At 53.2% G+C, this 140,668-nt stretch overlaps 3 protein-coding genes across 14 annotated transcripts in view; 2 read left to right on the top strand and 1 right to left on the bottom strand.

The window, feature by feature from the left end:
- Positions 1–20,962, top strand: part of LOC102751017 (protein ILRUN) — a 92,397-nt gene extending 71,435 nt beyond the window's left edge. For 2 of the 10 annotated variants that reach the window (XM_081828030.1, XM_081828031.1), the window contains 2 exons: positions 737–1,065; positions 10,884–11,017. In XM_081828030.1, the coding sequence (XP_081684156.1) occupies positions 737–1,065; positions 10,884–10,970 (416 nt within the window). In that variant the 3' untranslated portion in view covers positions 10,971–11,017. Of the gene's footprint in view, positions 1–736; positions 1,066–10,883; positions 11,025–12,147; positions 12,355–17,797 lie in introns of those variants that run through there. The other 8 variants (XM_081828033.1, XM_081828026.1, XM_081828027.1 and 5 more) reach the window with 8 other exon arrangements.
- A 26,406-nt stretch (positions 20,963–47,368) lies between these two features.
- SPDEF (SAM pointed domain containing ETS transcription factor) lies at positions 47,369–64,765 on the top strand. Its single transcript, XM_006737057.3, has 6 exons — positions 47,369–47,758; positions 57,831–58,295; positions 60,405–60,602; positions 61,829–61,876; positions 61,989–62,135; positions 64,084–64,765. Exons 2-6 carry the CDS (start codon positions 57,860–57,862, stop codon positions 64,260–64,262), a joined length of 1,008 nt encoding a protein of 335 aa, XP_006737120.1. The 5' UTR covers positions 47,369–47,758; positions 57,831–57,859; the 3' UTR covers positions 64,263–64,765.
- A 2,876-nt stretch (positions 64,766–67,641) lies between these two features.
- Positions 67,642–122,816, bottom strand: PACSIN1 (protein kinase C and casein kinase substrate in neurons 1). Of its 3 annotated transcripts, XM_081828024.1 has the most exons (12): positions 122,676–122,792; positions 103,833–103,997; positions 103,102–103,227; positions 76,117–76,248; positions 75,096–75,252; positions 73,662–73,897; positions 73,193–73,348; positions 72,888–73,063; positions 72,371–72,491; positions 72,144–72,271; positions 71,329–71,516; positions 67,642–70,524 (listed from the first exon to the last, which is right to left on the bottom strand). In XM_081828024.1, exons 4-12 carry the CDS (start codon positions 76,177–76,179, stop codon positions 70,415–70,417), a joined length of 1,335 nt encoding a protein of 444 aa, XP_081684150.1. In that variant the 5' UTR covers positions 76,180–76,248; positions 103,102–103,227; positions 103,833–103,997; positions 122,676–122,792; the 3' UTR covers positions 67,642–70,414. The 3 variants fall into 3 exon arrangements, with proteins under 3 accessions (XP_081684150.1, XP_006737118.1, XP_081684148.1); XM_006737055.3 differs by lacking the exons at positions 103,102–103,227; positions 103,833–103,997 and having other exon boundaries at positions 122,676–122,816; XM_081828022.1 differs by lacking the exons at positions 103,102–103,227; positions 103,833–103,997; positions 122,676–122,792 and adding an exon at positions 86,789–86,999.
- Between the last annotated feature and the right edge of the window lie 17,852 nt (positions 122,817–140,668).

Below are 140,668 nucleotides of genomic sequence, written 5' to 3'. Positions count from 1 at the left end.
TTCCCTGTATGACAAAGGCAAAGTGGTGTTAAATTGGATTATTTCAGAAAGCCTGGGACATACTAAATTTTTGGTATCCTTTGATCACATAGATCATTAGAAAAGAAAATCCAGGTGATATTTGCCTTAATAGTCAGGGTTAGTGCTGGTTTTCACATGTGTCCTGGTGTCATTATTAATTGTTTCCCCCTTTACTCTCAGTTATCCTAGTTTGGATAATATGTTGTTACTCTAAATTGCTCAAAGAGATGGGGGGAAGAGGGTCCTTGATAAGTTGCAATTCTAGGAATTATAAGTATTTTTTGGCTCAAGAATTATGCCTGCCCTGAGTTTTCTAAGTTACATACATTCAAGCTAAAGCAAAAACCACAAAAAGCTTATAATTCCGGGAAAACAGTTTTTAGGTTTCTATGTATAGATCATTGTTCTCTGGAGCAGTGATTTCCAAATATGGCTGTGCATCAGAATCAACTAGTAACCTTTTAACAAATACTTTCATGAGTCTTACCGTAGACCTGTACTGAATGTGCACTGGAGTTTGAATGTGACATTACCAACAATGTACAAATGCATACAGTGCAAATGTACTGGGCTACTTTGTCAGCTTGCTTTTAAAATTAGCATATAAAAGGACATTGCTTCCTATGGTTTGGGTGACATTTGGGGTTTCTGGTGGTGGCTGCTTTGGACCTTGAGGGTATGCCTGTCATTGACATGAGTTGCCTTTTTGTTTCAGATGTCATCTGGGTGATTCTCAGTGTGGAGGTGGGTGGACTTTTAGGAGTAACACAGCAGCTGTCATCTTTTGAAACGGAGTTCAACACACAGCCACATCGCAAGGTAGAAGGAAACTTCAACCCGTTTGCCTCTCCCCAAAAGAACCGACAATCAGATGAAAACAACTTAAAAGACCCTGGGGGTTCCGGGTTCGACTCGATCAGCAAAAACACATGGGCTCCTGCTCCTGACCAAACCGAGCAAGATGAGAATAGACTCTCACAGAACTCTGTAAATCTGTCCCCCAGCAGTCACGCAAACAACTTATCAGTAGTGACTTACAGTAAGGTAGGTGCCCTCGGAGAAGAGGAGAAGGGGTAGGTGGTGGGCCTTGGGACTTTTGTGATACCCTTTCATGGCAAACCTAGAAGCCTAGAATGTTCTTTAAGACTGCTTAGCTCTCCTGCCAACAGCAACAATACAAAAACCTACCCCTTCTCCCCTCCCCCCCCCATCTTCATGTCCTGTGGATGTTACTTTATCCACATTTATAATTTACTACTGTCTCTCTGCTCTGGTTTGGGTGTTGAAAGAACAAAGTTATTTACCTTTAGCATTTAAAAAAAAAAGAAAGCCAAAATATCACCAGCTCTCCTTCCAGTGTAAATGTATACTAAACCTAGAACAACAACATGCCTTTGGAATCTCTTCCTACTTTGTTGTTTTTGTTCTTGTTTTGGCTTTGGGTGGGGCTTTTTTTTTTCCCAAGGAAAAAAGACAAAGTCTATTATTTATCCTAAATATTGTTGTTGGGCTTTTGCTTTACTTAGCTTGTTTGCATGTCTTCTTGTAGATGTATTTTCAGTCTCTTATGGCCCATCTGCCTCCTCACCCACAACCCAGAGTGGCCCAAGTGATATTTTGACTTTTTATGTGTGGGGCAGTAAGTGAGAGAATTGTTTGTTGAGTTCACCATGATTTTAAATATTCTGATTGTTCTGAGACATTCTTCTGGGTGTTTCATTTCTTGACCTGCTTCTCTCCTTGCTAGCTGGTTAAACAGTGTCTTCCACAGTCTGCTAAGGTGATGATGGTTCTTGGTTGTTGGTTTGGGTTGGTTGAGTAAAGCCCTGATGCTGAGAGCTCACTGTTCTAGGTGTTTCGTGTGGCGTGGGCCTGTGAGCATTCCTGTGCATTCTCCTCTGATGAATAATGCTGTGTATTAGGCCCAGCATCCCCCCTGTACAATCCTAAAACCATTAAGTCTGCCGTTGGGTCATGTTGGCATTTACCCTCAAATTTTGAAAAATAAAACTGATGTTTATTTGAGGGACAAATTGCTTGTCTGTTGTAAGAATGGTATTTTTTCTGACTAGTGCTTTATATATGGTCCAGATCAAGAGACAAATTAAGAAAAGAAACCTGATGATGTGAATCCTATTTCTCCACACAGTCTAGTAAGAGAGACTTCATTCACTAGTGGTGTAACAAAGGATTGATTTTTTTTTTGGTTGTTTGGATGGTTGTTATAAAGGATTCTGTGGAGTCACGTTAGTTGTACAGGATATAAGAGAAGTTAATCGGCAAGACAGTAAATTGCCTGTATTTGAGTTAAGACTTTACACTACAATAAAAGGCTTTTCCTCTAAGCTCCTGTTTCTCCAGATTTCTCCTCCTTAAATTTAACCATCCAGAGTATGACTGTTCTAGGTGGTAAGTGAGCCAAGCCCTAGGGTAAGCATGTCCTGTTAGAACTGGAATTTGCAGTTGAGTTTAATGGGAAGATGCGAGTTGCAGGAGGCAAAACCAGTTGCTCCAGTGCTTTGTATAATGGAAGCCCCCTTTCCCAACTGTGAGGTGCCTGGCTCAGTAGTCATTGTGGTCTTAGGAGATGGCTGGTGTTCTTGGCCAGGGCACTGCACTCATCTTCCTAAGTTGTGAACCTCTTAGTTGTTTGCAGTTCCTTTAGGGACTGATGCCTTCTCGCCAATTCTGTGATGATTGCCCTGGCCTTGGGAGTGAGAGCTGGGATGGGGTTGGCAGAGAGTCAGAAAGGATTACGTACCAGCCTTAGTTGAGGTCCTACCATTTTTTTTTTTTTTTTTTAAGGACTGTGCTATGGTGAGGCTAGAGGCTATTGAGATTTTTTGAGGTTGATGAATTCATGGTATGTTACCTAGTTGGTTTTTTTTTTTTTGTTTTTTTTTTTATGAACTCTGTAGAATCATTTAGAAGTAGTATTTGCAAGAACCACAGAGGAGGGGCGCCTGGGTGGCTCAGTCATTAAGTATCTGCCTTCAGCTCAGGTCATGATCCCAGGGTCCTGGGATTGAGCCCCGCATCGGGCTCCCTGCTCGGCGGGAAGCCTGCTTCTCCCTCTCCCACTCCCCCTGCTTGTGTTCCCTCTCTCTCTGTGTCTCTCTCTGTCAAATAAATAAATAAAATCTTAAAAAAAAAAAAAAAACCACAGAGAAAGGTTCTTATTGGAGATAGATGATATTCAAGGAGACTATTGGCTATAATGCATTGAAAATGTGGCACTTAGGTCCCAAAGAGAAACTGGAGCCTCCCTTGTTTCTTTCTTTGCTTTTTTTTTTTTTTTAATATTTTATTTATTTATTTTTAGAGGTGGGGGGAGGAGCAGAGGAGGAGGGAGAACAAGTCGACTCCTCGCTGAGTGAGGAGCCCAGTGCAGCGCTCCATCTCATGACCCTGAGATCAAGACCGTGAGATCATGACCTGAGCCGAAATCAAGAGTGAGATGCTTGCTTAACCAACTGCACCACCCAGGCACCCCTTCTTGTTTCTTAATTTAAGCAGACTCGTATTCAGAATGCACTTATGTGAGCATCTGGCAATTTCTCTGAAAGCATTTCTTGTTAAAGTTGAGTCAGCTCCACCTCTTAAAGCTCCTTAGGAATAGGGTTAGGGTGTAGACAAACATCACTAAGTATTTATTAACACTCTGTGCACTGTTTAGGTCAGCGTACATTGATCAGTGGGAGACTTGAAAAATAAAAGAAGTTGCCCCTATCAGCGAGCAGCTTACAGTATGGTAGGGGAGATGAAACATGGACGCAGCAATTAGAGAACAATTCAGTCAAAAAGTCTGGAGAGACAAGAACACAGTCAAAATGTGCAGTTTGTGTGTATGGCTGTGAATTAGAGTTAGGGCAGAGAGGAAGAAGAGATTGAGTTGATGGAAAGGGCTTTTCAAAGGATAGATTTGGAAAGACAGGAAGGACAGTGAACAGTTTAAGTGCTGAGGGCAGAATGCGTTAAGAGACGTGTGGTCCGGAGATATGGGTGATAGACAATGAGAGGTGGGTTCAGTCATTTGCAGGGCTTTCCTTGGAGGAGCAGTGGATGGCATCATCACAGATGGCTTTGACAAGAATTGGGACTGTACTTAAATGGATATCTTAAAGCAGAGCTTATTCATAATCCTAGACATTTGTGTTTGACTTGAGAATATAGATTTGTTTATTTTTAAAGACAGGCGTGCTTGAGTCTGCTCAAGGGTATACTTGAAGGGTATAATTGAATCAGTGATGAGGTCAGGTATACCAGAGTTAGATTTTAACTCTTCCTATGTGCCAGATGTGTTTCCATGGACTTCACATGGATCATCTCATTTTTTTGACAGGAAAACAAAAGCTCCAAGGGACTTAGGAACTTGCTCAATATTACATAGCTGTTTGAGAGGCAGACCTGGGATTCCAGTCCAAGGTGCCACATTACTAAAACGTGTCTTATTAGTAGGTGAACCTGGGCTCTCCCTGGATCTTCCTGTTGGGCTCAAGGCTATGTTGAGTGAAAGCATTTACTGAGTTGATGATCAGTATCATCAAGGAGTGAAAAACAGCAGGGTTGAAATAAGATAAGTGGCTCTAATGTAAACTGAAGATTGCTCATGGCATCTTCTTTTTGAAGACTTACCTTGTTCATTGAGTCTTTAAAGTAGTGACTTCTTTTCCTGGTTAGTAAAAATAAGAACTTGGGTGCAGAAACTTTGTGGTGTTTATAATAATTAGCACCCTTTTATTTATAAGTGAGTGGAAAGAATGAAAGAAACCCCTGGGCTCTAGAGTTGGAGCATGTGTTTTCAGTTCACTCCAGATGCCATCTTTATGGGGAGGAGAACCTGATGCCCTGGTGTCAAGGATCAGAGTAGACAATAGATTTGACTTAACTCTAAAGAAATTCCCTGTCTGCCATTAAGGCTGGAAAAGAACATGATGCTCTTGAAAGCCCATGACCATGGCTATAATAGGCACATATGGCTTCCTGCTGCCTCCATAGTTACAGTTTAACTTGCTAAGGTTGGTAGGATGAAATGAAAAGATTGCTTCATGCACCTGCTCTATGAGGGCTGCATGGTATGTCAACATAATGGCACATATGTCAGTGCCAGGAACTGGACACCCCGGGAGTCCTTCCCCAGCTGTACTTGAATAACCATAAGCTGTCCGGACTCTGTGCTCTGTGTCGGGGGGGAAGCCCTGGGTGGGAATGCCAGCTCTAGCTCCATCCCACAACCCAGAGGGCCTGGCCCCTCCCTGTGTGAGAGCTGTCAGAGGGAGTCAGAAAAGTAAGTATATGCTGACCTGCTCCAAATATTCATAAATCTGACTCCTCGCCTTTGTTAGAAATTGGCTGACCTCCTTGTCGGCTCAGTTGTGGCTGACCTGTCCCATGTGAACAGTCAGATCAAGTATTGATGAACGGTAGGTGCTGTTTTACTGAGCCCTTTTTATGTGATTAGCTCAAGAGCCTCTGAGGACAAAGAGTCACAGTAGGATAGGTGCTCACTGTGTTGACTCAAGCTGGTCTCGCCATGAATTCTAGCTCTCTGACTCATCCCTGGAGGCCAGGATAGCTTGTTTGGACGGTGTGAGAATAGTAAAAACACAATTTATAAAAGTGTGGAAGGAGAAAATAAGTCCTGTTAAAATTAAATGCTTTTTTTCCCTTATTTGGCAGTATTTTTTTTAATCTCTAAATGTTTTCTGAGAAGGCCTTACAGAGGAAAAAGACACCAAACGGTCTGATTCAGGACAGATGATAATAAGAGTATGGCTGTCGAAAACCAAGGGGCTGTACTTGAGGAAGGCCAAATGCTTCGCTTCCTTTCTCCAAAAAAAAGAGTAACAATTTACCCTGGGGGAGCTGAAAAGAATCCCAAACTCATTTATTTTGTTACTTAGCCTATGGCTCCTATTTTGTGTTTGTCCTTACTTTAAGTAATGTTTGGAGCTGGTATATGTCATGTACTCCTCCTTTAAACTGGATTACGGTCTGAGCCACTGCTATTACTTCCGCCAAATGCTGGTTCAGAAGGAGAAACTTGTTATTATCTTTGTGGGGAGGTTCATCGTGCTCCTCCAGCGTCAGCCACTGCCGAGTGCCGTCTGCCCTGCCTGCCCACATTCCCACCTGCTTCTCTTCCTGTCTCTGTCTGACAGCCACCCTTGAGTATGTTTTGGATCTGCAGCTAGAGCAGGAGTCAGTCTGCTTTTATTGCATCGGAAGTCAGCTCTCTCCCAACCTGCTGCTCTCTCTGTTGACTAAGGCATAGAGGAGTTACTTTCCCTCCATTTAGGTGAGAGTTTAGAAATCATGGTAGAGGTTACCGGGGGAGGTTTGCACAAGGCAAATCTTTTGCTGTGTGGGCCTGAGGATATAATGGCTGGTGGATCTTATTACCTACTTTAAAGTAGCCAGTCAGTTTAACATCATAATAAGGCGTGAGTTTGGGGTGCCATAATGGAATTGGGTTCAACATTTGCCCAGTTCAGAGGGCCCTGAATTTGACCAGAAGGCGGGTGGTTGGTGTCTGTAGCTGGTGGGCTCATTGGTTATGTGAGGGGCTAGAGGGCAGTGTGACCTTCCCACTACCATGAGACTTGAGTTTTTGCTCTCAGATGCTGACCCTTTCGTGAAAGGCTTAAAGGTGGTTGAAGGAGAAGCTAGAAGAAAAATTTGCGTCACTTGGTATTTTATCCAACTTTGTTTTCTTCTGGCAAGGGACGGGTAGCAAAAGCACAGGACACCCAGGCAGAGGCCAATCCGAATGCAGTAATCAGAGCTATCAAACTACCATTTATTGAGCACTTACAATGTCCATGCACTGTGCCAGGAACTTTTTAAATTTAATTTTTATTAAAATTATCAATGTAAGGAGCCAAGTAGTTCTACAAAGTTTATTACACAAACACCGGTCACTCCCTTCCTCCCCACCCCCAGCATTTGCTCCTCAGAGGCAGCAGGCTCAGTGTTCGATAGGCATTACTTCATTTAGTGCACACGACAGCACGTGGTGCGGGGGCTGCTCTTTTCCCTCCTTTACAGTTGCTGCGGCGTGAAGTACACAGGTGCTGTGATTTGCTCAAGGTCATGCAGCTAGCAATGGTAAAACTAGGGTATGAACAAAAGCAATTGTTTTTGACTCCTAGCCTGCTCTCTCAACAGTGTACTACATTGCTTCCCGGTCATAAATAGTGTTCAAATTCATATTCTTACCAGCTGAGCTAACAGCTGTGGGCTAGGGAGAGAATGCTTTCTATAATATAGTGTTATATTTCACCTGAAGATCAAGCCAATTATTGACTAAATATTATGTGACTTCTCTACTACTAAGCCCCCTCCCCTCACAAGCTATTATGGCAACTATAGAAACCAGTCTTTCTCTTTAGCCTCCCAAGGGAAAAGAAATCCCTAGAACCTCCATAGTTACTTGGGTTTAGATTTTTGTTGACATTGAAATTTCCATTAAGTCACTCTTGTGACAGCAACACCTATGTCTCTTGAAGTCACAAAGCCTGTCTGTATTCTCTGAAGTTTTACTTTTCTGGAATGAACTTAAAATCTCCCTTTGAACATGCTTAATACTTTAGAACTAGAACATACTTAGGGGCTACCTTATCCCCTTTAAAGTCATTTTATTTCGGGACGCCTGGGTGGCTCAGTCGGTTAAGCGGCTGCCTTCGGCTCAGGTCATGATCCCAGGGTCCTGGGATCGAGCCCCGCGTCGGGTTCCCTGCTCTGTGGGGAGCCTGCTTCTCCCTCTCCCTCTGCCTGCCTCTCTCCCTACTTGTGCTCTCTCTCTCTCTGTCAAATAAATAAATAAAGTCTTTTTAAAAAAAAAAGTCGTTTTATTTCTGCAAAAGCTATCTAGAGAAAGCGAATTTTAGGCAAAGGGACAGCCAATACAAACCCTGAGGTTGAGGTTTACCTGGTTTGTTTAAGGAACAGAGTGAAGGAAGAGGAGAATAGAGAAAGATAAAGTCAGAGGATGGAAACCAGATCATGGAGGGCCTTGTGGGCCCTTCTAAAGCTTTGCGCTTTTGCTCTGAGGGGCAGAGGAAGCCATTGAAGGGTTTTGAGCAGAGAGATGATAAATAAACCCCCTGCCTTTGGAAGCAGGATGTAAGAGAGAACGGAATAAAGATGACACCAAGGTTTTTGGCCTGAGCACTAAAAGGACGGAATTGCCATCAATGGAGAGGGGAAAGGCTATGGTAGAAGTGGGGAGAGGGTGGCACCTGGGTGGCTCAGTCAGTTAAACGTCTGCCTTCGGCTCGGGTCATGGTCTCAAGGTCCTGGGATCAAGCCCCACGTCAGGCTCTCTGCTCAGCGGGGAGTCTGCTTCTCCCTCTCACACTCTTTCTGTGCTCTCTCTCTCTCTCAAATAAATACTTAAAAAAAAAAAGTGGGAAGAGGTCCAGAGTTCCACTTGGGACACACTGGGGATTTCTTTAAATATCCAAATGGAGATGTCAGGTACCTGGGCTGTTGTCTATCCAAGTTGCATATAGAGTTTAGGAGAGAGGTCTGGGTGGAGATATAAATTTGGGGATTGACGTATGGATTATATTTAATGCTGTGAGATTGGCTGCAGTCCACTGAGTGTAGAGCAGGGTTTCTCAGCCAAAGTACTAAGACTATTGACACTTTAGGCCAGGTATGTCTGGAGGCAAGGAGTGGGGGGTATCTAAATGCATCATAAGATGTTTAGCAGCATTCCTGGCCTTTACCCAGTACACGGCATAGTACCTCCCGAACCCCAAGGGTAACAACCAAAAATATCTCCAGACATTGTCCACTGTCCCCTGGGCGGGGAGATGACAAAATTGCCCTACTTGTGAACCATTGGTGTAGGCAGAGAAGAGGTCCAAAGACTGGAATGGGCTTAATACTGTCTGTCTAACATGTAAACAAACCACTTCATGTTATTCAAAGCACATTTGCTGTACTTATTCTCAATTCATAACAAGCTCATGACTTCTGTAGTTACAGTCTTCATTGGACAAAATAATACGGCAGTCGTAAGTGACTTGCTCACATTCACATAGCAAATTGGAGGTGGAGCATGGGCTGGAACCCAGGGATCCAATGTGAGTCCAGTATTTTTCTAGACCACACTCTGATGAGGTTTGCTGGCAGAAGCATAGTCTGTTGGTTGTTCCCTGAAGGTAGTTTATACACCTAGTGTCAGGTTGTAGAGACGTCCTCATTCATCTTTAAGAGCTCCAGAAGAATTTGTGACCAGGGAGGAAGCAATGCAGAACGGAGGAACCTGCCCCATTCGCTTGCCGATTAGTACGTTCTGTACCAGAAGGGGATTGTCAGGAAACTGTGGCTTAATGATATTACCATGGCTCTCTTTTGAAAACCCAGAGGAGCCAGGAAAGTCCTCCCAGCCTTGCTGGTGTTTGCATTGGCATGGGTCGTGTGTGCGTTTTAAAAATAAATTAAGCAAACACTATGAGCTTTAGAAAATGTCTTTTGTTGTTTGTAACATTACTGTCTGAGAATAAGAAGTATCTCCAGGAACTCTCCCTTTTGTACCTCAACAGCTTCAAAGCTGTTCAGCTCCATTTTATTTGCTTTGGGGCTCTGAGCATTGTTTTAGACTGGTCTGACGCTGGGCAGTCCTGTAGCTGAAACACAACCAGTGTTCCCAGGATTGCCAGAATATTTTATTTTGGTTGTAAGGGTGCGTTTTCTTTCCTAGGCTCTGAATTTCGCATTTTAATTTATGGTGGAAGTTCTGAAAGTCGGACTAGTGAAATTACAGGTTCAAACAGATAAATGAAATTCGGAAGTGTGAGAATTTGTATAGATGCTCAGGTTTCAAATAACTTGGTCTCAGCTAAGTCCGCTGTAACTGTGTTCTAGCAGAACAGGTGCGAAATGTGAGGTTACGAGCTGGGAGCTATTGGATCTCAGGGGGAAAACATGGGCTTCCTTAGAGCTCAGCTGCAAGGGAGACTTTTTCCAAAGCTGTGGACACATCCACTTGCAAGGCTTGAGGGTCTTGGGCTTTTTGCTGTGATTTCATTGCCCAAGGGCCAATTTAAACTGTTTGCTTTATACAGAGATAGCTTTGATATTACTGGGTTAATAAGAGAGGCCTCCTAGGTGCTCGACCCATCCTAATCCTTATCTTCAAAGAATTTACTGTCTGATTACATACATGTGACTAGCTCATAGGAAAGACTAACAACCAGTAAAGAAGGAGTATATTGAGTTCCAGTTGACTTTTAAGTAAGTGTTCATATGAATTTGGAGGACGGAAAAGGCAGTGGTACCTTGGTAGATGATAGGCTCAAACTAAATTGGAGGGAAGAGGAACCCCACGTAGGAAGGCCCAGAGGCATCCACAGGCAGGGTGTGTTCACGGAACACTGGCCAGCCTACCTACAGTGTACTTAAAGAGGGTGGAGCGAATTTTGAAGGAAGACCTTTGAAAGCCAAGCAAAGGAGAGCCAATGTTTAATGTGCAAGGAAGCAGAGTGACAATACTCTTGAGCCAGGGTAGTGGCGAGATGATAGCAAATATGGCTGCATAAGACCAAGGAGAGTCCATTTATTCTCCTACCTCAATCAGCCAGACGTTTGGGGGGCGGGGGATTCTGTGAATTAATTGTAAGAGAGGAGAGAGAACACAGTAGCTTGCAAATAAGGGGTAATTGATGGAAGGTTACAGGAGTTTGGATGGAAATTCTAAGAGGAAGTGGGAGCAACAGCCTCACCCAGAGTGCTTTAGCAGAACCCCCACGGTACAGCCGGCACCAGTGGTGGCAGGGCTAGGAACTTGGATGAGCTGCTCTCCTTTTGGGTAACCTCGCCAGTGAGACTCTTACCAGGTCTTTCTTCTTCAGGAGGTTCCTCTACCCCGGGCGATGACCACGAGAGAGCTGTGTGTGCCAGCCTCATACCTGGATTCTAGCACACTTCCTATTACATGAGATTTGGGAGCTAGAATTCCGAATTGCAAATAACTTTTTCTGAAGTCTTTACTGAAAGGGGAAGTCCAACCCAGGCAGTATCCTTCATCTCTTTGTTGTAGAACTTTAAATAATATGTTTTCATTCACAGTGATGTTTGAGTTTTATTCTTTATGGTGATTTTCTTGATTTGCCACGGGTAGGTGAATGCTCTGGGAGTTGCCTTTGGCCATGGGGAGCTCTGGGTGGATGGAAGACTGGAGGGAGGATGGAAAGATGGGTGATGAAGGGAGGAAGAATGAGGGTGGCATGATAAAGGATTGGATGGATGGGTAGAGGGAGGATGGATGGATAAATGACAAGGTCCCCAGCAGGACTGTAGAAGTCAGGAGCAAAAGAAAAACTGTATTACAGAGGTACATATAAAAAAATGGTTTTGCAGGGCTTTTTAAAAAATAAATTCGGGCGCCTGGGTGGCTCAGTCAGTTAAGCGACTGCCTTCGGCTCAGGTCATGATCCTGGAGTCCCGGGATCGAGTCCCGCATCAGGCTCCCTGCTCGGCAGGGAGTCTGCTTCTCCCTCTGACCCTCCTCCCTCTCGTGCTCTCTGTCTCTCGCAAATAAATAAAATCTAAAAAAAAATAAAATAAAATAAAATAAAAAATAAATTCATCACACTTTATGACTGAGTCAAGCTTTTGAGCAGTTTTGGCACAGGCAGAAAGAAGACTGTGAACGGAGCCTGCCCCATGATCGGCCCTTGTGCATAAAAATAAGACTTCTTTTCTTTCCTTTGGCTGGTTCTCATACTCATCCTCAGCCAGTGCATCAAATGTATCTTTGAAATTTGGAGGACTGTCCCACGAAAGTGGCTTGAACACCAGTATGAAAGCGTCTGCCGCAGTTCCTGTCCCGCTAACGTGGCCCTGCTCTTCCAGTAGGAAGCCGCCTTGAGCCTGCAGCAGCCATGGGGGGAAGGGTCCCTTTTGCATCTTCTTGAAACCGTCCCTCCTCGCCCTGCCCCCCGGGACTCCAGTAGAGACTTGATTTTATTTCTGATTAGTGAGAGACTAACAGGACTGTTGAGGGCTCGGGCAGTCGAGCCAGCCATGTGAGCAGGGCCCCACCAGCCCGTGTTTGCGGTACAGGATCAGGACAGAACTTAGTACTAAAGCCTGTATTCTTCTGTCTGCATTCAGTGAACTTAGTGCTGCGAAAGGAGCACTAGACAGACGCAGCGCTGACCAGGACTGGCCCAGGAAGCGAGGAGGAGGAGGGCCCGGCGGTGTTAACCTGATGCTGCCATCAGTGTGCACCCGGAGAGCCCTGCCATGCACGCTCCTTCGTGTTAACGTGTGTGAACCTTTTTCTTTCTTTAAATCACAAATAAAAGCAAAATAAAGACAGGTGTGTGAAAGTCTCCATGTTGTGCTTTATCTAAACAACTAGCTTTCAGATAGAAAAAGCGTACCCCAAAAAGCCCTTGTAAGACACTCTTGTTTCAAGAGGCTTTTCAGCCTTCTTTTTTCCTCCTGGAATGTTAAATGTGAAAAAACAGATGGCTCACCAGGGCAGAGTAGCTCACTGTCATTCCCTCATTCGTGTTACTAATACTTGAGGCTTACTGTATGCAAGGCATAAAGAATTGGCAGAAGCAGGTTCCACCCTCTCCAAGGGCAGTTTGCTCTCCTGATAGCCCCGCACTTCCTGCTGTTGAAATTGATGAAGAAACTTTTTAAAAATATGCTAGCTGAAACCGAACTAGTCTCCAGTCTTTTTAGTACTTTAGCTTGCAGTTAGTGTTTTCTCTGAGTGACAATTTTTAGTACTGTTTTGGAAAAGTTACTTTGATTTCGCCATAATTTTAGGAGAACTTTTACAGGTGCACACTCACATGAGATCAATGATAACCAGATCACTGGCGGGTCCCCAGTGATTTTGTGAAAAATCAGAGATTATTTTTAGGTTTGCTTGAGAACAGAATCACAACTACTGGATCTTAAATTGTCTTTTTTAAAGAGATTGTGGTGAATGGGACTGAGCTTATGTTTATGTCTTTAAAAATATTTAAAAATATTTGAGAATATTAGCCAAATTATGGCTCTCAGTCATTTTTCCATCATGGAAGTGCAGTTCAGGACCTGGCCCAACTACTGTGATGATTCGGCTGGCTCGAGGCCAGGGTCTTTTTCCCAGACACCAAGGAACAGAGAGGCACCTCTGTCTTAGCTGTTCGATATGGCACTTCTGTGCTCTAGGAGGGCTTACCTGCCCTGTAGCCAAGTAGAACTTAGGTCCCAGGGCTCGCCACTACTACAGCTGTTGAGTGAAAAACGGGGAAGGCTGAGCACACAGGCGACACCTCAATCACCGTGGACCGAAAGGCTATCTCTCCTTTGCCAGGAACACTTTCGTGTTCCCTAGCAGATGTAGCCCTTTTTTTTTTTTAAGATTTTGTTTATTTATTTGTCAGAGAGAGAGAAAGAGAGCATAAGCACAGGCAGAGGGAGAAGCAGGCTCCCCGCTGAGCAAGGAGCCTCATGTGGGACTCCATCCGAGGTTCGAGTTGGGATCATGACCCAAGCTGAAGGCAGATGCTTAACCGACTAAGCCACCCAGGTGTCCCAGATGTAGCGTTTGAAAGCCTTGGAAACTATGCAACTCAGGTAGGCCCTGGGGAACTGGCCTTTAGACCTAGAGTCAGATATAGGACTTCTCTTCAGGGTTTGATTATTCATACCCTCTATTAGCATGGATAAATCCAGCCTTGCTGCCAGTCCCTAGGTGGTGAGAAGTGATTCCTCACAGAGAGAAGCGTAGCCTTCTGCATCAGACTCCTGAGCTTTTCAATCATCCGATGGCCACAGTTTTCACTTGAGTCAGTTTAATTCAGGGCTCTGTGGTAACTACCATCTGATGCCTCTATCCCTGTTTTCCTTATTAGAAGAGGCACAACTGTTACAGGAGAGGTGTCAAGCGATGCCAAATTAGTTAAAATACTTGGCATTTGCTTTTCCTGTGGATGGAGGTTGAAGAGTTCCTAGGCCCCAGAAGAGAATGGACACTATCTCTATTGCCAAACCCTGCTTTTAGTCTGGGGTTAGAGACATTAGCCACCAGAACCTGTTACACTGGGTATTGGAACTCCAGTGGAACCTGAAGTGTGGATGGGCCTCCCATTTCCAATATACCTCCATCCTACTGTTAGGAAAGACACTTCCTGCTTGGCCTCCTGCCATAGGACGCCCTGGACAAGCTGTTCTTGGAATCTCTGCCAGGCTTTTCCTCCACCACTGGTATTGCATTGCCTGTGTTCTGTGATCCATTTGTGATACCTATAATCCTGCATGTGGGGAGTCTAGATGATAAAGTGGTTTTGAAATAGAATTGGCTCCCTCTCCCTTCCTCGAAGTGATGATAGTTAATTGGGTGGGGTGGGATGGGGTGGGTGGGAAGAGAGTTTATTCCCAAGCCACCTTTCTGCACCAGAAAAACACCAACAACTTCCAACATGCCATTCTCTGGGTGAAAGGGACTTAGGTAGCGTTTTTCCCCCAAAGGCACAGAACCTCAGCCACTAAGTTAGAGGGTCAACAAATCCATAATCTAAGCTAGTTACATACCTCACTGAATGTCCGAGGGCCAGGGCACTCACGTGGAAATCTGAAAATGCTCATCATGCCTTTGTGTCTCTCTCTGCCAGTTGCATAGGACCATTTTATTTATCTGTAAAATGGAAATGTGCAATAGCTCCTTGGCAAAGTCACAAACTCCCTTCTCCAAGCATTCTAGATAAGTCAAAAGGCTATTACTTGCATTATAAAGGCCCATGTGAAATGTGTGGAGCTTTGGTCTGGAAAACAGTTAAATTTAGGGGAAAATATTTCATAGAAAACAAATGCTGTTTGTTTTTCGGGTTTTCTTCTGTCTGTGCATTTTTTTTCCTGCACAGAGACCTTTGAGCATTGTATTGGTTCCAACTCTTGTGGGAATTCTAGGCCTTTATTGTTTCCTTGGATTGTTCCAGATGAACAAATGCTGGGAAGTACCAAGCGCAGCTTGTTTTAAGCTTCCATACTTGCTACTTCTGGTGTGTGTGACCTCCGACCAGGCCCTGCAGGATGGAGACTGAGAGCCCTTCGGTCCCCCAGCCCACCCTTGTTAATCAGGTGGTACATAGCTGCTGAGATGGTCCCAGCCTCAGCTTGTGTGCTGGAGGCATAGTTCGCTTGGGGGCTGGCAGACACGTGGCCATTTTAAACACCACTGTTCTTACCATTTCTGTGCCCTTGTGTGGGTTCCCTCTCTGAGTTTGGAGATCTTGGCTTGTCTCAGTGGATCTTTGTGAGAATTACAGAGAATATGGTAAAGTGCCCCAGCAGCAGCACCTGGCGTGTAGTTGATGCTGCGTCCACGTTGGCCTGCCCCTCCCCCAGATTCACCCAGTCGGGATTTTGTGTTCAGTGATAACCACCAAGCAGCTAGAGACATACTTCTGGTCTTTTGAGGCTTTATGTGGGGGAGGAAAAAAAGCAAAAGCGATTTCAGTGCCTTCCCCTGAAAACACTATAGGAACTTTGATCTCATGTTTCCTTTTCTTGGCAGCTTTGACTTCTGGCCTAAGCATGACCAAAGGGCATTCTTTCTTGGAGTCCTGTTTTTCAGCCTTCTGAGCCAGGCACTGTATTGACTTCTAGAACTTTAAATCCTGAGAAGATTTAGAGAGGAACCTGAGCTCCTCTGAGGGGAAGGGACCTCACTCAAGGTCACTTGGTGAGCTGGTGCGAAGCTGGGAGTAGAACCCAGATCCCCTCCCAGTTCTCCATCTACATCCCACTGCAGTGGAAACAGGAAGGGTCTTGCATCTCTAGCCTGACCACCTCCAGAGAGCCCCGCCTCTCCTGGGACCTGGGACCTAGGAGGCTGTGACCAGATGGATGGCATGACCCCCAGACACTTGTGTCCCCCAGGCCAAGCAGCTATTTTATTTTTTTATTTTTTTTAAAGATTTTGTTTATTTATTTGACAGAGACACAGTGAGAGAGGGAGCACAAGCAGGGGGAGTGGGAGAGGGAGAAGCAGGCCTCCCACAGAGCAGGGAGCCCGATGCAAGGCTCGATCCCAGGACCCTGGGATCATGACCTGAGCCGAAGGCAGACGCTTAACGACTGAGCCACTCAGGCGCCCCTAAGCAGCTGTTGTAAAACTTGGTTTTGGAAGGGCCAATATTCCTGTGACTCAAAGGTGTCTGACACTCCAGGTAGTAGTCTGGGAAACACCTTTCCTCTTTTAGTTATTAATTCAACAGATGTTTATTGGGTACCTGTTGGGCCAGGCATCATGCTAGATGCTGGAGAGATGAAAGCAAAACAAAGTCATACTGAAAAGGATTCTAATCACTGGCGACCCTGCAACAAGCACTGTTTCTCCCTCCACAAAGAAATGTCTTTTTTTTTTTTTCTTAAGACAAATTCTGACTGCCCACATCCCATCAAGCTAATGGAAAATTTCATCTCACTCTTTTTTTTTTTTTTAAAGATTTTTATTTATTTGTTTAACAGAGAGCACAAGTAGGCAGAGCAGCAGAGAGAGGGAGAAGGAGAAGCAGGCTCTCCGCCGAGCAGGGAGCCTGATGCGGGGCTCGATCCCAGGACCCTGGGACCACGACCTGAGCCGAAGGCAGCTGCTTAACAACTGAGCCACCCAGGCGCCCCGCATCTCACTCATTCTTGTGCCTTTTCACTCCTAATTGTGCCTGGATTCAGGATTCTTAACGTAGTTGTCAAGCATTAGGAAATGCCCTCCGGGTCATTTGTCGTGATTATGGCTGAGGCACCTGCTCTTGGTACCCATTTGGTCCCTTTGGTCCAAGAGCCCCGCTGCTTGTAGGCCACTTTAGGGTGTAGGACTCCAGGGAGGCTGGTCACCAGTTAACTTTTGCCCTCCTAGGTCTTGGCATTGACTGGGTCTTTCCAAGGAGCATACTCTGGGAGGAGGGTGGGAAGGTGGAGGGAGGCACAGGTCATTCTCCAGCAAGTTCATGCCACTGATTTTGGTGTTGGCACATCTTAGTGTATCATTCTGAACATAAGGGAAAAGTGAGACTGTGAAGCCTTTTCCACCCAGACAGGCAGCATCAAAAATACCTTGGGAATTGAGAATAAACCTTATCACATGGCAGGGGAGAGGCAATGTGGGAGGAAAAAAAAAAATCAGACTTGGGTTTGAACCTTGGCTCTGCCTTTTCCTACCCATGTCACTTGGAGCAGGTCTTTTAGTCTCTGCGGTCAAATGGGCAAGAGTTAACTGAGTGTGGGAATCCTCACCTGGCTACAGGCTGAAGTTTAAAGACAATATATACAAAGCTCCTAGTACCATGCCTATTACCTAGGTGCTCAGTAGACAGTTGCCATTGCTGCTGCAGTCTTGTTGTTGGTAGAAGGGTCATTAGCCAGAAGTAGCCTACATCTGAGGTTAAGGTGCAGAAAATGGTGGACAGGGATCTTTAGCAGAGAGATTGAGACCTTGTTGTCCAGCAGGAAGGCAGGCTTTGTGACCTGGGTGGAGGAAGGTTGGCGCTGATTGAGGCAGCAGTTGAAAGATGAAGACTACTGCCCTCCACTGCCTCCCCTCTCTCCGGATGGCGTGATACAGTGGGAACACTTAGCGACTGGCAGTGCTGAGAGTTGGCCTCTTGAGGTTTTGCAGGGCAAGGACAACCCTCAGGCTTTGTCTGTGCCGTGGGGCTTCCCTCTGGCTCACTGGGGACCATAGATTCTTTGACTTGGTTTGATTGTCAAGTTGTACCTGCTTTGTTTACCATCACTGACTCTGTTCACTCTCTTCCAGGGGCTCCACGGGCCTTACCCCTTCGGCCAGTCTTAAACGGGCATCGGCAAGAAGAAAAATTAACAAAAGACAGAAGGCCTGACTTTGGGGTGGGGGGGAGGACAGGGGGTTCCTCTGGATTGCAGACCACACCGCATGGACCCCTGGCTCTGACCGCCCCCCCATCCTGGAAGAAGAGGAAGAAGCAGAACAGACTAGTTTTGAGTAAACTCAGTATGCATGTGTGAATGCTGAATCGCGGAATGGTGTTGAGGCTACTAAGAAGAAACCCATGCAGCCGCCTTGGGTTTTGTTTATTAGGCGTCAGTCTAACAAGTCATTAGGTCACTCGGGAAGGAAAAAAAGTTTCAAATGGGGGAAAAAAAGCCATCTTTTTAAACAAAAATTATTTTGCCTACAGACAGGTTGTAGTTTTGAGCACATGTTAATTTTTTCCCCCTTTCCCCACTTTTTTTTTTCTTTAGGTAAGGGATAACGTACCCTTTCTAGAATAGCTGCTTGCTCTGGAAGCGATTCAGGTTACAAGCTGGCGTGGCATGTTTGGGGACTCTGCGGGTCCGTGCCACAGGAAGACATCTCCTGTGCCACCCGACTCCAGCAGTCTCTGACCCCATTTGTTTTTAATGGCATCAGCCAATGAGTTATCATCCTTTTCCTCTTCTTTTTTCTTTAATCTTCTGTTGATTTACACCTTTGACATTTGTATCCGTCAACCCCTGTGGCTTGTTACCATCAGAACCTCTCTGAAGACCAAACTTCCCTGTGTGACCAGCAGAGGAAGCCTTGAAGACAGATCTCGGGCGACATGGGAGTTTCTAAGGCCGAGAGGTGTCCTTCACACACTTATAACAACTCAAATTGCTTTTCTTCCATGTTTCTCTTGGCAGAGAGAAATGCCATCACGCTTACTGCTCTTTTGGATTCTTCATACACAGCGGCTCCCCATTCACTCTGGGAAGAGTGCCTCTGTGCTGCATACGTGTGTGTGCCACGTGCACGCACACACACGGGTGTTGGTGCAGCTCACCAGCAAAGTGTGCAGCAGGCAGGTGGAAAGGTGTCCAGGCTTCTCTGTTGTGACACAACTCCCTTCCTTGTGTTTCCCTCCCATTGTCCTTTGTGGTATTTTCACAGCCTGTTCGCGGAGGCTGAGCTGTTAAGGTATGGAGATACAGCCCCATGCAGGGAGTTGGCCATGGGGAAGGGCCACAGTTACTGATTGTGTGATTTTGGAGACCACAGTTTGATGAAACAAGAGCACCCCCACCCTGAGCACGATGCTTGGGCAGTAGTGGGAGGTGGTGGGCGAGGGGCAACCCAGCCAGAGCAGAGGCTACTTGGCTGGCTGCCCACTTGGGCATGTGGCCCCACTGGAGTCCTGTGGATTCCAAGCAGGTTGAGCTGTGGACCTCTCCATGGGAAGCTTGAACCAGGCTAGAACAGCTGTCTGCCAAAGATACAAGAATATGCAAAGTCCCTCTTCTCTTTTCTTCTCACTCTCTCCTTCCCTTGAGTCTTGGCTGGTTTGATAGCCGGGGATGTGGATCTAGGGTGCGGTTGCAGGGTTACCTGCCTATTAACCGCATCCCCACCCACCTCGGGGGTGTGAGACAAGCTAGGAGACCAGGTGATGAGCGGCTGCAAGGGGTCATAGAGCCTGGGTGTGGGTGAGGGTCTGCCTGCCCGTCTGTCTCTGTGTGGGTGTCTGAGCTCCAGAAATGTGTGCTCTTTGTTTCTCCTTGTCCTCTTCTGAGACTGTTGTTTTCTAAAGCTTGATTGTGGGAGAAAAGCTTGTATGAAATTCCTCCTTCACATCCCCACCTCCCCAAAAATAAAAGGCGGGAAACCCTTTGGTCTCCTGGAGAAGCGCTTGGGGAGGATGGAGCCAACCTGCTGAGAAGCTTTGGCAGCTGGGTCTGGGGCTAGCCTAAGGCTCACAGAGGAGTGGCCGTTTGCAGTGCTTTCGAGTGCCCCATTCCTGAGCAGAGCAGAGGGGCGTCCTGGTGGGTGCCCAGTCCATCACTGGCCCAAGCCAGGGGCTCACCATGACTTTTTGTCTGAGAGCCCTGTTGGGCCCAGCTTGCCACTACTGTTGGTGCCAACCTCCTGGGACACTGCCACCCTGGAGCCCACACATGCCCAGCCCTCCAAACAGCACATCTCTGGCTGCCGCTGGCAGGATCGTGGGAGGCTTTACATGGCCTGGTTTCCTGGCCTCCTCATCTGCCCCACATCTGGTGCCCCTTCCCCATTTCCCAGGAGGGGCTGCCTGCCGTTATTCAGCAGGGGCTTTCATATGTCACCATTAGTGGGTCTGGTCCTGCCAGAGGCATCCTGCTCCTCCTCTTGCTTGTAGGCAAGGTGACCGTCCCAAGCCATGCGGTAGGAGTCGGGATTCCACGGCTACCCCAGGACCAGGGGGGTACCAGTCCCATTCATTCTGTCTCCTCTCACTGGTTTGAGTTCTGAGCAGTGCCTAGAGCCCCTCTCCTCCCCTGCCTAGTGTGGTGGTAGAAGTGGCCCTTTCAGCCCCAGAAGGCAGGCTGCCTCTAGGCAGGACCACCAGTATCTGGCACCCATGAGAGGAGGCAGACGGCACCCTTAGGGGCCTGAGCCCAGCGAGGGAGGCAGAGGGGCTCAGGCCTGGGAAGAACCTAGCGTGTGCATGGAGTGAGGTGTGTGTGGATGTGTGTACGCGTGCATGCCCTTTTTTTTTTTTTTTTCCTTTTTGCCATGGAGGCAGTTGAATTCGGGGTATTTTTCTACAAGAAACAGCCTTCTCTCCCCCAGTAAGGATTGGCTGTAACCTTAAGCTCATCATAGAACCTCACCAAGACAGCTCGTGTGGCTTGAGGGTGGCCAAGATGGGATCCCCAAATTCAGTCGGAGCCCCAGCAGGAGAGGATGGTGGGGTTGCTAGGGCTCAGAAATGCAAGCTGATTCCCCCACCCCACCCTGCCTTGCCTTTCCTTCATTTCCTTGGGTGAATGCTGGAGCAGCTGTGTCTGCCCCCTCCACCTGGACAGTGGTGTGTAGCAAGCAAGCTGGGTGGGTGTTTGTGGTGGGGCCTCATGGTGCCTGGGAGGAGATGAAGATGGGGAGGTTTTTCCTTACTGTATAAATGAATATTTGTATGATTAAATTAACACACACACACACACACACACACCAAAAAAAAAAAACCTATTTTCATGTGTGTCAGTGAGTTTTATTGTGCCATCAAGCACCTGTGTATCTGCTTGCCCCCACAGTGACTCTCTGATGTGCACTTTTTGGTCCCTGGGTCTTCCTTTTGCAAATGAGAAAACTGAGACCCTGAGTTTGATTATGTTTGGGAAATTCACCCTGGGGTTATAATTAGATCTGCCCTTCCTGGCTTCAGTGACCAGAAAGGGGAGGAAATTATTTCCAAGGGCCTTAGGTCCCCCGGGTACTGTGCATCTCTCTAGCACTTCGCCATGCCCAGCACGTAAGCAGTAGCAGCCAAGTTAGTGTCCATCAGCCAGCAGGCCTTTCAGGTATGTAGCCCAGGTAGAGGAATAGCACAGGGGGAATGCAGAGCATCATGGGCATCTTTCCTCCTGGGAAAAAAGACAAGGCTGAGTTGGGGAGTTCCCCTTCTTAGTCCCAGCTGCATCCTAGATGCAGACGGAAGAGGGAATGCACTTAATTGGCATGACAGCAAATGATGGGTTCACTGGATCCATCTCTTCATGTCTGTAGCACGTTTAAGAGCTCAGAACTCAAGTTTGTTTAGTCACATAATCACTCCTCTGTTGAAGAGAAAGTGAGATCAGAGAGGAAGGGAGTTGCTACAGGCTCAGACCCATGGCCTCGGCTCCCAGATGCTGGCATTAAATTCACTTAATTGCAGACCCCCCAATTGGGCCTTCACCCCGGCTGGCAAAGCTGTGTGTTCTAGAGGATGGTGAGGCCGTCTCTCTGTAAGCAGCTTAGTGAGGGAACCGGTGGCCACAGATTGATGAGAGAAATGGAGGCACCGCAGAGCTGGCCTCTGCTCCAAGGGCCTAAATGCAGGACTCCAGTTCCTCTGGTTAGCCTGGTCGCAGAGCCCACACCCAGTGTGGGAGACTGGCCCAGAGACCCCTGTGGGGAGTGCCCTCACCCAGCCCCCACCCAGTGCCGTGACAGCACACCAGCATCCTGCTTCCTTCCAGGTGCCCTGGGCTGTTTGTTCTCTGCAGGAGAGGGGCCCCCACCCTGTCACCTGGGTCTTCTGGCAGCTCAGACCCACTCCCGGGCCTTCCTCAATACCCCTACCTACCGCTGGACACTTATTTGCTTGGCAGAATCTGTTTGTCTTTGGGGCTGTAACCTGTCAAGAAGTCACTAGGCCCTGGGAGAGGGGAGCAGGTTGGATGGTAGCTCCTGAGTCAAGCCATTCCCACGCGGGCTAGGTGACAGGGAGGGGGCTCTCTTGCCCAGGGTAGGGGTGGAGGTGCGGGGGGAGCCGGTTGCAGTGGTCCAGGCCCAGCCCTCCTGGCAGAACAAACAGGTCCTCAAGCCACTTCCCTGCCCCAGCTCAGGTTGTACCTGGGTGCCTCCCACCCTGTTCTCGAGAAGGCCCCTCCCTCACCTGCTGGCTGTGACTCGGCCACTTTCCCAGACACCACCTGGTGTCCAGCCCTGTGGCAACCAAGAGAATGGGCCCAGAGGGCGCTCCTGGGAGTGCAGTAGGGAGCAGGCAAGACTGCTGTGAGCCAGCAGAGTGTGTTTGAGTTTGGGGGTCAGAGTGTCCAGAGAATGGATTCTGACAGGTTAGCATGACTGATGGGTCTCAGATGCCCTTCTCTAGAAGATGGATGTGGCCATGTGTAAAAGCCAGGACTTCAATGGAGCTCTCGGGTTTGGGGGGTGGGGTGGTGAATATCCTTTTTGGCCCTTAGTCTGAGATGCTGTGATCTCGGGCAGTGCTTCTCAAACTTGAACGTGTTAAGATGCAACTTCTGATTTAGTAAATCTTGGGGAAGAGGGCAAGATTCTGCATGTCTGACAAGCTCCCGGGTGAGCACATGCTGCTGGTCCCGGGACTGCACGTTGCATGGGGAGAGTAGAGGATGCCTGAAGGGGTTGCCAGCACCCCCACCTCCTGGGTCTGTGAGACCGAGCCAGGTCTAGCCAGGGCTGCATTGGCCAGGCCCACTGGAATTTGAGGGAGTTCAACAGTCATACTCAGTATCTAGAACAGTGATCTTCAAAATGTGGGCCATGGTTCCCCAGCATTTCCCAGGGATTATCCAAGGCTGTGATTTCTGGCTTACACATTACTTCTAGCATACTGCGTTTGTGTCACAAACAAATGTTGGCGTGTCCACTCTAATTGTGGTTATATTGGTTGACTGCTATTGACCAATTCCTATTAAACTACTTACATGAATTACTTCATTTACTCCTCACAACCATGAGGCAGCCCAGGGCAGGCCGGTCTGATGCTCAGTTGGTGAACAAGTTACTCCTAAGTCTCACGACTCCTGAGAACAGAAGTGCAGGTACTGAGGAGCATGCAGTGAGCAGCCCCCACTTAGTCCAGGGGTTTCTGGGGGGAAGGGGCACGAGCTCAACCTGAAGGATGGAGGGATGGGGGATGGGAAGGTGGGAGAGAGGGTGATGTACTGAGACCCTGAAAGGAGGTCAGCGCCTCTCCCAGGACTGTTGCTTCCTGTGGCCAATTGTATGTGGAGGGGGAAGGAGGAGAATGGCCTTCCCGGTGACTGTTTGGGAGAGCTCTGCTGCCCTTGCCCCTTTGCAGGTCGCATGATCACCCTTTTATTGACCATTACTTCTATGCCAGGCACCATTCTAGGTGCTGGAAGTAGGGCCATGGCCAAAAGAGACGAAGTCCCTATCCTCGTAGAGCTGACACTCTAGTCAGGGCGGACAGACAAGTAACACAGATGTCAGGAGGTGGCGGGTGCTGTGGAGAGAGAGAAAGCAAAGAAGGACAGGGAGTGCCGGTGAGGGAGAGAGGATTGCTAGAGAAGGCCAGAGAAGCCTTCACTAACATGCACGAAGAACACCTTGTGGATATGTGGAGGAAGAAGGTTCCAGGCAGCGAGAACAGCAAATGCAAAGGCCCTGAGGTGGGAATTTGGCTGTTGCAGAGTGAGCAAGAAGAGTAGGAGGAGGGGCGCCTGGGTGGCTCAGTTGGTTAAACGACTGCCTTCGGCTCAGGTCATGATCCTGGAGTCCCGGGATTGAGTCCCGCATCGGGCCCCTGCTCGGCAGGGAGTCTGCTTCTCCCTCTGACCCTCCCCCTCTCATGTGCTCTGTCTCTCATTCTCTCTCTCCCAATAAATAAAATCTTTAAAAAAAAAAAAAAGAGTAGGGGGAAATGAGGTCAGGGGCATCTGGGTGGCTCAGTCAGTTTAGCGTCTGACTCTTGGTTTCATCATGACCTCACGGTCGTGAGACCTCTCTCTCAAAATCTAAAAAATGTGGTCAGAGAGTTGAGGGGGGTCAAGTGAGATGGGGCCTTGAGGTGACTGACCTGGCGTTGGCTTTCACTTTGGGTGAGACAAGCCATAGGAGGCTGTGAGCATGGGGAGGGACACATCTGACATCTTTCAAAGGAGACAACACTGTAGGTTACAAGGGCAGAAGCAGGGAGAACCAGTGTTGACTGGGCGCTGTCAGTGGGTTGGGGAGCAGTGATTAGATCTTCAGAACACTTGGGAAGTGAGAGTATTTGCCCACAGGTAAGATGCAGAGTGCCAAGAGAGGGACGGGGTGCAAGATGGAGGAGTCGCTGTTCCCTGAGACAGGGAGGGCTGTCTGAGGAGCAGCTCGTGGGGTAGAATCTGGGGTCGGGTCCAGACCTGTGCAGTGTGAGATGCCCGTTTGCATCTGTGGGAGGCGCAGGGCAGCCAGGTGGATAGGCAAGTCTGCTGCGCTGGGGAGATGGGGGGTGGGAGACGGTGGGGGTTGTCACCATTAGGTGGAAATTAGAGCTTCAGGACTAGAGGAGCTCTCCATCCCAGGAGTGCCCCCAGGTTTGACCTCATCTGTCAGCACACTCCCTCAAAGCCTCCTCGTTGCCCTAGCTCCCTTGTGATGAACTTCTCTGACCAAGAAGACAGACCCTCTTAGACTCCGAGCTCTGAGGGCTGCAGTTGACCTCTCCTGTCCTGGCAGTCACTTCTGTCCCAACCCTCTCAGCTGGGTACAGAGGGCATGAGGGGTTCCCTTCAGTCCAGGCCAGGGGCGGCCTTACCCAGGAGCCAGGTGGCAGGGGCATGGGGGAGTGAAGCCAGGACCCCAATAGTCTGTAACTTCATTCCTGTGGCCTGTCCTCTCAAGGACAGTCTAGGGCTCTGGAGCCAAGTTCTAGGAGTTCCTCCTGCTGGGCTGTGGGAAAGGGAAGTCTGAGAGAGTATGGGGGCTGTGTCTGAGTGGGGACCCCCCCTGGCCCTGGTCAACAACTGAGACCCCCGAGATCCCTGACAAGCTGGGCTGTCACTGCTTTGGGCTTCTGAGCAGCCGAGGCCCCCCAGACAGTTCGAGGGCAGTGGGACAGCAAGGTCCAGGGAGAGATTGCAGCTGGGCTGTGAGGAATGCCTTCTCGGGGTGACATGTGGAGAGCAGGACCCGTCCCAGGGGGTGCTGGGAGTGTGGCCACCTCAGAGCTGGGGCAGGGTGGGCCCAAAGCCGGCAGAGGGCGCCCTGTGGCCCAGGCCTTGTCGGGAAAGGATGGACCCTGCCCAGGCCCGGCTCCCCCTGCAAATGTGTTGCCCAGATCCCCACTCCTCCAGGGCGTGTTGCCCCTGCCCTCCACTCCAGGTAGGTGAGCTTGCGTTCCTGAATCGAGGCTCGGCTGCGTTTCCATGTGTGACTGGTCAGGTTATGCACTGAGAAGCTCACTGTCCTGACAGCTCCAGAGGCGTCATGAGAATTGAAACCCATCATAAAAGTTTAGCACATGGTAAGTGTCCAACATGAGGTGAGCCGTTGTTATATTTTCATGACCTGAGGAGAGGGTCCTGGGACACTGGGCATTTGGGAGACAGAGTCCAAAAAAATCCCTTATCTCAAGTAAATCCTTGTGGCTGTTTCTTGGGTTGGGGTGGGAGCTGGGTTGCAGGAAAGGACCATTCTGGAAGGGAGTCTAGGAGATCCTAATTCCCTCTAAGAAGAGGCTCGAAGGGGAAGAGCCGTGTGGGCAGCTGCAGGCAGTAGGCTCCCAATACACGTTTGTTGAGTAGAGAAATGAACAAATGTGTAGGAGAGGCCACCCTGTGGGGGACTGGCCTGCTTTCTGGAGGCGCACACTGCCCAGCCCAGCCGAGCCCCTGGACGGCGGCGGGGCTCCTGGAGGGCAAGGGTGTCACAGGTGTGCATGAGGTTGAGAATGACAGCCTGAAACTTCTGCTTGGGAACTGGTTTGGCCACGGTGGTTTAACCACTTCCGAGGGTGGAGCCGTGGGGCCGATACATTTGCTTCCAGCTGCCCTCCAGGGCCCATATCAGCGCCAGGGCCGGAGGCCAGGCCACAGGTGGGCGCCACAGCGGCATTTGCACCCCTTCCTCGTGGCATTTGCTGGTGCCAGAGAGTGCAGAAATCCTCTGCACATCTCCAGCTCCCGCTCGTCTGCCACCTCCTTCAATGGCCTCTCTCCTCCCACACCTCCTGGCTTCCTGATAGTTGAGCACCCTTTCGCCAGAAGCCATGGGGACGAAGGCTTGGGGGTGGGGGCAGCTGTTACCCAGATAGGTCAGAAAGGCAGTCTGTGTATGAGTCACGCCCCTCCCAGCCCCCCCCGCCCCCCGATATGTGTCATCCAGGGCTGATGAAGATGCCCGTCCCTGTGGGGAGATCGGACCCAGGAGATGGGAAAAGTGAGCACCAGGGGCCCACTGGAGAGGCTAAGGCCTGTGAGTGGGGTCCACGGTAAATATGCCATGCAGGAGGGTCTGGGGCAGCCAGGCCTCTCTCCAGCAGCCTTGGGTTGGGGACAGTGACCATTCCAGAGCATAGCCAAATACAAGAGCAGGAAGAGCCTGAGAGCCCAGTCGGAGAGGGCACTGCCTTCCCCAGAGTCCCACCGCCAGTGTGGCCATTCCCAGCCCAGGCTCTCTCCAGGACACCTGAGCCAGCAGGGAGAACCAAGGTCCCCCAGGGGAGAGAAAGAATCAGTGGCTGGGAAACAGGAACCAACTGCAGCTGGCTCGGATCCTCGAGCCGGGCAGCCAGGCAGCCAGGCATCCAGTGGGGTCCAATCAGAGTGGCAGTGGTTGGGCCCGAGGGACAGCAGCCTTGGCTCTCAGGACTCATTTGCATGAAGTGAGGAGGAATTTGCATCTTTGAGAAGTTACAGCTATGGGAAGGGAAGGGGGGCTGGGAGCCCTTGGCCAGGACTTCAGTCACCTGCCACCCCCCGCACAAGGTGGGGATGGGGGAGCAGGCCCTGTGCCAGCCAGGCCCCACCTTACCTGGGGTGAGGAGCACAGCTGCGTCCCTGTCCCACGGGCTCAGCTTTGGGGCCCGAGGAACAGAGGCCTCCACACCTGCGTGCTCAGGAACAGACTCACAAGCACGTAATCCAGTGCACGGCTGTGCTCCCCTCACGCAGGGACGCACGCTCACACCACACACGGGCACCCACATACTGACACAGGAGCCCACTCATTCCCTCAGCCCATAGCCAGACGTACCATCACACCAGGAACTTCGCACCCTATGCACTTGTTCATACTTCATAATAATAGCTGGTGTTTTTCACTAGTTTTTATTTAATTTTTCTATTCCAGCCTCACTGCTATCCTGTTACTGTTCTATACTTTACATACGTAAAGAACACAAAACTTACGGGTGCAGCTTGGTGAACTCTTTCCTATCAACACCCTGCATCACCATCACCCAGGTCAAGGTCTGGAACACGTCCAGGGCCCCAGCAGGCTCCCCCGTGTGCCTTCCCAATCGACGGTCCGCACAGGAAGAGCCAGGATTCTGGTAGGGTCAGCACCATTATTATTCCCATTTAGGAGGCGAGAGACTGAGGCTCAGGCCCACAGTCACACACTAGGAAGCAGCCAGACTGGAGGCTGACTCCAGACAGCCACACTGCATCAGTACCCAATAACACGCACGCGCACACCCTCACAGTCACAGGGAGCCCTGATCTCAAAAGAGGTGGAAGGGTCCATTTTGTTTTTTCCATGAGGAAAGCAGCCGAGACCATTTAAGCTTTGTTTTCAGTCGACCCTTAAAAGGGCGCGTCTTGGCTCACGAAGGACGGGCGAGCTCTGTGCTGTGCCGTGCGCTCAGGGGCTGCAGCCCCTGGGGGGGCCCACTGGGCCTGTGGGGGCGCGTGGGAGGACATTTCTGCACTAGAAGGAGCCATCCAAGCGTTTTCACTGTGCCCTCCGTCTGTGGAAGCACTGCTGGTGAGGCTGGACTTTCCTCCTTGTATTCACTCTGTTAATACAGCACTATGGAGCACTTCCCTACCTTGGGCCCAGCGCCGTCGTCCTCTGTGCTGAGGATGCAGCAGTGACACAGACCGAAAGTACCCAGCATCGTGGGGCTGAACAGTGTGAAAGAGGTGGTGTGTTGGATGATGAGAAAGGATATGGAGACACGGAAGGGGGGTAGTGAAGGGGGAAAGGTGAAGTGCTTTAAATAGGAGGTCAGGGAGGTCCCCACCGAGAGGGTGATGTTTGAAGAAAGACGTGAAGCAGCCGAGGGAGTGATCATTGTGATGTCTGGGAAAAGAGCCTTCCGGAAAAGGAGCACAGCCGAAAAAGGGGAAAGACACAGGTGCCTGTTGGATTTTAGAGGACAGTGGTGGATTTTGTGAAACGAGATTCTGGCATTTTGCCTTGCCCCAACCTTTAGGTCTGTGGGACTGATGGAACCAGTCCCCTGTCTCTGGGCTCTGTCTCTTCACCCACATGATACGAGATCATGAGCCACCATGTCCACCTGAGCACTCTGTCCTCGAGGGCCTGCCCTAAACAGCAGAGGAGTGTCTGTGGTCACCCCCAGGTCTGGTCACAGCAAAGCCTCTGGCCTGGCCGCCCTCACTCCTGAGCTGGCCACAGCCTCAGTCCATGGCCCTGACCCTTCTAGATGCAGTGGGCAGGGCTGCCATAAGGGAGACCCTGGTATAGTTCCTGGATATTAAAGCACTTTCATATATTGGCTCTGTGTATTTGGGAGAATGGGGTGGTATTACTGGAGATTTGTTTGTGACTTGGATGTCATACACTAATCTGCACATTTATTTGTGAGGGGAACAGTGGATGAGAACTGAGATTAGGGTCCCTTCAGACTCCAGCCTCCCTGGACACTCCCAGGCATGGCTCATCTCTAGAGGACCTCTCTCCTGGGTACCCCCTGATCACCGCCTCCCAGGATTGGCTCCACATCTAGGCCCTTTTCCCCTTCCCTTCACTTCCCCTTTTGCTTCTCAAAGACCCTCTTAAGGAAAATGGTCACCCAAGACCATCTAGACAAAGGAGATGGCAAAGAAGGAGATATTGACAGACCCTCTTAAGTGATTTAGGAATTGCATTCTGCTGCAAGTAACATAGTCCTGAAAGACAGTGGCTTCAACAAGATAGGGATTTATTTTCTCTCATTAAATGTAAAGTCCAAAGGCAATTACAGGGCTGGCTTCCATCCTCAAGGCCTCTTCATGGTCACAATGTAGCCACCAGCTCCAGCCATCACATCCCAGTTCCAGGCAGAAAGGAGGAAAGACTGAATCAGTCGCCTTTCTAAGGAACTGTCCTAGAATCCCTACCTAACAACTTCATGTATATCCCATTAGCCAGAACTTGGTTGACTATTCTTTCTGTCTGCAAGGAATGCGGGCAGTATTCTAGCCAGGAAAATTGGGATTCCATTAGTAAGAAAGAAGGAGAGAGTGGATATTAGGGAGGCAACTAGCACTGTTGCCCTGCACTCTTCCATCTCTGTGCCTTAATAAAGCCATGGTGTCCCCTCCACCTGTGGGGCCCCATCTCCTCACCCCAACCCTTCTGTTCTCTGGTAAGGAGCCCACAGCACATTTTCTGAACCTGTTAGGGTTGCCAGTAACAGAACCACACCTCCAGGGTTACTTGAGTGAAAGGTGGGGGGAGAGTGGAATTACTTGTAAGAACACAGAACACCAGCCTATGCTGTCCATCAGAGAGGAAGTGCAGGGCCTCCCCACTTCGCTGCTCAACAGGGACCAGAACTGGAGACAGTAGTGGACAAGCCAGATCTAGTCCTTGCCTCCAGGAGCTGACATTCTGATGGGGAGAGATAGCATCACACAGACCAAAGCCTAAAGAAGGTCTTTTCAGGCTCCTCTAAGTACCAAGAAGATAAACCAGGGAAAGATAGTAGATAGTGATTAACCAGGTGATCAAGGAGCACCAGGCACATGGTTGGCACTCAGTAAGTGTATGTGATAAATGTGGGTAGCCCTCAGGAGAGTGGCCCAGAATCCAAAGGCTGTAGACCCTTGAGAGGCAGGTGATAGAACACAGCTCCAGATGGAAGGGCCCAGGGCAGGTGTCAGGTGCTAGGACCCTCAGTCCAGGGGCTGGCCCAAGCCTGGAAAAGGGACAAAAAGAATCACAGGGGGTAGGAGGTCCTACATCAATAGTTGAGGCTGTTCAGAGGAGTGGCTGGGTCTAGACACCTAGCAAATGCGGAGGGTCCAAGACTTGTCCTAGTGGGTCTTTCCTAAGTGGTCCTCTCTAGTGGGTTGAGTCCCGTGTGTGTAGTTGAATGGTGGACACCTGACAAAAGAGACAGGGCTTCCCTCCCCTCAGATACTCACATCCCCAGGCAGACCCTCCTGGCCTCTCACTGGGCTTGGAAGGGAACCAGCCCTACCCCCAAACTAGCCATATGAGGGAAGTAACTTTCACCACCAAGGGCAGAACTCCTAAGCCCCGAGCACACTTCTCCATGGAGAAAGCTGCCTCGGGGTGCTAGGGAAGGAGTAAGAATGGGCTAATGACCCCCAGTTGTCTCTTTCTGCAAGTCCTGCTGCGGGAGACCTTGTCTCTCACCGTGATGTCTCTGAGGCCCTTTAGGAGGACCAAAGAAACTCCTCACAGAGGAGCTAAGGACTGATACTGCTTACGGGGTCCATGCTGTTATTCAGTCATTATACTCTACGTACATGTGATGCATTTTCTCATACAGGGGCTTCCTGGAGCCTCGCATGGACCCTCTGTAGAGAATGCTATCTGCCCCCCACCTGACACATGAGAACACTGAGGCTCAGAGACAGTGTTCACAAATACTATCTCAGCTGTTTCTCCCATTGATCCACCCAAGAAGGTATATGTTACCCCCATTTTACAGGAAACTGAGCCCTAAGGAGGTAGAGACCCTTGCCCCAGGTTTAAGAGCATCTGGGCCAAGTCCTCCGGTTCCAGTCTTGCTATTGGTGCCCAGCGTCCGTGTGGCAGTGCTGAGAGGCGGGTACGTGGGTAGCACATGGGCTCCAATATCATTCATAACTGGCTACGTGTGACCTTGGGCAGTTCACGGATCTGCTCGGCCTCAGTGTCCCCACTCATGAAATGGGGACCGAATCTTTGTCAGACTACGCTGGGCTCATGCTCACCAGGGGCCTCCACCCTCCTCTCGGTGCCAGGCAACAGCTGGGGGGCAGCTCCCCATGTGCCCCAGTGCCCCCTTCCCCGCCCTGGCCCTGTGCCAGCTAGGCCCGCCCGTGCCACATCTTCCAGATGGCACTATAAAGCCATCCCCGAACCCGGGAACAAACAGCCACTCCCTGGCCCCTCCCCGGAGGCCACACCCCACTGAAACCCTCACCAGCTCGTCCCCTCCCACCATGCCTCATGCCTCATGCCTGCGGCCAAGGCCAGGGTCTATCCATTCTGGGAAGGGGGAGGGAAGCCAACCAGGGAGACTGAGGCTGGGGCAGGGAGCTGTGAGAACTGGGCTCAGGACACCCGAGCCTGCCCCTCCCGTTTCCCTTCCTCACCCTCTTACCCTCTCCTTTCTTCTCTCTGTTCTCTGCCTTTCCTCCCCCTTCTCAAGAGAGGCAAACTGACCCACTTCCAATCAGCGGTTGTGACCTTGGGCAAGACTGAAACTCAAGGAGCTCTAAATGTTTCCCTCTGTGATAGTAGCCCCCTTCCCGGGCACCCCCTTCCTGGGCTGGCTGTGAAGGCTGAAAGACGCTGGCCTCCCATCTGCCTAGGCCCTACCTACCATAGCGGAGCACAGTGGGGAGGAAAGGGGAGGAGGGGGACCCTTCGCCAGGTGGGCTGGGAAGAAGCCCGGAGAGCTGAGGTTCAGGGTCCACAGCCCCTCCTCCTGAGCCCCCAGAAACTCATCCCTTCAGCCGACACCCTCCACCCTCTGCGAATCAGAGGGCCCTGCTGGACAGAGCTCAGGCCTAGTTTGCCCATCTGTGCAATGGAAGTGTCGGAGGGGGTGTGGGGACAGGGAGGTGGTCTGGGCAAAGTGCCTGGCACCTATGGGATGGAGACCCAGGTCTCGAATGGATCAAATACCTTTACCAGAAGGACCCATGCCTGGACCCTGACCCACCCCTTCCAACACCTCAGTCACCAGGACTCAGGCTTTCTTCTTGGAAACTTGGATCTGCCTCCCCACTCAGCTTCTCTCGGGCACAGAGAGTCTGTCCTGTACAGTTAAATTGGTAATTACAGATTGCCTGTCCACTATTGTTTTCCTTTGTTTCGTGTACATTGGGAGGGGGTAGAGCATGGTGGTTCTCTGGCCAAGCCGCCAGGGTTTATTTAAATCCTCACTCTGCACTTGCCTCAGTTCCCTCATCTGTAAAATGGGCTTGATGATTGTGTCCACCTCCTAGGGTCGATGTGCAGCTTCAACAGTTAAAATGTGTCAAGTGCTGAGAATTTCGAGGGTCTGTGCATGGTCTCATTGTGACTCTTGTCCACCTAGTGAGAACGGGGCCTCCTCCTCCCAGAGGGCACCCAGGGAAGCTCCCAGATGGAGCAGTGCAGAGGAAGAGCCATTGCAACCCACCAGGATGCCCACAGCCAGGCCTTGCATGTGGAAAGACCGGCCCACGGAGAGATGGTGCTAGAGCGGCCCCCAGGGTCCCAGCTGAGGCCTGAGCAGCCTCAGGCCGAGTGAGAGGCACCCCGTCCTAAAACCGGCCTCCCCCAGCTCTGTTGGGCTGGAGGACAAGGGGACAAGGCAGTCCAGGTCTCCACTGGGCCAGGTGACCACCTGACCTGGGAGGAGAGGCAGGGGCATGGAGATTTCGGCTCCTCATTCTGCCCACTTCCCTTCTCCGGAGGTCAGTTTCTTCATCCGTAAATCGGAAATGAAAGCTTCCTCACAAGGGTGTGTGGAGATGAAATGAAACAACGTATGTAAAGAGCCTTCCCAATCAATGTGACAGTACTGGGGATGGTGACAGAGAATAATTTCAGTGAGGGGAAGATTGGGAGTCCCTCCCCACAACGATAGGGAGAGCCCACAAGGGACCTAGTGAAAAACTGTTTAATCCAGCCTCTTGGCTTTCAGAAGACCAGGCCAAAGCTCAGAGAGGGAAAGGAACTTGTGGAGGTTGCACAGCAAGTCAGAGGTAGGGCTGGGTTTGGAGCTCCCTGGTCCAGGCCCTTGGTCCAACTGCTTTGGGGCTGTGAAGACAGTCTCCAGCCTCAGCTCCCCTCCAGCCCCCAGACGTCCCACCCACTCCGGCCTCAGGCTCTGAGATGCGTGGTTAGGCAGGCCCTGGCTCCTGCTCAGCTACAGGCAGGTCGCCTCACCCCTGCCCTGCCTCAGCTTGTTTAACTCTGAAATGGGAATCGGAAGACAACCCGGCTGTTGTGAGGACCCAGCGGTGACCCAAGGCCCCACTCACAGGCGTTCTCCGCTTGGAGTTAGCAAGATTCCTCCTCACTGCCACCCATGAGTCCGCGCTGAGACCCCGGGGAGCCTCTCAGTTGTCGTCCGCTCCCCCACTCCTGTCTGTGCCTCCCGTGTGAGAGGCACCCAGCGCGGCAGCACGTCTGGTGGTCAGCAGGCGTCCCTTCCCCGCCCCCCAAGGCCAAGCTCCTCCCTCAAGGCCTGGCCCGCCGCTGCCGCCCCTGCCCAGCCGCTCAGAACCCAGAACCCCTTGCTGCTCCGGGAGTCCTTCCCGTTCACGCTGGGCCCCCGGTCTCAGCTGCCCCCCACCCCCGGGCACACAGCTGGGGCTGCGTAAAGAAGGAGCGAGCAGAGCAGGGAGAGGGCTTATGAGCTGGGGGAGTCCTGCTTCCTGCAGCTGCTGCCAACCGCGTCCCAGCCTGGGCGCGGGGATGCAGTGACGCAGGCGTGGCGTCAGGTGGCAGAAGGGGGCAAGGGTCATCAGCGGGGCGGGAGGGCTGCTGCGTCCAGCGAAGGGCACACACGGCCAGAGGCCTCCAAAGGTGGACGGAGGGGCTGGACTGAAAGACCTTCCTGGGACTGACGGAGACCCCTCGTCCCGCCCAGCCCGAGTACAGGCAGGACAGGGTCATGATCAGCGTGTGCTTGGCTGGCTTTGCATCCTGCTGTTTCCTACTGGCTGTGTGTCCTGGCAAGTTAATTCACTTCTCTGGGCCTCAGCTTCCTCGTCTGCAAATGGAGATTATGATACCTACCCCATAGGATTATTGTGAGAATGAATGACGTTATGTAGAAAAGGGATTTGTTCACAGGGCTTAGGTCATAGAAAGTGTCCAATAAATGCAAATAGTAACGTTATTAGTATATTTATTAGTGTCCATGCACAGAGACTGTGAGATGCATGGATGCATGGATGCATGCATGGATGCATGGATGCATGGATCCATCCATGCATCTTCAATTCAGAAGCCACACAGCAGGCAAAAGCCAAGGACAGACCAAGACTCCTAGTTGGTAACTATAGCAAGAGGCAACAAAGCATGGGATTCTGCACGAGGCACTGGAGCCAGGCTGCCTGGGCTCAAGGATCAGCCCTCCTGCTCAACCTGTTGACTCCAGGCAACCTCTTTGACCTCTCTGTACCTCAGTTTCTCCGTCTGTAAAATGGGGATTGTAATAGTGCACCTGCCTCATAAGGTTGCTGGAAGGATTCAGGCAAGAGTTAATATGTGTAAAGAGCAGGGGAGAATGCCTGGTACTAGAGCAAACACTCCATAAGCTGAGCAGTTACAGTGCTGTGTGACCTTCAGCGAGTCCCTTTCCTCTCTGGGCCTCTGCTGCATTCCCTAAAAAAAACGAATCATTAGACTAGTTCAGCCGGAGGCTCCTTCTATCTCTGAGATCCATGGTTCTGCGAAGCAGAGGCAGGCTGCGTTCACACCACACCCCTCCCATTTTACAGTCCTCGCACATGGGGGGACTGGACCCCTCCCCAGCCTCTCTACTCTCTCCCTCTCTCCTTCCCCCTCTTCCAGGATGGCAGCCAAGGGAGAGGGGCAGCCTTCGTGTTGAAGGAAGTGGGGAGGCAGTCACGGTGCTGGGATGGTGGGAAGGAGAGGGATAGATCCCCTCCCCGCAAGGCCTCTGTCCTGTTTCTGCTGGCCCCTGGTGTCCCGGGGATAGACCTGGCCCCTTTACTGGGTTGGGACCCTCAGAGGCAGGCCTGGCTTGCCCCTCCATTGGGGGGGGCGATCCTCAAAGAAGCCCCACATTGGTTTGGCAGAGCTTGGGTAGGCCCGGGCCGAGCATGAAGACAGCAGAGGCCATGAGTCAAGCCCTGGCCTACTGTGTGACTCTGGGCAGCCCCCATATTCTCTCTGGGGCTGTCTTGAGTTCTGACTTAGAGCCCTGAGTCTCAGCCCCTCCTGGAGCTGGTGACACGAAGGTCCCCACCCAGGAAGGTAAGAGTCAATGTACCCCTCCCCCAGAGGCCCCACACAGGTGGTCTTGCACTGCCCACCCGTCCTCCAACCCTCCCTGCTAGGCAGGGCTTAAGTCCCTTCAGGGGAAGGGTGCCTGTGACTGGAGCCCCAGGGTGCGGTGAGAGTGGTGAGAGTGGCTGGAAACCCCAGATGAGGAAACAAATCCTATTCTCTGTCACCCCTCCCCTGACCTTCCTTACCACATGGCTATGGCCATTGTTGTCCACACGGGAACCAAGAGGAGGGAACCCAGCCCTGCACCCTCCCCACACCTTCTGTCCTCCCCAGGGACATTCCCAGGCCTACCCCTGCCCTGCCCCCATTCCTCTCTCACTTCCTGGTTGATAGCTCCAGTCCCAACAGAACCATCCATCCATCCATGTATCCATGCGTCCATCCATGCATCCATGCATCATCCATGCATCCATCCATGCATCCATCATCCATCCATGCATCCATCATCCATCCGTGCATCCATCCATGCATCCATGCATCCATCCGTCCATCCATCCATGCATCCATGCATCCATCCATGCATCCATGCATCCATCCATGCATCCATCATCCATCCATGCATCCATCCATGCATCCATGCATCCATCCATGCATCCATGCATCCATCCATGCATCCATCCATCCATCCATGCATCCATGCATCCATGCATCCATCCATCCATCCATGCATCCATGCATGCATCCATCCATCCATGCATCCATCCATCCATGCATCATCCATCCATGCATCCATCCATGCATGCATCCATCCATCCATCCATGCATCTATGCATCCATCCATCCATCCATGCATCCATCCATCCATGCATCATCCATCCATGCATCCATCCATGCATCCATGCATCCATCCATGCATCCATGCATCCATCCATCCATGCATCCATCCGTCCATCCATCCATGCATCCATGCATCCATCCATCCATCCATCCATCCATCCACACATCCATGCATCCATCCATCCATCCATGCATCCATCCCTTTACTCCATGCACAGCTCTGTGCCGAGCAAATTAGACAAAGCCCTGTCTCGAAGGACTGCTCTCCCAGTGCAAGAGAGAGCAGGAGAAGGACTATTTGGTAAGGTGGGATATGTGCTGTCATCTCAGAATGGTGGGATCAGGGAATGATTCTTAGAGGAGATGATGCTCATGGATTCTGGAAAGTACAAGTGCATGTAGCAAGTCGGGAAGCGAGAGCCACTGTCAGCCTCACAAGGGCAAGGCCTGTTTTGTTCACTGTTGTACCCCAACTGTCTAAAACAGGGTGGCATGCAACAGATGCTCAGTAAATGCTGGAATAAGCAGATGTTTAGGGAGAGCTCCTGGCAGCGCCTAGGGCTGAGTCTGCACGTGTGGTTGCAAGCAGAAGCGAGATGAGCAACTGGGGCAGATCCAGCAGAGCCTCCCAGGCCCCCCATACGCCTTCCACTTTCTCTGAGGGCCATGGGAAGCCATGGGAGGATTGTAAGCAGCAGAGTAACAGCCTCCACCACCCCCACTTTCCTTCCCTTTCCCCGACTCTGACTCTGATCCAGTATGTGTGTCCCCGCAGCTCCCTTTTCCTTCATCCAACAAGTTGATGTCCGTTGATTTGTGGAAACAAACACATATCAAGTACTTATTATATGCCACATGTTTTGCTGTGAGCTGGCCATGAATCAGGCAGTCCTGCCGGCATATTACCCTCCATCCACAACCGGGACTCTTAATCTGGGGTTCATGGAGAGGCTTCAGAGGGTCTGTGAGCCCCTGGAATTGGGGTGTGTGTGTGTGTGTGTGTGTGTGTGTGTGTTTTCAGAGGTGGGGAGTCCATAGCTTTTAGTAGATTCGCAAGAGTGACCAGTTCCCCATATAGGTCAGGACCCACGCATGTGAGGAAGGAAGCTCCTGCACCCAGCAGTGCATCTAGACACTGCTGAAAAAGTTCCCAATCTCAGCCTACCCCTGACTCTGCCAAACCCTCCCCAAGCCTCTGTCGGGGCCTGGCCATTCCTGGCAGCAGGCGAGGGCACCAAGCATTTCCCAGGGCTGCCACCGCCCAGCCCAGGTGTCCCGCCCACACCCCAGCTCCCTGGAGCAACTTCAGCTGTGTTAGCTTTGAGAGGTTCCTGGGAACTCTGGGACTGTCGTGGCATCTGGGAAGTCACCATGGGGGAGGGAGCAGGACTCAGGTCAGGGCAGAGGCAGTAGGATGGGAAGGTCCAATCCACACTACCGAAGGGGTTCCCTGGGGTTCCCTGAGTGAGGCAGCTGACAAAGGGGCACCTTTCAATGCTGAGTCCCACCTTGCCCACTTCCCACCCCTCCCACCTCCATCTTTCTTTGTAATACCCTTCTCCCTCTTCTAGCATCCCCATTCATTCATTCACTTAATTTCTTTCATTCATTCTTGGGCACCACCGAGAAAGAGGATAGGAGAGTGGTTAGGAGCACCAGGCTTTTGTGTCATTGAGCTGGGCTAGGGGGACCCCTGGGGGCCAAGAAGGGGCCAGGAGAGCCCCAGGTAAGCAGGGAGCCGCCAGACCAGGCAGGCTGCTCCTCGCAGCTCCCCCACCCTCCGTGGCAGATGGGGCCCTGCAAGGGGAGAGAGCTGGCCTGTGGCTGTAATCCCCTCAGCTGAGCTAGCCAGCCTGGCAGGACCAGGGCAGGGGTCCTGTGATGACATCATTGTCCAGAGCTCTGCCTTCCTGGAACCCAGAAAAGGAAGTCAACTGGAAGAATACCCCCAATGCATCTCCAGCATTGCCCAGTGGAGCAGGTGCCCTAAGCCCTCAATTGTGCCTCAGTTTCCTCATCTGTAAAATGGGGACAATTCAGAGCTAAACAATAGGACTGATGTGAGAAATAAGTGAGTTAATACATGTAGCACTGTTCATAATAACCTTGGTCCTGGGTTGGCGGTGGGTTCACAGTGTTCATTATATGATTAAAAATTAAGAGAGGGCCATGCATGCATGATGAGTGTGTGTTGTAAACCCAGGATTATGGTAAATCCAATTAATGTGGGTCTTTAAAAAAAAAAAAAGCCTCTGCAGTACTTGGCACATGCTGAGTGCTCCCTATACCCTGGCCATTGTCTAGCTGAGTGACAACGAAGTCCCTGCAGGGAAGAGAGCCCACTGAGGACAGGCCACCCGCATGCCAGGCACTCCTACTTCCTGTCTTCTCATTTGCTCCTTATGACATCCCTTTGAAAACAAAACCTTGTTCCCCCCCCTTTTTAAAGATTTTATTTATTTATTTGACAGAGAGAGACACAGCAAGAGAGGGAACACAAGCAGGGAGAGTGGGAGAGGGAGAAGCAGACTCCCCGCCGAGCAGGGAGCCCGATGTGGGGCTCCATCCCAGGACCCTGGGATCATGACCTGAGCCGAAGGCGGACGCTTAATGACTGAGCCACCCAGGCGCCCCAGCCTTGTTCCCCTTTTACTGAGAAAAGAAAAAGGCCCAGAGGGAAAGTGACTGGCCCAAGGTCACACAGTGAGAATGCAGCAGAGCTGGAATTTGAACTTGTCTCCAGACTCAGCGCTCTTCCCCAGCAACCCAGCTGCCTTGGGCTTCTTCAGCCCAATCCAAACTGTGCCCTGAGGGCCTCTGAAGCCCCGAAAGCCCAGGACCCACCAGGGATGGTCCACCCAGCAGCCTGCTAGCGTGAGCCACCTTCAGCATCTGTTCTGTCGCCTGTCTCCTCAGAGCCCGTCTGGCACAAGTCTGCGCATCCGCATTCGGGCCCCAGGACCCCACGTGCTACCTGCCCGCAGACGCAGCCGCTGCTCCCTCCCCACTTCCAGGCCACTCACCCCTTCCCCTTTGCAGGAGAGCAGGTGTGTGTTGGGAGTGAGGGGGTAGGGTGGTAGGAAGGAGCGTCTCCTAGAAGAACAATCCCTTGAGGTCAGACAACTGGTGCACTTAGGCATCCACAGACCGACGGGGAGTACACGGGCTGGGTGAGGGGGCAGGAGGACCATGACTCTGGGCAGGGGGCAAGACTCATCCTCGGAGAAGACCTGGCAGGCCCTAGGCTGCAAAAAGCAGAGTCAACCGCCATGAACATCTGCCCTCGCAGGCTTAGCCCACTCCCCAGAGCTGCCCAGCAATGGCCATACTGTCCTGCCCAGGGTCCTGGCGGTACCCCAGCAAGGGGAGGCTAGAACAGGGGGAAGCGTCCTGCCTGGGCTCCAACTCTTGCTGGGCTTTGCTGCTGTTGTGCTGTGTGACCTTGAGCCCTTCACTGCCCTGAGCCTCAGTAAAAAAAGGAGTCTGTAGGACTGGTTGATCTCTATCCTCCTGGCACTGCCCTTCCGTGTTTGTGGTTCTAACCCCATAGAGAGGGAGCAAGGAAGAATCCTTCAGATCTTGAGTCAAGCGTCCCCGTTCCAGACAGGCTTTCCCCTGACCCCACAGCCCCCTCACACGCACACACCTAAAATTGCCCCAACACATCCCCGTGTCTCTGTTTTACTTTTGCCCCATAGCAGCAATTACCACCTTCTGACACACTCTGTGTCCTACTTATTTGTGTTTATTTATCATCTCTCCCAGCCTGCGAACGTCAGCTCCATAGGAGAGTGAGATTGGTCTGTCTGCCCCGCTGCGCCCCAGCGCCTGGCCTAGTAGGTGCTCAATAAACATTTGCTGAGGGTGTGCCTGGGGGGTCAGGCACGGGGTGCTGAGGAGGGCCAGGAGGAGGAGGAGAACCACTGAGAAGTCTGGAGGAAAGGATGCGGGCGCAGGGTCCTGCCGACTCGGTGCAGGGGCGCGTGGTGAGGGCAGGGGAGTCGGCGCGGGGAGGGGAGGGGAGGGGAGGAGTGGGGAGGAGAGGGGAGGGGCCCGCCCTCCCGGCGGTCTGCGCGAGGAGCCCCCCTCGGTGTCTGAGAGCCAGGTCCTCCTTCCTACCCGGGTCCCCCCACATGGTCACGGCCGAGGCCGGGCCAGGCGGAAGGCAGCCTTCCGCAGCCTGACAAAGGCATTCGAGCTGGCCCTCGGCAAGCCTGCACCCGATAAGGTGGGTAAATTTCAAAGGGGCTAATGGGGAAGGGGGTGGGCAGGGCTGCTGATAGCAGGGCCCCGACGCTGCCAACGGCCTCCCCCTGCCTCCCCCTGCCTCCCACCCCCCGCCGCCTAGCCCCACGGCCGGCCACGGAGCAAAACAGGTTCCGATTGTGCTCTTATCTGGGACTGCGGTTTTGTAAGGCCCTGCTGGCTCTGCGCTAATGGGGGGAAAGGCGGCTCTAGGTGTGGGCAGTGACGCGGCCCCTCCATCTCCACCCCCCACGACGGCGGGCCGGGGGTGCACCTGGCACTCTGGCGCGGGCCCGAGGGACACCTGACGCACTGCACCTGAGCGGGGAGGGGCCCGGCGGTGGCTGAGAGCGGGGCATGCTCCAGATCCTGGCCCCACGCCTCACCCTGTAGGCTGCTTCCCTCTCTGTGCCTCAGTTCCCTCCCTGAGGTTAAAGTAGGCATGCTCGTGAGAGGGCCGTTAAGGAGATTAAATAAATTAACGCTGTACAGGGGCGCGTGGGTGGCTCAGTTGGTTAAGCGACTACCTTCGGCTCAGGCCATGATCCTGGAGTCCCAGGATCGAGTCCCGCATCAGGCTCCCTGCTCGGCGGGGAGTCTGCTTCTCCCTCTGACCCTCCCCCCTCTCCTGCTCTCTCTCTCTCATTCTCTCTCAAATAATAAAAAAAAAAAATCTAAAAAAAAAAAAAAAAATTAACGCTGTACAGCCGTGGGCATGGCAGCTAGGTCACGGTGAGCCCAGGTAAGTGGGGTGGTTGGCAGGGAGGACTCGGGAAATGAAGGGGCGGGGGCTTCGAGGCCCTGAAGTCTGGCTCCGTCCACACCGCCTCCCAGGCCTCATCTCCCTCCACTGCTTTCTCTTTCTGTCCCAACCATACCGGCCCCCTGCTGGCTCCACAAGCATACTGAGCACAAGCCCACCTCAGGGCCTTTGCTCAAGCTTTGGGGCCTGGAACGCTTACAGGTAACCGCGGCGCTCATGCCTTTCTCTCCTTCATGTGTTTGCTCAAATCCCACCTTCTCAAGGGGATCCGCCCCAACCACTGAATTTAATGCTGCTCCCAATGCCCCACCCAGCACTCCTGACATCCTTGGCCCTATTTTTCATGGCGTTTGTCACCTTCTGGAGTACTATATAATGTACTCATTTATTACTTTTTTTTTTTTTAAGATTTTATTTATTTGCGAGAGAGAGAATGAGAGACAGAGAGCATGAGAAGGAGGAGGGTCAGAGGGAGAAGCAGACTCCCTGCTGAGGGGAGGGGCCGATCCCGGGACTCCAGGATCATGACCTGAACCGAAGGCAGTCGCTTAACCAACTGAGCCACCCAGGCGCCCCCTCATTTATTACTTTTACTGTTGACTCTGCCGTTCCCCTCTAGAATGTGAACCCGGTGAAACCCGCTGCTGTATCCCAGTGAACCGTGCCTGGCCCAGTGCAGGCCCGGAGGCCACGTATGTGTAGAGTGAATGGATTAATGGGGCAGAGACCAGGCCAAGATCGAGGGTGTCCCTCGACCATCACAGGGATGAGCCAGTAGGGAGGATGCTGTGTGTATGTGTGTCTGCCCCCAGAGAGGCCTGCCAGGTTCCTCAGGCTTGGAGGCCGCCTCTGGCGAGAGCCCACTCTGGCTCAGTTCACAGGGAAACTCTGGGGCCCCTGAGGGCTGTGCTGGGGCCCTGGGCAGGGATGAGGCCTCCTCTGATGGTATCCCGGGTGTGAGTGGGTGATGGGGGTGGGTGTGTGAAGCCACAGGGAAGAGGGCAGTATACAAGCAAGCCTTGGACACGGAAGATTTGCCTTTCTACCCAGCTTCCCCCTAGGGGCCTGGGTCTCTTTCCGAGGGGTCAGTCTGAAGAAGAACAGGAAATGGCATTGGTGAGGAAGCCCAGGGCCTGGGGAAGCACGCCCCAAGCAGGGAAGGCCTCGGGCTCCTGGAACAGAGAGAGTCACGCACCACAGCTGACTGCAGGTAATAGGTGTTTGAGAAACCAGTAATCCCCCAGATGGCTAGCTTTTGGAGGGATGCTGGGGGGCATCGGGGCCCTCTGAGACAGAGACGCCAAGTTGCTGCAGCCACCAGTCCATGAGCTCCTTGAGGACAGACTGTTTCTGGCCATCCTTCCCCCAGTCAGGGCCTGGCATAGAGTAGGTGCCCAAGAAATGCATGCCGGTCTGAACAGAAAAACATGTCATGGCTCAGGGGGGCCCAGCGGCCACCCCTGGACCCAAGTGGCACCTTCCACGTGCCAGTTGGTAGAAATGCCTAGTTATGTAGTCCCTGAGGACACAGCTGCCACCCCAAGCTAGTCCTGGTCCCCTTGTCCACCATTTGGCTGTGGCATGGTATCCTGGAAAGACACCAACAGACCGGCCTGAATCCTGCCTCTGCTACTTTCTAGCCTTGACTTTGGCAAGATCTAAGGAGCCTCTGTTCCCTCAACTGTGGAGGAGAAGGCCAACGGGGCCCTCAGGTGCTGGACTTACTAAGATTAGATGAGCTAGCACACACCACGTAGAAGCATGGGTTGGAGGCTGGACTCCTATCCCAGCCCTGCTGTGTGTCCTTGGGTCTGTTCCCTAGCCTCTCTGGTCTTAGGGTCTTCCTCTGTGCCATGAGGACTCCATGGTCTGTGGGGCCCCGCAGACCAGGCTTCCTGCCCATCCGCCCCTGCGGTCCCATCTGGGTGACCAGCCCCAGGCTTTTCACACTTCAGCAGGGCAGTCCTCCCCCAAGTTCTCCCCACCTTCTCAGAGCTGGAGCCTGGGACAGAGAGCAGGGCCTTGTGTCAACTGGGCAGGGGCAGCCCCATCTCTCTGTGGCTGGCATGAAGCCCAGCCTGGACCCTGCCATCACCCCCAAGGCTGCAGCTCCTAGGAGGACCCAAGTGGGACGATGGGGGAACAGAGAGATGGGGACAGGAAGAAAGCTAGGAAGGTGACCAACCAACCGACCAAGACCGACTGCCCTTTCCAAAGTACTCCCAACTCCCATTGTCAGCTGACATTCACTCATCACAGTGCACTGTCCACAAGGTCAGCACGGCGAGTATTATCTCTACTCCACAGAGGAGGTGAGGGAGGCCCAGAGGGGGCCTGAGCTGGCTCGTCGGCACCCCACCAGTAAATGGGCCCTGCCCCCATTGGGCACTGTCCTCTCGGACGGGTGATAGGTGAGCGCCGGGCAGGAGCGCCCCGGGAGAGGGCTCATAATCTGTGTGCGGGTTCCCGTCCTGCCACAGCTCCAGGGTCCCTGCCCTAGACGAGTTAGAAGCTTAGGGAGAAAAGAACCACTGGGAGACATGAGAGCACAAAGAAATGGGAAATGGGGGGTCTACGAGGGCTGGAGGGAACACGAGAAAGCTTTGTGGAGATGATTGCTCTTGAGATGGGGCTTGAAGGATGGGGAGTAATCCCAAGAAGAAGAAACTCAGCTCATATCCATCTGAACAACAGACAAAGGATGTTACTGGTTCATCCAGATGTTCGCTCAGCAAAGGCTCCTGCTGGGGCTGGTCTTGCGGGCTGTCACAGCATACCTCACTGGGGCCGGGGCTCAGAAACCCCAGTGCAAGAGAGAATATGCCATCGCGGTGGGTCAGAGAAAAGTCCCAGGGAGAAGTGACATCAGGCCAATGTGAGTGGTGTGCCAGCCCCCAGGTCTGGAGGGTGCCCACAACGGATGGGTGGTATGTGGACGGAGGGAGAAGAAGAGAGGGTACATTTCACCTGATGGGAGCTGGCCAGAGGAGGGTCGAGGAGGAGACCAGCCTGGGGTGGGGGCTGGACTGTGGCCCAGTGGACCCAGTGACCCATGCCAGGAACCTGGGACTTGACCCTGAGGGGACAAGGGATAATAACCGTGTCCTATCAGGCACGGGACAGTCAAAGAAACTCCAAATTTGAGTTTGAGTCTGCTTCCCAGCATGACCTTGGGCAAGACATTTTCAACATTCTGGCCTCAATTTCTTTACCTAAAAATGGGCATAGTAACATCTACCTAGAGAGGTTGCTATGCGGAGCTAGATGACACACGTCAGACTGGTGACATGTGGTTGGTGGCCAGCAAGGCATCAGGACAGGGTGTCTCGGTTCACAGGACACTTTCACCAATATTATCTCTCTTCCCACAGCAGCTCTGAGAGTTCTCTGGGGATGGGGAGCGGGGGGTTCAGCAGGCTTCAGATACTCGGCCCAGGTCATGAAGCTGGTAGGTGACGGAACCTGGTTGTACATTTGGGTCAAATCCTGAGCACATAACGTCACAACACTATTCTGGATGGATCAAGGTATTGAGGGGGTGTGTGTCTTCTAGAGTCCCTTCATGGGTTAAGATAGTTTATAATTGGCCCTCCCTTCCCCTGGAACCCAACAGAGTGTCCTGGGTGGGCAGCAAATCTGCCTTGAGCCCACCACTGATGTCTCTCCCAGGAGCCTCTTAGCACCTTAGCCCACGTGAGCCCCAGCTGAGCAGATGGAAAGTCCCCTCCTTTGTTCCCTCTTGGAGCTTCCCAGCTTCCAGAGGCACCTACTCTAGGCTTAGGCAGGTCCACCCTCAGCTCAGCTTAGCCTGGTCCACCCATTCAAATCCGCCCATCCCTGGAGAGACCTATGAAGTGTTCCCATGCACCCAGAGCAAGGCTATACCCAGCATTCAAGGGGCAGCCTTCCCAAGGCCAAGGTTTTTCGTGGCATGACCAGGTGCCTTCTCAATGCCACCCAGCAGTGAGATATCATTTCTGGCTATAAGAGTGTACTATCTTCATCTGCTTGTCTATCTTCTTGTCTGTCTCAGCTAGGATCTGACTTGGCTTTGAATATTAAAGACCACACTTAACAAAAGCATAAGGTCTATTTCTCTCATAAAATTCCTGAGACAGGCAGTCCAGAGCCAGTATGGAGGTTTTATGCAGTCCTCGAGACCTGGGCTCGTTCCAGCTCACTGATCCACTAGCTTGTCATCATGGTCCAAGATGGCAATCAGAATTCCAGCCATCACAGCTGCATTCCGGGCAGCAAGATGGAGGCAGGATCAAGAAGAAGGGGGCAAATGACACAAGGCAGTTTACCTTTAAGAAATATTGTTAGAAACCGACACACGACACTTCTACTTGGTCACCACAGTCTGGCTGCAAAGGAGTCAGGATAGTCTTCATTCGAGGTAGCCAAGTTCCCAGTTAAAAATTAGGGGCTTGTTTACTGAGGAAATCGGGAGAATGGTCATTGGGGGTGACTATCTATCTCTGACACCTCGTCCATTGAAAAAGCACCTCTGGGGGGTACTCCTGTACTTACCCATGTTATAGTACTTAACAGATGATGAATACCTTATCTCCTGGGTGTCCACAGTGCCGAGCACGTAGTAGGTGCTCCCTGAGCAATGGCCAATATTACCACTGCGTTGCAGTGCTGAGAAGGGCATGGGATTCTGAGAGGAAAGTGGCCTGCCAGGCAGGGGGGTGGGGTGTGCAGGGCATTCTGGAGGAGGTCCTGCCTGGGACATCAGGGGTCTTTCTTTTTATTGACCCTGGAGGGCTGGGATGGTAGCCATTTTAGGACTTGGTGTTATCTCTGGCCCACCCTACTTCCACTTTTTCTGGGGACTGACTATGGAAACGCAGCCTCACCAAGGTGCCGGTGACCATAACTGGCAAGCACGGGGCTCTCCGGGGTGAAAGGTCCAACCGGATGTAGGAGAATCTGGGCATCAGTTAAGGTGAGGGGGCTAGTGCTGAAGGCCTTGGAATCTTCCTGCAGCCCTAGAATACTCTCACTGTGGGCAGCCACTCGGTTCCTTGAAGTCAGAAAACAGCAATGAACAGTATCTCAGACGCCCTCATCTGACAGGATGGGGGAAGCAGGGGTTTGGTGCCTTTCTGAGGTGATCCAGAGAAAGGAAGAGCCAGGCCCTGCCCTCCGGGGACATCCCTCAACCCGCCTGGCAGGACGGGGAGGAAGCCGAGAGGTCAGCTGTGTGGTCGTCCTGGGACTCATGGAGGTGGAGGAGCCAAGCGTGGGTACCTCATGGCCTCCATCCTTCAGGGACTGTTGGAGAGCTAGCTGCTGCTGGCCGGCCCCGCTCTGGGCCTGGGAGAGTGAGCCACCAGTCCTTCCTGAGCACCGCTGCATCACGGGCCTGCATCCATCACAGCGAGCACGGGCCCTGCACGCAGGGTGGGGGGGCCCCCCGCAAGCCTCAGGTCCTTTTCCACAGGGTTCTCTGAAGTTCCCTCTATCCCTGGCCTGGAGAGCCAGACCGCACCTCCTCCAGGAAGCCCTCTCTGACTTGCCTTGCTGGGTGCTTCCACAGCCCTCCACTAAGGCATGGGTGGCTCTGACTTTCCACTGAGCTTGCTTATCTGTTCCCCAATCTTGGCTCCTCCCTCCTAGTGTCCTGTCCCACGTCCCTCTAGATGTATCCCCTGTGACTTGCCCACACTGTAAGCTCAGTAGCTATGCATCAGCTAATGAACATGAGTAAGTGAATAAACAAATGAATGAGTGAATGAATGAATGGGTTTTCTAGCTGCCAGCGTGTGGATCCCCCATTGAGGAGAGGGAGGCCTGCAAGGGTTAACCAGGAGCCCGCCTGTGGTCTGAGGTAAGCAGGGAGCGTATTTGTTCAGGTAAATAAGGAAGGATTACTTATAATGGGAAATCAGGCCTGGCCAACTCTTCATCTCGAGGCTGCTTGGCTTCCTCCAAACACATTCCTGCACTCGGCCCGTGTCCACACTGCCCCTCAGACCTGGCCCCCTGAGCCCACCACAGCCTCTGTGTAAGCCCCGCAAGCTAGGTCTTGCCACCGTACCAACAGGTGGCCCTGGGCTGGGGGCAAAGGGCTCCCTACGGGGCACAGGGCCCCGAGATCTCAGAGGGCCACCCCTGGATGGTGGCCAGGCCCCCAGCGGCCCACCCGAGTACCACCTCTGCCCCCAGCCCTGCTGGCCCCTGGTCCCGCTGCCCCCTGCCCCAGATGCCTGGCTGAGACCCAGCTGTGGCCCGCACTGCCGACGCCTTCTCCTGGGCCCCCGAGGTTGGCGCTGCGGTGGACGACTCCCTGGGCACGAGACAGCTAACAGGTAAGTCTGGTGGGAACCCAGAGCGCCTTGCCATGGGGGCTGCGCCCTCCCAGCTGTGGGGAGGTGGGTGACAGGAGGCAGGATTTGGAGGCATGGATTGCGAGCTCAGAACTGATCTCCCAGGCATTCCTGGCCCTGTGATCCGGATCCTTCACCCTCAGAAGGGCCCGTCCCTCCACAGGCTGCCCACCTGTCTCCCTGGGCTGACCGCAGAGCCCGCGGGAGCCCCCAAGGCCATACCTTGAGCCCTGCCTATGCAGCCTGAAGGGAGGCCACTCTGCAGGGGCAGAGCCTCAGCCCCCAAGACATGGCCAGTTCTGCTTGGCTAGTAAAACACAGGCAACCTTTCTGCTCCGCCGGCCGCCACTGCTCTGCCAAGGGAAGGGTCTGCTGGGGGCCCGACCACAGCTGGCGGGGGCTTGCTGAAGCCCGGAGCCTCCAGACCAGGCTCCAGGTTGGAGCAGGGGGGACAGGCCCAGAGCCCAGGGGTTGGGGCAGGGCAGTGGTGGGCCCAGGATCCTGGTGGTCTGGGGAGCTGCCGAGCAAAGCACCCGGGGTTGAGCACCCAGGGGAGCCGACGGCCTGGGGGCCCCAGTCGGGTGCACTATGAGAGAAATGGGAAGTCCTTGAAGACGCTCCTTTCTAAGATTCAACAGATGCCTCCTGTGGGGAGGGGCAGTGCTGGTGGTGATGACAGGGTGGAAAGCTGAAGGGTCTGGCTGTCTGGGGGAATCCCCTGAGGCTGGACAAACGTTGTGTGTGCGCATGCATTTGTGCGGGCTCGGGTGTGTGCGAACCCGTGCATGGGCATCTACCTGGGTGTGCGTGTTGGGGAGCGGGCAGGCCCACCGAACCAGCCCCGGATCCCCTTACCCACCCAGTGGCCCATACCCAGGCCACAGGCCTCAAGTGGCCTGTCCCCTGTATGACAGGAACAGCCTTTCTCCTTTTCCTTGGCCAACGCTGGGACTAGGCCTCATTTCCTGCCCCCACCTCCCCAATAAACAGCTTCACAGCAACCCCCAATAAAGCTGCATCTCCCCAGCACCAGCTGTTCCCTGAGTAACAAAACAAACAGGCATTGAACTGCTCCCCCCGCCTGAGGTGGCGGATGGGAGGGGCAGGAGATTCCCCAGCCCAGGGTGGGACCCTGCCAGGGCCCAGCCCAGCTGGGGGTGGGGCCGGAGCCAAGGACTCCCCAACGCAGGGTCTCATCACCCCCAACTCACAGAAATGTGGGGGGAGGGAGCATCCTCAGGGCCCCTGGGGAGGTTGAGGTGTGGAGGAGATGCTCTCTCAGGGGGTGAAACCACCCTCCCCTTTGAGAAATGACAATCATTTCCTCTGCTCCAGGCACGATGGGGGGACACAGAGGTAAAAACTCAGTCCCCGCTAGACTTTATTGTGAGTTACCTGTTATAAAATACCAATTATAAAATGTGATACCATTCGATTTTCACAAGGCCTCTCTGAATGAGATGGGAACTCCTCTGTCCACGAAGCCTGAGGGAATAGGGTGGGCACTCAGCAGGTGCTCAATTGATGATCCGAAATTGTGATGCTGGCAATAAGTAGAACAAAACCAGGAGAAGCCATGTTTTACCACTGAGGTCATTGCGAATGTAACATTAATAGCCCTGAAACAGAGGCCCATTTTGTGCTTAAATGACGTGATGCAGCTTGAGTGTAACCTGGGGAAGTCGGTTCAAACTGACCTAGGGACAAAGATGCTCTGGGTGGAGGGCTAGAAGAGATGGATTTAAGGCCCACGGTGTGTGACCTTGGGCAAGTCACTTTTCCTCCCTGCACTTGTAGCTCCTTGTCTGTGTAATGAGAAGTTTAGACAAGGTGGCCTCCTCTGTTTAAAGGAGGCTTCGTGGAAGGGACCCTCTGAGTTGGGTTTTGCAGGCTGTATAGGAGTTGGTGGGGGGCAGGCTAGCCGGCTGGATTTGCCAGCGCTCTAAGATGTGTGCTTTCCCAGCCTTGTCCCCTAGACTGTCTCCTGGCTCTGGCTCCTCCTAGAGGCCAGGGAGGGATGAGTGAGGCCAGCAGCTGCTCTGGACTGGGCTAGAGAGCAGGATGACCTCAGGTAGGGCCCGGCCCCCCTCACCGCCAACCTCAACTCTTCCCCAGACTCCTTCCACCATCACCACCTACTTCTACCTTTGTTCCCCTCATTCTTCACCCCAATACCTTCCCCTCCCCTCTTCCTGCCCCATCCCCTCACCTGCTCCCAGGTGCCTTCCTGAATGTTCAGCCCATCTCAATTCACAAGGAATTTTCATCCACCCTGCCCTTAATCTTCATAACCCCTTAAGGCATGCTCTTGACAGCCCATTTAATAGACAGGATCACTGAGTCTCCAAGGAAGCCAAGTCACTTACACCAGTCCCAGAGCTAGAGAGCAAGGAGATGGGGCTCAAACCTGGTCTGGGACCCTCCCCCTGCCCCCACCCCACCCCCATCCCATTCTTCGCCCCACCCTGCACCCCCAGCCAAGGGAGCAGCCTGTCAGGTAGAACAACTCTTCCCAAAGCAAACTTTGCACAAGCCGAGTTGCCCTGGGCTCTTCCTGACATTTAATGCTGGGCTCCTTCCCCTGCCTCGTTTGCATGCTCCCAGCTCAGGAGGTGCCCCCTGCCAGATTCTCCTCTCCCACCTTTTGGCAGCTGGGTGGGGCCTCCAGACTGGGGGCGGGTGAGCCTCCTCATCCCTCCTGACCTCTCCTCCCCTGCCAGGGCCCTGAGTGTGACTCTGCTGGGAACCAGACAGACCAGAGCCCACCCAGGACCTTAGCAAGGGACAGTGAGGTCTCTCTGGCCACCACCAGAACTGAGGAGCCCTGCCTCCTCCCTCCAGCTCTGGGATTCAGGAGAGGGGTCTGAGGGTGACTGCCCAGCTAGGGTCTCAGCACCTGGGACTAGTGACATGGGTGGGGGCCTAGGTCTCTCCGCTCTTGGGCAGCCAGATTGTCCCGCCTCGGACTCCCACATCCCCTTCCTGGGCTCTAGGGCAGGAGGACCATGTGTCCCTGCTTACACTTCACAGATGGGGATGGGTCCCAGTAACCCCCTAACTCCCCGCCCATTTAAACCCCCTTTTTGGAGCAATGTCTGTTCTTAACCTCTCAGGACAATTCATTCTGGACTTTGATCCTTTTCTGCAATGTTGGAGTGCCTTCCCTTTGTCCTGAAACACCCCCTCCAAGCCTCAAGGTGTGCTCCCTGGCCCCGTGATTAGGGCTCAAGGCATTTTCTCCCTCAGCCCTGTCAAGATTTTAGAGATTCCCCAGCCCAAGTTTGGGAAGCTGCCTTTCCAACGCTGCACCTGGCCTGGGGGCAGCTGTCGAGGCACGTGAGACCAGAGAGGAAGGGAACAAGTGTGTGCACACACCTCTGGGAGACTACAAAGTCTGTCCTGCCAAACCCTAGAGACACAGTCATCTTTGGGTCCCTGTGTCACCGACAAGGAGGCTGCGAGGACGAACCACAGTGCCATGGGCAGAAGCCGGGTGCAGCCCTGTGTCCTCGCGCCCCCAGGGGCCTGGCTGCCCACGGCTGCCCAGCCGGGGCGGGAGTGTGGGGACCCCGAGTGAGGGCAAAGGAGCTTGATGGGGTGCCGGGACATGAAATTCATTTACACCAGGCATGTGCTCAATGAGGGGCTGAATGAAGACGTGATTTGGAGTTTCGGTAAAGCCCTGAAAGTCAGGCAAGATTTGAACTTGACAAGGCTGGAAACTGGGGCCGTGGCCTGACCAACCACCCTAGCATCACTGGCTCCAAGCCCCAGACTTGTCTGGGCTGGGGTCTTGGCTGCCTGCGTAAAGTGGGGAGGGGATGCTGCTGGGGTGGGACCCCACCTGGCAGGCGATCTGTGAGGCAGCCTGGCAGGGTCCCTGCTTGGTCAGAAGACGGGACCAAGTCTCTCAGAGGCTCGGGACAGCAGCTCCAGAGGAGGGAGGCAGTGGGAGACACAGCCACGCCCCTTATTCTGCCCAAATGTCCGCAACGAATTATGTTTCTGCTCGCCAGGGGAGTCCCTGGTGTCCACCTCTATTTCTCCACCATCCTCCTTCCAAGCCAGGCTGAGGGGCAAGATGAGAGCATGGATCATAGAATCCAGACAGTGTCTGGGTTAGAAAAGCCCTGAGAACAGAAGAGGGCCCCAGGCGCTGCCCAGGGCCTCACATACAGCGCCAACAGAGCAGAACAGGGACCCACATCTCCAGATGCTGAGGCCTCTGGTTCTTCCCAGGCCACACATCCCCCTCCACCTTTGGAGCAAACTCAAATACAGAGGAGAGCTTGGGGCTGAGGTGGGTTCCTGCCCTCCAGGCTGCAGGCCTCCCCACCACCCAGAGCCCCTTTCTAGGGGGCTGGGTCAGCGGGTGGCCTCAGCAGAGGTGATAGGTGTGGGCAGCCGGGGAGACTCTAGGGGCTGAGAGGGGCCAAGTCCCAGCACCACGTGCAGAGAGAAGTGTGCAGTCACCACGGCACCTGTGTCTGTCAGGTGGGAGGGATAGTGGCTTCCCCATGGGATGGCTGCGAGAGCCCCACGAAGCAGTTCACTTAGCTGGCCTTCACCTTGTCTCAGACAGGGTCGCGAGCCATGTCAGCGAGGCTGCGTGTCTGGACGCCAGTGGTACCTGATTCCTAGAGCCTCACCCCCACCCCCTGTTCTCCATACACACCTCCTGGGCCCACTGACTGGCTCCTCAAGCCGAACCTCCCAGAGAGCAGGGCTCCTGGGAAAGTAAAGCCCGTGGCCTGCACGGGCCTGGGATCTGAGGAGGTGGAAGAAAGCCAGGAGGCCTAGAAGAAACCTGCCTCCCCTGTTCTCACGCTGAGCCCGAGAGGCAAGTCCTCCTCCTGCCATCCCCCAGGGACCCACCTCCCTTCTTTCTGCCCTTGGAGACCCCAGGGGCAGTAGGTGCGTGGGGAGGAGCACAACGGGGTGCTTGAGGAAGGCTGGGGCTGCCAGGAGGTGGCAAGCCTGGGACACCTTCCTGGGTAGGAAGGTGGCCTGTCACATGCAGAGAGGCGGCACTCTGGACAATGGGGTGGTCAGTAAGGAGGAGGCTGGGTCTTTTCTTGGCTCTAGCTTGTTTGAAGAGCAGTTTCAAAGGGCAAGGGAGCTGGGGTTCCATGGAGGGCAGGAGCATGGCAGGAGAAGTGAGGGGACAGGAGGAGGAGTGGAAGAGTGAGAAGATAGAGGGGAGAGACTGGATCCCGAGGCGGGGAGGGTTCAGAGAAGCCAAACACGTTGCTCAGGCAGGTCATGGGCACTGGCCCCAGACTCCCTGCGGCCTGGGCAGTCCGGCTTCTCTCCAAGGTGCTGACCGGCTGACTGGGGGGCCGGTCCATGTGCCCCTACCCACCCTGCATGCCTCCTGGTCAGGCCCTAGTCACACCCCCACAGTCCCCTGGCTCCCCAATTAAAGGACGCCCTTGCCTGGCGGGAGAGGGGCTGATGGCCAGGACAGTGGGCAAGCCTGAGTAGGTCTGCCCCACTTGGTGGAGAAAGGTCACCTCAGCTCAGTGGTAGGCACTGTCACCCCCTGCCCCACCCACTCTCCCTCGGTGCTCCTCACACTGGGGTCTGCAGCCAGGGTCCTGGGCTCTGGGCAGACTGAGGTCGGATCTCAGGATTGAGGTAGGGGCTCAAGAACATTTGTCCCACCCACAGTCCCTCGCCGGAGTAAGATCTGGGAGCCGGGACTGAGCAGGATGTGGGAGATAGGCTTGGGCAGAGGAGTTGCAGGGTCACAGACTGGGCAGTGGTAGGAAACAGCTGCTACAAATCTCTGACTCTGGGTCTCTCTGCCCTCTCTCCTTGATCTGCCTTCCCGAGGGAGTGGGAGCGGCTGGGAGAAGGGGCTAATCCGTCCGGCCACTGCCCCACTGATCTGGCCCTGTATCTGGGCCTTGGCCTCCACCAGCTGTTACCAAACTTTCTTTGTCTGGAGTCTGAGCCAGAGCCTCTGGGGCAGAAAGGAGCCAGGACATGCTGAGCCTTATTCCAGACATGTGGTTTAATCCAGAAAAGATCAACTCGAGGTTTGGGAGCTGGAAGCATCACTCGGGAGACGGGCAGCATCTCGGGCCCAGCAGAGGCTGGTGGGAGGGCCGGGCCTGCCGTCCTAAGGATGTGGATCTGGCAAACACAGGGCTTGTCCCAGGACCCTAGGCCTATGGGGCCATGGCCTGAGGGTCAGCAGGTCCCCAGTTTGGTCCGAGCTCTGCCGTGACTGTGGGCACATCCTTGCCACTCTCTGAACGTCATTTTCCCCAATGCACACCTGTCTTCTCGGGAGAACGATCACCCACCTGAGAACATAATCATGGCTGAATTGCATGGCACAGTTGGGGAGAACTGGGAAGTCAGAGGAGGAACCTGTTGGGGAGGGCTTCCTGGGGGCGGAGGGCTTTGGGCTGAATTTCGATGAGAAGGAAGGGGCATATTGGGCAGGGGGATGGCAGCACAAGAGAAAATGGCCATGTTGTGCCCACAGCACTGGGGCCAGGGGAGAAATGCCATTGTCATTAGAGCCTGGATATGGTTACCATGTCGATCGATCCCTGGTTCTGGTCCGGACCCTGCCACTGACCAGCAAATGAATCCCTTCCCCATAGGTGATCTACAAAATGATCACGTAATGTATGGTCCCTTCCAACTCTGATAATCTGGGCTGGGTAGGAGGTAGGCTCCGAGGTGGGTACCAGTCATTGGAATTATGCAAGGCAGGCCATAGGGAGCCATGGGAGGTTCTTGAGCCCAGGGGTGCCTGATGAAGGAGTGTTGAAAGGAAATGAGCTTGACAGTGGGATGGGAATGGACTTTGGAGGATCAAGTGGCCCAATCAGGAGGATGGCAGGACTCTGGGAAAATGGACCGGCCAGAGCAGAAGCCTCAGAGGGAGTGTGGCACAATGAACAGAGCCTGCATGTGGCCGGCTGGGGACTTCTAGCAAGCTGCATAAGATCTCTGAACCTCACTGTCCACATCTATAACCCGGGACTCTCGAACCCACATCCCCCGGAGTTGTGGGCAGTAAGGGAGATAATGGACATGAATGCTCGGGGTATAGAAGGTGCTCGCTGAGCAGTTCTCTCTTCCCTCCGAGTCTGACCCCGGAGCCTGGAGGAGACACTAGAGTTACAGGCTGGGCTCCCTGACCAGTAAACCAAGATCCCCACAGATCTGGGCTGCTGGGATCAGAGCATTCCCCACCACCTCCCCACTTGCGGACAGTCAGATCTTTCTTCCCACCGCATGGTTAATTATTAACTTATTTTTCACCAGGGAGGTGTCAGGAGCTGGGACCAAACCTTGGTTGTGAGCAGGTTTCTTGGCATTTAGGTGCAAAGTGAGGGGGGAGCTGGAATGTGCGGTGGGGAGGAGGTGGGAATTCTCTGCCCCTGAAGGAGCCTTGGGCCAGGAGTCCGAAGACCTGGATGCAAATCACTTAGCTCTCTGCACCTTCACTTCCCTGTCCACGGAATAGGAATGAGAATAAGGCCTGGGCTGCCTCTCTCCAGGGAGGGATGGATGCAAGGGGCGCTCACTCAATGTATCAGGGCCGTGTCGTCAAGTCCCTGTCCAGCAAATGCTGCCCTGCCCCTTCATCCTCACTGACCCCTCATGCCACGGTGCCCCAAAACACAGCAGCTGCCTCCCATCCGACCTGTGGCTGTGGCCAAGCAAACAGAAGGGCCATGAGGGAAGCGAGTTCTCCTGCTTCTTGGAAAAGCTTCCGTCTTCCTGGCATATGGCCCAGGGTGCTGGCAGAGACTGTCCTAACGTGGCAGGCATGGGAGTTCTGGGGACGTGGATGGGGCGGGAGGCAAGTAGGGGTGATGAGGGAGGGGTGGGGAGCCAAGAGGTGCTCTCCAGGGGTGGGGCCTCCTAGGGGGTAGGGCGTGGGCACAGGTCCGGGTGGGGACCCAGGAGCAGAGCGGGCTGTTGGTGCTGCCTGGGTAAATAATGTTGGGCCCACAGCACACATGTGTGTTTGCACAGAAGGCCTTGAAATGATTCCAGGCCTGCCCTCTGTCCCCCGCAACCCCAGTCCCCCTCCTTCCCTGCTCACCCCACCCCACCCTGACCTTTCCTTCCTTGTCACTTAAAGGAGCCCTTGAAAGGGAGAGTCTAAATCAAAGGGAACACCATGCTCTCTTGCTGGCATTCTCTCCACCACAGGAAACTACACGGCTGCCATGTACAGTTGGGAAGGTTGGATACTGCACAAGGGAGGGGAGAAGAGGGGGTTGAAATCCCAGTTGGGCTCCATTCACCAAACTGCTATCCAGAGAGAAAATCGCCATGTGCTGAGATATTTGAAGGTGTGGAATGGGCTAGCTGGAGCCCCCAAGAAGCCAGAAGTATCTTCCCAACTGGGCTCTTTAGGGCAAATGCACACCGAGGCTAAGCGGGTCAGTCCCACGGGGTGACTCGTAATGGGCAGGGAGCTCCACTCCCTGTCCCAGCGTGGCACAGTAAATGCCCCCAGGAGAGCCTACCAGTCCTTTGATTAAAGCCTCTCCCTCTTACTGGCCGGATGCCTTTAAAGCAGCAATTCTCAAATGTGAACAAGTGTAGAATCACCCCCAAGGCCTGTTGAAATGCACTGCGGGGATTCCCCGAGCTTCTGAATCAGTAGCTCTGAGGCGGGCCTGAGAATTTGCATTTTTACCAAGTTCCCAGGTGCTGCTGCTGGTCCAGGCACCACATTGTGAGAAACACGGCTTTATGAACACACGTTAACTTGCCTTAACAGGTTTATCTGTTCCTTTTCTCCATGCTGATTTTATTGGGGGCATGTATATGTTGATAATCTTCCACCAGGACTTGAGTCCAGGGCCCACAGATCACAGGAACAGCCCAGAAAGCCGAGTGTCTTGGTGTATGTACATCTCCTGAGTCCCTGACTCACCCAAGCTGCCTACTCCAATATGGGTTTCAGAGAGAAAGGGCCCAGAGGCAAAGCAGAGCCTGCATGACTGATGGGGAAAGAGGCCTCTGGCTCTGTGTGTTGAGGCCAAATGGTGCCCCCTGGGGGGCCTTGGGGCAGCGGGAGGAGTGGGTGTCTGAGTCGCTGGGGGCCTCTGTCATTCCCCAGAGCTTGGGCCTTCTCACCACCCCCTGATCTCGTCCTCCCCCACTCCCACTCTGCCCCCACACTAGCATCCCCCCTCCCCTTCCCCTCCCCCCTTCCCCTCCCTGCCCCATGCTGGGCCTGTAGGTCTGCGCACCAGCTAGCGGAAATGAGAGAGGCCCTGGGAGCTGAGAGGGGCTGGGGCAGCATTTTGGGGGAGGATGAGGTGGGATGAGGACCAGAAACCCAGTCCTGAGTCGGTGTGGTATTGTTCAGTGACTACCTCAGCGGTGTTCAGCTGGAAATTTATTCATACCCTCCAGATGACCCTGTTGGAGGGGAAGGGGGTCTGCCTCCCTGACTTGTAAGGGGATTCTACCCTGTCACACCCCTCACTTGCTCCTTTCTTCCTTCACCTGGAGGTGAAGGTGACGGTGACCTTTTCCCTTCCCTACCCTCTTTAAGGGAAGAATAAAAGAAAACAAGCTCTGCTACAGCAAGAAAGATAGAGGTTAGCTCTCAGAAGGAACTTCCTTCACAGGGCAGTGGACTGGGATCTGGGCATGGGCTGGCCCAGGGACAGAGGCCCGGACATTAAAGACTCCTTGTCCACAGGCCTCAAGTTTGCTCAACTACCAAATGGGTCTAATCGTGCCTTCCATGGTGAGGATTCAGTGAGGTCAAGAACCTCAGAAGGTTGTTTTAAGCACGCCACATGTGTAAAGATTTGCTGCTTTCAGCCAACCTGGCTTCCTTGGGGAGTGAGGGAGTTGTCCGTTTATACCTCACTGTCTTTCCCAGCCAGAAGCCTATCTGCCCAGCCCTGTCCTAACTGCCCAATGACCCGGAAGCCCCAACTCTCCCAGGCCCAGCCACTGCCCACTGAGCCCCTCATCCCCATAACCAGCTTAGTGGCCCCCAGGGGGACGGGGAAGCTGCCAGAACCTGATTCTCCATGCTCTCTTATTTCCGTAGACACAGCCACCAGCCCAAGCGACGGCAGCATGGGCAGCGCCAGCCCCGGCCTGAGCAGCGTGTCCCCCAGCCGCCTCCTGCCGCCCCCCGACACTGTGCTGCGGACGGGCCTGGAAAAGGTGGCCGCAGGGGCGGTGGGGCCCGAGAGACGGGACTGGAGCCCCAGCCCACCTGCCACGCCTGAGCAGGGCCTGTCTGCCTTCTACCTCTCCTACTTTGACATGCTGTGCTCTGAGGACAGTGGCTGGGCCGCCAAGGGCCCCGGGGCCAGCGCTCAGGAGGAACCATCTGAGGAGCCTGAGCAGTGCCCGGTCATCGACAGCCAAGCGCCCGGGGGCAGCCTGGACTTGTCACCGGGTGGGCTGACGCTGGAGGAGCACTCCCTGGAGCAGGTGCAGTCCATGGTGGTGGGCGAGGTGCTTAAGGACATCGAGACGGCCTGTAAGCTGCTCAACATCACTGCAGGTGAGCCCTTCCGCGGGCCCACCTCTGTAAGGTGGGGCACAAGCAGAGCTGAGGTCACGAGCGGGGGCGAGGGTGCTCCCTGCGGCACTCCGGCCACCCCCCGCCCAGCCTCAGCAGCCCCAGGGATGCTGGTGATTCTGCACATACAGTCAGCCCATAGCATGTAGCAGCCGTACGCCTGGGAAGGTTTCGACCCTCTCTGTGCCCTGACTACTGCAGGCAGTGAATCCGAGCTACACACCATCCGGCCCACGACCTCCCCTTGGACTCACCTCCACGCTCTCCTCATTTACTCGGCTCCAGCCACACCTGCTCATCGCTGCTCCCGCAACACTCATACCTCAGGACCTTTGCATCTCCTGGTCTCTTGATCTAAAATGCTCTTCCCCCAAATCTTTACTTGGCTCACCCCTCGCCTCCTTCAGATCTTGACTCAAATGGCACTGTTTTGATGTTTTTTCCCTGACGCCTCTATTGAAATTACTGTCCATACCCCCACCTCTTACTCCTCCTCCCTGCTTTCTTTCTCGCATCACAGGTACTGACACCCTGTGTATTTTATTGATTTATCATATTTGCTGTGTCTCCCCCGCTGGAATGTACACACCCCAAGGGCAGGGATTTCCGCTTGCTGTGTTCACTGTTACATCCCCAGCTCCTGGGATGGCACCTTGTACATAGTAGATGCTCAATAAACAGTAACTTCTTAATATGCCAGGCCCTGTTCTAGCACAGGGGAATTGAGTGGTGAACACCACCCAAAAGCCCCTTTCTTCATGAAGCTGACGTCACAGTGAGGGAAACGGATCAGAGATACGTAGGTAAGTGTATCACTGGCCCGGTGGTGATGGGGGCTCTGATGAGGAGGGGGCATTAGGAGTCTAGGCACCTGTGTGTCTGCCAGGAACTGGAAAGTGTGGTTATGGTGCGGCCGCTGTGGGCTGAGAGGCTGCCAGGCCTCCTGTTCCCGCATCGTCTCTCCAGCTTTGGGCGGGCCTGACGCATCTCCTTGGATGCTGGGTCCTGGCATTTGAGCATCTCAGTCTCGTGCTGCTTTCACACAAAAAGTCTTCAGGCATCCGTCAGGCCCAGCCCCTCCTCCTTGGAGTCGCTGAGGCCCCACGCCTCCCCGCAACCATCCCAGCTGGTGTGCCCCTGCTCCCCGGCCCAGGCAGGTCTGCCCTGCCCCAGTCCTGCAGTTACCCAATGCCCCTGCCAGTCCCCACCCCGGACATGTTCCCATGGTGCCTCCTCTCCCACACCGGGCCAGGGAGGGGCCTGCCCTCTGAACAATGGGGACAGAAACAAATTGCTTTGACCCTGGAAAGGAAAATGGGTTTATTAAATGGGGGCAGCCCAGCCTGCAGGTCACCCAGCTGGGGCACCAGCTTAGACCACAGCGTTCACTTGGAGGCCCCGTTGTGACCATGCCCATCAGCCTGGCCTCCCCCCTTGTGCCCTGCCAGGCTCAGCCCAGAGCAGCTCCCCAGGGGGACATCCAGTGATGTCCAGTGACTCTCTTCCTGACCTCTGAGGCCTATAGCTGCCCCCTGATCGCTCGATTCCCTGCCATTCACTCATTCAGTGCAGATGCACTGAGCAGCCCTTTGTTGGGTGTTGGACAAGGGGCTAGAACGCTCTATGCCTCAGTTTCCTCATCTGTAAAACATGGTGCGGGCTGGGGCTGTAGGGCTCCTCCCTAGTTGTATTGTTTTTTTTCTGGTTCCTTGAAGGGAACCCTTGAAGGGTTTGGGGACAGCAAGAGTCAGCTGAGAGAGAAGCTCGGGTGTCTGGTTTAATGTCACTCTCTCCTCCAGGGCTGGGGCCTCCTGAAAGGCCCCTTGGAGGGACTGGAGGGGTCGGGGGACCTGAGATCTGGGTGAGGTGGAGGGTGTGGAGGCCCCAGGCTACCTTGCCAAGTTTGTTTCTAGGGCCCTGGCTCCTCCCTCACACCCCCGTCTTTTCTCAGGTGCCCCCTCCGCAGAGCCCCTCAGGCCCTGTCTGGCCTGGCCTGTTCTCACCCGGCCAGGTCCCGGCCACAAGCTGCTTCCAGTTCCCAGGGGCGCCCCACGAGAGGCCCGTGGAACTGAGGGAGTGTCTCTTGCCCAGACCCCGTGGACTGGAGCCCTGGCAACGTGCAGAAGTGGCTCCTGTGGACAGAGCACCAGTACCGGCTGCCGCCCGTGGGCAAAGCCTTCCAGGAGCTGGGGGGCAAGGAGCTGTGCGCCATGTCGGAGGAACAGTTCCGGCAGCGCTCCCCTCTGGGTGGCGACGTGCTGCATGCGCACCTGGACATCTGGAAATCAGGTGGGGCATGGCCTGGGAGAGCAGCACCTTCCAAGCTCCAGGCCCGGGACACCGAGGGCGGTGGGCGGTCGGACCAGGACACCAGGCAGGCTTGTTCTGTGCTGAGCCGGCAGCTGCTTGCTCCCAGTCTGGGCTCTATTCTAAATCTCAGCCCCACGGGATCCTGGGCGAACTCGCCAGCCCCAGCCCACTCCCAGCCCCGGTCAAGCCCACAGAACTTAGGGCAGGGCATGGGGGAAGTTAAAATGTAGGAGTTCCACTCTGGGGACGCGGCCAGCACAGCTGATGGCAACCGTGGGTACTATGAGGTCCTCCTTTGTCCTTTTTTTATTTCATTTGTTTGTTTTGTGTTGTTTCTCATTAAAGAAGTAATGAGGTAATACATGTGCATGATTTCCAAAAAGACCATAGTGAGGGGGCGCCTGGGTGGCTGAGTCGGTTAAGCATCTGCCTTCGGCTCAGGTCATGATCCCAGGGTCTTGGGATCAAGCCCCGCATCGGGCTCCCTGCTCCATGAGGAGCGGGCTTCTCCCTCTCCCTCTGCCTGCCACTCCCCCTGCTTGTGCTCTCTCTGTCAAATAAATAAATAAAATATTTTAAAAGACCATAGTGAAAAATAGTACCATGAAAAGTAATTTCCCCGCTCAGTCCTGACCCCCAGTCCCCCTCCCTAGAGGCGACCACAGTTACCAGTTTCTTGGGCACGTTGCTGGGGAGAGTCTATGCACACAGCAAGCAACTATACATGTGTGGTTTTCACCCCTTTTAACATGAATAGCACCGGAGTATCACACTGTTCTGCTCTTGGTGTATCTTGGATCTTGTTCCCCCTTCAGCATCTCTACAGCCGCCCTATTGCTAATGGCTGTGTGCCAACCCCTTAACGTGTAAATCATTTAAATCGTCTCCCATCCCACTGTGTGCCCCACGGGCTTTGGAAGAGGCAGTGCTTGCTCCGTGAGTCACGGCCCCTGCCCTTAGGCACGGGACCCACTCGTATGACCAGTAGGGACCAGTGTCCCGCCCCAGCCCAGTGGCAGGCAAGGGTAGGAGCAGCCCGTGCCCGGCTAAGAGCCAGGTGGTGATGAGGGCAGAAGCTGGCTGCCTCCATGCCCCCTTGCTTGGCCACAGGGGGCAGTTTCTGTGGCCCCACAGTCCCACCCAAACCCCCTCCTCCACCCTTGGGGTCTGCCCTGGGTCTCCAGCCTTCTCTCCCTGCCCTGCAGCGGCCTGGATGAAAGAGAGGACTTCCCCCGGGACCGTCCACTATTGCGGTGAGCCAGGGCAGGCAGGGAGGGGCCAGGGGCCTGGGGGCCGGGTTTGAGGGATGGCTGCCCCTGAAGCAGGGGGCCCCCCCACTCACTGCCACCCTCCCTGGCTGCCCAGCCTCCACCAGCGAGGACAGCTGGACCGACAGCGAGGTGGACTCATCCTGCTCCGGGCAGCCCATCCACCTATGGCAGTTCCTCAAGGAGCTGCTGCTCAAACCCCACAGCTACGGCCGCTTCATCCGGTGGCTCAACAAGGAGAAGGGTGAGCGGGGGGGCGGGGGGCTGTGGGGGACCACGAGGGGAACAGGCCTCACGGGGGGCTGGCGGGGGCCCTGCTGGCCTCCAGCAGGTGCCAGGCACAGGGGAAGGCTGGGGGATGGGCAGAGGGGAGCCGCCCCCACCTTTGCCCTGAATGCCAGACACCGGGCCATCACTGGCCTGGCCGGGGGTCTGTGTACGCTCGTGTCCGCATCTGCCTCCCGGCCGAGCTCTGTCTTATTTAGGACACCCGGCTCCACACAGTGCCCGGGACATACTAAGGGCTTCAAACTGGGCTGAGAATTGGACACAGTCTTTGCCTGCAACACATTGTAGCTTCACCAGGGAGACCGCTGGGGTCCAGTGAGAAACCTCATTCGAGCCACATAGGCAGTATTAGACTTCCCAGTAACCACATTATAAAAATGTTTAAGCAGGTGAATTTAATTTTAATAATACTTTTCTTTAACCTAATATTATAACTTATTAAAATTTCAACATATAATCAATATAAAATTATTAATGAGATATTCTTACTAAGTCTTCAAAATCTGGTGTGTACTTTACACTCACAGCCCATCTCAATTCGGATTTGCCAGATTTCAAGTGCTCAAGGCCACATGTGGCGAGTGGTTACCTCACTGGACAGGACTAGATGGGGTGTGTGTGTGTGTGTGTGTGTGTGTGTGTGTGTGTGTTGGAAAACACTCAGAATCAAGAAACCTGGGTTTTAGGCCCCATCCTGTCATCTGTAGCTACGGGTACCGGGACCTCAGTCTTCTTATCTATAAAATGGACTGGATCCATTCATCCAACAATCCTTCATTGAGTACCTCTGTCCACACTTGCCCAGGAAACATTTACGGAGAATTAGTGTCCCAGTGGTCTAGGGAGGATTCAGCTGCACCCCATCCTTGAGGGACCTGCAGTGTTATGGGAGAGCTAGTAGTGAAAGGAGCTGGCCTACAGAGCATGTCGGGGCTGCGACGGGGCGGTGGGGGCAGCTGAGTCTTGGTCCAGGAGGACTTCACGGGGGCGGTGACTTGGGCTGAATGGGAAGGACGAGCGGGGCTAGAGGGAGTGGAGCGAAGTTCCTGCATAAGGGGCTGTAAGCCTCGTGTATATTTGAGACTTAATGCGAGCCGGTCCTCAGGGAGATGGTTCCATGGTAGACTTCGAGGGAAAAGAGATCAGGGAGGGCACGGTGATCTGGGAAGGCTTCCTGGAGAGGGTGTGCTGGCCTGGGTTTGCCAGGAGAACTGGGGTGTTAACAGTGTAATAGTTCCTCGCAAGGGGCAGCTCCTCCAGGCTCCACTGTAAGCTCTCTGTCACCACTCAACAAATGGTAGTCGCCACCACCCCCTCCACCGATCAGAGAAAGGGGCCTCAGACAGCTTCCAAAGGTAGCAGAGCCAGGCTTCAAACCCAGGTCAGCCTGGCTCCAAATCCTCTCTTTCCACCCCCTGCTCTGAATGGATCCTACCAGAAAGGGCTGTGCTGGCTTAATGTCTGAGGCCTGCAAAGAGCTCTTTCAGGCTTGGCATCAGCCGGGGAAGGCGGCGGGGGTGGGGGTGGGGACGACCTTGACGGGTGGGCCGTGGGCACAGTGCAGAGCCCTGCAGGGCTTCTGGGTCCGGTGGGCCAACCCCGCGGCAGGACCAGAGGCTAGCTGGGGCCAGGCCCACTAACGGGCACGGGCTCACCCTTGGTGACTCCAGGGTAGCTTTGCCATTTTGTTGGGCCCCGTGACGCACTCTGCATGGATGCCTTTGACCCTCAGCACAACCTTGGGACTAGGTCTTATGCGCCCCCCCAGTCTGGTACTTGCTCCCTGCTGACATTGGCCCCCTTGGCCTTTTGAGTCTGACCTGTTGGTTTTGGTCTTTTGCCCTCCTGACACCGCCCCCCCCGACCTTGCACCGCTGGCTCTCTCTGTCCGCCCCCCCCCCCAGGCATCTTCAAAATCGAGGACTCCGCCCAGGTGGCCCGGCTGTGGGGCATCCGCAAGAACCGGCCCGCCATGAACTACGACAAGCTGAGCCGCTCCATCCGCCAGTATTACAAGAAGGGCATCATCCGGAAGCCGGACATCTCCCAGCGCCTCGTCTACCAGTTTGTGCACCCCATCTGAGGGCTGCAGGCCGGGTCCTAGGCCTGAAACTCGCCCTCGCTCACCCTCCCTCCTGCCCGCCCCTACCTCTGCCAGAGCCTGAGCCGAGGGAGAGGGCACTCGGCTGGCATCAGAGTCCAAGGTCAGGGAGCGGGCAGCCCACGGCTCCCCGGGATCTAAGTGAGCTCTCTGGGGCCCAAGGCTCCCCAGGGTGGGGGTGCTTCCTCCTCGGGCCTGACGGCTCACGTGCCCGGTCCACTGGAGGACGGAAGGAGCCAGGGCTGTCCTCAGTGTTCACGGCTCCCCAGGGAAGGCCGTCCCTCCACCCCAGCCCCTGACCCCAGAATTTCCAGAGCAGAGTCAGCCGAATGGCAGTGACTTAGCCAAGGCCACTCGCAGTCCGTGCTCCCTGCCACCCATTCTGCACCATGCTTGGCGTGGTGCTGGGAGACGTCCGCACCCCTGACTGGGGAGCCGGGGGTGCTCCCGGGAATGGGTAATAAAGATATGAGAGAACCAGCACAGCCCCAGTGCCTGCGCAGCAAGTGAGTGGCACATCCCTGAGGCCACCAATGCTCAGAGTGGTTGTGGTCACAGTGGCCTGGGGGGGTGTTAAAGGAGGCTTCCTGGGGGAGGCAGCATTGAGCTGAGCCCACAAGGAAAGGATCATTGATTGGTAGAAGCTGTGGGAGAGAGGCAGTGAGCCATCAAGGCCAAGGAGGGGCTGGAATGGCCCTCATCCTCTCCCCGCTCCCAGGTGGGGGCCGAAAGGGAGGAGCAGGACTGGAGCCGGGGGGAGTCTCCCCTTGTTCAGAATGGAGAGAAGGCGGCATCCTCCACGGCCTCTTGCTCTGCTCTAGATCAGGGTTTCTGCCTGAAGTGGCCAGGGTGCTAACCCTCTTACGGGGCGGGGGGGGGGTGTCCCTGAGCCCCTATCTCTGTGAGGGGGGCTCTGGGATGGGACGGCAGGGGTGCAGGAAAGGGTGGGCACTTCAGCCCCCACCGCGGGACCCTGGCTCTGCAGCAGCAGACGGGGTGGAAGAGAGGTTGGCTTGTTTGCGGTGTCTCTCTCGGAGAGAGTCACGGACCTCTGCAATGCCCCCTGCGAAGCCCCCCATGCCAATGGGGAGATGTGGGGGTCAGAATGCGTGTGGGCGCACGTGTGCGCTGGGGGAGATGGGGACCTCCCACCCACTCTCCGGGGGGCAGCATGTCTCAGCTTCCCCACATTTGTTCAGCCAGCTCCCGTGTCTGACCGAGGACTGACTACATACTAGGTGCTTCCACCGCTTTTTTGTCATTAACCTTCCCAACAAAACTGTGAGGTAGGGGCTACTCCGCTCTTCTGCCAACAATGAAACAGGCTCAGAGCAGTTAAGTGACTTACTCAGAGTCACACAGCAGAACCAAGCACTGAACCCACAATGACCGTGCTCTCTCTGCCCCTCCACGCCTCTTGCTCTGTGACTGGTCAGCACCTTTCGCCTCCATAACCCTCCGTTTCTGATGCCAGGCTCGCAGGAGACGGGACTGGGAGCCAGCCAGCGCTGCCCGGACCACTGAGGGTTAAATGCTGCCCCATACTGCTGCCTTCTGCCCCCGGCAATTTTATTGTCTCCAGAAGAAAGTTTACTCCCGGCAGTGAGCAAACAACACCTTGGCATCTGTCAGTTGGGACTGGACGGGCAGGAGGAGGGGGCCCTGCCCCAAGCCTGTGCCTCTCTGGGCCCCCGGCTGTCTGCCTCCTCCCAGGAAGGGGGCTGTCTGGGACCCCAGCCAGCGCTCAGGTCAGCTCTGCTGAACTGGTTTTGTCTCCAGCCTTCCTGCCCTGCCCCCAGTGGAGTCCCCAGAGCCACCTGCTTGCGTGACCCCAGCTGGACCTGGGCCTGGAGCAGCTTGGAGTCTCAGGCTGAGGCTGGGAGGGAGGAAAGGAAGGAGGATTCATGGCTAGGAGTGGGGAGCTGGAGCTCCTCCAGAAAGGGGCGCTCTGGGGGTGGGGTGAGGCAGCTCCTTGTTGAGAGGATCTGCCATGAGGCACACATCCCCTTGGCAGGCACACACCCATCCACTGACACCTCATGTGCTGACAGCAAACTCTAGATTCCTCTTCCCCCTCCACACACCTGCCCATCAGAACCCCATCCAGCCCAGGTATTCCCCGACACTCTTCCCTGGACCCTCCTGCAGGGCTCCCCACGACTGCATGCAAGAGCCTGCTCAAATAAGGCAACCTTTGGTCTTTATTTGAAGGGTCTTCTGTGTGGCTAAAACCAGCGGCTGGTCACTTGTGCTGGATCTGGGGGATAAAGGACATGAGGTGGTGAACAGCTCAACCCCCTCCTTGACCTATTCTCCCTGTTTGTCCCGAGGCCAGGGGAGAGCAGCAAGGGCAGGGGGGCTGTGGGACATTTGCTTTGAATCATGGGTTTGTGTCGGGGCTCTGCCAGGCTGCCCGGGCCAGACGGGCCTCGGAGAGCTATCCGACCTGACTGGGGGCAGCTGAGGTTGGGGTGCAGGTGGGGATGCAGTGAACTGGCGGCAGAGCTGGCCGGCACCTGGGACTCCTGCCCAGCCCAGAGGAGATCTAGCTGCGGGTGGGGAGGCTGGAGCAGGGCTGGGGCAGAGTGAGGGCCTGGCACATCAGAGCTGAGAGCCCACAGCCTCCTCAGTCCTGTCCACTCCCTTGAGCAATCCTCCTGGAGGAGCCCTCCCCAGGGTCCCTCACAGAAATACTGTCACAGGACGGGCAAGACACAGGAAAAACGTGGCATGATCTGATGTCACACCACAGGGAGCCTGGGATTGTGAACAACCAGGAGCCACAGGCCTCAGCAGTCACTTTTACAATTTGGCTTTAGAAATTAAAACCTGGGGCGCCTGGGTGGCTCAGTGGGCTGAGCATGCAACTCTTGATTTCAGCTCAGGTCATGATCTCAGGGTCGTGGGATCGAGCCCCACATGGGGCTCTACACCCAGTGGGGAGTCTGCTTCTTCCTCTCCTTCTGCTCCACCCACCCCACCCCGCTGTCTCTCAAATTAATAAATAAATAAAATCTTAAAAATAAATAAATAAAAATTAAAACCTATTTAGGGGTCACCCTTGAACTCTGAGTTTGGGACCCCGAATGCCCCAGCGCTCTTGGTCAGTGCTCATCACCAGGCTCCCGGAACCCTAGGGCCACAGTCTCAGGAGCCTCAGAGACCATCTGTCACCCGCCCTGTGCAGACAGGGCTCAGGGCCCTGGAAGGTTAGGGCCCAGCTCTCAGTCCTCCAGCCCACTGGCAGTCAGCCAGGACAGCACTTGCCATGCTGGGCACTTCCTCCCCGACACACCTCCCAACCACGGATAACTCCAGAGAGCTCGAAAGACACACAAGACTCAAGAGGACCACGTCCAGCCAGGTTGACACAGTTCTGGATTTTATCCACAGTCATACAATCACAACTGATAGATATATATTTGTATTTATATACCTTTAAATTACACGATCATGTACAAAACAGGTGCATTGCTGAGACCACAGCACTTCTCGGAGGGTCACAAGTATCGGACTAATGGAGTCAGGAAGCCTAGGGCAGCAGATGGCGGGCGGCAGGGCAGCCCCGGCCCCCGGCAGAGCCAGGCGGCAGAACGGTGGTTAACTAGGGACAAAAACACACGAGTCGCCAAGCCCCACAGGGCAGGCCCGTGCAGCATTGAGGGTGCGGGGAGGGGGCTCCGAGAGGTGGTGGGCACAGCGAGGGGCGTGGCCCCCATGCTCGGGGGTGAGTGCCCCCACACCAGCACTGACAGGTGGGGCTGGGCCCCTAGAGCTCGGGGGGGGGGACTACCGGGTGGGAGACCCTCCCATTCCGGGGTCCTGAGGAGCCTGGGGACCAAGAGACAGTGGTCCCAAACCGGGCCGTGGAGGTGGTTGCTCAGAAAGAATGGGACTTCAAGTCCCTGCTCCGGAGTGGGCAGCTGGAGTGCTGAGGGGACAGGCCTGGGGTCCAGCCAGGACCAGACCCTCCCCAGGTGCGAGAAAGCTACTGGCACGGAGAGGGGGAGCCCAGGCCCCAAGGCATGGATGTGCCAGCTTCCTGTCTTCCAAGGGTACGTGGTAAAGGTCAAAGGCCCCCAACCTCAACTCCCGCCTGGAGGAGAGGCTGAAGAGGCTTTTGGTCTAGAGTTGGGAGGGCAGAGGGCTACCGAAATCTTGCTTTGGGCTGAGGGGCCTAGGGCACATCTCGGGCTGCAGCAGATGCCCAGAGAGCAGTGACAGGAAATGGGGGTTCAGGATGGGAGGTGCAGTTTGCTTGTCCCTGGGGGTGCCATCGTCCCCACCCTTCAACTCCCCTGGCCCTGAGGGAGGCCTGGCCCACTGAGGCCCCTGCCAGAGTCTGCCAGGATCCTCTGGCACACATGAACAAGGTCAGGGTCTGGAGGCTGGGGTCCACGACCCAACAGTGGAGTGTTGGGAGAAGCAGGGAGCAAAAGAGGACTGAGGGGTACCAGAAGGGCTGGGATATCACACTGTCTTTATCTGGAGGCCCCGGGAGCCAGGTGCTGCGGAAGGGGCTAGGTAGGGTGTCTGCAGTCCTAAGGCCCAGAAGCTCTCCTCGAGCTACAAGAAGTCCCGGGGCCTCGCCCCAGAGGTTCCAGAGAGACTCCTTCTTCCAGCCGTTCCCCCCCTCCCCTTGAGCTTTTGTCCTGCCCTGGTCTGCTTCCCAAGCCCCTGTGCCCACATGTGTGGGAGACGCTGGAACGTGGTACTACTACTTGGTAAGCCAACACTGCTTTCCTTCACCAACCCCAGGAAACACTCTGGCTCTGGGCAGACCCTTTGCCTCCTCTACCTCCCCCTCCCCAAAAAGTCCTTTCACTGAAACCCAGGCCTAGAGATATTGGAGCGGCTGCCAGCAGGGGGAATTCTGCTCCAGGGGCAAGGGCCGGTTGGGGAGGAGGGGACAAGGAAGAAAGACATGTGACTGTCCTGCTCCTGAGAGCCTCGGTTCCTCCCTCCTCCAAAGCCATATCTTTCCCATTGGTGCTACAGTGTTCCTGATGGTTCTAGGCTGGAGACTCCCTTGGGCCTTGCAGTGTCTTCTCAGGAAGGCCAGAGAAGGGCAGAGAGGGATGGGAGGCCACAAGGCTGTCTTCTAGAGGCTGGCTGAACCTAGCAAATCTACGGTTTTAGATGCACATGGAGGGAGGGAGGTGGGTGGGCAAGGTGCCCTCCTCCCCAGGAAATGGGAGGAGGTTGCTACTGTTGCTGGCTTTGCCCTGGGCTTTGAGGCCTCTCCCCCTGCCTGAGGACTTAGGAGAGGGGGGGCAGGGTTTCTGCAAGTGACCGCGGGGTAGGGCTCTAAGAGCCTGTGCCCAAATTTGCTGATAACTGGAAAGAAGGGCCCCAGCAGGGTCTTGGTCCCTCAGCTGAGCCTGGTGTTGAGAGGACCGAGGGCCTGCCCCCTCTTCACTCACCCTCCTACACCCCGGTGACACTGTCCCCAACTCCAGCTCTCCCCTTGTCATGTCTGGGGGAGTCTAGGGATCCCGGGAAATGTCCATGGGAGAAGAGAGTGACCATTCCTCCTCCAGCCCCACCAGTCCTTAGGGGTGAGGCTAGGAGAAGAAGGGTACTCCCCAGGGCAAAACAGAAGACTAAAGACTGGGAGGCCCCCCTTCTCTGGGGTCTGGAGGGGAGGCCTTTGACAGTAGGGTGGTGGAGGGAGGGGAGCATCGTGGGGCAGAAGGAAGAGGTCAGAAAACCAGGCCCAGAGAAGAGGCGGGGGACAGACACTGGCAGCCTGGGGTTGGGGGGCAGGGGTGGGAAGCATAGTCTGTGGGGAGTGCGGCAGGAGAGAAGGGTCCGGGAGACAACCCTCAGGGCTCAGGAGACTCTTTGGTGGGATCTGAAGAGCAGATGTTGCAATGTCTCTGTTGGGCTAAGTACTAAGACCCTCACCTACCCTGGGGCCATCACCCTGAGTCCCACCACCCTGGCCGCCAGGCGGCCCTGCAAATGCTTCTGTCTCTGTATTTTTTGTTTGTTCTGTTTTGACTTTTAAAAAAATAAAAGCTTGATCGGAAAATATGTCTGGAACTCTATGGCGAGGGAAGAGGGACAAGAGAGAGAAGGGAGGGGAGGCAGTGGATGAGGAGTGAGGGGTGGTGTGGAGGGGAGCAGGGCAGCTAGATGGCCTCCACGTAGTTGGCGGGATAGAGGCCCAGCTGCCCACTGTCCAGCCGCCCGCGGCACCATCCTTGCTCATCCTCCTCGCCCAGCTTGGTGAGCTCATCTCCTAGGAAGGGGACACAGAGGAGCGCATCGACAGGGGCTCAGAGAGAGCCACCCCCACCCCACAATGCTAGGTAAGCTCTCTGATACCATTATTCTGGGCCAACCCCAATCCCTCCCATGACTGCTCCAGTGCTGCTCGGGAGACCAGCCCCAGGTACACCCCGACTCCCCCACGGGCTGCCTCACGCCAAACACCTTGGAGATTATGCTAAGTGAAATAAGCAGAGAAAGTCAATTATTGTATGGTTTCACTTATATGCGGAACATAAGGAACAGCATGGAGAACATTAGGAGAGGGAAGGGAAAAATGAAGGGGGTGGAAATCGGAGGGGGAGACGAACCATGAGAGACGATGGACTCTGAGAAACAAACTGAGGGTTTTAGAGGGGAGGGGGTTGGGAGGGATGGGTTAGCCCGGTGATGGGTATTAAGGAGGGCACGTACTGCATGGAGCACTGGGTGTTGTACGAAAACAATGAATCGTGGAACACTGCATCAAAAACTGGTGATGTAGTGTATGGTGACTAACATAATAAAATTAAATTAAATTAAAAAAAAAACCCACCTTATCTGGGTCTCGGCCCTGCCCCCCCCCAAGCCCAGGCCCCGCCTCTGGCTTCCTTTTTAGGGTTCAGGCCCTTCTCCTAGCAACCCCTGCCCTCAGGCCCCGCCCCCACCCTACTGTGGGGTCCCACTCCACGTTTGGCCCCGCCCACGCACCAGGCCACGCCCCCAGCCGCATTCCCAGCAAATCCCGGCATCCCTTGCCCTCAGGCCCCGCCCAGCCCAGCCCAGCCCACCATACCGGCCTTGAAGCTGAGCTCATCCTGCTCCTGGCCGTCGTAGTCATAGAGTGCCCGCACACGCACTCCTTTGGCGTCGTCCTCGAAGGGATTGGAGCCCCCGTTGGCCTCATTGCCCCCAAATGGGTTCCCGCTCTCGTCGTCCGACCACTCGGTGGCATAAGGCTGGCCCCTGTCGTAGCTGCTAACGCTGAGACGTAAGGAGAGGCCCCAGCATGAATTGCCTCTCCCCTCGTCCTTAGGGCTGCCCCCTCCTGCCAGTCAGAGCCCTGGCCCCAAATCCCACCAAGGCTGGCCCAGGAATGGGCCTTGTAAGAGGAGGTCCCAAGCCAGTGATCCTCACTGACAGCTCTTTCGACAAATGTGAAGCAGGACTATTATTAGCCTTACTACCCAGCCCTTGAGTGAGGGGATGCTGAAGTGGAACCCTGAGAACATCTGACCCCTCATCTGAGAAGGGCACCTCGTGGTTAAGCAGCGTGACCTCCTGGACATATCCTGGGTCTGAGGCTTACTAACTAGCTGTGTGACCTTGGGTAAGTCACTTAATCTCTCTGGGTTTCAGTTTCTCCATCTGCAAAATGGAACTCTATACACTTCTCAGAGTGTTGGGAGGCTTCATTACGTTAATATATGGAAAATGCTTACAACAGTGCCTGGCACATAGTAGGTGCTCTCAAAGGATGACCTGCCACTATCTTTGAGAGGAGCATGAGGTTGCTGTGATTTAGACCATTTCTTGTCTCCTGAGGTAAAACTCATCTGCCCCAGTATGTGGGCCCCTCTGGACCCAGGAAGCTCCACAGGAGGCACTCACCTGCCACGGTCCCCGGCCTGGGATGTGGTCTCCACCACTCCAGTGGCATTAGTCAGCGTCACCCCTTCTGTCTTCTTGGGCTGCTTCTCTTTCTTGGCGGTGGTGTGAGGAAGGTCTGGGTTCCACTCCTAGTGGGCACCAGGGGAGCAGTGAGGCAGGGGGGCTGCCCCCTGAGGTCTCTTCCAGCCTCTTCCGACTTCCCTTCCCCCATCCCCACACCTCCTCACCTCAAACTGGGGCCAGTTCATGGGCATGCCAGGGCCGCTGGTGCTGCGGAACCACCTGAGGTCATCCTGGGCGTCGGCCCCCCGGATGGCCTGCTCCAGCTCCCGGTACACGTGGACATAGCTGTGCACGGGGGAGATGGGGCAAGATGCACCATGGCCCCTTCTCATCCTCGCTGAGGGCCAGAGGGAGCCCATTCAGGGCACCAGGGTGCTGGCAGGCCCCCCAGCTAGGGATGAGGTGGGCTGGCCAAGGAGCAAACCCCGAGTGCGCACCCTTCCCTATCCCCGCCTTTGCCACTCCCCCAACCCTCCAGAGCAACACCCGCTATGTTTCTCTAGGGCCTAGTCTGTGTCAGCGGCACCAGGCAGTCACTGTCTCCGGAGCCTCTTCCTTCTGGGCCCCTGCTGCTCTGCCCCCCACCTCCTGTCCCGGTACCATAGGGCCCAGGGCGCCTTGCACACACTTCCACCCTCCGCTGTCCGTGTCCACGCCTGCCACGCCGCCACGCCCAGCTACCTGCTATTCTCGGCCAGGTTGAGGTGACGTTTGATGTCCAGCAGCACCTCCTTGAGGAAGACCAGCCGCTTTTCCTCGAAATGCTGGCACTGCTCGAACACCTGCTCCATGCCCTCCATGTACTGGGGTGTGGTCTTGCCCACGTCATCCAGCACCTTCTCATACTTCTCCTGTGTCTGTGGGCACCGGGGCAAAGGAAGGGTGAGACCCAGGCCTGCAGCTCCCAGCCACCTCCCACTCCAAGGGGCTCTTGGCCACCTCCCACTCCAAGGGGCTCATGGCCACGCATGCTCCTCATGCGGCACCTTCTGTACGTCCTGCTTGCACTTGTCCACTTTGTCCTGCAGCTTCTTCTGCTGCTCGGGCGTGACTGACTGCTCCGTCTTGCTATTCATCTCCCGCGTCATGGCCAGCTTCTCCTCCTTGCAGGCCAGATGGTAGGCCTTCTTTGCTGCCTCTAGCTGAGGGGCAGAGGGAGGAGGAGGGAGAGCTCCTACTTACCAGCAGGAACAGACAGGCTCCCTCGTCAAGCCCTCCCCCGCTGGGGGCTGGGCGCACACATTCGGAAGAGGCGGGAGGGATGTAGGCCCTGGCTCCAGGTATCTGGGAGCAGTGCCCACCCATCTGTGGATGTTTCTGCTGGCAAGGCAGGGCTGCTCCCCATGGGCACAACCCCAGCGGGTGATGTCCTGCCCGCCCCCTCTGATCAGACTGCCCTCCCCCAAGCTCGGCTGCCCACCCTCGCCCCATCTGCAGCAGCCACCCACAGGGCACCTCCTTCATCTTCTTGGCCCAGGGCTTCTGGGCTTTGCGGAAGCCGTCTTCAGCTTCCTTGGTCTCCTTGAAGCCGCCCATGATCTGCTTGTGATAGGCGTCCTTCTGCCAGTTCTTGACCTTCTCCAGGTCCTCGTTCAGCAGGTTGTTCTTCACTTCCTGGTGCAGTTCGCTCACCTTGTCCGCCTCCGTCATGATGGCCCCCCAGGCCCGCTCCAGGCTGCCATACTGTGGCCCTGAGGAAATGGTCATGGGGTCAGGAGGCCCTCATCACGCGCCACCCAGGGGCCTCCCTCATGCCTCCTTACGCTGAGGCTTTCCCCCTACCTGCCATGTCTGCAGAAATGCCCTCCCCTGCTTGCTTTACAGTTTTATCCATCCTTCAGGGCCCAAGCACCTCCTCCAGGAAGCCTTCTCTGACTGCTCCGTTCTCACACCCTGCAGCCTGCAGCCCTCACTGAATTTGTCGTATAGCATCTGCCTCTGTGTCCACTTCCTATCTCCCCTGTCAGCTGGTGAGCCCCGTGGGGGCAGCCTGGACCCCGCAAGCCCTCACAAGCCCAGCGCAGCACCAAGCACACAGTAGGTGCTTTAGGAATGTTGACTGAACGTAAAACTGAAGAAGCAGCTGGTGGCAGATGCCAGGAGGCCACTGGGACCAGACATTCCAGTCATTTGTTGGTCTATATATTGGGCATCAGCTCTGTTCCAGGCACTATGCTGGGGAGTACCAGGCTCAGCCCCTGCCCTCATGGGAGTTAGGGTCTCGTGGAAGAAAAAAAAAATTTAACAATTACATGGAACCCCCAACCTGAAAGTGTTCCAGATTAACGGAATCTACCGACAGGACAACTAAATGCAGGATGTGATTCTGGATCGCCTTCTGGACCAGCACAAACAATTGCTGTAATAAAATTTGCATATGGGCCATATTAAATGTCCCAAGTTTGATCGGTGAACCATGGTTATGTAAACAAATGTTCTTATTCTTGGGAGATACGTGAAGGATTTAGGGTAAAGCGGCAGGTCTCCCACTTAGATGGTTCAGAAAAACATATGCACCAAAGAAAGAGGGACTGCAGAAACAACGTGGTAAAACGTTCACTGGTGAATCTGGTTGAAGGCTGTGTAGTTCTCTCCACGATTCTTGCAACTTTTCTCTAAGTTAAAATTATTTGGAAATAAAAAGGTTGTCTGGTTTGGTTTTGTCTTTTTAATCCAACCTAAAACTGTACAAAGTCGAGTTGAACAGGGACAGGGAGACCTGGCTTGGTGTGGGAGGGTCAGAGCGTGGGTGTGGGGACGGTGCCTTCAACTGCCGGGTGGCCAGAGTGGGGGCAGGTGCATCCGGGTCGCGGGGTGCTCCCGGGGCCCCAGACTGTGGGCAGCCGGAGAGGGCCAGGGCGATGCGCCCGGGGTGGGCAATGGGGGCACCTTTCTCAATGAGCTGGCGCCAGCGCTTGGCCCAATCCGTGAGCTGCTGCGCGTACGCCTTCTCGATCTTGGCGCGCTCCTGCACGCAGTTCATCAGGTCGTTACACAGGCGGTGGCCGTCATCGATGCGCTTCACCGTCCGCTTGTAGTTCCCCACCTGGCGGCCAAGCAGCGAGCTCGACTCCCGCGGGTTCCCCGCGTCCCCCGTACCCCAACCCGCCCAGGACGCCGCGGCCTGCAGGGGGCGCCCGCCGCGTCCATCTCCCCGCCCCCCCTCCCCAGGTGAAGCCTCGCAGCCCCGCGGGAACGCATTGGGGGCTCCCCCGCTCTCACTTTTGGGGGCCTCAGCGCCCTGCATCATACCCGACGGGCTATGCACTCCCTCACCCCACCTGACACATAATTTCCTCGCTGCCACAAAGTGCAAGATTTTTATAACTTGGACCCAGACTAGAATGAAATATTCATTTTGTTCTTGTGAGCTAAATGTATTGTATTTAGAAAGTCATGTAAGTGTTGAGCTGAGCTGCAGCTTCTTGACATAATATTATGTTTTGTAGACACCTCATTAAACACTTATTAATATAGGTTTGGCAGTTTTCGCTTTGGGTTTTGGAAGCCAATCGAAACAATTATATTTCTTGGTCTCAAATAGTTTGGGAAGCTCCTGAAATGCTGGTTTCTAGGCTTGTCGCCACCTCTTTGTTGCTGTGGGGCTTCTGGAATTCAGGCCACAGGGGCGGGGGTGGGGAGCCGCTGTGAAAGGTTGTGTAAGCTGTGAAGCCGGGGTCTGAGGTGCCGCGGTCTGAGAGCAGACAGACAGGAGGAGCCTGGTCCACATCCAGAAACGCTGCAGGATCTCCCCAGGGGCAGCCGGGCCAGAGGGGCTCTGGGCTGGGCGGGCAGTCGTCTTACCTCATTTCACTGAACACCGAGGGCTTTGGAGGGACCCGAGGGGCTGGGGAGCAAGGCCTGAGGTGGTGGGGGGTGGGAGCCTGGGCCGTCACAGAAGCTGTCTCACCTCCCAGAAGCTGTCAGTGGTCTCCTCCGGAGCTAGCGAGGCCTCGTCGTAGGAGCCAGACATGGTGTAGCCGCGGGGGTGGGGGGACAGGTGGGTGTGCGGTGGCGGTCAGCAGGCGGGGCTGCTCATGCGCTGGGAGGGTAGAAGAGAGATCCCTGGAGAGGGGGGGAAGTGCCCCCACGTGCCCCATTCCAGGCCTGGGGCCCCAACGTGCTGTGGGCATGAGGGCTCCACAGGCTTGGGCCTTGCATTGGGATGGAGACTTCCTGCCGGGGGAATGGCTCCGCATTCCTGGCATAACCCCCAGAGTAAGCTCGTAGCACCCCTTGTGCACATCCCCCCATCTCTCCTCCATGAGCCCTTCACCCCACCTCCTCTCCCTCCCCTCTGCCCCAGACCATTCTCCAGCTGCAGTGTGGCAGCTCTTCTCAGAAGCCTGCCCCAACCACAAATGTTTTCGGGCTCCTGGACTCAGAGCTAGAGGAGAGGCACACAAGGACATATTTGCTTTATGGAAGCTTGCAGCCTGCCTCACAGACACACACAGCTCCTCAAAGCCAGCAATCGGGCTCATCCTTACGCATGTCCTGCACCCCCTCCCTAGGGCCTGGCACCCCGTAGGGCCCACTGGGGCTCAATGAACCCCAGCTGGCTTCTCAATCTGTCCCTCTTCGCACTGCCCCCACCCTGATCCACCCGAACCCTTGCACCAGGCCCAAAATACCCTGCTCAGCTCTCCCACGCAGCAGAGTCCCTGATCTCAACCCCTAGAACCTCCCCAGATGCCCCACCTGGAGCCTGGACCTGAGTTCCCTGGCCCAGGCTGGGCCCCTGTAAATGCCCTTTTGGCTGCTCTGGTACCCGGCCTCCAAAGCCTCCATTAGCCACTTACATGTCTCCTTAAGGGTCTCAAACATGCGGCTTCCTGGCCTATGGGTCAGACCACTGTGATCTGTATAAATATTGGAGCTGCTCTGTGTGGCCTGGATCTGTCGGCAGACATCGCGGTGGTCCAATCTAGGCCATGTGCTGCCCCAGGGCTGGGGACGCTGCCCTGCTGCCATCCCCCCCCCCCCCCCCATCCCGCCGGCAAGAATGGCTCAGTAGTCAGGAGACAGGACCCAGAGGGCCAGGGACCTGGTCTTCAAAGGGGCAGTGAGGCCAGGGCAGGAATGATCCCACGAGGAGCTGCCAGCCTCAAGACAGGGGACATCCAGGGGATGCCCCCCCGTCTCTGCAGTGCTCAGAGACTACGTAGCCCATGCCGTGAGGATACTGGGGGAGGGCTTGCCTCTGCAAAGTCCGGTCCAACCTGGGGGTCCAGGGGATGCTCAGTCCTTACAGCAGCTCACCTTCAGGCTCAGAGCAGGTGGCATCACCACAGGAGGATCCTTGGTCAAGGATATCCCTCCCTTCTCTGGCCTCAGTCTCCCTATCTGTCCAGGGGCTAGTGCCCTTTTCCCAGTAATAACCCAGGAATGCCTTCACCTTGCTCCTCCCAGGCCCTAAGTATATTGTGTTCCTTTCCACTTAGCAAAACCTCAAACTTTCCCACAAACTCATGCACAGTGGGGGTGGGTGGGAGGGAAGGTGGCTAGAATTCATCAAGGGACAAAGAAAGGGTCTGGATTTTTTTTTCTTCTGAATTTGGCACTTTTCACTTACAAAGCAGTGTTCACTTCATAAAGAGCGCTGCATGTAGATACAAGAAAGTAAAAGGCAGGGATATTTAATGAAAGACTTTCGGCCAGGTTAGGTAAGCATCTCTGGGGCCAGAGCCCTATCTAGAACCCTTGAAGTCATACCGAACTGTGCTCTTTGGGATCCAAATAATGCACAGCTGTCAGCGGGCTGGCGGTGGGGGCAGGAGGGGGTGGAGGGTAGGGGACAGGCCCTCATGAGAATGAAGGTCAAACCCACCCCAGGTAGTGGGGAAGTGACCTGATGAGCCTTGATCAGAGGGGGCAGGGGTGCGCCTTCTCTTCCCCACTACAGAGGCACGCCTCCCTCACCCCGCAATGCCAATGCCGCTCCTAGGAATTCACCTTCCAGCCAGCAGGGCGAACTGGCGCTGCCTAATTCCATTTGCTGCAGCGCTGCTTGTAAAAGCCAAAGGCTGGAAACATCCCAGCTGCCTGTCCCAGGGACTGCTTAAGTAAATTCTGGTGCAGGCAGGCAACAGAATGCTCTGGTCCTGACCGGAGCCCTCCCCAAGCCATGGAACTGAGACAAAAGGAGCAGCGTGCAGAACAGGGAGGCTGCGGACGCTTCCATTTGTATGGGGGGAAATATACAAACAGGGAACACTTCTGGAAAGCTGGTAGCGTGGTAGCCTTCAGGGAACTAGGTGGCTGGGGGATGTGATGGGAAGGAGATTTGTCACTGTCAGTCCTTTATGCCTTTTATATTTTGCCTTGTGTGCATACATTGCACAGTTTTTAAAACCCTCCGGCCGGCGTTGGAGGGAGCTGGGAGCCAGGGCCGAGAGTACGCTGGATGCCCGGAGGAAGGGGACCGTGCAAGCCCTGGCATGTCAGATAGCCGGGAATGCACCAGGGCAGAGACCAATCTCCACTCTGTCCAGACCCGGGGGGAGGGAGAGGACTTGCCGGGGCCCCTCTCTCAGTGCAGGCAAGTCATAGGTTTCCAGGCTCCCAGCTGGGGTAGCACGCGTCGCTCTAGCCTTGGGGGTCCCTGCTTGGTCACCAAACTGCTGGGTGACCTTAGGCGATTCACGTGACTGTGTCGGGCCTCGCTGTGAAATGAGGATCCTACAACCCAACGCTAGGACCGGATGAAATGGTGAGGGGCCAGGCTGGACCCACACAGAGGCAGGAGAGGATGTGGCTGGGGGGGCACGTAGGCCCCCAGCACCACCTGCCAGACACACCTCCCGCAAATCAGCCTCACACACCCACCCTGGGCACCGGGGGGAGGCTTAACTCTGGTCAAATGGCAGGTCCCTCCTGAATGGTGGTCAGGAGCCGCCACTGAAAACGCTGCTTCTCTGAGAGTCGGGAAGCCAGTGTGGCCAACATCTGTCACGCCCATGGGCGAGCCTGATGCGCTCTGAGCAGAAGCCATCAAGTGGGCACAGTGCCCATCTGACTTTTCTCCCTGGTGCTTGTAAAGCAATCGTGGCCCTGCAAGCCCTTTGTCACTGAAAATAACAGCCAGCATTTATGGAGCACAGAGTTGGTGCCAAGGACCGTCCATGTGTCTTAACTCATCAAATCCTGCCAGCACCCCTCTACGGCAGGTGCTATCACCCCCACATTACTGCAGAGAGAGCCCAGAGGCTGGGACATGACCGAAAGAGCTTGTCAGCTCTCATTATTGATTTGTCACCACTGCCACAGTGGGGGGCAGCAGTCCCGTAACGGGCGGGGCGGGGGGGGCTGCTGTCCTTGTAGAGCCAGGGAAGGAGCCAGGTCTTTTTCGCCCACAAAGATGGTGCAGCCCTCAGCATTCTGAATGGGGTGGGGGGGGGCATGGGGGGGCATGGGCTCTGCTCCAGCGCTGCCACCTCCCAGGGGGGGTCTCAGTCAAGTCCTGTCATGGGGTCTGGGTTTTCTAACTCATCTGATGGGAAAACAACCATGTGACACTCAAATGGTTAAGAGGGTATTATTGAAAAATACAGACCATTTATGGAAGTGTGAAGTTTGCATGTTGGCCATGACCTTTCCTTTGGGAGAAAGGAGCCCCAGGGTGAAAAGCGTCCCTCCTCTGGGCCCCAGGCTTCCTGCCTGCTGCCTCTAAAAGCCCCTGGAGGTCCGGGGCCTTGGGCATGTTCTGTCCGCCCTGGCTTGAAGAAGGGACAGAGGAATTAAGAGCAGGGGCCCAGAGAGGGCGGGCGAGCTGTGGACAAAGGTGGCATGTGGATTCCTGCATCCCGCATGAGTCACTAACAATCACAGGAGCCCGTTTCTCCCTGCTGCCACCCAACCCATCAGCAGATCCTGGGCTCTGCTCTCAGCCACCCTGGTCCCAGCCCCATCACTCTCCTCAGTGGCCTTTCTGCCTCCGACCTTGTGTCCCTCACCCCCGCCCCCACTCCAGTCTGTTCCCTGCTGCAACAGCCAGAGGGACACCGGTAATACCTAAGTCAGATCCCATCACTGCCCTCCTCGGAATCCTCTCGTGACTCCCCATTTCCTCCAAGTAAAAGTCTAATTCCTTCCTAGGAGGCCCTGCATCTCCTCCAGCTCCACTGACCTCCTTGCTGCTCTAACCCCAGGGCCTTTGCACTTGCTAGGAATGCCCCCCACTCCAGATTTCCATGTCTGCTCAAATGTCCTAACCTCCCCGCATTTCACTTGACACTCTTTTCCCACCCCCAGCACTCTCCTGTCTCCCTTTCTTGGCTTTATTCTTCTTCACAGCACGTGTTACCATATGCCAGGCTCCCAACATTAGAGTATTCATCATGTTTTTGTCTTCCTCTCTCACTGTAATGTCAGCTTGTTAAGGTCAGTAGTTTTTGTCTGTCTGTATTTTGTCTGCTGTATTTTCAGCATCCAGAGCAGTGCCTGGCACATAGTTAAATGCACAGGACGTTTTTGTTGAATGAATGAATGAAAGCCAAACACCTTCTGGAACATTCATTCATTAAATAGTAGAAATATCGAATTCCGTCCCTCAGAGCCAAATATAGTCACCTGCACATAGTAGATATTCAAAAAATGTTGACAATGATGGTGATACAATCAAAAGCCAGAATCTCACGCAGATCCCACCTGTCCTCTGTTCCCAGGCCTCCTGCTTCTCTGGGCATCCCCTTCCTCTCCTCTTGGCCAACACTCAGGGTCCAGTTCCAGGGTCTCTTCCTCCTTGATCCTCCATGAGCATTCAGCCCTCAGAGGGGGAGCCCTCCCACCCCAGGGAGCCACAGCACACAGACGAGGCTGTTCTATTACCCCTCTCCTCTCCCTTTATATCACCCTATACCAGCCATTTCTGAGTACCCGCTGCGTGCCACCTTTTCATACCTTCATCTCTAATCCTCGAGACAACCCACTGAGATGGGCGGTGACTTCCTTGTCTTCGCTGAGACTCAGAGAGGTTAAATGACCCGTCCAAGGCCACACAGCAGGGAGGACACAGAGTCAGATCCAGACCCGGGGCGAGTCCTTCCCCTACCCCCCACCAGGTGCCCAGTACAGAGCCAGCCCTCCATGTCACCCCAGCCCTCCTGGCTGGAGACATTCCCCCAAGGGAGCGGCTGGGCTCAAACCCGGGCAGGGCCATGGGAAGCCAGAGCTGCCTCGCCCTCACCCATGGTGGTCTTCAAGTCCCACAAACATTCCCAGCAGCAGCCCTGCTCCTCACGTTACCCCGAGATGGATGGGCTCGCCACGCCTGACTTGGGGTCACACCAGGACCCTTACCAGCCCCTGCTGGGGCTTCAGATGCAGCTGTAAGGTGCTGTCCTTCCACCCCTCCCTGTGATGCATACCCCTCCTCATTCCAGTTTCTGCTGCTTTGCTCATGCCTTCCCTCCTGCCTGGGGTGCATGCTGTCCTATCACTCACCCCTCCCCAAAATACAATAACCCCACTTCCCTTCAAGGGCCAACTCAGTCCCACCCCCTCCAAGAAGCTTTCCGTAAATATGCCAGCCCTCACCTACTTCCCCCCTACACCCTGGTGCGGTTCTTCGTCACACCTGCCCTAAACCACATCTTGCTGGTTCCCGCCAGACAAGTAGAGAAAATCCGGCTACACTAGCACAGTGGTTGACAGCACTGCCTGGGAGGCCAGACAGGATGACTGAGTTCAAATCCCGGCTCTGCCACTTGCTGGCTGAGTGACCTTGGTAAGTTGCTTAAACTCTCTGTACCTCAGTTTCCCCCTCGGCAAAATGTGAGGGTGAGGGTACCAGCCCACGGGGTTATTGTGAAATGATGTGCAGTGTGCAAGAGACGCCGTGTTAACTCTAAGTATTATCATCAGAGGTATTATTACCCGTGCTTCCCACAGCTGCAGACTTTTCAAAGCAGGAGACGCTCATCTCTATGGATGACTTCGCACCCCCTTCTCCTCTCTTTGGGCTAATGCCCCCAGAGACCTTTGCTAAAGACTGACTTGTGTCCCCACCAAATTCGTATGCTAATATTTTACCCCCTCCCCAGTGTGACTGTATTTGGAGACAGGGCTTTTAGGAGGTGATTAAAGGTAAATGAGGTCAGAAGGGTGGGGACTCAATCTCATAGGATAGGTGTCCTCATAAGAAGAGGAAGAGAGAGACTCTCGCCATCTCCCTCTGTGCACACACTGAGGGAAGTCCATGTGAGGACCAGCGAGAAGGCAGCCATTTGCAAGCCAGGAAGAAAGGCCTCACCAGGAACCCAAGAGGCCAGCACCTTGACCTTGGACTTCTAGCCTCTGGAACTGTGGGAAATAAATAGCCGGTGTTCACGCCACCCAGTCTATGGTGTTTTGTTCTGGCAACCTGAGCTGAGATTCCGTTCCATGACTGTTGGGCCTCCTCTGGGACCCCCAGGCCTCCAGGCCTGGCTTCCTCTTGCCTTCTCTTTGGCTGTAAAATCCAGGCCCCCCAACCTCCATCTCCTCTAAGTAAGGTCCATGGGGCAGTCCCCAAGGGGTCCTCCTTCCACAGCTGAGTCCCAAGGTAGGGAGTAAGGAAGAGGGTGGAAACACAAATGGGGAAACTGGGGGAGGCAGAGCCTGGGTCTCCATTGAGTATGGAGGGCCCCAGAGAGGCCCAGGGCCAGGGTTGGGGGGTACCAGGTAGGCTCATCCTCGCCGGAAAATGGTTAAAGCCAATGGGTAAAACCATTCCACCTCAGCCACCTTGGCTGGCCTCTCCTCCCCTCCTCCCTAGACTCTGACCTTGGCTTTTACCCTCCCTTCTTCCTCCAGCCCCAGACTCTCTCTCTCTCCTCTAGAAAATCATCCCTAAAGGCAGCCCCCACCCTGTTTCCCGCCCCCCCCGCCACCGGCTCCCAGGCCAAGTGGTTGAGGAAACACCTCATCCAGCCTGTCCATCACCAGGGAGCCCCTAGGATGGTGCATGCTCCACAGGGAATGAGACCGGCCTCCCCAGTGGAGCCTACACTCCAGGGCAGGCAGAAGGCCAGGAAGTAAATGCTTATCATCTTGCTCGCTAGGTGGTGACAACAGTTCAGGGGAAAGTCAGGCAGGGTAAGAGGGGGGTCAGGAGCAACCCTAAAGCAATGGTGGGGGAATGGTGTAGACACACCCCAGCAGGCCCCTCCTGGTGGGCCAAGCCTGAGGTGGGTCCTCCAGTGGCTCCCAGAGGCCCCCAGCAGGACTGTGGCCTAGTTGCCCACAGGAGGAACAGGCTCACTGTTTCCAGGGATCACCTCTCAAATCATATCCTTGTCTCCGGGTCAGCCTCTTGGGGAGCCCAAACCAGACACCACAGATGAGGAGGCAGGAGTGGGGGCTGGCGATACACAGGCCCCCGTCCTCTCTGCTCTGGGTGCATCTCTCTCCTTGAGATCAGTCATCCCACACATGGCTCGCCTGAGAGGGTCGGTCCTGTCCTGAGCCCTCAGCCTCCGTGGTCTCCGGGAGGGCAGGGACCAGGTCAGCCTCCTCTGTCGGGGAGGCCCCTGCGGGGTACACAACATGCTTTCCCGATGGCATCGAACTTTGGGACGAATTCGGACCCGGAGGAAGGTGCCCTGTGTCTTTAGCGGCACCAGGGATGGAATGCGTGCGGTTCACTTTCTTCTCCTTTGTAGCCAGGGAGGGGGAGGCAGGCCCCAGCTTTACTCCACGGCCCAGGTCCTTGCAGGGCAGCTCTGAGCTACGGCAGTGAGCGAGACAGAAACCCCCCCTTGCCCCCGGCCTCGCGGAGCTGACATTCTGGAGGGGCTGGACAGACAAGAAACCAGATGAATAAGGAAATGATCAGGTGTGTCAGATGGTGGCGAGTGCGGTGGAGAACAAGGCAGGGAAGGGGACAGGGAGCGATGGTGGCAGCTAGCAGTCATGCTATTTTACACGGGGCAGTCAGAGAAGGCCATTGTCAGGAAGTGACATTTGCGGGAAGACCTGTAGGAGGTGAAGGCGGGAGCCATGCAGGAGTCTGGGGGAAGAGCACCAGGCAGAGGGAGCAGCCAAGGCAGGGGCCCTGAGTCGCAAGTGTGGCCACCGTGGTTGAGGAGTAAGGGGGCCGTGTGGCTGGAGCAGAGGGAGTGAGGGGGAGAGGGAAGGGATGAGGTCAGGAAGGTTGGGGGGAGGGGAGGCTGAGGCAGGAGGCCGATTCCATGGGGCCTTGTGGGTCAGAGTGAGACCTCTGACTTCTTCCCCCAGAGTGAGCTGGGAGCCCCTGCGGGGTTTGAGAAGAGGCGGGATGTGACTAGGCTTTGGTTTTAAAGGATCCCTGGCTGCTGGCGGTGGTGGGGAGCAGAGGAGAGCAGGAGGCTGGCTGGCAGGCGGCCACAGTCCTCCGGGTGAGAGGGCAGGGCCCCAGCGAGGCGCTTGTGCTGGAGCAGCGAGAAGTGGCTGGGGTCTGGAAATGGCTCTGACACGGGAGCCAGCGGGATCTGCTCGTGGCTTGGGTGAGAGCGTGGGACCAGGAAGGAGTAGCGGACGGCTCTGGGGTTCGGGCCTGAGCAGCCAGCAGGGGGAGTGCTATGTCCTGAGAGGGGGAACAGAGCAGGACCCGGGTTTTCGAGCCCTGAGATGCCCATAAGGAGCCAGGTGGAGAGGCCTCCTGGCTCTCCCCCAGAGCTCCTGCACAGGGGGCCGGTGAGGAGGGGCCAGCCTCGGGCCAAACTGTTCCTCCAGCCTGTCCCAGGGCCCCAGCCCCGGGCTAAACCCCAGGCCTCTGAGTGCCCCTGGGGCCTCCTTTCAACCCCCTTCTGACACGGGGAAGACTGATGTGGGGAAGCTGGGTCTCAAACTGGCTTCTACTGTGGGCCCACTGGATGCAATGGGGTAGAGTTGGGGAATGTGCCCCAGGAGGCCATCCTGGTGGGCTCTCTGCCCCAGGGTCTGGGAGCAAGAGAGAGACACAGAACAAGCACAGGCCCTAGAGACATGCGGGGCAGAAAACAAGGAAGAGGGGGAAAGTGGCCTAGAGAAGGCGGGTGAGCAGCAGGGGAGACGGGGCCAGGCCTGGAGGGTCTGGGGAGGGGGAAGGGGCAGGTTCTTCCAGCTCTCGCCAAGAGAACTTCCCCTCCGGGCCTCACCAGCCCCCTGTTCCGGCCAGATGGAGGCAGGCCAGATGCCCATTCCAGGCCCTGGTGGGGAGGGGGGTCTCTAGCTCCCCCCGAAGGAGAGAGATGAGCAAAGAGGGTGGCGGGGTTCAGAAGAGCAGGGGGGCAGACAGTGACAGTGTATACGGGTTCCTTGGCCACCACCAGCTCCTAGGCAGATCGACATCCCCCACCTTGTCTGGCCTTCTCACCCCAGGCCCTGAACCCCGAAGCGGAAGCGCACCCCACCCCCCCCACCCCCCCCGCCGCCCGTGCCTAGCATTCAGCAGGTGCAACTAATGTTTGCAGAAAGGAACGAGCTCCTTGGAGAGGCTTCCCCCACCCCATCACAGGCCCAAGGATCCCTCCCTGGCCCCCGCGCCAGGTACTCTGACCCCCATGTGCTCAGGGAAACGGGAAGCCCCCTAATGTGGTGCCAGGGCCCAGCAAAGGACCCAGCCAGGCTCGCAGGAAATACAGGATAGAGAAGACCAGTGGGAGAAGGAGGCAGACCCTAGGATGCTGGGGTGCCCGCAGCACACCCAGGGTTGCGCGCGCCAATTCCCTGCCCTTCTCAGGCTAGGATCTCCCCCCACCCCAACACACACACGCCAGCCGAGCCCCTTCTGCTCTGTCCCAGGGCGGACATGGACCAGGGGCAACTCACCCATGCACTACTGCACGACCTCTCCTGTCCCTTCAGGGCCCAGAGCGAAGCAGTGCGGCCCAGGTCGTCCCCAGGCCCCAGCCCCACCCCCTCCTCCGCAGTGCCTGAGCTCCCCAGCAGCAGCCCAACCTGTCCCCAGGAGCAATGCAGCAGAGGGACAGCGACGGGGGAGGGAGGGCCACACGCACCCCCACCCGATCCCCCAACATGGAGACCCTGGGCTTGCTGGGGAAAGGACAGGGGTCCCTTGGGCCATCTGGGGCTTTACCAGGAAGGAAAGATGCCTCTTGCCTGATAAGGGGGTCTAAGCCCAATGCCCCAGATCATCTGGGGCCAGCACGAGGCAGCTGGTGTGGAGGGTGGGACATGAGTCCGCTGCTCCAATGGCCAGGGCCTAGCAGTGCCGAGTGGGGGGCAGGGGGCATCCTCACTTCTCACTCTAGCCTCAGCCTGGGGAAGGGTAGCACCGTGGGTCCCTGGAAGCTCCAGCCCCCCTCGGCCCACTTCCCCCCAGGGAGGGGAGCATGTCTACAGTCGGGACTTGCGGCCGTGGTGGAGAGGGGGACAACAGAGGTGCAGAGGAGGGAGGCAACGGCGGGGACGGTCCTCCTGTTGAGGAGGATGCAGGTTCTGGAGAGGGCCTCCCAGGATGCAGGCTGCTCCCCACCCAGGCCAACTGACCCCGGCCCCTCCAGCCTGCATGCTTCCTACCGGGTGCTGCTGGGAGGAAGGCAGGGGGCAGCTCGGGGGCAGGGGCCCCCCCCCCCACTCTCCACGCCGCCGCTTCCAGCTGTCCCCATCGGGATGCCTACCTGGGCCTGTGTGGGCACCAAGCCTGGGGCAGGTAGGAGCTCACTGCCCCCGCTGGGCCAGGCCAGGGCCGGAGGGGCTGGCTGTCCTCCTCCTCCTCCGTGGTGGCGGGCAGGGAGGGGGCCTGGTGCCTGGGCTGGGGGCTCGGTCCTCTCGGGTTCCCTCCACCGCTGGCTCGGCTCAGGAAGGCAGCAGCGCCAGAACTGCAGAAGCCAGCTCCCCGCCCCCCACCCCTGCCTCCTCCCCTCCCTCCTCCCGACCCGCCTCCTCCTCCAGCCACCCACCGCCTTCTGCTCATTTCTATGGCAACCGGGCAATGCCGCACAGCCAGCCTCCCTCCCCTATGCCAGGGGACGCGCGCCTGCTACGTGTGGAGGACATCACCCCGGGCGGGGTGCGCACCCTTCACCTTCGCCGAGATGCTGGTGAACAGACGGGCTCACGCGGCCACCCCTGGCTGTGGGGGACCCCGCTCCAGCCCCTCTCCTCTCTCCCCCCAAGACCCTCCCCTCCCAACCTCCCCTCAAGACCTTGTGAGCAGCAAGGCACCGTCCCCTGCACTTGCCACAGGTGCTTACACCTCACTGCCCGCTGCTCTGTAAGCATGTGTTTGCTTCATCACTTATACTCCCTCGGTCATTCCTCACAATTTTGAGTGTGTTCTGGGTCAGGCGGAGCATGGGATGCTCCCCTACAGTCTCATCCCCTGAGAATCCGTGCCCGTTTTACAGATTGGAAACTGAGGCCCACCGCAGTAAAACAACTTGGCGGAGTGTCCGAGGCTCCTGGGCTGGTTACTGGCAGTGAGGCCTTGTGGTCCCAGCTCCGGCGCCGCTCCCACAGCTAGCACACAGCCCTGGACGCAAACCACTAGGCTCGCCCTGCGCACGTGTGACCTATGCGCTCCCGTGCGTGTCCATGCAGACACGCACCCCCACAACACACTTCTAATACAAACACCCGCGCCATGTATTTGCAGCCATGCATTCCCACAAGTCTGTGTATCTACCCACACACCTGTGCACAGGTCACAGACACACAGTAACACCAGCATTTACACATCTTTAAGACACATGGACACACATCCACATGGGTCCAGAACATGCAACACATAAGGCCTTTCTATACAAAATCAACAGCTGTCCACACAAGCCCCCAGCACTAGCCCCATGGGAAGGGATCAGTGACACAAGCCAGTGTCCCACCCAGGAGACTGAACTAGAATCCACTTCCAGGAAAGGATCTGTCTGCCCTGCACCTGCCCTCTAGAGACCAGACACTAATCTGCCCACCTTGTCTCAGCCCTGCTGCAGGAGGGGCCTGGGGTGGGGGTGGAGACAGGGCGTACCTTTCCCTAACTCCCTCCCTCATTCTGAAATTCCCCTACTGATCCAATCCAGACTAAATCCTACCTAGAGCCCCCTCAGCCTAGGGGGCTCACAGATATCCCCACCCACCCACCCCTCAGTTGCTGTCAGGTCCTGGGACTTGGAATTATGACAGATACAGTAAAATGGGCCCCTCCTCCTTAGAGGGAATTCCAGGTTCAGAGAACCCTGCCATCCCCCAGGAGGGGCAGTATGTGGTGGAGGCCGGGTGGGGATGTCAAGTGGGGACTGGGGCCCAGGATTCACGGTGTGCCCCACGGGACACACCGTCCCCAGCCCAACGCCACGGCAGAAGGACCCAGGCAAGGATCATGGGCCGCACCTGTGTCCCAGGGCACTTCTTAGGGGCCTCACACATCTCAGGGAAGGCAGATACAATTGGAAAGACCCAGAAGCCCACCAAAAAACTGTTAATAATAACAATAATAGCCTCTTCCATAGTTCATCCCATCTAAGACCCCCCTCAACCATGAGACCACCACCACCGATTACACCAAGGCTGTAAGCTAGGCGGCGCATCCAAATGTCAGAGAGGTCAACTGGGAGGGGGAAAATCACGTTGGGAGAGATAAAACAGGGCCTCTCGTTCATTCAGCAGATGCTTACCAGGCACCCACCAGGTAGCAGGGACTGTTCTAGGAACGGGGACACAGCCATGAGCAAAACAAAGTCCCTGCCCTCGAGAGGGCCGAGTGAGCAGATGTGCCGACCTCCTGTTCTCCTGCAGCGCCTCTGGGGGTCACAGCAGCCCTACAGGTGAGGTCACAGACTGACAAGGTGACAGAGGCTCTAGAGACTGAGCAATTTGCCCAAGGTGACACAGCCAGTAAATGCCTGGGCTAGGATTCGAACCCGCGGCTTTGCCAAGCTTTTTCCAATGCTCTACACTGGCTCCATTAAGATCTGATTAGGTGACATGGCAACAGCCACCCATTTTCTAGAAGTTTCACAGCCAAGTGTGCTTCTCATGCTTAGATCAAAGGCAGGACAGGGTCATATGCATTTAAAGTGCCAGTCAAGAAGTCGATGTGAGGGCAAGGGCGCCTGGGTGGCTCAGTCGGTTAAGCAGCTGCCTTCAGCTCAGGTCATGATCCCGGGGTCCTGGGATCGAGTCCTGCATGGGGCTCCCTGCTCAGCGGGGAGTCTGCTTCTCCCTCTGCCCCTCCCCACCGCCCCCCCCCCCCCCGCCGCTCATGCAAGCTCTCTCTCTCACAAAAGTAATTTAAAAATCTTAAAAAAAAAAAACTCAATGTGAGTAAAGACTCCCCCCTCCCCCACCAAGTGACCTCAGAAGTGACTTCTAGCCTGACCATCCTTGAGCCAGAAGCCTGACAGTTGTCCCCAGGCCTGGAGGTTCTCAGTGGAGGGTCAAGTCAAGGCCCAGGCCAAGAGGGTGGGGATGCCTGGCACCTGAGAGCCGGGGCTCCCTGGAGAGCGGGGAGACCTCAGCTGGGGGCGAGGAGGGATTGGGTTTCCAGGCTCTGTAAGCAGAGGCCCCTGCCCACCTGCCAGCCCCCCAGCCCCGGATCATCTTTCTCCTAAGGAGCCAGGTTCAACCTGGGTTTCGAAAGATAGCTGCCCCCCACCTCCACCGCTCCCTCAGCCTGATCCAGCCCCACCTGCTGCCTGGCAGACCCCTGAGTTCTTCCTTCCCATGAGAAGCTGACCCCCCTGTCGCCCCCTCTCTGCCTGCAGAGCATCCACCTCCACGCTGTCCCACTGTCAGCCTGATCCAGTCTCATCTGCTATTGGGAGGGCCCCCAAGCCACCAGTGGGCAGCCCTGTACTCTCCCACCTGCAGGTCTCAGACAGGCTCGGGGACACCCCTACACCACACACACACACACACACACACACACACACACACACACCACGCCTGACCTCAGCCCTATCCCTGGACCTTAACCATATGCAGTCCCACAGGCAGGAGCAATCAACATATGAGGAGGGGGCCTCATGCCACCCAGGAGAAGCCAAACCCTTCTGTCACTGTCTCCCCGTCCAAACCAGAAAACATTCATTGCCCGCCCCCCTTCCCAGCCCAGCACAGCTATCCCACAGTTCCCGAGTGCCAGGGCAAATGCAATCAGGGCTCATTAGCTGCTGCTTTGCATCTCATTTGCAAAATGTTCCCACTACTGTCAAAATGCCAGAATCCTCCCAAAACCGCTGCCCATGACAGGCAGGGCTGGCCAGCTCTGGAGAAATAAAATGGATAAAATTCCACTGAGAGTCTGCATAGGGGGCTAAACATGGAGGGACAGGGAAGAGCAGAAGGAGAAAACAGAGGCAACTTCCAGTTTCAGACCCAGAGAGGCACCCAGAGGAAGAGCAGTAGATACTTAACAAGCACCTGCAAAGTCCAGGTGCCATGCACAGTGCTTTATGCACTTTATCCACTTGCTTTTCATAATGAACCATCTTACAGATGTGGAAACTGAGTCTCAGAGCTGTTAAGGCCTCGCTACTCAACGTGTGCATCTCAGGACCAGCAGCTGGGGCATCACCTGGGAACTGGGAGGAAATGCAGAATCTCAGGTCCCACCCCAGACCCTGAATCAGAGTCCACATTGCCACAAGAACCCAGGAGACTAGAGCGGGAGAAGTACTCATTAAGGGACCTGCCCTCTGATACGCAGCCAGGAGAGGAAACTGGGGCCTGAACCAGTTAATCCCAAATTAACAAATATTTCCTGAGCACCTACTATGTGCAGCACTGCGCTAGGGGAGGGACCCAGGAGACAACCAGACACATGATATCCGTAACCTCGTGGACAGTACACGAATATTCTCCCAAAGCAGGAGACACCCAACAAATATATAATAGCAGTTCAAGTGGTGAGAGGTGCTATCAAGAAAAATAATGGGGGGCAAAGAGAGAGGATGAATGGGGGGACATGTTAGAATCTCTCTTAGACGAGATGACATTTGAACAGAAATTTAAATAAAGTGGGAAAGGGAGGTATGTCGTGATTTGCAGAAACAGTGTTTTCCAGTGGAGGGAAGAGCAAGGGCAAAAGTCCTGAAGCAGGAGTAAGCCAGGCACACTAAAGACTCCCCAAAACTGAATGGATGTCTGGATGGATGGACAGGTGGGTAGACAAAGGGATGGCAGGTAGAGAGAAGTAGTAAGTAAGGTAGGAATAAAGAAGAGGCAGGCAGGGGCTAGATCCTGCAGGGCCTTGTAGGTCATAGGGAGGATTCTACTATCTTGTTCTAAGTATGAAGAGAAGCCATTGATATTTTTTTAACATTTTACTTTTAAGTAATCTCTACACTCAATGTAGGGCTCAAACCCAGAACCCCAAGGCCAAGAGTCACACATTCCACCAAATGAGCCAGCCAGGTGCCCCGAAGCCTTTGCTATTTTTGGGGGGGGGGGCAGTGGGAAGAGATCCAACTTATGTTTTCAAAAGATTGCCGTGGCTTTTACGTGGAAAAGTGAGTAGATGGAAGCAAGGTCTGAAGAAGCAAACCAGTTAAGAGGCTTTTGAAATATTTATTCCCAACAGAAAGGAGTGCTGTGGCCACTAAAACACACATCCAAGAACATTTGTTCATAACAGCAAATTCTCTTCAAAGCAGCTTTGTTCATAATAGCTCCAAACTGGAAGCAACCCAGATGCCATCTACAAAAGGACTGATCAGCAAATTGTGTGGTTTACTGCATACAGTAGAGATAGGTAGTTTGCTTTTTCAGGGCTATATAGGATTCCACTGGGCAAATTCCACAGTGCAGTTTGTTCATACCATCAAACCTTCCTTTTTTAATGTTAAAGATTTAATTTATTTATTTGAGAGGGAGGGGCAGAGGGAGAGGGAGAAGCAGATTCCCTGATGGAGGGAGTCTGATGTGGGGCTCAATCCCAGGACCCCCGGATCATGACCTGAGCCAAAGGCAGACGCTTAACCGACTGAGCCACCCAGGAGCCCACACACCATCAAATCTTATACAGCAATGAAAAACATCTGACTACACACAACCACATGGATAATTTCAAGACATCATGTGAGCAAGAGAAGCCAAGCTTAAAGGAACATATGTAGTGGACTCTATATGAAGTTCAAGAATAGGTAAATACTGACTTCTGGTTCCTGCGCAAGATGGAGCAGATACACTTCTCCCTATTCCTCCTGCGAAGTACAGCTAATGCCCTGGGCATTATATATAAAACAAACTTACAAAAACTCTAAAAAGGGAGAGAAGAAGGCAGACTGACTAGGGATCTCAGGACCCAAGGAAAAACACAGCGGTGACTTCTCTGGGTTTTCTTTTTGCCCCACATATCTCAGATTTGGAGCTGGGAAGTTGGCAACCCAAAAATACCAATGAGTGTGGATAGAAACAGCCTCAGGAAAGCCTCTTCTCCCTAGCTGAAGGACTAGGAAAGGCACAGTCTAGCCAGACAAAAATCTTTAAAACAATAAATGCCCTAGAGCCAAACACCATGGAAAAAACTACAGCCCCATCTTCTCTGCAGGACCAGATGCCAAGTGGGAAGCTGTGTCTGGGTGTAACCAGTGCCCCCTTCCCCTACCACCAATTGGTTATAGAGAAGAACAGGTGGGGAGCTAGGGCTTCCATCCACACCCAACGGTATGAAGGTGCCCCTCCCCCTCCACACTGGGTGGGGACCTAGGTGGCCTAGTAGCACTTCCGCCATCCCCGGCAGTAACAGGTCAGTGGAGGTCTGGTGGGAAGCCAGAACTCCCACCCCTGCGCAGCAGTAAGGAGGAGGCAGCCTTCTTTCCTACCAGGCTGCCAACTGAGGTCAAGTGTAGAACTGGACTTCCACCCCAACCCAGCATCAACAGGCACAGCCTTAGACCTGCTAAGACAGGAGATCTGAATAAGAGCCAGTGTCTCATAATGATACCCCAAAGTCCAGGATACAAGAGAAAAATCATCTGTCATACCAAGAGCCAGAAAAATCTCAATCTGAATGAGAAAAGGCAACCAACATATGTCAACGGCAAGATGACACAAATATTGGAGCTATCCGACAAGGAAGTTAAAGCTGCAGTCTTAAAAATGCTTCAACAAGCAATTATGAACACCCTGGAAACAAATAACAAAATAGAAAGCCTTAGCAAAGAAAGAGAAGATACGAAGGAATATCAAACTGGAATTTTAGGACTGAAAGGTCCTCGGAGGGGCTCAACAGCAGGGTGGAGACAAGAGAGGAAAGAATCCGTGAACTTGAAGATAAAACAATAGAACTGACCCAATCTGCACAACAGATAAAGAACAGAGCCTCAGGGCCCTATGGGCCCATAACAGAAGAGCCAACATTCCTGCTGGGGGGGTAGGGGCGGGGAGAGAAAGAGTGTGGGGCTGAAGAAGTCTTCAAAGTAGTGGCTGAAAAAACCCGTTGTCACCCTGAATCTCTGGAGTCTGTACTTACCCCCACGAGGAAAAGGAAAATGGGAGAAGCTATGGAATTTGTCTGAAGTCACACAGCTCATGGTGATTTGAATCAGGCCCTTTCCCCTTCCGGAGGTTGTCAGGCTTTAGGAAGCTCCAGAACCATCTGGAGGTTTGGATAAAATGGAGATCCTGGCTACAGCCACAGAGATGCTGATCCAGCAGGGGTTTCGGTTGTCTGTCGCCACATGACAAAGCTCCCCAGAACTTAGTGACCTAAAACAACGATTTATTGTGTTTTGCAATTCTGTGGCTTGGCTGGGTTCACCTGGGTTCACCCTTGGCTGGGTGCTTCGTCTCTTCTACAGCGGCCTCAGCTGGGGCTGCAGTGTCCGAGACAGCTTCTTCATCCGAGTGAGTGGCCCTCAGCTGACCCTGCCCCTCCACCACCCCCCACCTTTACCCCCAGGCTGTGGTCTCTCCAGCAGAGGATCTTAGACCTACTTACATCGTAGCTCAGGGCTCCAAGAGTAGACATTCAGAAGGACAAGTTCCAGTGTGCATCTTGTCTTTTAATTATCTTATTTATTAAGCCTCTGCCTCTCTCACACTGGCCAATGTCACATTGCCCAAAGCAGGTCACAGAGCAAGCCCGGGGTCAGGGCGGCGGGGTGCGGGGCCCTACACCAGGATGAACCCAGCAGGAGGTGGGGATCACAGGTGACAGCGGGGAGCACTGATGTACCAGACCACCACAGTAGGTCAGCGGTGGGGCCCACACGGATTTGCATGTTCTATGACCTTCTTTTCAGGTAGCTCCCCACTGTGATGGGGATATAGGCGTTCCAGTGACCGCTGCAAGAACTGGGCCTATCGTATTCCTACACCTATTCTAGAACACCAACATCAAAGAGGCTTTTAAGTCTCCCCACCTGTTCTGGTCACCGATCAAAGGGAATGTCACAGACACAACCGCTCTCGGGGTGGGGGGGGCAGCCACACAGCCACTGGGTCACGGGAACACTGTTCAGACGCTAGCTTCTCTAACAAGGGTAGGATTCCGTCCAGCCAGGTGGCCTTGCCCAGGTCAGTCCCTCCCCGGGGGTCGGTCTGCTCCCCTCAAAGTGAGGGCGTTGGCCCAGATGAACAAGCTCTAACCTCTGCACCACTGAGGGACCCTTTACATATTTCTTCACCCAAGGAGCTCCATGTTTGGAAAGATCTTTGTCTACCAAACAAACTGTGTGAGCTAAGACATTTTTAAAAAACTAGACAACAAATTACTTTTGACTCAATTAATTACCAGGTAGAGTTTCTGATCAGTGCGACATTACCAACATTTCTACGCTGAACTGATAAAACTCCCACCCAAAGCAAAGCGCTCTGAGGTCCTGGATGGACTGAACTGCCTCAGTTTGGGAAATGTTCAGTCTGGGGTCGGTTCTGGCAATATCTGAGCTCCTCTCTGGAATCTTGGAGGCCTCTAACTGAAATGGACCAGCCAGCACGCCGCCCTGCACCCTGGGAAAAACACAGGGTGTCTAAGGATGCACTGTCCATTGTGCTAGTCACTAGTGCCATTTGACTATTTAAATTTAAGTTCAATAGAATTAAATAAAATTGAAAATTTGGGGCGCCTGCGTGGGCTCAGTCGGTTAAGCATCTGCCTTCAGCTCAGGTCATGATCCCAGAGTCCTGGGATCGAGCCCCAAGTAGGGCCCCCTGCTCAGTGGGGAATCTGCTTCTCCCTCTGCCTCTGCCCCTCCCCTGCTCATGCTCGCGCTCTCTCTCTCTCTCACTCTTTCTCTCTCTCCCTCTCTCAAATAAATAAAATCTTAAAAAAAAATTTTTAAAGTTGAAAATTCAATTCCTTAAAAAAAAAATAAAAATCAGAACCTCAGTTGCACGAGTCACATTCCATGTGCTCAATAACCATTAGTGGTTACCGTAGTAGGGTAGATACAGAACCTTCTCATCACTGCAGAAAATCCAAACACACAGTGTTGGAAGGTATCACCAAAAATACAAAAGCAGGGGCGCCTGGGTGGCTCAGTCAGTGAGGCATCTGACTCTTGATTTTGGCTCAGGTCATGATCTCAGGGTTGTGAGGTCGAGCCCCATGTCAGGCTCTGCGCTCAGCGTGGAGTCTGCTTGAGATTCTCTCTCTCCCTCTGCCCCTGCCCCCGATTTCTCTCTCTCTCTCAAAAAAAATAATAAATAAATAAAACCTTAAGAAAAGATACAAATGCAGGCATGCCCAACACTATCCGTTTGATGGGGCCCAAAAGGAGAGCTCCTACACATCAAATTCTAGCTGCTCATAGGATACAATGGAAATGCATTTCTTGGGGGAAAAAAAAAAATTTGGCTCCAAAACAGTGCAAAAATCACACTTAGGGATGCAGCCAACTACATTTCTTTTTAAGATTTTATTTTTAAGTAATCTCTATACCCAACATGGGGCTTGAGCTTACAACCTCAAGATCAAGAGCCATGTGCTCTACCAACTGAGCCAGCCAGGACCCCTGGAATGCAGCCAACCTTTAGAATCATGTACTATGTTTAAAGAAAGATGATTGGGGCGCCTGGGTGGCTCAGTTGGTTAAGCGTCTGCCTTTGGCTCAGGTCATGATTCCGGGGTCCTGGGATCGAGCCCCGTGTGGGGCTCCCTGCTCAGCGGGGAGTCTGCTTCTCCCTTTCCCTTTGTGCCCCGCCCCCGCCCCCGCTCATGTTCTGTCTCTCACTGTCTCAAATAAATAAATAAAATCTTAAAAGAAAGAAAGATGATTAAGATCTTGATAAAACTGCATGACCAATAATATCTGGGGTAGGCCACCAACTCTGGCCCCTACCCATAACCCGCCCCTTAGGATTCCACCCCCTTGCTCATCCTGACAAATAGGAACTTCTTTGACCCTGCAAGCCCTGTGGGGTTGTCTATTTCTAAAGGGCTGCTCTGCAAGGGGACAGTGTGGGAAAGATGGTGGGCTGTCTGATTTACCGTGAAAGTAATTTTTAGGAGCAGCCACTGTTGGTTGTCTAACCAACAGCTGGTCCTCCTTTGCACTTGCTGACCGGAGTCCCAACTGCATCACGAGAGACTCAGAAGAAAGGCTGAGTGGCCGAAGGCAGGTTTTCCCAACTTCAGCACTACTGACATTTGGGGCTGGTAATTCTTTGTTGTGGGGTTGACCTGTGCTTTGTAGGAGGTTTGGCAGCATCCCGGGCTTCTACCCAGCGGATGCCAATAGCAGCCCCCCTCTGAGTGAAAATAACCAAAAACTCTGCAGACATCGCCAAATGTCTCCTGGGAGGGGCAAAATGAACCCAGGTTGAGAACCACTGGCCTAAGGCATAAACTCTAAGCCAGTGGTTCTCAAACTTGAACATGCATCAGGATCACCTGGTGGACTTGATAAAACAGATTGCTGGGCCTCACCCCCAAAGTTTCTGATTCAATAGGTCTGTGGTGGGTTCGAGAATTTGCATTTCTATTGAGCATCCGGGTGATGCTAACACTCCTGGGTCAGGGACCCACTTTGAGAACCACTGGTCTAAGTCATTTGTGGCATTCCTGTTCCCCCGGCCAATCAGACCGGAGAGAAAGAGCTTCCAGGAAAGGTTTCCTTGTTGATGATAAGAGGCACTTGGGAAGAAACAGTCCCTTCTTCTTGAACATTGTGGAGTTTGCATGAGATGTCTGGAGTTGTGGCAGCCATTTTGGGCTCCCAGAAGGCTCTAGCTTGAGGGCTAAACCTACCCACTGAAGATGGAAAGCTTGTTCCTGGCGGTGGTTGAGTCACAGAACTAATGCTGGAGCCGTCTTCAGGAGATCTTGGTGAGCAAGATAGCAAGTCTTCCTTTTATTTTAAGCAAGTAGTTCCCAAACTTTACTGTCCATTAGAATACATGGGAAACTTTAAAACTCATCCCACATCAATTAAGTCAGAACCTCTGAGTGTACAATCCAAGAATCAGTATTTTTTAAGTTTCCCCAGGTGTTTCAACGGCCAGCCAAGTTTGAGAACCCTTGCTACTCCAAGTGTGGTTGAAGGACCATCAACATTAGCATTATCTGAGAGCTTGTCAGGAATGAAGAATCTCAGGCCCCACCCCACACTCTGGGACCTATTCTCAGAGCCTGTATTTTCACAGGTAATATATGATCTGTATACACAATAAAATTTGAGAAACAATGGCTTAAGCCATTTTGAGTTGGTTTTTCTGTCATTGGCATCCCAACTGTTACCATCTCCACAGCTAACACATCTGAATACAGGAGTTACACATTAAATCACATTGAAATAATTCTTTCAAGAGAGGTCCCAACGGTCTTCCCAACACTGGAGAACACTGTGGCCATGTCTCATACAGTTGACCATGCCCATACCTACAACACAGGAATTCCACTTAATGGCATACACTCTTGAGAAAAACTTACATATGCTCAAGAAAACAAACATAAAAATGTCCTTTGCAATTTTGTTACATCAGGAAAGGAAGAAAACCTAAATGTCCATAGTTGGGGAAATTAATAAATAAATTACGGTATACTCATATTATCATGATATTAGTTAACATTTTTTATTTTTTTAAGATTTTATTTACTTATTTGACAAAGAGAGAGAGAGAGCACAAGCAGGGGGAGCGGCAGGCAGAGGGAGAGGGAAAAGCAGGCTCTCCACTGAGCAAGGAGCCCGATGTGGGGCTCAATCCCACGACTCTGGGATCATGACCTGAGCTGAAGGCAGACACTTAACCAACTGAGCCACCTCTAGTTAACATTTTTAAAATTAATTTATTTATTTGAGAGAGAGCAAGAGAGCGAGCGTGCATGCTTGCATGCAAGTTGGGGGAGGGAATGAGGGAGAAGGGGAGAGAGAATCCTCAAGCAGACTCCCTGCTGAGCGTGGAGCCCGATGCAGGGCTCCACCCGGGACTTGATTCCACCACCCTGAGATCATGACCTGAGCTGCAACCAAGAGTTGGACACTTAACTGACTGAACCACCCAGGCATCCTAACATTAACATTTACTGAGCAGATACTTCCTTTTATAAATGTTTTACATGAATTACCTTGTTTAACCTCATAGCGTCCCTATTAGGCATGCATTACTGGAATTCCCATTTTAAAGAGGGGGAAACTGAGGCACACAGCAGTAACTTGCCCAAATTACTGCACAAAACCCACGGAGCAAGCCGGGATTTGAAACCAAATAGTCTGGCCCTAGAACTGACCTTCTAATAATTATAGCAGCCTGCCTGTGGGGAAAAATATCTTCCCTGACCCCCTGACCTTTCTACATAGACGTGCCCATTCTTTCCACATACACATTCATGTCTATCACAGCACCTGTAATATTTAACTGTAACTATCACTTTCATGCTATCTGCTGGCCCCTCTTAAAGTGCTTTTCAACCCAGATGCACACAAGAATTACCTGGAACACTTCTTTTTAATTGTGGTAAAATACACATAACATAAAATTTACCATTTTAACCATTTTTAAGTATACAATTAAGTATATTCCCACTGTTACGCGACCATCGCTAAAACCCATCTCTACCACTTTTTCATCATCCCAAACTGAAACTCTGTCCCCATGAATAAACTCCCCATTCCCCCTCTTCCACCAGTCCCTGGTGATTACCATTCCACCTTCTGTACCTACAAATTTGCCTAATATACGGACCACCTCCTATTAAGTGTAACCACACAATGTATCTTTTGTGACTGGCTTCTTTCACCCAGCTTAATGTTTTCAAGGTTCATCCATGTTGTAGCTTGGGTCAGTACTTCATTCCTTTTTTAAGGCCAAATCATATTCCATTGGAGGCATCTGCCCCATTTTCTTTATCCATTCATCTGCCAAGGGACACTGGGTTGTTTTCACCTTTGGGCTACTGTGAATAATGCTGCTATGAACATTGTGTTTCGGTATCTGTTTTCAGTTCCTGCTTTCACTGCTTTTGGGTAGATACCTAGAAGTGGAATTTTGGGTCATATTCTGTGTTTAACTTTTTGAAGAACTGCTCAACTGGTTTTCCACAGCAGCTGTACCATTTTACATTCCCATCAGCAATGCAGAAAGGGTTCCAATTTCTCCACATCCTCACCGACAGTTGCTACTTTTTTTTAATAATAGCCATCCTAATGGCTGTGAAGTGATATCTCATTGTAGTTTTGATTTGCATTTCCCTAATGATCAATGCGGTTGAACACATTTCAAGTGCTTATTTGCCACCTGCATCTCTTCTTTAAAGAAATATCTATTCAAATCTTTTGCTTATTTTTAAACCAGGTTCTTGGTTCTTTGTGGAGTTGTAGGAGTTCTTTATGTATTCTGAATATTAATCCCTTATCAGATATATTATTTGCAAATATTTCCTCCCATTCTGTATGTCATCTTTCATGCACATGTTTCATGTTTGAACTTTTCAAACACATGGTTCTCCAGCACCTTCCATGCTATGCCAGGTGCATCCAAGGAGATAAGTAAGATCTGGCCACGGAGTCAGCACCAGGGAAACATGGGTAGACTCAGGAGAGACCAGAGTCAGATGGTAATAGGGTGCTGGACAGTGTAAGGCAGGTTGTCCACACCACGGAATCAGAGAGGTCTGGCTGCAGGGGAGGGCTGCCTGGAGGCAACGCTGGGGTACAGGCTTCAAGGGCCAGACAGGAAGGGGAGTTCAGAGGAGGAGGAGCTCCAGCAGAGGCATATAGATGGGTACACCTGGAGCAAAGGTGGAGAAGCTTCCCAAGGAGGACAGAAGAGGAAATATTTGTACCAGCAGCTGACATCTGCTGGGAGCTTCTCTGCCCATGCTTTTCCACTGTTACGTTTCCTCATCTTTAAACTGGGGATAGCAGCAGTCCCTGGTGCACGGGGCAGCTGGGCGGATTATGTGACCTGCGACAGGAAAAGCCCCTGGAACCCTGACTGATGTGGAAGAAGTGATCAATAATGCCAACCAGGGATTTCTTCATTATTATCTCCTTTAATCTCAACAGCAACCCTAAGAGATGGATACCATTATCTCTATTTTTTCCAAGAGGAAACTGGGGATCAGAGAGGTAAAATCAGTGCCCTAATATCACCCAGCAGGAAAGAGCCAGGATTGAAACTCCATTCTGTCGGACTCCAAAGTTGTGCACAAATCTTCTACAAAACTTGGGAACAGATGCTGGATTCCTGGAACCCAGAGCTGGAGGGGGCCTCCCAAAGCCACTGTGTCTCCTTCATTTTGTAGAAAAAGACAACCAGAGAAGGTTGGTGATGGCGCAGAGTCCCACAGCATGGCAGGCTGCAGGGGAACTGGGGCTGAGGCTTTCAGTTGGACTGATGGGCAGGACAGATCACCACGTTGGCCTCAGCCTCCCCATGAGTCAGGAAGCACTGAGTGCCCCAAACTGCAGCCCAGCTCAACTAAGAGCGCAGTAGGGAGCCCGGGCGTTACCCTGGAGGAGGAGGCAGGGCAGCTTCTGCACTGAGGGCTCAGCCACCTGCCACCCACCTCAGGCTGGCCGAGGTCTCCCCCAGGGGCTCCCAGTCCCCCCCCCAGCTTAGGCCTGTATCACAGAGACCCCCTGAAGGGCCCCCACCACAGCCTCTTACCCACCACAGGGAGGAAGTCAGGCAATTACAGATGACCTTTGCAAGCGAGCAGAATGTAAAGTGGAATCCATTTGCCTCTGCAATCTTCATAATTACCACAGCAATTATTCCCAGCGAGCCATTGTGACCAAGCTTCAGTGCGGGTGCTGAGCCCCCAGCGTGCTGTGGTTTCTGCCTGCCCCCCAACACAGGCTGCCTTCTGTCCCATGGCATAATCGGCTGCAAGTGCACAACCTCTCCACCCTCCAGCCACAACCACAGCGGGGGCTGCTGGTGGCTGGCTTCAGCCCCATTGCAGAGATGAGCAAACAGAGGCCCCTCCTCACTGAGGACGAGGAGCCCGTGAGCAGCTGAGATTGGGCGGGAGCTGGCCCCTCACACCTCATCTGGGTCCCCTGTATTCCCACTCAACAGTCTCCTGGGTGAGGCGGAAAGACCCTCTGAGTCATTTTCCTCCAGAAACAGAGGGAAATGGATACACAAGTAGCACTCGTGGTATAATTTAGGGAAGCAGTTTCTAAACCTGGATGTGTGACAAAATCGCTTTCAAAGAAAATGCACATTGCTAGTACCTGCTCTGGAGAGTCTTGAGTCTGCTGATCTGGGGTAAAACCCAAGTGTCTCTGTCTTGTTTTGTTTTATTTTTTAAAAGTTCCCTCGTATGATTTCAATAATAAGCCCAAGCTTGGGAAACATTAGGAGGCACAGGAAGGAATTCCTGAATATTTTCTGTTCTTTCCCTCACTGTCGACTCTTCTAACAACCCAAAGCACCTTCTTTTTCACATCTAAATAACCCCTGGAAGAGGTAAGGGAAGAGATGTGAGTCATTCACACTTTAGTATAAAGAATTTTACTCAGCCAGCTTTCTGCCTAACGTCTAGCCTAATGTCTAGCTGACAATCTGCCCATATACGGGAAGAGGAGGATAGGAATTAGGAGTGTTGAGCCTGGGTTGAGCCCAGTCTGACTCTTGGTTTCTGCTCAGGTCATGATCTCATGGGTTATGGGATCGAGCCCCATGTCAGGCTCTGCACCCAGCGGGGGAGTCTGCTTGGGATTCTTTCCCTCTCCCTTTGCCCCTCCCCCTATTGGTGCTCTCTGTTTCTCTCATAAATACATAAATCTTAAAAAAAAAAAAAAGGGAGTGTTGAGGAAAGAGAAGAGAGCAAGAAGAGGGAGGGAATAGAGATGCTCCTGAGAGAGGTATTAAGAGTAAGGCGCTTTGAACCGAGCCAAATGACTTGACTCGCATGTCTCCAATGGGAGAAGAGAGAGGCTTGAACTTGTAGTAACTGACACTCATGCCGGAGTCCAGACGGTAACCAGTGCCTGCCTGAGCCGCATGGGGGGAGGCCAAGCACAGCCCACAACTGCGGGACGATCTAACTCCTCGCAACTCGAAGGGTGGTCCGTGGACCAGCAGCACCGGCATCACCCAGATGTTTGTGAAAAATGCAGAACCTGGGCCCACCAGATCCTCCGACTCCGAATCTTTTAACAAAATCCCCAGGAGACTTTTGAGCACGTAAGAAGCTCTAGTCCAATTAGCAGTTAGCCCCAGAGAACCTCAGGCATTACCCGCTTCTAAGAGAACATGAACGGGCAACAGGCAGGGGTACCACATAAAACAAGCGGGGGGACTGGGGAGAGGGGTTAAACCCCACCACTGAGCTGGCCCTGAGCTGCTTTCTAAAGGAAGGGAGGTGGGCATAGGCCAATAAGATGAAGAAGTAAAGTTGGGGCCCTTGACTAGGGAGTCCATCGCTGGGTGTACGGCTCACTTTGTCACTAACGTGAGGGTGTCATGGGGCCCAGAGGAGCTACGATGAGAAAGCACTTTGGAAACTCTGAACCACTAGACAGAGTGAGTCACTGCCGCTGTTTCCTGGTGTCCTCAGGAGACCCCACGTACGCCTGGCCTCACAGGCAGCCAAACTTACCTGTTTCCTTCCCATGACTCTTCAGAGCTGGAATCTCAGGCTGAAAGGAGTCGGACAAACCAAGTCCCGTGACGGTGTTATTTTCTGATAATGTTTTAATGCATCTGCCAGGATCTGAAAAGACCCCTGGAAATGGGTACCAGGTACAGTCAGGTGGGGGTGCTCCAGGCTCCCCAAATCTCACAGCCACCCACCTGCCAGGGCGGGGACACCCTGTCTGTACCTAAGAACCAGTGCCGTCTGGACCACCACAATGGCTAAAAGGAAAGGACAGACTATCTCAAGTGTTGACAAGGATGAAGAGCAACCAGAACTCTCAAACACCACTGGTGGGGGGGTGAAAAATGGCCACTTGGGAAAACCACTTGGCAATGCCTACCAAAGTTCACCGCATGCACACCTTAGACCCACACTTCCACTCTTGGCTATATGCCCCAGGGTCACCGTGCATGTGGCCACCGGACGCCATGCATGAATGCTCACGGCAGTGGTATGGTACTAGGCCCAAACCACCCAGATGTCCACCGACAGTGGGAAGACTCAACTGTGTGCAGTGACATGTGCTACGCTGCCCCTGCTTCAGGCCAAAGGTGCCCCTACCCCAGCTGCGGGGGGAGCTCACCGCTGACAACCCTCAGTCCCTCCCCAAGAACTGCCCTCCACCTGACAGACCTCTCCAGGCGGGAAGCTCACCTCCAGTACCTGGCTGCCCCCAGGTCCAGATCCCTCACCTTAATGCAGGACCCCTGTGAAGCTGCTGACACTTTCCAGGGCTGCAGGTGGAAGGGGGAGCACGCTGCAGGGGCGATGTCTCTGGAATCGGGAGAGGCTGGGGGAGCAGTAATTTCTTATAAAGCCCGAGGGATGGGCCGGCTGTAGCTGGGGGCTCTCGTGGCCTGGAGAAAGACAATGAAAGGCTGAGAGTGATGAATCACTAATTCAAGGCCAAGGCTGAAAACCAAGGGCCTCCTTAGCTGCATAAAAATTCTCCCCTACAGCTGAGGGGGAGGGAATAGCCGAGCAAGAGACACAGAGCTTCATGATAAGGGGAGCAGAATGTCAGAGATGGTTGAATTCTCAGCCCTTGAAGAGTCTGTGGCACCAAGGTCAGGCCTTGCTCTGGAAAGAGTGGGACTTGGAAGTGACCCCTCAGAGCCTAGCATGCCTTCACACTGAAGACAGCGCTGAGGATCCTCCCTCAGATCTGCCCCCCCCACCTCGCCCTGGCCACCAGCCCAATATCTAGGGTAAGGCACACATCGGCCCGGCTGCCGAAGCCAGGAGAGCACTCGGATGCCAGCTGAGGGCTGGATCAAGGGGTGGGGCGGGCCACGAAGCTGGATCAGGGAGAGGTAATCCCACATGTAAGAGTCAGAGGGAGAAAGCCCTGACCACAGCGGGCGAGGCAGAAATGCCCGGGCTGCCGTATCAGACAGCGGAAAAGGAAGTCAAAGCCTCAGACACATTCGGTGGATGTGCCAGGCAGGCCAGAAAACCCACCAGGAGTCTACCTCCTGGGGCGCCTGAGTGGCTCAAATGGTTAGGCGTCTGCCTTCAGCTCCGGTCATGATCCCGGGGTCCTAGGGTCGAGCCCCACGTTGGGATCCTGGCTCAGCGGGGAGCCTGCTTCTCCCTCTCCCTCTGCCCCTCCCCCTGCTCATGTTCTCTCTCTCTATCTCTGTGTCTCAAATGAATAAATAAAAAAATCTAAAAAAAGGAGTCTACCTCCTGCAGGACTGACAGGCCCTCCCTTTGCCAAAGCCATAAGGAACATGGTGGCATGAGGGGGGTCCCAGCAGCCTGACAAGCTTAGGGGTGAGTATCCTTCAAAGACCCGAGAATAGGAGCTGTTGTTACAGAACTGGGTGCCCTGACGGCAATGAGATGATAGGATCCCCCAATAAGAGGCCAAGTCACAGCGCTTCCTCGTCAGAAGCAAGGTGGATGCAATGATCACAACTACGGGCAAGGTCAGAGCCACGGCTGAGACGGCCTGAGCCGCAGAGCTATGGGAATGGTTAACAGAATGCAGGGCGCCTGGGCGGCTCAGTCGTTAAGTGTCTGCCTTCGGCTCAGGTCATGGTCCTAGGGTCCTGGGATCGAGCCCCACATCGGGCTCCCTGCTCGGCAGGAAGCCTGCTTCTCCCTCTCCTATTCCCCCTGCTTGTGTTCCCTCTCTCTCTGAGTCTCTCTCTGTCAAATAAATAAATAAGTAATCTTAAAAAAAAAAAAAAAAAAAACCCAGAACGTGGCGGCCCCCGGGGGCAAGCTGGATAGACAGCCAACAAGGACACTCCCCCTCTACAGAATCAAAAGAAACCAAGGCCTGAGGATCAATAAAAGTCATGATCCTTTGCCCGATTTCCAGACCTGAGCAAGGTTTCAGATCTAAGTGACTGAAGTAGAGACCAGGTCCCCCCGAGGAAGGGCCCCGTGACCCCAGAACAAATATATGTGATAATGATTTGAACAACCCCTCCCTTGAGGGACTTACACAGCCATTTCTCAGGGTAAGCATCACTGGAGAAGGAGGAATACCCAGCATTTCAAGGCCTATTAGACACGGGGTCAAAACGGGTATCAGTCCAGGGCCCCAAACAGTCATCATGGCCCCCTGTTTGGTGGGAGCATAATGGGGGCCAGATGCCAAATGGATTCCTGGCCCAGGTCTGGCTCCCGGGGAGTCCACTGCGTCCACCCTGTGCCACTCTGTACAAGCTAGGGGCAGTCACCTCCCCTGTCTGGGCCCTGGTGCCCACCGTGTGAGGGAAGGGCTGCCCTAGGCAGGGAGGCTGGATGAGCAGGGTGTAGACTCACATCCTGATGTCCACACTGCTGTATGAACACCCGGAGAGTGCCCTGGGAATCCACCAGACCCTGTTCCGATCTCGGTCCTGCCGCTTCCTGGCAAGTCACCCTTGGGCCCACTTTCACCTTTCTCATCTTCTACAAAGCAGGGATGACGGCACCTACTTCACAGGGCGGCTATGAGAACCACCACGGGAGACCAATGTTTCACAACACCTCCTCCTTCCTCGCTCCCAGCTGACGCCAGTGCCGTTGTCAGGAGAAAATGGGAGCAGCCTGTCGAGAACACCCCCACACTCACTCGCCCCCCCCCCCCCGCCCCCCAGCTCTGCCTCCCAGGCACCCGGCGCCAGCCCCTGGCCTCCTGGCTCGCCAACTGCAATGCTTGGACTCTCCCTCCACACAGACTCCTTCCCACCAAGGGAGAAACAGGGTTTGTTTCTCTCATTAAAAAAAAGGGGGGCAGAGCGCCTGGGTGGCTCAGTCGTTAAGCGTCTGCCTTCGGCTCGGGTCATGATCCCAGGGTCCTGGGATCGAGCCCCACCCACATCAGGCTCTCTGCTCAGCGGGAAGCCTGCTTCTCCCTCTCCCCCTCCCCCTGCTTGTGTTCCCTCTCTTGCTATCTCTCTCTGTGTCAAATAAATAAATACATTCTTTAAAAAAAAAAGGCCCCCCAGAACTGCACACTGCCCTCAGTTCCTGCCCCATGGGCCTGCTCCCATGGCTCATTGAGGACACTCCGAGAAGGCCTAAGCCCCTCCAGTCAGGCTCTGGCCCTCACTGGTCACCACTGGCCCCCATGGTGCCAAAGCCCCAGCCCCTCTCTAGTCCCCTTCCCGCTGCCAAATGGCTGCCACCCCATCGGCCCTGACATCATGGCCTTCCTGCTCTGGACACCACACTTTCACCGCCATCTTTCCTTGACTCTCTATGGCCCGCACACCCAGGGCTCAGCCCTGGGGCCTCTTCTCTTTCTTGGGCACATCTACTCTCCAAGTGATCCCCTCTTATATTTCTAGCCCCAACTCTGGCACTGAACTCCAGCCTCATAAATCCAACCACCCCCTCAGCCTCCCATCTGGGTGTCCAACAAGTTGACCTGTCCCCAAAGGACTCTTGATTGCTCTGGAGCCGGCTCCAACCCTGGTCATCTCTATCCCCCAAAATGACATCACTGTTCACCCAAATGCTCAAACCAATGATGTAGATTCCTCTCCTTCCCTCACCTCCACATCCCACTGACTCTCCCCTCAGACTATACCCAGACCCCAGCTACTCTGCACTCCCTCTGCCATAGACGGTGGGTCAACACCATCATCTCTCGCTTGGAGGACTGTGTGGCCCCCTAACAGGTCTCCCTTACACCCTTGCCCCCTACCATCTATTTGCCAGACACTCCTCTTTTTAACTCATAAATATAATTTTGACATGTCACACCCCCACCCTCTAGTGACTCACCATTTCACTGAGAACAAGACCCAAGGGCTTGCCTTGCCTACAGGTGGAACACAGAGGGCCCCGACCTGTTTGCTTACTCTCACCTCCAGCCACTCCCCCATCCCCTTCTCCCTTCCAGGCACTTTGTCCCTCTGTGTCCCTCACACACATCAGGCTCTTTCCTGCCCCAGGGCCTTTGCAGGCGCCCTCCCTGTGCTGGGATGGTCCTCCCCTGATGTTGTGGATCCACAAGGCTCATTTCCTTGCCTTGTTAGGTCTCTAATTCATGTCTCTGACCCCTAACCTATCTAAAATAGCCAGTCCACCCCGTCACTCCCTAGCCCCTTCTGTTTTATTTTTCCTTTGTAACACTCATCACTCCCTGATGTTATTTTTTTTAATTAATAGACTTTATTTTTAGAGCAGTTTTAGGTTCACAGCAAAACTGAGCAAAAAATACAGAGAATTCCCATATATCCCACTCCCCCGTTTCCCCTACCACCAACATCCCATCACTGTGCTTGTTATAATCAATGAACCAACACTGACACATCATTGCCAACCAAAGTCCATAGATTACATTAGGGTTTGCTCTTGGTGTTGTACATTCTATAGATTTTGGCAGACATATAATGACATGTATCCATCTACTGTTTCATTGCCCTGAAAGTCCCCTGTGCTTCATCTATTCACCCATCCATCCCTCTCACCCTCCCTCCCTTTCCCCAAACCCTTGGCAACCATGATCTTTTTATTGTCTCTGTAAGTTTTGCCTTTTCCGGAATGTCATATAGTTGGGATCACAAAGTATGCAGTCTTTTCAGACTGACTTTCCTCTCACTTATTAATTTCTTTAAGGTTTCTCCATGTCTTTTGTGGCTTGATAGTTCATTTCTTTTGAGTCCTGATTAGTATGCCATTGTCTGGACATACGAGTTTATTTATCCATTCACCTATTACATGATGTCTTGATTTGCTTCTAAGTGTTGGCAATTAAATACCTTGACATTCACAATAAACAACAGTAGGTTAAAGGCACTGATGAGTCCTGCATAAAGGAAACTCTTTACCTTGGGTGTACCTGGTTTTTCCCAAATTAGACCACTGACAATGCATCCAGTGCACTGGATAATGCAACTTCCGACCTCCTGGGGCCACAGGAGCACATCCCAGACAAGCCCTCTGGGTTGGGGCAACCAAAGAAGCTTCTCCTTGAAAGAAGAGAAGCTGAGAGCCACAAAGCAGAGCTGGAGGCACCGAAGTAAAGAGAATGGTTGGGTCTGGGGGTTTGAAAGATGTAGGTCAGGCTAGGGTGAGGACCCCAAGAGGAGTAATGGGAACTAAAATGGGGACCTGACTCTGGTGCCCTATAGCCACATAGCAACTGGGTGCCCCTCTGCCTCTCAGTGTCCCGATAAGACAAGGAGATCAGGCAAGGCTGGTCCCTACAGCCCAAGGCCCTACTGCCCAGAGCTTCTGAGGCTATGGGTAGGTTCTTAGGTTGGTTTCTAGAATTCAAAAAGCATAATGCCTCTAACACCCAGACTGAGTCTCTAATTACCATTCCTCATTAAATGGATCCACGGAGAAAAGACAACTCACAGAAATGAGTAAAAAAAATGTGCAAGTCATATATCTGACAAGTGTATCTAGAATATATAAAGAACTCTGAAAACTCATCAATAAAAAGACAAAGTACCCGATTAAAAATTGGGGAAGGAGGGGTGCCTGGGTGGCTCAGTCGGTTAAGCATCTGCCTTCAGCTCAGGTCATGATCTCAGGGTCCTGGGATCGAGCCCCACATCAGGCTCCCAGCTCAGCCGGGAGTCTGCTTCTCCTTTTCTCTCTGCCTCTCCGCCGAGCTTGTGCTCTCTCTCTCACGATCTCTCAAAAAAATAAATAAAATCTTTAAAAAAACTTGGGGAAGGATGTGAAAAGATATTTCTCCAAAGAAGGTATACGAAAGGCCAATAAACACATGAGAAGACGCTCAACATCACTTGTCATTAGGAAAATGCCTATCGCAACCACCAGAAGATGTTACTTTACACCCACTAGGATGGCTATGATCAAAAAGATGGACAATAGCGGGGTGCCTGGGTGGCTCAGTCGTTAAGCGTCTGCCTTCAGCTCAGGTCATGATCCCAGGGTCCTGGGATCGAGCCCCGCATCGGGCTCCCTGCTCAGCGGGAAGCCTGCTTCTCCATCTCCCTCTCCCCCTGCTTGTGTTCCCTCTCCCACTGTGTCTCTCTCTGTCAGATAAATAAATAAAACCTTAAAAAAAAAAAAGATGGAAAATAGGGATGACTGGGTGGCTCAGTCAGTTAAGCGTCTGCCTTCAGCTCAGGTCATGATCCCAGAGTCCTGGGACTGAGCCCTGCATCAGGCTCCCTGCTCAGAGCCTGCTTCTCCCTCTGCCTACAGCTCCCCCTGCTTGTGCTCTCTCTCTCTCTCTGACAAATAAATAAAATCTTTTTAGAAATTAAAAAAAAAAAAGATGGACAACAGAAAGCACTGGGGAGGATGAGGAGAAACTGGAACTTTCATACCCTGCCGGTAGAAATGTGAACCAGTGCGGTCTGGGAAACAGCCTGGTAGCTCCTCAAAAAGTTAAAAGTAGATTTACCATGTGACCCTAGGTATAGATCCAACAGAAATGAAAGCCTATGTCCGCTTGTACCTAAATGCTCATAGAAGCATTACTCGTAACAACCCAAAGGTAGAAACAACTCAGACGGGGCGCCTGGGTGGCTCAGTCGGTTAAGCGACTGCCTTCGGCTCAGGTCATGATCCTGGAGTCCCGGGATCGAGTCCCGCATCGGGCTCCCTGCTCGGCGGGGAGTCTGCTTCTCCCTCTGACCCTCCTCCCTCTCGTGCTCTCTGTCTCTCATTCTCTCTCGCAAATAAATAAATAAATAAAATCTTTAAAAAAAAAAGAAAGAAACAACTCAGACGTCCATTACTGGATGAGTGGATAAACAAAACGTGTATATCCATACGATGGAATATTATTCAGTCATAAAAAGGAATGAAGTCTTGACCCAGGCTCCAACATGGGTGACCCTTAAAAACAGTACGCTAAATGAAAGAAGCCAGTCAGAAACGTCTTGTATGAGTCCACTTACCAAATAAGCATTATCTAGAATCAGTGAATTTATAGAGACAGAGAGGAGATGGGTGGTTGCCAGGAGCTTGAGGGAGGGGAACTGAGGAGTAAGTGCTCAAGGGCATGCGGTTTCTTTCTGGAGTGATGGAAATGTTCTGGAATTAGATAGTGGTGATGTTGCACAACTTTGTGAATGTGCTAAAAGCCACCGAATTATGTATTTTATTTTTTAAAAAGATTTTATTTATTTATTTGACAGAGAGAGAAAGAGAGAGAGCACAAGCAGGGGGAGCTGCAGAGGGAAAGGGAGAAGCAGGCTCCCTGCTGACTAGGGAGCTGGATGAGGGGCTTGATCGCAGGACCCCGGGATCATGACCTGAGCCTAAGGCAGAAGCTTAACATACTGAGCCACCCATGCGCCCCCAAATTGTACATTTTAAAAGGGATAAAATTATGGTATAAAATTACATCGCAATTTTATACACACACACATACACACATATATAAATAAAATGACCCAGAGCTCCCTGAAGAAATGGCTGATTACAGCTCTGAGGAGCCTAAAACACCTTCATTCCAGAAAGCAAGGACACTTCCAAACACAGTGCGCTTGTGTGAAAAGGATACCAGAGTTAACTTGAAGAGGCTCCCACTGGCCAAAAGTGGGACAACTTAAGCATCATTGAGAGTAATGGCTACAAGGACTGAAACTCATCAAATTTATAAAAATCCATAACAATAATAAAAATCAAAATATAAAAAAACTTTAAAAGTCTGTTAATAACCGAATGTCTGCAAGAATGTGGAGCACCGAGATCGAGCACACACTACCTGTACGTGTGGGGACTGGTACAACCACTTTGGATAAGAGTTTAGCACTCTCCAGTAAGTGTGAAGACACACCCCGTGACCCAGCAATTCCACTCCTAGGTTTATACCCTGCAGAACTGCATGAATTGGGGGGCGCCTGAGTGGCTCAGTCGGTTAAGCGTCTGCCTTCGGCTCAGGTCATGATCCCGGGGTCCTGGGATCCAGCCCCGCATCGGGCTCCCTGCTGAGCAGGGAGTCTGCTTATCCCTCTGTGTTCTCTTTCTCTCCCTTTCCCTCGTACTCGCTCCAGTAAATAAATAAATAAAAATCTTTAAATCAAAAAAAAAAAAAAAAAGAACTGCATGAGTGGTTTATCCAGAGAATGTTCAGAGTAGCATTCTTCACAATAGCTGTAAATCAGAAACAACCATGATCATGTAAATGCTAGCCTGGATAAGTAAATCATGGTCTATTCACATAATAGAATACCATACAACAAGGAAAAATGAAAGAATCACTACTACAAAGAACACTCTAGATGCATGGTAAAAAGAAAATGCTAATTGAAAAAAAACCCAGCCGGGGCACCTGGGCAGCTCAGTCTGTTGAGCATCTGCCTTTGGCTCAGGTCATGATCCCAGGGTCCTGGGATCGAGCCCCGTGTCGGGCTCTTGGCTTGGAGCCATTAAAGAATAGTAATTCTATTAATTAAAATTCAAAGAGAGACAGAACTATTTGGTTTTGGATGCATACTTACGTGGTAAAACCAAAAACAAAGCAGCTAATAACACTAACTATTTGGAGTGGTGGGTCCCTCTGGGAGGGAGGCTCAGTGGAGGAGAAGGGTGCTAGGGAGGCTTTTGTGACTATAGCAATTCTCTGGTTTTGACCTACATGGTAGTGACTTGGATGTTGGCTTTGTATTGATTTGTTAAAACGTACAGCCTAGGTTATATACTTTTGTATTTTAAAATGAGATTAATACTCACTGGTCACCTTTGGAGGTTGCTAGAGCACCAACTCACTTTTTTTTGAAGATTTTATTTATTTATTTGAGAGACAGAGAGAGAGCACAGGAAGAGGGGCAGAGGGAGAGGGAGAAGCAGACTCCCTGCTGAATGGGGAGCCTCACATGGGGCTCGATCCCAGGACCCTGAGATCATGACCTGAGCCAAAGGCAGACGCTTAACCGACTGAGCCACCCAGGCACCCCCCCATCATTTCTTTTAAAACTGATAAATAAAGGGAAAGAATCAAGCCTTTATCCTACTATACATACTATATTTCAGAATAACAAAATAAATGAAGAGGGAAAGTTCTTTACAGAAGTCTAGCTAATGCAAACAAAATGATTAAATTAGAAAATCACCATCTGGTGAGGAGGAAAGTATGATGGAAATCAGATGTTGACTTGCAGTAAGGGTGGGGTGGCCACAGCCCTCGGGGCTCCCACCTCCCCTGCACCCCTGCAGCCGCTCTGGGGAGCGCCTCACTCCCCTGCAGACCGAAGCGCTCCAGCCATCCAGACCAGGCTGTGAGCAGAGTAACTATTCCACTGGCAACAGGATGGGCTTTTTTGCATGTGCTTTGCTTGCTATTTCCTGCCCAAAATTTGCACAAATATTCTTGGAGTTCTTGCCAAGGGGGGCACAGACCCCTCCTGGGAGTAGCCCCTGGCAGGAGCCTCGAAAACCTCAAATTTGGGAAAGAGCCTGGCCTCTAGCACCCAGCTCAGCTGAGCAGTGGTCCAGAGCAGCCTGGGGATGTGACAGGAAAGGGTCCTGGGGGGGAGCAGGGATCTCAGAAATCTGGAGATGATGCAAGTAGGGGCCCCCCATCCCCAATCTACTGCCTCGCAGACCCCCATCCCCAAGGCAGTGGGGGGGCCCTCCTCGCCCTTCCATACCTAATGCGGCAATGTTACAACTTAAGTTGCTGACTTGATTTCTCCCTGTCAGGCTTGTCTTGACCCTGTTTGGGAAGTGAGGAGGCGCAAAGGAAGCCTGCCGTGATTTGCCACCCCACCCCCAGCCCTGTCCAGGGGCACCCAGGCCAAGCCAGCTTTGTGGCTTACCAGGCCAGCTGGTGTGAGGGGGAGGGGCCCCCAATGCACAAGGGCCCACCCAGCCAGTCAGCCCCAGTGACAAAGGGGCTGGGGAAGGGGCAGAGGCAGGAATCCAGGGCCCTGCACGGTGGGGTTAACCTCCCATCAGAGGTGCCCTGTCTGGGGCCTGGCCAAGTGGGGCAGGTGAGATGACAGTTGGTCACCCAACACTTGGGGAGCAGGACAGGGTGGCAGCCTGGTGTCCGATGGAGCTGCTGATAAAGGTGACACCAGATAGCCTGCTGTAGGCGGGGCCGGGGGAGGGGGGGTGGGAGTGGGGAGAGCCGTGTTCAGACCCAGTGTGAATCCCAGCTCTATCACACATTCGCTAGGGACCCTGGTCCGAAGCCTTAAGCCCCGCTGCAGCCTCATCTTGCCCATCTGAATGCGGTGCTGTGAGGCTGACGTGTGCTAATCCCCACGAGGGGTCTAACACGTGCGCATGCTGTTGTTACGGAAGCTGGGGCTCAGGGCTCCGCAGGGGTAAGCAGGGTGCAGGCGGACACATCCACAGCCGGGAGGGGGCTCACTCGCCACTGAACGGCCAGCACCCAGGTCAGTACCGCACACGGCGCTGGATACCTATTTGCGGAACGAACCAATGAGAAGAATATCAGGAACCAGCAGCCACGAAGAGAGACCCAAGGAAGAATCAGAGCTCAAATTCCAGGTCTGCCCCTTCCTGGATGTGCCACCCCAGGCAAGTCATTCCACCATCCTGCCCCTGAGAACCTGGGCTTCTTCATATATCACACAGGAATAGCAGTCATTAGCAAATACTCCAGGCGCCTGGGTGGCTCAGTCGGTTAAGCATCTGCCTTCGGCTCAGGTCATGATCCTGGGGTCCTGGGATCGAGCCCCGCATGGCGTCGCGTCAGGCTCCCTGCTCAGTGGGGAGCCTGCTTCTCCCTCTCCCTCTGCCCCTCCCCCTCCGCTCGTGCTGTCTCTTGCTTTCTCTCAAATAAATAAATAAAATCTTTAAAATAATAATAATAAATAAATAAATACCTCCCTCACAGCTGATGGCTGGGCTCACAGCAGCAAATGCATACAAAGAAAGTGGAGAAGGGGTACCTGATGCTCCATACCACTGTCCCCCTCTCCTGAGAGTTGGCAGGGGCTTCTGGGTGAGTGGCCTCACCCAAGATGCCTGGGAGGTTATACCCTCCCCCGGGGTAGGGGGCAGCCAACAATTACCTAGTAAGGGGGTCCAAGAGGCCTGGCCCCTTGCCTCCTGGCAGGACCCCATCCCTGGCACTTGCTGTCCCCCTCTCAAGCGCCCTGCAGACACTCTCCCTCCCTTCTGTGGGCTTGCCTGCAGTAAATCACTTGTCTTGGGTTATGCTTCCCAGCATCTGACCTAAGACAGGAAGTATTTTGTAAACTCTGAAGCATTGTTTTATTTTCCAGGAAATGCTGAAAAGAGAGGAGCTGACTGGGAGCCTATAAGTGAAAGGGGACGTCTGTCTGTTCTGTGGGCAGAGTCCTGCTGCCCTGCCCTCACCGAGCTCACAGGCAGGTAGGGGAGCCGGGGAGGGGAAAGCAACAAGACTGTTAACATCAAGGATGGGCAAGTGCTACGAAGGAAACAAAGGAAACGAAGGAAACTAAAGCAGGGGCGGGGGATGGAGAAAGGCAGCAGCTATTTTGTCCTTAATTTTAATTCAATTAGCCAACATCAGTTTCAGATGTAGAGTTCAATAATTCATCAGTTAACAGCAGCTATTTTATTTTTTTTTATTTTATTCATTTATTTATTTGACAGAGAGAGAGGGAGAGAGCACAAGCAGGGGGAGCAGCAGAGGGAGGGGGAGAAGCAGGCTTCCCGCTGAGCAGGGAGCCCGATGTGGGGCTCGATCCTAGGACCCTGGGACCATGACCTGAGCTGAAGGCAGACACTTAACGAACTAAGCCACCCAGGAAACCCATCAGCAGCTATTTTAGATGAGATGCTCTGGGAAGGCCTCTCTGAGGAGGTGACATGGGCAGAGATGTGAACATCATGAGCCATCCTGACCTCTGAAGCCCGGCACTTCCAGGGAATGGCAGTGCAAAGGCCCTGAGGCAGGAGGATGTCCAATACATCCAAAAAATGGCCAGGAACCAAGCGAGGAAGGAGTGGCATGAATGAGGTCAGAGGTACTATGCAGCTAGATCACGCAGGGCCTTGTAGGCCATTAACAGGACTTTTTATAGGACTTTGGGCTTTATTCCAAAGAAGAGGGAGTCATTGAAGTTTTGAGCAGAGAAGGGATGGATCTGATTTAGGTTTCAGAAGAGTCTCTTTGGCTGCTAGGACAAGGAGGGAAGCAGGGAGACCCGGTAGAGGCTGTTGCAATGATGCAGGAAAGCTACAGTGGAGGCTCAGAAGGGAGGGCAGCAATGGACGTGGGGAGAGGTGGTGCGATTCTAGGCGTTGTGAAGGTAAAGTCAGGAAGGTAGTCAGGAGACAGATGGATTCAACTACCCAATTTACAGAGGGGACAGAGGGACACGTTAAACTATACCCCGGGGATGCAATCAACGAAATCCAGACTGCAGGAAATTCTACAGGACAAACAACCTGGCTTCTCCAATAGATCAACTGCCGAGGACAAAGGAAAAGATGCAGAGGGAAACTACAGATTAAGAGAAACTAAGACACGTATCAACCAGTCACAATGTGTAGCCCTTATTTGGATCCTGAGTCAAACTCAGTGCAAAAAAACAAAAGCAAGACAAAACAAAAGAAAGACATGTCTGTAACACTCAGTGGATATGTGACAATATAAAGGAATAGTTTCTTCTTAGGTAGAATAATGGCATTGTGATTATGTTAGGAAAAGTCCTTATCATTTCAAGACACATCTTGAGGTATTTGTGAGGAAATGGTGTCTGGGACTTGGTTTGAATTGGGGGGTGGGCAGAAATGGAACGAGATTGGCCATGAGCTGGTAGGAGTTAAAGCTGAGCAGTAGGTACATGGTAGTGCATTATCCTATTCTCTCTACTTCTGTAAAGGCTTATATTTTCCCATAATAGAAAGTTTAAAAATAGGGCGCCTGGGTGGCTCAGTCGTTAAGCGTCTGCCTTCAGCTCAGGTCATGATCCCAGGGTCCTGGGATCGAGTCCCGCATCGGGCTCCCTGCTCCACGGGAAGCCTGCTTCTCCCTCTCCCACTGACCCTGCTTGTGTTCCCTCTCTTGCTGTGTCTCTCTCTGTCAAATAAATAAATAAAATCTTAAAAAAAAAAAAAAGAAAGTTTAAAAATAAAGAACAGAAGAGGAAACTGAGTCCCAGGCAAGGTGCCAAATGGCCAAGGCTCCTCCATTAGTGGGTGTAAAGACCAGGATCTCGCCCTGGGTCCCCCTGCTTCCCAGCCCATGCTCCTGCCCTGCCTCAGCTGTCTCTCTTCCTCCAGTGGTCGGTCAAGGCTGGACCCAGGCAGGCCAGGGATAGGGTGGTATAGCCCTGGGGAAGGGCCAGACAGGACAGAAAGGGGGCTAAGAGGTGCTCGGCTACCTGTTCCAGAAAGTCCAGTGAGGCCAACGGTTTAGGAGGCATCTGCCCCCTAGCCTCACCTCCCACTTCGTCCCTCGGGTTCCTGCGCAGATTTCCTCCCCAGCCCCTACAACCCACCTCTCGTGCTCCAGCCTCTGCATCTTTGTCCCTGTTGTCACTTTGCCTGGAAGGCACCTTCCACCTCTCCGAATCTACCATCCTTTCCTTCCAGATCTACCTCTGGCAGAAGACCTTCCATGGTCAACCACGCTCACTCTTCAGGAGCATGCCTATCTGCACTCCCTAATGAGAGGTGCCGTGGCATAGAGGTTAAGAGCAGATCCTCTGGGGCGCCTGGGTGGCTCAGTAGGTTAAGCGTCCAACTCTTGATTTCGGCTCAGGTCATGGCCTCAGGGCCTTGAGATTGAGCCCCGCATTGGGCTCCGCACTCAGTGAGGTGTCTGCTTGGGATTCTCTCCCTTTCCCTCTGCCCCTCCCCACTCTCTAAAATAAATAAATAAATAAATAAATAAATAAATAAATAAATAAATAAATAAAATCTTAAAAAAAAAAAAAAAAGAGTGGAGTCTCTGGATCCAGATTGCATGAGTATGAATCCTGCCTCAGCCACTTACTTGCAGTGTGACCTCAGGCAAGTCACTTAACCTCAGTTTCCCCATCTGTAAAATGGGGATAACATTACTGAGGAAAACTAAATGAGTTCATAAATATGGATAAACAAAACAGTGCCTGGCGCATGTCAGTGGACCTCAGGCCCCCTGGGGTCCCCTGGCATTGCTGTCCGGGGCCTGCCTCCCTCCTTTGTGGCCCCCCCCAGGACACCTCAGTACCACACACACCGTGGGCGCCCAATCACCACTTTCATGGAGACTTGGCTTCTGTGACGCTCCTTCTGCCTTCCTGGTACCCAGACTTACCTTACCCACGTGCCCATCCCACCAGGTCTCGTCCACCCCAGGAATGCGAGGAAGGAGAGAAGAAAGAAGCCCATGCGGGAACCAGTTCAAAACCAGCCACAAATAAAAATGTAAACCCGAGTGGCAGCATCTGACAAACTGAGGGGAATACAATTTAAATGCTCACTTTTTTAAGATTTCCAAGAAAAATCCCAGATATTATAAAGTGTAATTTTAATTATGTTTTTACGAGGGATGACATTTGTTGTATACAGTGCAAACAGCACAGGACGGCTAAAAAGAAGAAACATTCCCCATCCTGCCTGGCACCGAGCCTCCCGCTACCTGCCCTCAGAGGTAAGCCCCAATAACAATCAGGTATGCAGCATTCTAAGCATGTTTATGCAATATGCACACGCAGACACATATGTATATTTTTTAAATGGGATCACACGAAATACATCATTCCACAAAGTCACTTGCCTTCACTTGCCCATACGTTCTGACCATCTGTTCTCTCTCAGCATCCCCCAGCATCTAAAACAGTGCCTGGCACACAGGGGACGTGCAGTGGAGAGATCCACTGACCAAATGAAAGAATTGAACAGCTGCCTAAAATTGCACCGGCTGGAGACATCCTAATTCTGTCCCCAGCACCCCCACCGGACATGAAGCTCTGCCGCGCTGACCATCTCCACTCTGCACCCTGTGAAGGCACCTGTGGGAGAGACTACCAGGTCAAAGCTCTGATCGCTATTGCCAGGAAGGCAGTGCCCACCTATTCCCCCGGCTTCCCACACCCTCCACCACAGCATAGGTTTACTATGATTACAGCTTTTATTTCTCAAATGAACTAACGCTATTTACAGACTCCACCCTGGGTCCTCAAATCTCCTTTTGTCCCTCCTGAATAAATGAGAGGACTCATCCTTTGTTTCTGAGCCACCCTCGGGAACCCCTACCCACACACCCACTCGCTGCCCAGAAATGGCCCCACCAACTTCCCTGGTATTGGAGTTCCCATCCCCTCAGAGCCAGCTGGGGCCAGCTTCCTGCTCATCTTCTCCCCTGGCCCATCGTGCAGGTGGGTAAGCACTATCTCTCGACCCAGCTGCCGGGGAGTGGGGGGCGTGTGTGTGATGTGCCCTCAGGTGGCAGCCCCTCGGGGACTGCTGTTGCTACAGAGCCACCTGCCTAAGAGCGAGGCCCTCGCCCCACCCAGTGCCTGATGGCCACTGAGGTCTAGAGGTCTGACCATTCCAAGCTCGGCTCCAGAGGCCCAGTCTAGCTCCAGAGCCCACCGTGGGTCCCTGAGGTTGTCTGTCAGGGCTACTTCGGAGCTCCACTTCTTTCACCCTGTTCTGCCTGCTTCCCGCCCCAGCTGACCACAGCCAAGACTCAGGGACCAACCCCCACCTGCACGCTAATCCCCCCTCCACCTTCTACCCCACCTGTCCCCAGTCCCCACCACCCCCCATCCGCTGCCCCAGTCTGCTGCCCCTGGCTGGAAACCAGCCACAAAGTGCCTACATCAGGTAGGTGTGGTGCTGGCTAATGGATTTTATTTGGCTTTCCAGTACTTTCTAAATTTTCCACAACAAGGACATCTTACTTTGGTAATAAGAAAAATAAAAGCTTTTTTTTTTAAACTTAAGAAAGTATAAAACCAAGCATCCCTCCTCCATACTCACTCCTCCCCCATCCCTCCCACCTGTTCCCCCGGGAGGGAGGACTCCCCCCAAATCTGTGAACTCTCCCACCCCCCACCCCCCCAACCCTGTCCCACCACGCCCACAGGCCGTTTCACTTCTCCAGTGAAGGCTTTCTACCACCAGCCTATCCTTGCCGGGGGCTATATGCAAATTTATGAGCGATTTCCTCAACTCCTATGGGGAGAAGAAAAATGCTTTATGTGTCCTGAGGTTGATGATGTGAGGGGCCAATACACATTCACTCATTCTACAAGTGAGCTAGAGCAACCCAGTGCCAGGCACTGGGGACACTGGGGACGGAACACAGACTCTGCCCCTTGGACTTCATAGCCTTGCAATGGGAATATGGGGTAACACCCCAATGCCCCAGAGGGTGCTGGGTCAGGGGAGGTGAGTGAGCAGGATGCCCGAGTCGGGAAGCTTCTGGGAGGAACAGAAGTCTCAGCACCCCCCCACCCCCCCACCCTCCTCACCCCGCCCAGGGTGAGAAGTAACGTGGAGGGAAGAGGAGGGAGAGTGTTCGAGTAGGGCGACAGCCTGTGCGCAGGCCTGCAGGTGAGAGAAGCATGACTTCCTTGAGGAACTGAGAGCAGTTCAGAGGAGCTGGAGGGCAGAGGGAGGGTGAAAAGAAGGCGGAAACCCAGACTTGGGGAGGACAACAGTGCCACATTAAGGAGACTGCCCTTTGTTCTCGGGGCAATGGAGAGCCACTGAAGGATGCAGAGCAGGGGAGTGACACAGGGTCAGGTGTGTGTCATACAAAGGTCACACTCCTGCTCACTGATGTGGATTCTTATTCTCAGCAGCCATAACCCACAGTCACTATCAGGCACATCCCACCCACTGTGCTCGAACTTGAGCCACGGAGCACCTGAAACCTGTATCTCCACGGAGACAGCAAGCCCCAGCAGCCAGCTCCACAGCCCTCTTGCTCTTGCAATAGGGAATACAGGTTAAGAGCATGGACTCTGGAGCCTAGGTTCAAATCCTAGCTCCTCCACTTTCAAACTGTGTGACCTTGGACAGAGAATGTCTCTGTACCTCAGTCTCCTCATTTGTAAAATGGGGCTAATCCCGGTACCTACTTCATGGGGCTACAGTGAGGACTGAATGAGTTAGAGTTGGATCAGGACCTGGCACGTGACAAATGCCAAGTGCTGTTAGTTTTTACTGCTATTACTGCACCCTCTTCTGGAGACCCCCAGGGCCAACCCCCTGCAGGCACTAACTAACCCATCCTCCACTTGCCTCCCCCTGCCCCTGAAGCACCCCTCCCATACTCTCTTACTCTTTCCATGACTAGGGGTCAAGACAGAGCCAGAGAGGGGGAACCTCTAAAACAATCCCCACCTGGCTCTGGGGCCTCACCCTAGCTCCCTCTCGCCCCGTGGAGAGAGTACTGGACTAGGAGCCAGGAACTGAGTGTCACCCCCAGCTCTGCTGCTGACCTTCTCTGGGCCTCAGTCTCCCCCTCTGTAAGGCCAGGAAAAGAACATCTTGCAGTTGTCTCATCAGCATGGCTGTCAAAGGAGCAACAAGGGCTGGAGAAAGCTCTGCTAAATGTCCACATCTGTCACAGACCCCAGAACGCTTGGCCTCTCCTTCTGGCCTGGGTTTCCTCCTCCACACAATGGAGTCATGAGATCTGCTCTGAGCTCGCTAGGAGGACCCCAGAAGCTGAGGATGGCCTGGCTGGGGCCTTCCCGGATGCCCTGAGGCTGATCAGGACTTTCCCAAGTCCTGGGACAGAGACAGACACCCGTGGTCTGAGCTGGGCAGCCCAGGAAGAGAGTGCCAACCCAGGGGCCTGAGGAAAGTCAGACCTTCCCTGGGGCCTTCCACCAAGTCTGGCTCAGGCCAGGAACTCAAACCAGGGGCCCAGAAAGACCCTCTGGAGCCATCGGAACTGTGACATTTATCTCCAAATGCCATAGGTGCCCATCAGTTGCAGGACCAGGAAGGGCGTAAATGGGACTCTCTGCCTTTGGTGGCCCTTGGTCCTGGGGGATGGAAAGAAAGCCCAAGAAGAGGCTCACTCCCCATCTGCAGGTTGCCAGCTATCTCCCATAGTTCAAACCCATTCATCCATTCATTCCACAAACATTTACGTGGTGCCAGACCCTGGTCAGGTGCAGGGTCAGTGACAGAAATGAATCAGATTCCTACCCCGAAGGCACTTTTGGTCTAGAGGGTGACAGACAGGACATAAATAACTAAACCACAAGGCAGACTAGGTCGAGGAATGCAGGGCAGGAGGCAAGGATCTCACCTGGGCATCAGGAAGCTTCCTGGAGGGGGTGGTTTGTGAGTGGCCATTTGCATGTGACCGGAAGGTCAGGTGGGTAAGGGATAGAACGTCCACCATCAGGAACAGACAGTGCTGTTTGCGCCCCAGCCATGCCAGAGCCAGGGAAATGTGGGTTATTAATGGTTGTGCCCAGGGAAAAGCAGCTACATGTGTCACTGCAGATGGGGGGCAGGGCTGGGCTGCGGGGGGAGGGGGCAGTGGGGGCTTGAACCCCCAAGCTCTGGGGTTCGCCACCGCGGCCCTCACACCCTGATGACCTTTTAATCTTTTCATGCCCTCCTAAGGCAAAAATAAGAGGGAGAGGTAGTTCCAACAGGCAGCAAGTGGCCTGGGGGGTGAGGAGGGGAGCGGTGCCAGCAAGACCACGGCTTATGCTTATTTGCAGGCTAGGTAGCATCACCTCGTTCTCCCGCCCCCCCCCATCCCAGGTATGGGGGAAGGGGTGGAGGGACAGAAGAAAAGATCTTTAACTGCAAACCAGACAGAGCACAGGGCGCATCAACTGCTGTGTTGCTCCTAGCCCACTCTGATCCATAAATAGCTTACGCGCCAAGCTGGCACAAGCCCACCCACCCCGCTGGGACCAGACCGCCCCCGGCCAGCCACTCGGAATCCCCGGACCTGGGCGCCAGCTTCCCCAGGAACCTGGTTTCTGCGTTTTCCCCCAGGGTAAAGGCCTCCGCCGCTAGCTGCCTTTCCCAAGGGGCCCGGCGCAGGGGCATCCCGGCACTGCCTGGTGATGCCCGCGAGCCCCGCTGCCCGCAAAGCAGCCCCGGCCGCGCGCCCGCCGCTCTCCGGGTAACTGCCCCGTCCTCGCCCGCGCTCCGCAGGCACGCACTCGCGAATGGGCCCCCTCCCTGCGCACCCGCTACCCCAGGCCCAGACCCCCTACCTGGGGGCAGGAGCGCCCGACACCAGCGGCGGCGCCGCGGGGCAGAGCGCGGCGTCTGGGGCCGGCCTCAAGCCCGGACGACTTCCCGGGGGAAGAGGAAGCTGCGCCGCCGCCGCCGCCGCCGCCGCCACCGCGTCTCTCCGGAGCGCGCCGGGGCTGCGGGAAGGAGGAAGGTCAGAGCCGAGGAGGCGCGCGGGAGGGGGGCGGGGGGCGTGCACAGATGGGCGCAGATTAGAGAGGCATTTTTAGCGAGCCAATGGCAGCTCGGCGCGGGGCGGCGCGGTGCCTGCGCAGGTGGAAGCGCCGCGGAGGCAGCCCCCGGCTTAGCAGGCGCCCCCGGGGTAAGGGGGGGGCGGCGGCTCCCCCAGTTCCCGGGCCGCCTCCTGGGGGTGCTCCCGGCTGGGCCACGGGGGCTCTGCGGCGGGCGGGCGCCGGGTGCGCCCCCCTTTCCTCCCCTCCCCAGCCCTCCAGCAAGCGCGCTCTGGAGGGCCGGCGGGGGGTCGCTCCCCTCCCCTCAGTGCCCTTTGCCCACCTTCTGGGACGTTCCTCCCGCCCTGTCTGACCGTCCTGGCGGACAGTCCCGTCTGTCGGTTTCTGGCCTCTCCTAACCCTGCGTCTTCTGGTACGAGCGGGTGCGTGTATTGTGGGTGCGTGTGGCGTCTGTGTGGTGTGTGTTGGCGGGGGGAGCGCTCTGGAGTGACGGCCCCTCCTCTCCCACCACCCCACCCTCCCCCCCAAAATCAGCTCCGCCCCAGTTGACCCCCAAGGGGCAGCCGCTAACCCTCGTGCCTTAGTTCCTGCTGGACCTGCTGTCATCAAGAAGACAGACCCTAGGCCGTCTCCTTGGGGCTCTGTGGGAGGCTTGTTGTGACCCCCAACGGCCTTCACTCTTCTTGACTTGAACCCTTGAGTGTTTCCGGGAGCCTGGACACAGCAGGGGCACTGGAGCAGCTCTCTCCACTGCAGACACATACCAGGGGCTGATGACTTATTCAACACCTATTGAGGGTCTACTAGGTGCCCGTGGGGGCTGGGCTACAGCAGAATACAAAACACCAAATCTCTGCCCTCAGGGAGTTCGCATTTGTCAGGGAAAACAGATGTTGAATATAATAAATAGTATATTTTAAGATGGTACACACAAAGTAGGAAAATAAAGTCCGGGAAAAGGAAAGATAGAGTGTTCACAGGGCGATCAGGTCCCGGACATTCGTGGGGAATGGGAGTGGTGGAATTTGATTGTAAGCCCCTCAGGTAGGCATACAAACTCTCCTTTGCCACAGACCTCACCACTCTCTATTGTCTGCAGCTGGGCTGGCCACACATATTTCCTGCCATCCCTCTCCCACCCCTCCTCACCAGAGGCACTGCAATTCATGACCCAGGGGAATGTGGGTGAGCGGTGTTTATTCATTCAGTGAGAATTCTCTGAGTACTGACTGCATGTTAGGTGTAGAGCCTAGAGGAACTCAACACCTAATTAGGGAGGCCAGATGACAGTACCTACCGCAAGGATGAAGAGGGCAACCAAGCGAGTGGAGTGTCCCAGAAAAGGTCAAAGGGCTCTGGTTTAGGGCCAACCAGGAAGACTTCCTGAAGGAGGCAGCATTCCAAAGGATGTGCTGGGATTCTGATGAGCCGGATGCAGCAAGAGGCAGTGAAGGATTACTGAGACAGGCCAGCAAAGCCAGGAGACATTTGGCAGGTGGCTGGGCTGGGGTCCCAGAGCATGCTGGACCCCCTCTGTGTAAGGGATATGCTCGTGTCTGGAGCTGATGAAATCCCATGCTCTTCCCCACCCCAGAAGTTTCTGGTCCCAGTTGCCTTCTGTCAACCTGGAATTTCCCATTGCCAGGAGGAGGTGTGTTGAGCATGTTTGGGGGAGTGGGGGGGAGACAGAGATTCACTCAGTTGCTTATTTGCTGGGTAAAAAAGGACATATTACTTAACCCCTCTGAGGCTCAGCTTCCTTATCTTAATAGCTGTGTGTCAACTTACTTCATTGATCTGTGCCTCGGTTCCCTCATTTGGAAAAGGGGCACAGCAACAGCTCCAGCCTCACAGGTCGTGTGAATGTTACATAAGACAATAAAGATGAATTGTTTAGCACATAAGTACTCAGAGAATTTTGTTGTTTTTATTATCATGATAATTACACTTGCTTCGCAGGGTTGTTGGAATTAGGCAAAGGATGTAAGGCACCTAGCCTAGTGCATGGAACATAATAGGTGTGCAATAAATCATATCTATTATTATCATTAATTGCACATACCCCTAAATCTCTCCCCTTTGGGTCTCCACAGCGCTGTGAAATTCTCCTGTTGGACAGAATTTTCTCAATGTGAAGAAGCTAATTCCCCAAGAGCTCTTAAAGTGCACTCTAGGATGGATAGATTACAATACCTGCCCCTCCTCAACATCAGCCTGCCCAGTGTGTCATCAGGCTTTGATGTAGATGGAATGGAGCCCAGGACTGGTACGCTTTGAAAATGTAGTGAATACCAGAGCATAGGACACTGACTGATCAAAGATGCTCTGTGTCCCTTGGCAGCCAGGCATTTGGTGGAGGATGGCAAGAGTGGGAAGGATACAGGCATCCCCAGGGGATGGGGTCATCATGCAGAGGGTAAGAAAGGCTAGGGGGCTGGAGGTTGACAGAAGGTGGAACCACTGAGGGCAACTGTGGGGAGAAGAACAGAGAGGCAGACCTGATTAGGCAGATGATGGAGGGAAGGGTAGGGAGGTGAGGGAGCCGATAGGGTTGGCTTACTCCCTTTGGAGTTGAGGTATGCCCAGCCTAGAATTAAAACCCTAGCAAGCCTAAGCCCTGAAGAAAAAAGAGAAAAAAAGAGTAGAAAGTACACACACACACACCTGTCCATGTGTAAACCAAAATAGTATGTTATTTTGGAAATGGACACAGAACTTTCCTGCTTCTTAAAATTGAGCTAGTTTTCTTCTATATATATATATATTTTAAAGATTTTATTTATTTATTTGACAGAGAAAGAGATAGCGAGAGCAGGAACACAAGCAGGGGGAGTGGGAGGGGGAGAAGCAGGCTTCCCGCCGAGCAGGGAGCCCGATGTGGGACTCGATCCCAGGGCCCTGGGATCATGACCTGAGCCAAAGGCAGACGCTTAACGACTGAGCCACCCAGGCGCCCTCTTCTATATTTTCTGATTGCAAATCTTATGCTCTTCAAAGCTGACCCCCCCCCATCTCCCTCTCCCTCTCTTATTCTATGCCCCATCCAGAAGGTAAGACATTTATCCGTTTCGCTCCTCAAAGCACTTTTCACATCTCTTGTTTCCCCAACAATTCACTTTTCTCAGTCCTACTAAGTTCCAGCCCATCTGGGCTTCAATGGGAACTTCCTCCCCACTGAGAGCCCCAAGCCATGCCTTGGTCACGTTAGCCTCCTCTGCTAGACTCTGCATGCCATTCAGAGCGAGGAGGCAGGCACAGCCCTCCCCAGATGAGTTTCTAATGCAGACAAGACAAAAAGGACATGTAGACAGGAGGATAGACCAGCACTGAACAAGCCTGTGGAATCAATCAATGAGCAAATAATGGATTAGTGATCCATATCACATGTTTCGCCTGGGAGAGGTGGAGGGGAGATGGGAAAGATTTGGAGTCCTTTTGTTCCATCCAATATGGAAGGCTTCAGGGAGGAGGTGAGGTTTGGAGGAATATCTCTATACTCACCACATCTCCGGTTGGAAAGGAAGGGCAGGGAGTGTGTCCCAATTTTGGCAGAGCAGGACTCTGAAGCCCAGAGAGGAAGAGAGACTCATCAAGGTCACACACAGCATTGGTGACAGAGCTGGGCTAAAAAGAGATCTCCTGACTTCTGGTCAGGTGCTGTCGTCACCAGATGCCTCTACCTCGCCCACAAACCTGCACGGAGCCGGGGCAGGACAGAGCGGGGGAAAGCCATTGGCCCAGTAGCCCATGATTTTTTCTTTTCCGAGCTGCCTCCCAACAGCACCCACGAAGGTGAGCAAGACACCCCCCAGGGACAAAAGTACTTTTAAAACAGCCTCACAGCCCCTTCTGCCCTCTCTTTATCTTCCCACCAGCTGGCTTCACACTTGCAAATTGATTTCCATCACCTGCCTGGTGGACAGAGGCTACTGGCAGCTGTGCCCTGAATCCGGAGCCCAGGGTGTCGGGAGTCTTGGCAGTGTAGCTTTCTCTGGCCATGAGTCATGCCAGGAGGGTTAAAAATGCCCTGAAAACCTATTGTCTTGACAAGGCACTCCATCTTGGGAGGTGCCCAGATTTAGGAGCCAGACTATGCATGAGAGAGGGTTCGCCCTAGGACATACATAGACAGTGGCAAACTCAAAGCACTCTTCTGGTACCCGGCACTTTCTAAGCACTTCATGCATATTAACTATGGGGATAGGCACAATTACCAGCCCATTGATAGACAGGGAAAACGGAAGCCCAGAGAGGTTAAGTAACTTGCCTAAGGTCACACAGCTGGGATTCAATCCCAGGCAGTCTGGTTCCAAAAGCCAGGCTCTTAGTCACTTAGCTAGGAAAGAACAAACATTTCTTGAGGGTCTTACTGTGCACAGGAGGATTTTACATGATCTCATTTAGTGCTGTTATCCCTATTTTACAGATGAGGTAACTGAGGCTCAGCCAGGTCCTTCAGTAAGGCCTCTCAACGTATAAGAAAAAGGACTTCCAGATGGTCCAAAGGATTTCTCGTCTGGAGCACACCGCAGTGGCCTGGACACCATCGCCACCTAGTGGCATTATACCTTAAATGCAGGCAGACTACCTAAACAGAAGCTAGGTATCAAGTTCAATACCCAACAAAGATTTTGTGTTTTGGCTTGGATTTTTAATATCTGTGTCCCGAACAACAGAGAGATGTAGTTCACTAATAATCTTTTATATTGAAGATGTGCCAATGGGCAGAGTTCACCATTTGTAATATCAACCTCAAAATGAATATCTTTTTTTAGGTTTTCTAGTTTTCCAAGGTCTTTCATATACATTATCTCATTTGACTATTACCACATCTGGTATTATTTTGACTACTGGGTTAATGAGAGAATGAGACTTGTCAAGGGAGCCTTGATTCAGTTGGCACTGAAACCTAATCCCAGGGGCGCCTGGGTGGCTCAGTCGTTAAGTGTCTGCCTTCGGCTCAGGTCATGATCTCAGGGTCCTGGGATCCAGCCCCGCATCGGGCTCCCTGCTCGGCGGGAAGCCTGCTTCTCCCTCTCCCTCTCCCCCTGCTTGTGTTCCCTCTCTTGCTCTGTCTCTCTCTGTCAAATAAATAAATAAAATCTTAAAAAAAAAATTAGAAAACCTAATCCCAGGGGCGCCTGGGTGGCTCAGTCAGTTAAGCGTCGCCTTCAGCTCAGGTCATGGTCCCAGGGTCCTGGGATCGAGCCCCATGTCAGGCTCCCTGCTTAGCGGGGAATCTGCTTCTGCCTCTCCCTCTGCCCCTCCCTCTTGTGCTCTCTCTCTCTGTCAAATAAATAAATAAAATCAGAAAAAAAAAACTAATCCCAGTGGCTCCAGAACCTAGATCTTGTGACTGGAGAGGCCCCATTGGGTCAAGCTCCCAACTTCCAGGCCCAGAGAGACTAAGTGACTTGCCCAAGGATCCCGTGAGTCAGTGACAGGCCTGGGTCTCGATCCCAGGTGTCCTGAATTATGGGGCTGGGCTCCTTTCCACCCCTGGACTGTGTTCCAGCCTCTACTTCCTCCAAAGCAAACCCTACCTGAAGGAACAACAAGGTTCATGCAAGGGCTCTGCCCTGAGGCTCACTGCTGCAAAATGCCCTCTTCAGCCCATGGTCTCTGCTTGGCTGCTTCCCACTCTGAGGATCTAGGGTCTTCCTTCCAATGGGTTTTTCAGCACGCAGCCAGTGTTAGGCCGAGGAGGAGAAAAAAACAACACTGGTTGTTTACCTGCTCACCACCCCCACACTCCAGCCACCTGTCCCCTTTCATGCTGGTCCCCCCGATCCCTGAGTCAGGAGGCCCAAGCCAAGATGAGATAAGAGTATACCTCATGGCAGATAGAGCCAGCGGACTGGAAGCCGATCCTGGTTCTGCCACCAACTGGCCATGTGACCTGGGGTGGGGGTGGGGGGAAATTTTGCCTCTCAAACCTTGGTTTCCTCACCAACACAATGGGTATGGATCACAGCATAGTGTGTTAGAGCTGAAGACTGCAACCCAGCGAAGTGCCCCGCTGTAGGGGCGTATTAGAAACACTTGGCACAGCCAAGCAGTGAAATGGATTTTTTCTTTTTTATTTATTTATTTTTTTTCAAAGTAGGCTCCACACCCAACATGGGGCTTGAACTCACGACCCCGAGATCGAGAGTTGCATGATCGGGGAACCTGGGTGGCTCAGTTGGTGAGCTTCCCACTCTTGGGTTTGGCTTGGGTCATGATCTCAGGGTCATGAGATCGAGCCCCAAGTCGGCTTCATGCTCAGCAGGGAGTCTGCTTGAGATTCTTTTCTCCTCCCTCTCCATCCCTCTCTCCCGCTCTCTCTCAAAAATAAATTTTTTAAAAGATTTTATTTATTTATTTGATGGAGACACAACGAGAGAGGGAACACAAGTAGGAGGAGTGGAAGAGGGAGAAGGAGGGAAGAGAGACAATAAGCAGATAAACAAATAAATATACAGTCATGTCAGGTGGTGATAGTGCTATGAAGAATAACAGGACCCAAGAGAGTAATAGGGGATAGTATTTACGAGGGAGGTCAATGAACGTTCCTGAGAAGTCATCAAAACAACATAAAAATGACTCAAAGAGGGGCACCTGGGTGGCTCAGTAGGTTAAGCAACTGCCTTCAGCTCAGGTCATGATCCTGGAGTCCCTGGATCGAGTCCTGCATCGGGCTCCCTGCTCGGTGCAGAGCCTGCTTCTCCCTCTCCTTCTACTGCTCCTCCTGCTTGTGCTCTCTCGCTGTCTGTCAAATAAATAAATAAAATCTTTTTTAAAAAATGACTCAAAGAAAGAATCAAAACTTCTTGGCAAAATTCACATCTGCAAAATCTGATCAGGGAAATTATACCTGGCAGAAATATGAGCACAGAGAAAACTCACAATCATAGGAGAGCTAAACAGTAAAACTTGATATGTACTTTCCTTCCACAAAAAAAGTCAATAAATCATGGGGCGCCTGGGTGGCTCAGTCGTTGAGTGTCTGCCTTCGGCTCAGGTCATGATCCCAGGGTCCTGGGATGGAGCCCTGCATCGGGCTCTCTGCTCGGCGGGAGGCCTGCTTCTCCCTCTCCCACTCCCCCTGCTTGTGTTCCCTGTCTCGCTGTCTCTCTCTCTCTGTCAAATAAATAAATAAAATCTTAAAAAAAAAAAAATTTTTTTAAAGTCAATAAATCACATGGGATTTTTAAAAATTATTAGAAGGGCGCCTGGGTGGCTCAGTTGGTTAAGCCACTGCCTTCGGCTCAGGTCATGATCCTGGAGTCCTGGGATCGAGTCCCGCGTCGGGCTCCCTGCTCAGCGGGGAGCCTGCTTCTCCCTCTGACCCTCCCCCCTCTCATGTGCTTGCTCTCTCTCATTCTCTCTGTCTCAAATAAATAAATAAAATCTTTAAAAAAAATAAAAATTATTAGAAAAGAATTGATCCCAATGACAATAATCTCAACAAGTTAAAAATCAAAATGGACAAAATTTTACCATATACTTTAGAAAATTGCTCAGGGGATTACCTTGTCTTAATATGATTCACTCCAGAAAATGTTTTCTCAGTGAAAATTGATAATGGAAAAAATATGATTAAAATGTTATATTAAGGATGCCTGGGTGGCTCAGTCATTAAGCGTCTGCCTTCGGCTCAGGTCATGATCCCAGGGTCCTGGGATCGAGCCCCGCATCGGGCTCCCTGCTCGGCCGGGAGCCTGCTTCTCCCTCTCCCACTCCCCCTGCTTGTGTTCCCTCTCTCGCTGTGTCTCTCTGTCAAATAAATAAAATCTTTTAAAAAAATAAATAAATTAATTAAAATAAAATAAAATAATTTAAAAAATAAAAGCCTCATGGATGTAGGCTTCATTAAAAAAAAAGATATAATAAACATACAATAAAATGCAGAGATCTTAGAGGTGCCTGGGTGGCTCAGTCATTAAGCATCTGCCTTCGGCTCGAGTCATGATTCCAGGGTCCTGGGATCGAGCCCCACATCCGGCTCCCTGCTTGGCGGGAAGCCTGCTTCTCCCACTCCCACTCCCCCTGCTTGTGTTCCCTCTCTCGCTGTGTCTCTCTCTGTCAAATAAATAAATAAAAAATCTTTTAAAAAATGGGGTCAATAGGCAAATCCATACCGACAAAAAGTAGATTAGTGGTTGCCAGGGGATGAGGAGAGGGGTAAATAGAGAGTGATAGCTAATGGGTGCAGGACTTCTTTTTGGGGTGATGGAAATATTCTGGAACAAAACAGTGGTAATGTTTGCACAACATTCTGAATGTACGAAATGCTACGGAATTGTGTGCTTTAAAACGGTGAATTTTATGTTCTGTGGATTATTTCATATCATTTATTACGTCATGTGAATTACGTATCAGTTAAAAAATTGCAAAAACCAGGATTTTCACTAATCTCTCGATAGGGTCCTTTGATGTACATGGTTTTTAATTTTGATGAAATCCAATTGGTCTGTTTTTTCTTTTGCTCTTTCTTTTGTTGTCTGTGTTTTTGGTGTCATAGCCAAGAAATCTTGCCAAATCCAATGTTGTGAAGAGTTTCCCCAATGTTTTCTTCTAAGAGTTTTCTAGTTTTAGCTCTGACGTTTAGGTCTTTGATCCGTTTTGAGTTAATTTTTGTACATGGTGTGATGTAGCGATCCATTTGTTCATTTGTTTGTATGTGGCTGTCCAGTTTTCCCAACACTTTATTGGAGAGAATGTCCTTCCTCCATTGAGTAGGCTTAGTACCTTTGTCAAAAATCATTTGGCCGTACACACAAGGATTTATTTCTGGGCTCTCTGTTCTGTTCCATTGATCTGTATGTCTGTCTTTAGGCCATTACCACACCATCTTGTTTACTGTTGCTTTGCAGTATGTTTTGAAATCAGGAAATGTGAGATCTCCAATTTGGGGGTTTTTAAATTTTTTTAAGATTTTATTTTTAATTAATCTCTACACCCAACATGGGGCTTGAACTTACAACCCCAAGACCAAGAGTCACATGCTCTACCGACTCAGCCAGCCCAGCACCCCCAACTTTATTCTTTTTTAAAGATTGCTTTATCTATTTAGGGTCACTTGAGATTCCATATGAATGTAATGATGAGTTTTTCTATTTCTGTAAAAAAGATTGTCAGGCTCTTAGTAGGGATTGTCCTGGATCTGTTTATCACGAAGCCCCTTTTCTTACTTCTGAGGCCACCTGTCTTCCCAGGGAAAGCTTGCACAGCCTTGGGCCCTGGCAGTCCTGAGCCCCCAACCAGGCTCTGCCATTTGCTGGCTGTGTGAGATGAGCCTGGGCCCAGGCTGAACCCTTGGGCTCAACTTTCCCATCTGCAACATGGAGCAAGCAGTGGTCACTTTGCAAGTGTTGTCAGAGAGACTACCAATAATGTGAGGGCGTAGTGGTATTCCACAAAGGATGGGGAAGATTACTCCACTAATCACATAGCATGTCCACCTCTCGAATGGAAGGATTCTTGTCCTGGAAAATCTGGATCATGACTGGGAAAGAGAGTTTGGCACTTTCTCCAGAAAGGAGAGCCCTTGTTCTTCTCCTGCTCCTCTCTGGCTCTGGGTCCCTGTCCCAGACAGCTGAATTTGTACTCGCCCTGACAGGAGAAAGCTGGGCAGGCCACTGCAGTGCTGAGCCCCATCTGTCCCTACCACCCTGCTCTGTCTCCTTCACCCCACCTGCAGTGGAGCAGGTCAAGGCAGGAGCTGAGGACCAAGTCCACTTGTGAGCACACCCTGCCCCTGCCCATAGGCCCTGAACTCCAAAGAAGGAAGAAAAGCAGCCATGGTGACTGCGAAATGCTCATCCACAGGCAGCATCCCTGTCCCATCCCCCAAAGTTGCAGCCTTTACTCAAATTACAACACAGCCCAACACCCTGAGTCCCCCAAGCCCTGCCATGGAGCCTGGCTGCCACCCGGCCCCGGAGACAACAAGGCCCACGGACTGAGCCCCAGACCCACCAGACTCCAGAGACCCCCTGCCAGTTCCTCCATCCTGGGGGTGGGCCTCCTCATGCCTCACCGTGCACTGAGCTCCCCCGAGGGAACTCAGTGTCTGTGCATCGTTCAGCAAACTCAATAGACACGGCCTGGCATTTTCACCTCTGAATGCAGCCCCCTCATTTTATAGCCCCTATCATTATGCCTGGTTCACAGATGAGGACACTGGGACTGAGACAATAGAACACCTTGTCTGGGATCACACAGCTAGTTGGCAGTGACCTGAGGCCAGAAGATACTAATGATCACCCGCCTCACCCCTCCTTATTGCTGGTCCCTGTGCAGAAGGCCAAAAGGTGGCCACCCCCCCAGAAGATGTCTATATCTGAATCCTCAGAACCTGTGACTATGTCACCTTGCATGGCAAAAGGGACTTTCTAGAAGTTATTAAATTAAGGCTGCTGAGATGGAGAGATTATTCTAGATTATCGGGGTGGACGCAATGTAATCATAGGGGTCCTTATAAGAGGTAGAGACTTCTGACTACAGAAGAGAGGAAGGCAGATGTTGGAGTGAGGTGGCCTGTGGCCAAGGAACGCAGGCAGCCTCTAGAAGCTAGAGGAGTCTCCAGAAGAAACCAGCACTGTGGTCATGATTTTAGCCCCATGAGACTCATTTTGGATTTCTCAGCCACTAAGTTTGTGGTAATGGCAGCCATAGGAAATGAATATGCTCCACTGGGCCCTCACTCTTACATCAGCCTTACAAGATCAAGCTCATTATCTCCATCTGACAGACGGAGAAACTGAGGCTCAGAGAAACTGACATTCCCAAGGCCATGCAGCCCATGAGTCACAGAGCTGGGACTTGGACATGGTCTACTTCAACAGACCCCACTGGCCCTCTTCACAGGGCAGAGCTAGGACCCAGTCCCCAGGCTCCGTACACCACCCAGGCTACTTCCACTCTACTAGCCGTGGGGCTCGGGGTGAGTTAAGTAAGCCCTTTGTGTGTCTGTTTCATCAGCTGTAAAATGGGATCATAATCATAACAGAGCTAGGCACACAGTAAACAGGCAACCCGTTTGCTCTGTCATTATTCTTAGTGTTCTACCAAACAGCCATTAGTTTGCATTTGCTTGTGTGGTCATATAGGACCAGGGACCCTCCCAGAACGCAGTGCTCTGTATGTTTCTGCACTCGTGCCGTCCCATCCCCGGAAGCCGGGGAGGCAGACGCAGAAAGCCCAGGGGCTGAGAATAGGGGCCCACTGCTCCATGCCAGCCCACCCACAGCACCCCAACCATGTGTCCATGCCTTGCCTAAAACAAGCCCTCACTCTATCTGCCAGGGAAATGGAACAATGTGGGGTCACCTTGGAGGCATTCTGGGGAAACACAGGTGTGTTCGAAAAAGGGCCGAGTTCCTCTCCAGGCGGTGAGTGTCGGGATCGGGTCTCCTAGCCAAGCCCTCAGGGACTGAAGCACAGGTCAGCACATGTGGTAGGTGAGCCGGTGGTGCTTGGTGATCACATGTCCATGGATCAAATGCTTCGTGGTTGTGAACTAATTTAATCCTTACGGCACTGCTCTCTGTGAATAGGTACCATGATCATTCCCATCATACAGATGAGAAAACTAAGGCACCGAGAACACAAGTTGTTTTTCTAGGGTCGCTTTAGTGGCCAGGCAGTTTGGTTTCAGCATGTGTTTTCTTGATCATGATATCTAAGACAAGAAATGTTACTGGGCTTAAGAATTACCTGAGGACTGGGGACTCCTGGGTGGCTCGGTCGGTTAAGCATCTGACTCTTGATTTCAGCTCAGGTCATGATCTCAGGGTCTTGAGATCAAGCCCCGGGTCACGCTCTACGCTCAGAGCAGAGTCTCCTTGAAATTTTCTCCCTCTCCCTCTGGTCCTACCCTAGCTCGTGTGTGTGCACTCTCTCTCTCTCGATAAATAAGTACGATCTTTTTAAAAAAATAATAATAATAATCACCTGAGGACTGTTTAAAAGGCAGCTTCCCACAAAAAAAAAGGGAGCGGGGAAAGAAAGGCAGCTTCCTGAGCCTCTTCTGTAGGGATTCTGATTCTAGAGGTCTGGTAATCTTTTTTTTTTTTTTAATTGTTTGCATTTGCAAATGGAAATGAGCCCATTCCTCTGTGTGTGTGTGTGTGGTTAAAAAAATCACATAGGGGTGCCAGGGTAGCTCAGCTGGTTGAGCCTCCAACTCTTGATTTCAGCTCAGATCCTGATCTCAGGGTCATGGGATCAAGACCCAAGACAGGCTCCGTGCTTGTTGGGGAGTCTGCTGGAGATTCTCTCTATCCCTCTCCCTCTTCTCCCTTCCCTCCCCCTCCCCCCCATTCACACTCATGCACTCTCTTTATCTCAAATAAATGAATAAATCTTAAAAAAAACACATAACATTAAATTTTCCATCTTAATTGGGGCACCTGGCTGGCTCAGTCGATGGAGCGTGCAACTCTTGATCTCAGGGTTGTAAGCTCAAGTCCTACATTGGGTGTAGAGATTACTTAAAAATAAAATTAAAAACAAATTCCATCTTAACTATTTTTAAGTGCACAGTTCACTAGTATTAAGTATATATTTTTTAAGGATTTATTTATTTATTTTTAGAGAGAGGGAGAGAGAGAATGACCATGGGGAGGGCACAGGGAGAGGGAGAGAGCATCTCAAGCAGACTCCCCGCCCAGCACAGAGCCCAACCTGGGGCTCAGTCTCACAATCCTGAGATTGTGACCTGAGCCGAAATCAAGAGTCAGATGCTTAACCAGCTGAGCCACCCAGATGCCCCAAGTATATTTAAATTATTGTGCCATAGATGTCTAGAAATTTTTCATCTTGCAAAACTCTATAGATCCATTAAACACTAATTTCTCTTTCTTCTTCCCCCAGCCTTGGCAACCATCTATTTTCTGTTTCTATAATTTTGACTACTTCAGGTACTTCATATCAGTGCAATCATAAAGTATTTGTCCTTTCATGACTGGCTTAATTTGCTTGGCATAATGTCCTTGAGTTTCATCCATGTTGTAGCATGGGACAGGATTTCCTTCTTTTTTCAGGCCACATAATATCCCCTTGCGTGTATATGCCACATTTTCTCCACCTTTTCATTGAAACATGGACATTTGGGGTACTTCTGCCCCTTGGCTACTATGAATTACAGCTGCCATGAACATGGTGTGAGCAAATGTCTCTTGGAAACTCCGCTTTCAATTCTTTTGATTACATACCCAGAAGCGGGATTGCTGAACCATAGAGTAATTCTACTTGTAATTTTTTGAGGAACCTCCATAGTCTTTTCCATGGTGGTTGCACCATTTTCCATTCCTGCCAACAGTGCACAGGGTTCCACTTTCTCCACGTCCTTGCCAACATTTGTTGTTTTCTGGGTTTTTCGATAGTAGCAATGCTAATATCTGTGAAGTGATATTTCACTGCGTCTTGATTGAACCTGACGTTTTCTAACGCTCCCCAGGTGACTCCCATAGGGGACCAGTGCTTCACATTGAGAATCAGAGCACAAAGATGTTTCCCAGTCCTCAGCTTATGCAGGCTCCACACTCAGCCTGGCTCGTCTTTGCCCCCTCTCGTCCTCCAGATACCATAGCTCACCGTGAGCCCGACACCAAAAATATTCTGGGAGTTCTGGCAGGTTGAACTCTCTGTTTCTGATTCTTCAGGATGAAAGCCTCAGTCTGTGGAATTTGACTGGAGGCCGAAAAGTCCAATCTTCAACTTGAAGGGAAAAGCCGGGCACAGAAGGAGGCTGGAACATGGCTCAGGGCCTGCTCTCCGATTTGCAAAAACCCACTTCTATTGCTGAGGAAGTGCAACTGCCATATGGCATCAGCCTTGCAGGCACTCCCAGTCAGCCCCAGAACAAAAGCTGAGGCATCAGAGAGGAAAATGCCCTGCCCTTTCCTCCGTCATGATGCCGGGGCTCCAGCCAGTGACTTGTCTCCACACTCAGCCAGGAGGCTCACTCCCACACACGGGGGAGCAGCAAGGCAGGAACAAAATGATGACTTCTGGAGTGGCCCTGACATGTCCCATTAGCTGCCTTCCCCTTCAGCTGTCCTCGCCCTGCAGGCTGCAAGGAACTACTGTGCCAGGCCGCTCTGCATGCCGTTTCAGGCCAGAGGCGAGGGAGGAGGCACCTCCAGGAGACTCCCAGGCCGGTGAGAGGGGCCTGGAGAGCAGCCACTACGCCCAGAAGTGTTATTTATGGGGCTGGCCCTGGCGGCTGATTTGTGCCTTCCTCCAGCTCCATCTGGCCCTCCCTGGCAGGGCTCCCAGCTTGACTTACCACCAGCATGGCCATATGTCCTGCCAGCCCTCAGAAGGCCAATGAGTGCCAGGGCGGGGAGGAAAGATGAAAGCTAATTCCTTCCCTTTTCACAGTGCTGGCCCCCAAGAGGAGGGCCCACCCATCGTGGTGCTCCCCAGAGCCCCAGGTGGAAATTCCAACCTGGGTGGAGTATGGTGGAGTTGGAACACCAGGATTCCCTTCTGGAACTGGAAGCCAGGAGCACCCCCATCCCTCCCTCCTTGCTTTACCCCTTAGTGACAGTGAACGGCACGGGCTTCTGCTGGCCCCAGGTGAATTTCCTAAGGGTCGGGGATGGTACTTGCCTGGGCTCTGGGTCAGACAAGCTGGAACTGGGATCTCCAAAGATGGCCCGGTCCATCTCCCTCAGCATGCACCTGCTGCTCCTCCCTTGAGGAGGTGGAGTCTGTTTCCCTCTCCTTGAATCTGGGCAAGACTTATAGTCAACCCACAGAATGCAGTGGGGTTGACCTTTAGGAGACCTAGCAGCTTCTGCCTTCTGCTCTCTGGGAAGCCACCAACATGCTTTCACAAAGCTTTGATGACGGACTGCAGAGTCACCATGTGGGGAGAAAGGCCATGTGGGGGAATGCTGAGTGAGACGTTTTGGGCCTTCCTGCCTAGCCCGGCCACCAGCTGAGTGAGTGACCCTGGCTGTCACCAAAAGCCACAGACAAGGTTTACAACTCAACTGGTGACAAGCTGTCTCCACGGAGCCCAAAATGCAAGTGGATGAGGACGAATCGCAGACAGCTACAAGACTTGCATCTGTGGGGGAAGAAGCAGCACGAAGCAATGGGGGCAGCATCTGGTGACCTGAAAACAGGAGAACCCCCAAATAAGCAACAGATATTCATGGAAAGCACGGCATCCAATTTGAGAAGAGCAGCTGATGCTAGAGTGTGACCAAATGCAAGGTGCTTGAAGGGGCTGGAGTGGTGTAACTCCTATAAACTCCTGGAGAGACCATCCAAGACTCCCTGCCCCGCAGGACTGGACCCCACACTGGGGAGAAGCTGCTGGTCGTGGAATAAAATTGAGCCACAGGGCAGGGACAGCACAAATGAAGGAAAGAGAAGGGCCAGGAAAAAAGTGCATGTGCCAGTTATGAATTCGTTTGCCTCTCAGCAATGACACCCTGTTTCTTCCCCCATCAGATGAGCTCACAAGGAATTATACAAATTTCCTAATCTGTCCACCAAAAAGGCTAGACGCAGCGATCAACCCAACAGCAATGAGCTTCCTAAAAGCCCAGATCGTGGTCTTGAAATATCATTTCCCAAGAACAGAAATCAGGCTTCTTGGAGAAATGCCTGGTTTTGAGTCTGGCGCAGGAGGGTACTAGATGCAAGGTACACAGTGAGCTTTGATGGACCAGCTAGCAGGAAACTCTCGAAGACTAACAGGATCATGTCAAAAAGACTCAGGAGCCAGTTTGGAGAGGCTCCCACTGGACCCTGTGAACTTCAATAAGGATAAGAAATGCAATGGATTCAAATCAATCAAATATGTTTAAATACATGGGTTTACAATGCTATTAAAATATAATTGGCCATGCCCCAGTTCTCGGAACGACCTGACCTTGCACGTCGCCAGCTAGTTTGCAAAACTCCAAAAATGTGCTATACCACTTCTCCTGAAAGTTTACACCAAAGAGGGCCACGGCTCTGGGAATAAAAATGGAGTGACCCCCCCCTAAAAAATAATTGGCCACCTTGATAGGGAACCAATTTATTGTCTTGCAAATTGGTAAATAAAAGAAATGACTCAAGCATTTATCCTGCCTTCCCCTATATGAACTATGCCACCGGGTAAACAAGTAATAGATGAGAAGAAGCATCTCTTTTTTTTTTTTAAAGATTTTATTTATTTATTTGACAGAGAGAAACACAGCGAGAGAGGGAACACAAGCAGGGGGAGTGGGAGAGGGAGAAGCAGGCTCCCCGCTGAGCAGAGAGCCCGATGTGGGGCTCGATCCCAGGACCCTGGGATCATGACCTGAGCCGAAGGCAGACGCTTAACGACTGAGCCACCCAGGCGCCCTAGAAGAAGCATCTCTTTATAAAAGTATTGCAACCAATAAATTAAATAGTAGAAATAGAACATCTTCATTTCACTACACCCTGTGAATTAACTGATGCAGGCACTGAGCGTCAATAGCTGCTACCATCAAAAAGAGAGACAGCCAGACATCATGTGCCTCCTGAGGGAATATCACGCTACCACCTAAATGCTGCCAAAGGGATCCGACCTGAGTCTGATGGATCCTCTGGATCCAGCTACTAGTTTGTCAGAAACACGGGAGACAGAGGAACATGTTGAACTGTGCATGCAATCAGAAAATCTAGACTGGAGGAGCACCTGGGCGGCTTAGTCAGTTGAGCATCTGACTCTTGATTTCGGCTCAGGTCGTGATCTCAGAGTCGTGAGATCGAGCCCCACATTGGGCTCCATGCTCAGCTGAGTCTGCTTCTCCCTCTCCCACTCCCCCCTGCTTGTGTTCCCTCTCTCACTGTCTCTCTGTCAAAATAAATAAATAAAATCTTAAAAAAAAAACAAAAAAAACCCAAACTGATCGTTACCAGAGTCAGTGGGGGGATGGGGGAAATAGGGCATGGGAATTACGAAGTGCACTTGTGATAAAAAAGAGTACACTTATTTTGATGAGCACTGAGACATGTACAGAATTGTTGAATCATTATATTGTACAACTGAAAGTAATATAACACTGTATGTTAATTATACTTGAATTAAAAACATTTTATTTTTTATTTTTTTAAGATTTATTTATTTATTTATTTGAGAGAGAGTGTGCATGAGCGAGTGGGGGGAGGGGCAAAGGGAGATGGGGAGAATCTCAAGCACACTCGCAGCTGAGCATGGAGCCTGACCTGGGGCTCAATCCCACAACCCCGAGATCATGACCTGAGTTGAAATCAAGTGTCAGACACTTAACTGACTGAGCCACCCAGGTGCCCCCCCAAAATTTTAAAATAATAATAATTTTTTGGGGCACCTGGGTGGCTCAGTCGTTGGGCGTCTGCCTTCGGCTCAGGTCATGATCCCAGGGTCCTGGGATCGAGTCCCGCATCGGGCTCCTTGCTCTGCAGGAGGCCTGCTTCTCCCTCTCCCACTCCCCCTGCTTGTGTTCCCTCTCTGGCTGTGTATCTCTCTGTCAAATAAATAAATAAAATCTTTAAAAAAATAAATAAATAAAATAATAATAATTTTTTAAAATGTGCGTTGTTTTAACTCACTAAATTTGTGACAATTTGTTACACGGCATAGAAAAACTAATACAGAGAGAGAACCTGTAGATTAAAAGAGAGTTTAAAGACACACCAAAATTTTTTTTTTTAAGATTTTATTTATTTATCCCAATTTTTTTCGTTGTGGTAAAATACATGTAACATACAATTTACTGTCTTCCCCATTTTTAAGTGGACAGTTCAATGTCATTAAGTACATTCACACTGCTGTGCAA

This window comes from Leptonychotes weddellii, chromosome 8 (assembly GCF_054177405.1).
Source record: "Leptonychotes weddellii isolate Sample4059 chromosome 8, ASM5417740v2, whole genome shotgun sequence".
NCBI classification, from domain to species: Eukaryota; Metazoa; Chordata; class Mammalia; order Carnivora; family Phocidae; genus Leptonychotes; species Leptonychotes weddellii.
This window is presented reverse-complemented; position numbering and strand designations above follow the sequence as displayed.

Excerpts from the sequence above, each read along its gene's own strand:
- SPDEF (XM_006737057.3), top strand. The coding sequence starts at position 57,860 with ATGGGCAGCGCCAGCCCCGGCCTGAGCAGCGTGTCCCCCAGCCGCCTC. Across the intron at positions 60,603-61,828 it reads CCTGGACATCTGGAAATCAG|CGGCCTGGATGAAAGAGAGG; the intron begins GTGGGGCATGGC and ends CCTGCCCTGCAG. Across the intron at positions 61,877-61,988 it reads CGGGACCGTCCACTATTGCG|CCTCCACCAGCGAGGACAGC; the intron begins GTGAGCCAGGGC and ends CTGGCTGCCCAG.
- PACSIN1 (XM_006737055.3), bottom strand. The coding sequence starts at position 76,179 with ATGTCTGGCTCCTACGACGAGGCCTCGCTAGCTCCGGAGGAGACCACT. Across the intron at positions 73,349-73,661 it reads GGGCCAAGAAGATGAAGGAG|CTAGAGGCAGCAAAGAAGGC; the intron begins GTGCCCTGTGGG and ends TCTGCCCCTCAG. Across the intron at positions 71,517-72,143 it reads CAGGCCGGGGACCGTGGCAG|CGTTAGCAGCTACGACAGGG; the intron begins GTGAGTGCCTCC and ends CTTACGTCTCAG.